This window comes from Lampetra planeri, chromosome 5 (assembly GCF_965212315.1).
Source record: "Lampetra planeri chromosome 5, kcLamPlan1.2.h2, whole genome shotgun sequence".
Classification (NCBI taxonomy): Eukaryota; Metazoa; Chordata; class Hyperoartia; order Petromyzontiformes; family Petromyzontidae; genus Lampetra; species Lampetra planeri.
The window spans coordinates 17,047,521-17,190,171 of record NC_136111.1 but is presented as its reverse complement, the minus strand read 5'-3'; the positions used below and the strand labels follow the sequence as shown (position 1 = coordinate 17,190,171).

Here is a 142,651-nt window from a genome sequence, read left to right as displayed (position 1 = left end):
AAAGAAGTTCAACATACGTAGTACATACAAGCCTTTGAGACTCTCCTGGGTAAACAATCCTAAAAGTAAATTATCTACCATTCGTCGGCCATTATTAACCAGGAGCACGTGTTCAAGGGAGCAGCTGTTGCCATCTACAGCCATCGACCAATCGACGTGCGAGGCGGTGTCCTTTCCCTACCTCTAAACATCCCCAGTGCCAGTCCCCCACGCCACACCAATCCCGACTCTCAGGGTCTGCAGCGCCCCCTAGCGCCTAAATACAAAGCATCGGATTACTGACGGTCGTCTTCTCACGGCCAAATAAATACCGGATTATCAGGACTCCCTGGAAAGTAAGACGCAGTTGCAAACTTGTGCTCGGTGTCGATTGAAGTCTACAAATCTGGTCTCACACACACACCAGCTTACACGTTGTTAACCCGAGCCATCCATTGAATGTGTTCTGCATTACTTTTCACTTGCACCCGTATTCAAAAGCCAGAGGATTACAGTAATATCCCGGTTTAACACGTAAGCTCTCGCGACCAATATCCATGACGTTTTTTGGGGTTAGGTCGCGTAAATATATAAAAGTGTCGTTAAATTTACAGCTAGCTTCATCAGGCAACAGCCAGATTTTGGGTGTTGCCTGATACTGGCGAAACGTCGTACTGATTGTAAATGTTGTGGCTTTGCTCTCCAACACGCCGGTGTGCTGTTCCAGTAACGAATTGGCATTTTCTGTTTACGTGACAAACCTCACCAATGGGCTGTGTCGGGTGGTGGTGAGTTTCACGACACATTTATATATTTACGTGATCTAACCCAAAAAACCTGTTATGGAGCAATACGACGATTTGCGTCTCACCCTTTTTACCTCGTTTTGCAACTACGTCGTCACTCTGTTAACACCGCTACCGGATTTGCGTCGCCCCAAACCACACACTTTGACGTCGCTGTCAGCATCGTTATCCGTCGCCTCTCAGCCTTCACCTTCACCGCCTATTGCCCTGTCAATCGCTTTGATTTGCGCCGTCTCGAAACTCGTCGTCACGCCTTTCAGGAACGCATCCCCCCCCCCCCCCCATGTAGACCGGGGTTTTACTGTGCTTTCTAGTTTCTTTGTCGGAGAACGACTCTCTTGACCCACGGAGTAGCAGAGACGTTGCATCTTGCTCCAAACATCCATCTCTCGCCACTAAAGATGACAATCTCCACTCTTCCAACGTGGTTCAATCAAGCCACACCGGCAACATATACTAGAGGGTGGTGGCGCGCATGCTGGCAATCCAGCACCGTGAAGGCGAGAGTTGCTGAATTGCACAAATGTTGTGAAACTTTTTTCCGAAGGATGTCGAATCGAAGCCATACCCTGGCTCACCAGGTGGTACAGCAAAGCACGGACTAATTTCATGTCACCTCGCGTTTCCTCCCTTGCATGCATGGGGTTTTCCATGCGCACACCGGTTTCCTCCCACACACGTAATCACTTAATTGGCCGAGAACACCTTAATATATAGAGGACTGCAGAACTGGGGGGGATTTGAAGCTGGATCACCGTGTGGCTGCTGCCTTTCCCGTTTGCCTCTGGAGTCGTCGTCCTCACGCTGCCAGAGCGACAATTGTGCGGCGGCGCACTACAAGTTGGGTTTGATTTTCCACAAAGGTCATGGTCCACCCTAAACCGCATCCGCACAAACCACGGCAGATGCGGATACCCGATGCACAGGTGGAAAATGTACAATTCTCCAGTGTGCTACTGTGGTCATCCAGAACAGACCGTGCAAGGGTGTAAACGAAGCGATGCCCGCTCCACAAACACGAAGGAGACATCGCGGCAATACGCTACTCCGCTGCTCCTTGACGCAGGTGACTGGCTTGACCACCTGAATGTGAAATCGTAGTTGTTGCCCTCCCCCGCATTGTACATCAGCCGTACGTACGGAAGATGAAGAAGACGTTGAAATTATTGACATTTACTTCCAGGATGGGCACAAAAACAAAACCGCCTGCGAGTAAAAGTTCCCCCACACGCAGCCTCTGCCACCGACGATAAAAGCCCCGGGTCCAGTGACACCCGAAGGCCCACAGGAAGGGCCCTCACCAGGAGGCCCGAGGACAGTGGCAGCAGCCCAGCGCGCCGCGCTTCATCTGCGCGCCGATTGATACGATCGTAAATAATTAAAGCGAGCATCTTTTCAGGTTATTAAAATTAATCTGGCTTTGTGAGATAAGGCTCCAAGGGGAATGGTGGGTTTTAGGGTGGGGGGGGGGGGCACACTTTGACAGACTCCGTGGGGGGAAGGAGCGAGGTGCGGATGGGAGGGGGAGTCCCCCTCCATCGCCTAACCCTCCCCCCCACCGCCCTGGTCGCCCGGGACGGTGCAACCTTTCAACCTACAGAGAACGCCAATAAACGGCGTGGAGCGTGGTGGAGAGAGGCTCTCGTTAATAATGCAGCAGCAGCAGCAGCAGCTCCGCTTAAGGGCCGACGCGACGGGCGACCGTGCCATCTTCTGTGCAGTCGTCCAGCCAGTTGACCCTGTTCGCTTTGCTTGCTCGCTGACACAGACACTCATAAGCTCACTCGCTCGCTTGCTTCCTTACAAACTCACACACCTACTAGCTCTATTACCTGCCCAAACATCTACCTATTCACTCATTCTACAACACCGACCAAATTATCCACGGACTTAGCCACTTATCACGTGCAATGCACACTTTGTATCCACACACCATGGCCTCCACGCTATCAGTCGAGTCATTTTGTTGCGATTTTGTTTTTAAATATAATTTTATTTCTTTTAAACAAACATTTCAGACTCTCGAATGACACTCGCTTGCACAATCAAGAGGCTTTCTATCCAATGCACGGACAATGGGGGAAATGCAAGGGCAAGCCGCGGCCAAGCAGAAGCGCATTTTCACTCCCACAGAGAATCCGTCATGAAAATTGCAGACAGGAGTGGGACAGGAACGGAGGTAGTGGAGGGGTGGGTGGGGGGCAGGGGAGGTGGAGTTGGGGTGGCATCGCGCCGATGCAGTCCCATGGACAGGAGCTCTGCACTACGCATCGTGGGGGGGTGTCATGGGGGTAGGGGAACGGAGCCCTCTATGCGCCCCCCCCGCTAGAGCAGGCCCTTCGCCGTCTGGAAGGTAGGGTGTGCCTCGCATGCCAGGCGCCAGCGCGCCACGTGCGGGGGGCCCCCCATGGCCGCGGGCCCTCCCGATTGCGCCAGGGCGCTCCACATGACGACGTCGGCGAGCGAGAATTCGGCGCCGCCCAGCCAGGGTCGGCCAGGGCGGCCCAGCTCGGCGTTGAGGGCCTTGAGCACAGACGCCCGTTCCTTGGGGCTAGCGGGCAGCAGCTGCAGCGCGGCCACGTCCACCCAGGCGTCATCCTGCGTGCGTGCGACCGGGTCGCTCGGGGCGGCGCCTGCCAGCGCCCACAGGAAGCGAGCGACGTTGCCCTCGCCGTGCACGGGGCACGCGTGAGTGACGTTCACGCGCAGCTCGGGCCGCGGTACTGCAAAGACAAAGATCGCGCGTGTAGCCTTAACAGACTGTTGGGGCAAGTGCCGTTAGCGAGCGCCTATGAAATGCGGCACAGCACACAAAGGGGGGTACACAGTAGGTGGCCAACACCATGCCCGACCGCCTTTGTCTCCCCTGTGGCGATGTTTACACACCGCACCAGGTACTCATTTAAGGCTGAGTCGACCTAGGGGAGGCCCAGGACGGGTTCAGATAATCGTCACTGGTGTTAGCCGTGAGCGGGAATCGAACCCGGGTCGCCAGGTTCATAGCGCAGTGCGCTAACCGCTACACACACGTATCCACACACAGAGCTGTACACAGACATGCGATTGCACAAACACACATGGTTACACACACATACACACACACAAAGCCAAATGATCAACAGCATCAAAGGGCGCAGCCGTAACCGTGTCCTCAATGTGAGGAAGTGTGCGCGAGGTGTCTGCTTACTCATCCACTGGCCACACCGGATACTCGGAATTTGTAAACCCAGCTGAGGTTTCCTTGTCGTGGCTCTGAGGCTTGAGGTCGGGAAAATCAATGTCTTCTCATGTTCGACACGAGGCTTAACAGCCGTGTGGGCGGCACGCTCGTCATCGAGTCAGTAACCGACGAGTCGGCAGTTCGAATGTTACGAACAACGTTCACTTAACGTCCGAGTCATTGTTCGATCCACTGCGAGATGAAGGCCACCCAACACCATGTTGATCATGTGGGGGGGGGGGGGTGTGGTTTGACCATGCTTCACAAAGCTGGCCAATCAATGCAGGTTGATGAAGGGGGAGTTGAGGTAGGGGCAGGGGTCTGGGATGCAGGACCAGTTCAGTTTGTTGTTGTAACTTTCTGACCCTCCCCTACTGGACATCTGTGACAAAGAGCTTCATAGCTCATCGGATTCATCCAGTCTAAACAAAATAAAGATTTTGAGTTCAGATATCACTCACTACTGACATTAGCTGTGCTCAGGAATTGCAGTACACAAACCACTGTGCCATTGTTGCACCCGCATCACAAAATGTACGTGCAGCATGGAAAATACTGAAGTGGATGTTAAAGATCGTATTAAACACGGATTAAGCTGCCATTTGCCAAACTTCCCAAAGCAGAACACTCCTGAAAAAAATAGTATCAACTCAGTGAAGCTCTCCTGGATAAATAAGCGTAACACGTTATAAAGTGGCCAATCGCAAGGGTGGCGCGAGTCATAGAGTATCACTCCTAACTTAACGATGGCTTACTCTCATCAGATGTTTTTAATCAAAATATAGTGGCATCAAAATACACTGGTAGCAACGGAGATATCGCCAGACTTTAAAAGGAAAACCCCAGAGTGCAAATCTCAAATAAATAACAAGAGATGCTGCTGTGTGGACACAGTAAATTACAGCCCCCTGGCAAAAGAGGGAGTCAATCTCAGCTGGTTCTCACGTGGCTAAATAAAGGACCGATGTCAACGTGAAATGAGAGAACTACTAATAGCACCAAGTCTCGCTGAGCTCCATCTCACTAAACGCCATCTCACAGAGAGGTTCCAAGCCACCCGTGTGTACGTGCGTGTGTACGTGCATGCCCCACCCCACTGAAAAATTGCGCACTCCCGTGTGTGTGCATGTGTGTGTGTGTACACGCCACCAGTTTAGAGCAGTGGTGCACTGGTTGATCCACCGTGCTGTGACCTTCTATCTCAATTCGTGGCCACGGTTAACATCAGTGGCGAATGATATCTAAATTTATCTTGGGCCTTCCCCAGATTGAATCAGCCTTAAGTGAGTACCTATGAAGTGTTAAAAACATTAGCACTTGGGAAGCGAAGACAGTCGGGTGTGGTTCTGGCGACATCACCACGTTGTGCGCCATATGTTGGTCTTTCCAACAGTCTGTTAAAGGATTTCGCTCTCTGATGTGTTTTTGAGTTGTACCCGCATGTCGTTTGGCATAATGCCCAACATTATACTCCAGCACGCGGGATAAACTTCTACATGGCCTATCTTTATCGTTGTCCTATCAATCGGAGGCCCTAGACACCCATGTAGTTTGTGCGCTCGTGCATGCGTGCGTGCGTGCGTGCGTGTGCTGTTCCCCCACCATCTTTCCAGATGATGGTGAGCACGAGCTGGTGGTCGCTGCGGGAGTCGTTGGCGCTGGGCGGCCCCAGGCAGAGCCGCAGGGCAGGAGGCACGAGTGTGGTGGCGTTGGAGTGGACGTGCACAGCGGTCAGCACGCGGTAGCGGTGACGCAGCAGCTCGTGCAGCACAATCACGGACAGGGGCGGCCGTGCGGGGCTGGCGACCACCACAATGTCGCGCACGACACCACCGCCCTGGAGGCACAGAGCCAGGCCCATTCAGTCACGACTGTACTTCATCAATCCCAATTTTGATAACATTTGGAGGACATATTTGTATTTAGCCAAGAAAGATACTGGCCCAATTAATTATAGGTCAAATCTGACCACCCGTTCATATGTAGGTTAATGAAGTTTGACCAGACCCAGACCACTCGGTGGACTTCCAGGTATTGTAAAGTCCCTCGAAGTGTATGCAGAAAGGTGAGTCAGGTGTCATTTAAAAACTCCTGAATTAGTCTTGGAAGAAAAATATCCCTTGAAGGGAAATGGAAGAAAATAAAGAACAAATAAGTATGTTACTTTTTACCTTGACCTTATAAATGCAACAATCAAATAACGCAACCTCAGATTGTCTTATAAATATCGCATATTGCAGCACATCGACTAGCCAATAATCTCTGCAAGTTTGAAAGTGTGCCCTTCAATACTTTGGGAGTTGTTGCCATTTTCTTAGCACAGCTTCAGGCAGAAATGGATGATTCAGACTGATGACAAAGATATCGCCAATGATTAGTTTAGTTCATACTGCCACTACTAGAAGTGCTGTAGTTAGTGGTGAAATTCTAGCAATGTGTCCTGCCCAAGCCCATTTGTTTTCTTTAAAGTCAATACGATGTCTCCCTAACTTGCATATTTTCTCTAAGCCATGCGTTCCTCGTTCTATGTGCAATTCCAAACGTGCACTTCCCCATGGCTTCTCTGTGCACTTTTCTGCTTTTATTAAAAAACACGTGGAGAATATATTAACCATCTCAGATTTTCTGATGCAATAGTCATTCTAACAATCAATGGAAATCAACTACAGAACATTATTGCATATCTCAATAAAGATCAGGTCTTACCTGGTGATAAATAATAGCAATCAAGGCTAAACGTGGCGCCTCTTTCTTTGACTCTGCCCCTTCATGTCGTATTGTGTACGTCTGTTTTTTGTTTGTTTGTGGGGGTCAATGTCACTATACGAGTCTATTACTTCTTTTCCACTGGTACAACCGAGCCACACCGGGGCCATGTCGAGTCAACCCAGCATGGCTCAGGAGGTGTCAAGTTTTATCCACTGAAGAACCCGAGCCCATGCTACTGATGCAACGTATGACGAAAATGACTGAACCCGCCTCTGGCTCTGGTTGACCTGAATCAAATTCATAAGTCTTGTGAGGATAATGGCTCTGGCTTGGCACAGAAAATAAAGCCCTCATGGCATGGGTGCAATTGTGTGGCTTGGGTATGCCAGTGGAAAAGGGGTATATGTTTGTCCTTAAGTACCCATCTCTTTCACAATTTCTGAGTTTGGCCTCATGTGCCTGCGTCTGTACGTGACCCTGTCAGCCTGTGTAAGATTGCTGCCTTGGTATCTTAACCCACGCATTATCCCCGTCTCAGAATCGCCAGCCTCCTCTAAAGACGACCGCTTGTGTTGCGATCGAAACGTCGTAATTTTTTATTTTCTTTGAACCTATCTACGTGACTTTACCGAAAGACCCAAAGAATACAAAAAAAGCTGTCAAAGTTGTCACGCTGATGGTTCCGCACCGACGTACCATGCCAAAGATAGCGTCGAGCTGCCCATCGTGTTGGTGGTGGTGAGCAGGGCACGAGCGAAGCTGCGGCGAGGAGCTGGCACCGGCTGCAGGAGCTGAGCTCTGGGGCCCGCTGGGCACTAGCACGGCTCGCACCAGATCATCCACCTCGTTACGCAACTTGTGTAGCCGGCGCAGCATCGCCTCCTGCCGTTGCTCCAGCTCCAGCAGGGTGGCATCCTCCCCCTGCACCGCACATTCCAGCAAAGTTGATTTCTGTACTGAAAAACTGTGGCATGATGAAGTGCTTGTCTTGTCTACCCCTAGAACTGGTTGGTGATGGGGGGGCCTGGCTTGCCTGAGACTCATTGGGCTCATGTGGTTTCATCCACCCAGACGTGGCTTTGTTGGTCCAGGGTTGTGCTGCGTTATTGCCAGGGCTGGATGAAGCTTTATTAGGGTTCAGTATTTTGAGAGCCCCTCTTTGTATATTAAATTACTACCCTTTGCTGTTTTACCACTACCCATGTCTGATAACACACGATTGTTATTTATCTTGGTTATTTCAGTTCTGATGTTTAAATGTGATATACGATTTGTAAAGCTGATTAACAGTTCCAAATAAGAACGGCATTTCAATTTCGACACGACTTGCGGTAACAACGTACTGTACGCATAATGATGCGGCAGGGTGGCGCAATAGTAACACTTGTTCCTTGTGCCTCACGGCCAGAAGTTCCTGGGTTCGATTCCCGACTCGGGCGTCTTTGTGGCGTGTGTATGTTCTCTTCCTGTTCTGCGTGAGTGTCCACCGGATTCTCCATTGTCGTCCCATAGCAAAGAGCATAAACCATCACGCAAAGTCCAGTCATCCTCGCAGTGGATTTTGGCGAACCATCGAACAAAGACGACCGCGTTGACGCTTTCAGATGCGTTTCTGTCGCCATCTGGAACGCTCTTCCATTCCGATACAGTATTTGGAAGCCACCAGAGCAATGCACTTTTAAATCTAGATTGAAAGCTCATTTCTTTAGAACTGCTTTTGTGTTTAATTTGTTGTCCTTCCCCGCAACCTCCGATTAGCACGGATGGTTACGTAGGGTGCGAAAAAAGTTCAACATACTGTACAAAAATATACACATGTAACGTAATTGGCATTCATGGTGTGGGCTGAAATTAGGCACAATAACCCAGGAACCAGTCTCACGCGAGTCATAACTAATCATCTTACCATTTGAGTCCCCATCACATACCTGTCAACCCCTTGTCAGTGCTTACCTTATTAGGATACCAACTGAGACCTTATTGGTCACCCCGTGCCCTTATTAATCGCAACGAGCATCCTACAAAGTGCCATCACAAGGAAAAGACACAAAATACAAATGTTTTGTTGTTGCCCGAATTGAAACGGCTGTACGCCGTATGGACCTCAAAACTCAATTTCCCCTTGGATTAAACCGACCGTGTGTGTTCACAGGCTATGTCATCACCAAGAACCATGACAAGAGCCATGAACAAAACCACTTCAAGTCCCACATTGAGCCCCCATCGCCCAGCCGAGTGTCACCCCAAGACAGTCACTTTCCAGGTGCCTTTGACCACGCGAATCTAAGAATGAACACAAAGCCCCCGAATATAAAACAAAAAATAAGAGTGCAACACAGCCGAATTTACAACGATAGGACGTGCAATGGGACTGCCAAGTGTTGGAAATCACGTTAATTTCATTCAGTATTTTAGCGACAACGGTATGTGCCGGTTTACGATGGCCTTGCAGGAAGACGCCGCGTTGCACGGTGGCGCTGAACCGCTATTTTATTAAACTTTCTCATTGTACCACAACAACAAAACAAAACAAAACTCGCCACAACAACGGCAGCCAGAGGACACCTCCCCGCGACTGAAGCCCAGGAGACATTTAAACCGTGTTCGCATTAAATGCCCCCCTCAACCCGAGCGGCGCAAGGCCCAAGCCTACACGATTTTCCTAACAGCCCTGCCGGGCACCACCGCACCTGCGAGGCAGCGGCGGCGGCGGCGGCGGCGTCGACCCCGGGCGCGGCGTGGACGCCCGGGAGTCGGTACATGCAGCCGGGCAGATCCTCCAGCGGCGCGGAGCTATAGAACGGCTTCACCTTGTACATATTAATTGTATGTAACTCGACGATAAGTCTTCCCGCAACACCCCTCCCTAACTCGACAGTGTAAACTACCGCGCTTTGCGATCTGCGTAGAGGCGTCAGCGGGTGGCGTGAGACTAGCGGGGAGGAGGAAGTGGCCGGAAGTGGTCGGTCAGCACGTGTTTGCGACTTCCGGTGGCCTCAAATTTCATTTATTTGGTAGAGCCCTGTGAGCCATGTGGCTCTTAAGTTCAATCTGGCTGTGACGGTCCCACCTGATGAAACGTCGTGATTTTTATTTTACTTTTATTAATTAAATTTTTTACCTACGTGACTTTACCGAAAGAACTAAGAGTATGAATCCTTGCAGTCACGAAAGCTTCAAATCTAGAATCTTAAGTTCAAGTTCATTTATTAGGTATAGCCCTGTGAGCCATTCGGCTCTTGAATCGGGTGCAACCGCAACAAACAAAAAATAAAAACATGAACAGTACATGTTGTTTATGTCGTTTATTGTGAAAATTCCGTCACGGTTCCTATGATCACTGTTTCATTGCGTTCATGGCTTTATTTTGGTGATTTCGAAAAGTGTTTTGGTTTGGCCATGTTTGTTTGTTGTAATACGGAGGAAGACTGATGGCCTTAATCTAAGTTGTCTTGTGGTTGTTGTTTGACTTGCATCCCACTGGGATTTTTGCACACAGCGTTGGTGTACGGTGCTTTTTCTGCAATATTTTGGTGTCTTTTCTTGGATTTTCTGTTTGCACTTAGTCACATATTAACTTTAAGATGTTTTCTTGTTCATGTTTTTGTTTATTGCGGTTGCACCCGATTCAAGAGCCGAATGGCTCACAGGGCTATACCTAATAACTTGAAGTCGGGTGGCAACCGCAACAAACAAAATATGAACGGAGAACATCTTAAAGCGACGACGCGCAACAGAAACATCCTGGATAAACCAGCAAATCTTCCACAAAAAAAACGCTGTGCGTAACAATCCCAGTGTGATGCAAGTCAAACAATAACCATAATACAATTTAGATTACCCATGTTTTCGAAATCACCAAAATAAGGCTGTAAAAACAATATAGCAGTAATCATAGGAACTGTGATTTAAATTTGGCTGTAAGCAGCATGCGGGGAGGGGTCGAGGGTGGTGGCTCTTCCGCTGTAGAGGGACTGGTGACGAACGAGTTGGGTCCCAGAGGGCTGTTCCAAAGTCGATTTGTTCACGAGTCCAACGTTACCGCCCCGTCGATTCCAAACGTGTTGCACGGCGTGTACACTAAACACGGGGAATGGCTTTAACATTTTTATTATCTCCTGTAGATGCCACTGGTTCTTCATGTTCTGCAGATGCCACTGGTTCTTCATGTTCTGCAGATGTAAATGCCACTGGTTGTTTTTTGCAGATGCCACTGGTTCTTCATGTTTTGCAGATGCTATTGGCTCATGTTCCGCAGATGACATCTACATGACATGCAGAGATCTATTCGTATTTTTGCACGTTTCTAAGTCAATTATATTCATTAGTCTTCCCTGAACTGTACACACTGCCTCGTCTTCGCTTCTCGCCGCACTGACCAGCGTGAAGAGACCCTCCACCAGTAATAAGTTAAAATTGAATCTGTAAATTCTTGACCCCAGAATTTTTCTAATTTTATTTGCCAAACACTTCAAAAATGAATCATGCAAATAATTTTTGAAAATTTCGTTACAAATATTTGTACATTCTTATAAAGTGTGCAATACATTTTTAAGTAAAAAAAACCACCAAGAGGCTCAGGATCGGCGGGATCTAAACAATTATTTAAATGAAATCTTGAATTGTCATGCGAGACGAGTACAACATTGAGCTCTTTTAGGCTTCCTAGAGATCTGAAGATTTGAGCGTGGGCAGAATATAGACAATGTGAAAAGAAGATCCCTCAAAGACGTAATGGCTCCTCGTCTCGCTGTGCTTAACACAAAGATCAGACCACAAACGCGTCGCACAACACCACACGGACCACTCGTGTGCTCATTGGCCTTTATTGAAAACGATACAAACATACGAGTGCTACGCCATAATTAGGTAACACTACAAATACATAGCTCTGAAAAGGTTAAGACTATACAAATAAATGGGAATGTGTCAAAACACCTTCACAAGGACTTTTTTGTTTTAAACCAAAAACATGCTACTTACCATGGGATGATTGCCCCGATAATGCAGAACCTAACGCCATTCCTAGTCCCCCCCCCCACCCCGAGTCCATGTTGCTCGAGTACCAATTGAAAGTCCAATTGTCACACGAGTGTTGTCAAAATAGAGGGGCACGGGGAATGGAGTTGGACAATCACTTTTACACAATTTTTTTTTATAAATCAAGGAACAAAAGTATATGTAAGTAAATGTCCTTAAATGTTTGATCTACTTTCGAAGTGTTAATACACAAGTGAACAGAAATGAAAAGTGAAATCAATTTTTAACTCCTGGGGGAGGAGGGGGTGGGGGAGGAGGGGGCACAACACCATTCGCAGGCAAACAGAAGTTAGCCTGGTTTAAGTCAGGAATAAAGTTGAGGCTCATGAGCGGCATGGGTGACTGGTACTGACTGTACTGCTGCGCAAGGAGGGTTGAGATTTGGGGCGTGCTCGCTGTTAAAAACTGCTGCTGCTGCGCCGACTGCTGCGAGCTTTGGTCCCCACCCACCTGGGCCAACTTACCGTCCCTGGCAGCAGAGAAAGAAGGGATCAGTCCCAGGAGACCTGGCTGGCCTATTAGGGATAGACCACCTTGTGGTGCTAACCCAAGCAGGCTTTTTTGCAGCATCTGGCTCTGACTGCTGTTACTGTCAGCATCTCGGTTCGAGCCAGAGTCTCTGTTCCCTCCCGATAACCCGTACCCACGATCCCGACTGCTCCCGCTATCGCGGTCCCGACCACCACGGTCTCGGTCGCGATCTCGGCCGGAGCCAAAGCGACTACCAAAGCGGTCACGTCGATCGTCATCGCTGTCATCGCGGTAACTGCCGCCACCTCCACCTCCACCACGGTACCGGGAGCGACCTGTATATAGACAAAAAGGGTCGGGGGGGGGGACATGGTCAATACAGCATGCGTTCACACATGCCTGCACAAACCACCACCACCCTGTTAAGGACCTACATTCATTTGCTGTTTACTGTATCAATGTGTGAAAAATGAACTCAAACCCAAGACAAAATAATCTCATTTCCAGTGTACACCAGCCACAGCAAGCCAAGTAGTAAAATATTTAGCAAAGTGAAAATGAATGTTATCTGTGCAATACCTTTGCCTCCACGGGCCCCACCAGCCAGCTCTAGCAGCTTGGGGTTGATGGCCTGGTTGGCCTCTCGTAGGACGTTCACCAGGTCGTTGGCCTGGCGGAGGTTGGATGGAGTAAAGAAGGTGTAGGCAGTGCCCTTGTTGGTGCTGCGAGCTGTGCGGCCTATGCGGTGTACATAGTCCTCCGACGAGTTTGGGTAGTCGTAATTGATGACAAATTTGATGTCTTCCACGTCTGAAGGGTGACGCAGCAAGGCGCCATTTACACACCGCAAGACAGCCACACACACACAAAGTCAAACTCGGTCGTGCAAGGATTAGTCACTTACCTTTGCCCGGAGTTGTTCAGTGGGAAGAGAGCACACATTCCACTGCATATGCCTGTGCGTGCGTATTTGTGAGTGCGTGCGTGCCTATCAAGACGATTCCGCCATCGTGCCCCGCCACGGGCATGACGGACAGGCACCCGCTTTTCGGATGTCCAATCCACGAAGGGGCGCCAGTCGCACTCAGCGCGGCCGAGTGCTGGCAAGTGTCCAGCGTTCGTTGGCAACCCCCAGTGGCCAGGCAGCCGGTCTCACCAGCCACTCTGATAGCCGGATGGTCGCATTGGCCAGCTGATCGCACCAGTCACTGCTGTTGCCAGCTGGTCACAATAGCCAGCCGATGCCTTGAGCCAAGCCGGTCGCACCAGCCACTGGTCAGTCACCAAGGGTTGCTTACCGCCAAGGGCTCAGACAGTGCCTCTGTACTGTGGGACATTGCTATTTGCCAATTGCACTCTGACCCAACAAATTCTGGGTGCTGCTGAAAATGCAGTTGAGTAAATTAAAGGGTTTTGATTGCTATCAAGTGCACTGCCTGAAATCACATGGAATGCAACATCCCAATTTGGCGGTGGCAGGTCCTGACATGACTTGCACGGCAAGGGAGGAACCAGGCACTCCACAGCCAGGCTAAAGCCACCCGCTCAACTTAAAATACCTCAGGGCTCTGGGCTGTCGGGGCCAGTGTGGTCATCGCCGTCATTTCCAATGGGACGCTGGGAATACTGCCCCACTCCCGGACGCTTGCCCAGGTAGGAGGCTGCAGCTGCTCTCTCGCGTTTTCAACAATTACTACCCATATTACCAATGTCTTCCGTTGCATTTTTGCCTAAGTCGGCCCACAATTCCAGCAGGCAGAAGCATGTTCATCTGCCGTAGGCGTTCCACCTGTTGTGTGCGTGCTGTTGGACACGCTGCTTTCTGAAGCACGCCCTTGGCTTTGCAGCCAACTTCAGCGTCACTGGCCGGCAGATTGGGCTGCGGCAGGACAGCGGGCAGGCCTTAGAGAGAACAGCCCGCGTTAAGGCAGCTTAGCATTTTCCCAAGTGGCGGCAGTGCAGGCGATGAGCACTGGCGCCCACAGTGGCGCCCACAGAGGCCCTCGGTTTAAGCCGAGGCAGACTACGCGAGTAGGCTGCTAGGCGGTGGACGGGTGGCTGGCGCCTAGAGGCCTCTCCGGCTTGCTCGTGTCCCCTGGCCGTCATGCCAAGGCCCTGCCGCGCGCAAGGCCAAACTCCTGCACCTTATCGTCGCAGGGAACACTAACACAGAGCACAATTATACACAGGCGTTCATCACACATTGCACGTTCGGCCAAGCCTCCCCAAATTCCTCACAATGCTAAAAAAAGTAGATGTGCTTAAAAATTAGAGTCGACATTTGCAAATATTTACAGACCTAGTCCTCTGGAAGCAACGTCAGTCGCAATGAGGATGGGGGCCTTGCCAGTGCGAAATTCTGCAAGAAAACAAATGGGGTTCATGCATAAATATATGAACACATATGCAAAGAGGGAGTTGCAACAAATAAAAGTCAATGCCAACTGTAATGATAAATGATTGAAAACATTGTAAAATTAGTAAAATTACAAATGATGGGAATTATCTGATATCCTTTGAGGCAAATTAACAATTTGTGACTGATTGCAGCATTTACCACTCAGAACCCAATCTCGCTCCGGCTGACTTTTGTCTCCATGAATGCACATTGCCGGCCATCTGCACACAAAGTCCATCAATTAAAAAAATTAAGAGACATCAATAACAAAGGCTAAACCGTTAGTGCGCCTATATTAAGGCCAACACAGGCTGTTGACCATAACCCACACCCCACCCCGTGCGAATAACATACTGTGACACCATTAAGAGGTATGTGCAACTGTGCTTGGGTGCGAGTGTGCTTGCGTTCTGACGTGAGAAGAGTGCAGGCTCACCCGTCGCGCCTCATCCTCCGTGTCAGGTCATCCACACGCCGTTTAGTCTCCACAAAGATGATCGTCTTGTTTTCCTTCTCTGCCATGATCTCCTCCATCAGGCGGATCAGCCTAACGACACGTACATACACATTCTTCATCAACCGCAAGCACATTGCGTCCAGTGGTGAAACCTCCACAGCGGGTAGGTCATTGCCTCCATGAGAATTTACAATTAAAATTATCCTGTCGACGATATGCTGTTACATTGAAACCAATGAAAGCTATAGTGTATAAATTGTGAATGAAATACCAAATCTTGACGATATATTAAATCTCAGGGGGTAAGAATTGTTACACGCCTTCTAGTTATTTGCTTAATAGTGCTGACAAGTGTCAGCAATATTAAATAGGCAGATAAGGCATGGCCCGAGCAGTGTGCACAACTGCAGAAGCGAGTCCCAGCAGTCACGCGGACCCTTGTCGGCCACGCACATCAACTCACTTGCTGTCTTTCTCGCTGTCCATGCACACGTCGACAATCTGCAGTATGTTGTGGTTGGCCGATAGCTCAATGGAGCCCACGTTGATCTGGATGTAGCTCTTCAGGAAGTCCTCTGCAAGTTGTCGTACCTCCCGGGGCCACGTGGCGCTCCACATGAGCGTCTGCCGGTCCGGCTGCACGTACGATGCAAGCACCGAGCACAGCATCAGTAATCTGTGAGCCTTCGACTTTTGGTTAAGCCTACACTTCACAGCTCATGATGAGCTAATGTCCAACACAATCTTATATTCTGAACAAACCCAATTCATTTGTTAAAATGGTTTTATATATCATAACATAATACCCGGATCTGGTCGACGATGGTGCGGATCTGTGGCTCGAAGCCCATGTCCAACATGCGATCGGCCTCGTCCAGCACCAGGTAGGTGCAGCGCCGTAGGTTCGTCTTGCCCGACTCCAGGAAGTCAATGAGGCGCCCCGGGGTGGCGATGCAGATCTCAACTCCTAGAAAAGACGGAGCACATCGCGATTCTACCTTCGGCACAATGTCCACGGCAATGCATTCGGCACCGTTGGACCAGAAAAGACACTCGTACCAGCAATTGTGTAAAAACTTTAGTACGACCGAGAGAAGGGATTTCGTAGCATTTTTAAAAGAGTATGTTAGCATTACGTATTTTTAGGAATGGAATAAAAAAAATACAGTTTGCCACATCTGACCACAAGATCATTTGGACAATTTAATAACGAGCAATCTTGACCGCAATCGAGTAAGATTAATGAACTGGGAAAATGTGTAGAACAATATAAATCTGAAATATAAACGTTGCTGCTTCAGAGCACGATGAACGCATGACAGGGGAGCGCACCTCTCTCAAGGTCGCGCAGCTGTGGGCCCTTTGGGGCTCCGCCGTACACGCACGTGGACTTGATGCGTGACAAGCGGCCGTAGTCCTGCGCGACCTGCTGCACCTGCTGTGCCAGCTCACGCGTTGGTGCCAGCACCAGCACCTGCAAACAAGCACCATTAGCCATACCTGCTCCATTTCAGCATCACTTTCACCGATATCATGCGTGTTTTAAGTCATCCGCAGCAATCTCTAATATTAAACAGGTACATATTTCACATTCCTTAACTTCAATCACTCAATGTTTACAATTTTAATTTGATCAGTTATATAACAATATAAAGTAACAACACATTATCTAACATTGTGTCCACTTAACACAAGACACCAACAGAGCTTGTAAAACATGCAGATCATGCTCATCTCGAACAATCACCTCAGACAGTACTCACCACTGGGCCATCGCCACGCTCCAGGAAGGGCTGGTGGTTAATGTGCACGATGGCTGGAAGCAAATACTGCAAATAAACAGAGCAACCATGTATTTTAGATTTCTGTGGCACGAAGCACAAGAGAAACAACTCTGCGAGGGCCCATCTGAGTCATACGTCACTGGCGAAGTGGTGAAATGGGCGGTAGCACTCACAGCCAGGGTCTTTCCTGAGCCCGTCATGGCGATGCCAACCATGTCCTGCCCGCTCAACGCCAAGGGCCATCCCTGTGCCTGGATCGGGGTGGGCTCCTTAAAGTTCAGCTGCTTAATGACGTCCATCACGTAGGCTGAAAAGGTAACATCATACATACTCAACACCAGCTACTTGCCAACGATGCAACTCAAAACTCTCAGAAAGATTATATCCAGTACAAGTAGAGAAACCTACTGCATGCTGCGCAAGGTTTTGCATGGAAAAAGTTGCGAATATGATAACATAAGCGACATTCCTTTAATAAGTTGTTTGTGTACGCTATTGATTGGTTCTACTCACAAGGGAAGCTGGCCTCCTCGAAATTGAAAACCGGTTTGGGACAGCTCTGCCCTTTGACCGTGATCTCCTTCTTCCGCCTGTACTCATCCACCTCATGCTGCACACACAACAAAAGCCGTGATGTTGGGTTCTCACACAAGATACACACCACATACTGAGAGGCAAGAGCAGTAAACACCCAAAGTGACGACGACACAATAGTTCAGTTTTATTCGCCAGTTTCCCAGATATTTTACAAGATCCGTGGTGCACGGGCACAGCAACAAAAACATCAATATTCCATATAACTCGTGGGTCCTTGAGATAGAATAAGTAAACAAAAGGCGGCTTGGATAAACATAACATTTTGAACTAGGGCGTCAAGGGCCAGTTGCATAAAATAGCTCAAGTGTTTTTTTGCTCATGCCTTTGAAAGCAACAAAATAAACGATAGGAGCTGGTTGACTAGTCTAAGAATTGTGCTAAGGGCTGCTTGGCTCGTTTTTTAGGTTGACCACTGTCCACTCCCTCATTTTTTCCAGGTATGGCCCCCTCCTTTTTACCTTTCATCCGCTTTCCACTTCGCGTGGCACAGCACCTGCGTACCTGGTTCCGGCGTATCACGTTGGGACTCTCCACGTAGAAGTTCTTCTCAAAGCGTGGGAGTTTGCTCATGTCCCACTTGACCTTGCGCAGCTTCTCGCCAGGCTGCCCAAACTTCCTCATGCCGCCGCCGCCGCCACCACCGCGGTCACCCCCACCGAACCCGCGGCTGCTGCCGAAGCGCGGGCTGGAATCACGACCCCACCTAATTCAGGATTGGAGGGATGTGTTTTATTGGCTGCAGTGTGGTGCTGTGGTTAAATCGCTTCACTTAAAATTTGTGGATTACAATTCAAATTCCAGTACGGGTTTTGCTCAGCTGGTTTGATCTTTTTGTGGCAAATTCAATGCTGGCCCCTGCCAAAAGAATATGAAATTGCCACAATATTCCACCTCATTTATAGTTTTGCGACAGAGACACTAACTTCAATCTGAAATACAGACTAACAGTTAACAAATATCAAGGTTTTTTCTTCTTTGAAATGTCAGTTTAAGTAACACAGTGCACCTAGTGCCATACATCATTCACTAATAACATTTACACAATTTACACAGTTAAACCATCTGTATAACTCGACACTCACTTGGGACATTGGTTCATGCCTTTGCTCACGTGAACCAGGATGAGTGCATCCCACACCCAAGTGCGCCTGGCTCCCTGCCAGGATTCATGACCAAATGATCCTCATGGCGGTGCCCCGGGGTACCAAATAACACAAAATGCCCGAGGCAATTAAATATTTAATTTCTGGGACACTATTTTTTCCAGGGGTGTACTTAACTCCGCAACTGGGGTACCAATCAATCCGAAATCAGTGTTACTCAGCCATGTCGAAACGCCAAGCAGCATAAAAAAATTCAATTTTGAATAGTGCATCGTGTACAGCTCGTCGAGATGAGTCGATTGCCGCATCGCCGACCATCAACAGACTAAAATTACTGCATCACGGATATTACGCGAGAGCCGGGGTACTATTGAACCTTATGGCGGTACCCCGGGGTATCAATGTGCTTCTACGTTTTCACGTCTAAATTACGGTGCCGGACCAAGGCAGGCAGGACCAGCCTTGAAAGAACCGAGGACCGACAGCTCCATGTACGGGAAATCACGTGGCCTGGGCTATGGCTGAGCGGGCCGCACCCCGTTGTGACCTTCACCCCACCCCCTGCCAGCGACTTGTTGAGGGCGGTTTGGACAACGTAAAAACACACGGGGGGCTAGCCTCATTAGTATACCTGCAGAACATGCAAGCCGTGTATAATAGCATACAGAATACAGCATCTGACTGCTCATAAACATCTACAGCTGAGGCATAATCAATCCGCATATTTCAGTTGCTATATCACCGTATTCTCAGGATTTAAAAACGCACCCACCACCATCCCCCCCTTGCCGATGTTTTTTTAATGCAAGTGTTGCTGACGAGCATCTCGATTTCTTTTGGGTTTATTTTAAGGCACGAGTTTACGTTGCGCAGTTACTTTCCAGAACGTCTCTAAAATCCGGAGAATACGGCAATAACTGGAATAGACAATGGCATAAAGTAAACATCAACGGGTAAAAAAGCAAAGTGCCCGTGCTCCCCAACCTCGCATTACGCGAGTTGTCCCCCCAGTGGTGACTGTTATGATGGTGGATTTAGCTGTGGATGTTACAGTCCAGTGATTGTTTGTTTTAGTCGTTCGTCGATAATGATCGTTACGGTGTGGTTACGAGATCGATGACAGTGGTTGTATTCTGATCGCCGTTGTTGTCCAAGAGAAATGTCGTGGAGGTGATTTTTAGCTAAAAACAAAGAATGTCGGCAGTGTGTTTATTTGCATAAAAGCAATGAGAATTATTGCTTTTTATGGTTAACTGTTCAATTGCAAATATTTTGGCGTGGTTCTGCTTGTTACAGATGTTTACTTTATTTCGTAGTTTTTAATTATAATTATAGCTATTACGCAAATTATAAATGTAATGTATCCACCCAGCCATGGTCAATATAACACCGTTGGAGACTAGGCTCAAAAGAAAGCTGTCTCTGGTGTGGACCAATCAGTTTCAAAGACAATTAATATATTATCAGAGTATGTTTTTTGTTTGCATTCTGATTACAAGTATTGTGGTTAATGCAGACATGATTCCTTGTAAAAGTATTTATTATTTTTTATTTTTATTTTTACCTACGTAACTTTACCGAAACATCCTAAGAGTATGAATCCTTGCAGTCACGAAAGCTTCAAATCTAGAATCCTTGTAAAAGGTTTCAGTTCGGTGTTCTAACGTCTTAACACACCCGTTTTGTTGCCAGAAAAAAGGGGGAAAACCTATTATCATATAATAAACTTGTTTGAGGATCCTACATCGAGACAGCAAATTAGTTTAGTTTTAAATGCAACATTTCACTTTTTTTTACTTCGTTGAAACAAAAATTGGGAGAGCACCTGGAAAAAGGGCCAACGCACAGATTAAATCGATAAACCCACTTTTATGTACCGCAAATCTGAACCAGGGGCAACCTCGCTGACCCCTGGGGATTTATAAACTCGAAACTATTGATCCACTCGATTACCCAATGCGTCACTGCGTCGTGGATTGCAACATTTGTTATTGTGGTCATTATTGGCGCTGCGTCACGAAATGTACAATACTTTTTTTTATATAGTAACTCTTTTGAAGTTAATAGCAGTTTGTGAATGTTGTCTCGTCATGTCCGTTTATATATTTAAAATTTGAACGTCTTGTCGTAGTCACGAGTTATATTTTAAGTTTGTCGAAGATGCGTCACGTCCAAACAGTAACAATTTACTTTTGTTTCGCCGTGAAACTTTTACATTATCGCCGAGGTTCTTTAATTCTCCAACCACTTAACTCCCTCGCCGCGTATCGATCAATAAGCTTTATTATAGTAACAAGTGCCATTTGGGCCTTAACGTAGCACAAGTTATCATTGCCAGGCCCGCGGTGTTATTGACCACGCAGCGTCGTCAAATGCTTACTTTTATAATTGCTCTCTCGTAACGCTAACCCTATATTATAGTTATTACAAATGTTAGCATGTTTGGTGTATAAAAGACGTTAGTATTGTTGCAATGTGTCGGTGTACTATCACTGCCCTCGTCACGCATTTAACGATTAATGTCAGCACCTTCACCCGTTACCTCCCCCCCCCCCCCTTTGTGCGATGTCCTCACATAATTAAGACGTTACGTTTTTAAAACAAATAACCCGTTATTTTGCGTTGCTTTATTACGTATCGTAACCACTCCTGTGTGTTGTTATTAGTATTGATGTTGTTGTTGTTTTATCTCCCGCGTCCCCAACCCCCCAACTCCACCCCTCGCGTTGTTGTTCTCTAACGAACCTGTCGCGGCCGCGATCTCTATCGCCGCGATCCCTATCGCTGTACCCCGGCATGTCGAAGAGACGTTGGCGACAACGACGGAGTAGAAAACGACGGTAGAGGAGGTGGAAGGAGGAGAAGAAGTCGTCGCGCTGAAGGAGGAAGAAGAGGAGACGACGCCACTCGCAAGCTTCAAAATGGCGCCTGCCTTCGCTCTGACGTCACCGACCTTCTTAAAATGGAGTCCGGTGGCGTCGACATAAAAAAAAGGGGTTACATGACGTCATCACGCGTGGATGACGTCGACGACGGTGCCAGTGTAAATCGGGGGGGAGGCGGGGGAGGGGTGTCACGTGACGTTTTTTTCTAGGAGAAAATGACGCGCGCGCGGAGAGTGCTTTCCAACGTGGCCGTCACGTGACGAACGTGAACAGCTTCAGAATGAGAATGTATTTTTTTTTAATCCGAGGGAGATCATAGCAGTCAATTCCTGATCGGTGCCTTTCTAGTGAAAGACCAATTCAGACCTTATTGGTCACCCCGTGCCATTTCACCATTCATCCTACAAAGTTCCATCACTATGGAGAAAGACAAAAAGTATTGTTGCCCATATTGAAATGGCTGTACCCCGTATGAACCTGAAAACTCAATTTCCCTGTAACAAATTCCTGCGGAGGGAGCTGGTAGGAACGTTGGGTTGCTCGGTCAATGGCCAGGGTAAACGGCGGTGCGGTGTATTCCGCTAATATGCCCGACTGAGGGTGGACACAAGCCGGCGTGAGTAGGTTAAACGTTGAGTTTTATAAGGACACCACGGAGTGACCAGCCCCACTCCACCCAGCCCCAGTAATATTAAGACCGAGCAGTACCGCATACTGTATAGTTCTACAATGCCATCAAATCTCGGTACAAATCAATTCCTGTCACCCAGATGGTCAAAACATTCGGGTTGCCAGTAGATCAAGGCTGACATTGGTTAAGCTCCCACATTGTACGGATACCAGTAGAATGTGAACCGAGATAATTGTTTCTACTTTTGCCACATTAAGACAAACTCAAGTGATTTAGAGTAGCTACAGCCTGAAAGAGCCACAAATTACCACGTAGTTACAATGCACTTGTTTTTTGTTAAACCCATCACGACAGCCAATTCGTAAGGCTTGGTCACGTAAAACAAATAAATTCGCTCCTGGTACAACACGCCGGTGTGTTGGAGAGCCGACAGTAACAGGTATTGCAATCTTCGTGCACCAAAAAAAATTGTCAGTATGTGCAAGCACAATCTCCCTACAACCCATTGTACTTTAGATGTATATATTAACCCCCCCCCACTCCTCTGGCCTTCCCACCCAAATGGCTCAGGCGACAATTATCCCTCCAAAGAATGAAACAGGATTTCACCACAAATATGGCTGTCGCCAGTGGCGGCTCCTGCAAAATCTCTCAGGGGGGGCAAATGTCTGGATGATTGATAAGGTCCACCCATGCAATGGATAAATTAACAGCTTAAGCATGTAAAGGCAATTCATAAATAACGTTTTTGGGTTTAGATCGCGTTATTTATAAATGTGTCGTAACCCTCCACCACCCGACACGGCCAATCAGTAAAAAAGTGTCACGTTGACAAAAGACAAATAGTTCACTGCTTTAGCCCACCGGTGTGTTGAAGCCACAACATTTATAATTTGAGTACGTTTCGCTGGTAAATTGCATCCAGCATCATCGGGCAATTCGCCATTCTGGCGATCTAAACCCAAAAACGTTGATTATGAATAACATTGGTCGCGAAAGCCTACGTGTTAAACTGATGTAAAGGCAACTTCACTTCTTTAATATTAATGAAAAATAAAGTGACTCTTACAATACATCTTGTTTGTTTCTATCTCACTATTATTACAATCCACTTAGTTTCTTTTATTAAATAATATTGACTGAAACGTGCTTACGTATGATGACGTAAGCACGTTAGTGCGAGCCCTCCCGGAAGCCATAGAGAATGCATTGCAGCGCCCCCCGTTCGAAAAAAAACATCTTTGAAAGTAAGTCTATGGGACCACACGGGGCGATTCTCAGCCGGAGTGAAATCGCCCAAAAAGAGGCGGTACTCCACAGAACGTGACATGACGCTGATTGGACTATATCCAGAGGCACAGTGACGGCTGAGATTGGTGGTGCGTCGCCCAATCGCCCTAATGAAGAAACTGCCCCTGGCTGTCGCCTGATGACGCTAGTTGTAATTACTGGCAAAACGTCGTACGCAAGATTGTAAATGTTGTGGATTTGCTTTCCAACACAGGTTTAACACCCCATTGACATAATCCAACCCAAAAAACCTTTATGGATAATGTATTGGTCGCGAAAACATACATGTTAAGCTTTCTCTAACAAGTGTTCACGAATTACCTTTCACCAACAGAAAATTAAAGTCTACGGTACTTCACCATACAGAAAAAATATTTCACACTTGCATATTCACACATTTTTATTTAAAGAAATACTGTGTACAAAAAAAAGTTTGAAGCCAAATTCAAGTAGACTGCAGTACGTATTCACATTAAAAGTGGATGTGAGAGCTGCTACAACGGCAGTGGTAGTCAAAACGAGCACAACCAACACAATGACACAGCAGCAACCTCACGAGCCTAGTGTGCGTGTGCCCGAGCGGTCTAGTGTTACACTCGATCGCCCAAGGAGGCCCAGAGAGTTGAAAGAAGAAACACATAAAAAACACAGAGACGAGGGTGAAATGACACGGCAGTCGTTAATTTCCAGCATCTTGTTTTAAAATTCGCTGCGGCAGTTCATTATGCCCGAAGCACGGAATCTCTCGCCCCACTCCCAATTTGGGGGGGGGGGGAGGGGAAGCGTGAAGAATGGTGGGTGGAGGTGCACTGGGAGGGAGGGCGGCTCAGAAGGCAAAGTTGCCGTGCTGCTCGTCTGCCACCTGGAAGTTGTACCCCTGCTCCCCAGCCTCGGGCACCAAGTTCTCCGCCTCGCTGTCTTCCTGCCAACAAAAAGCACCCAAAACACAGCACTAAAATGTCAAGCGAGAACTTCATTTGTAATTAGCTTTTTTAGTGATAAAACATCGACAATGTCTTACAAATTGATGTGAAAATGAAAAAAAACTATGGGCCCAAACCATCTCAAAATCTTCAAAAAATCGGCCACAACTTCAATACAGCGCAAACGCGGCCACCAGCAGCGCTTCGCCAGGACGCACCTCAGAAAAGTACTTGTCGATGATGTTCAGGGCAGCCTTGTACACTGCCTCGTTCTCGTGCGACTGGAGGTGCTCAATCTTATCCAGTCCCCCAAGCTCCTCGACCATCATGCACAGCTTGTCTGTCTGGCCAACCTTGTCACCAGCCTGTGCACAAACCGCACCACGTACACCGGGACATCACTTGTCAAGGCAATCAAAAATATGCCAGCCGACAGCAAGCAATCATTCAGAATGCATATTTGAAACAGCCACACGTTAAGCTTTATAATACATGACGCAATCAAGTGTGCTTTCAAAGTTCTGCAGGTTTATCCTATATACTATTCTATGCACCCCTGCAGGTAATTTTTAATTGGGACTGACAGACATTAGGGGTCCTTACTAAATTAAAACAAATTTTGAAACACCCGTAAAAATTCACCATTTCAAGGTCTTCCCAACCAAGCCAGATAACTGCTTTGAGGAAGAAAAGTCAAACCTGGAAGATGTTGGTGATGGCGTCCAGGATGATGAGCACCGTGCTGCTGTCCTTGACTTCAAGCAGAGACAGCAGGGGCTCCATGGCCCCCACTTGGACCACGTACACGATATGGTCCACAGTGCCGCCCGACGTCAGGTTCGTCACCGCCCACACTGCTTCGCGCTGGGCTTTGAATTCTCCCTGGGTACGAGGGGGAATAAGAACAGACATCGGTTAGCCTCCACTCGAGCACTGCGGCTAAAACCGTATCGACAGTCGATCTTCTGGGTAAAAGCCTGGAATGTCACGTTCGTTACACGGCAGTCGTACGTGTGGACGCGTGGTCATTATACAATTTCTCAATGGCTGTAATCAGATGCAAATGTCATCGAATTACTTTTTTATAGTATACATACAAGTCACTTGTGTTTTGGCGACTTCAAGTTATAGTATTTTGACAGAAAACATACAAATCACCATTATGGTAAACAGGACTTAAAGCCGATCCTGAAAATGATTGCACGTATACTAAAAACAAGTCGAATTTAAATCTACAATCTGGATGACAAAGAGCTCAGTACAAGTCAAACCATTAGGCGAACCCTAAAACTGAAATGGCCTCCAAACAGACGACGCTCAAGTGAGAATTGGACCCTCCCCCCACGCACGACGCACGTATCCCCCCACCTTGTGCAGGACTTCGACCAGCGGGGGGATGAGGCCAGCAGTGATGACTGCGTTGATCTGCTCGGCGTGCCCAGCCGTGATGTTCGACAGTGCCCAAGCAGCCTCCTTCTGCACATTGCTGCGCTGATGACGCAGCAGATTCTGGAACACTGGAAGAACGCCGGTGTTGATCACCGCTTGCGTCTGCTGGTCTGTGCCCGTCACGATGTTCCCCACTGTTCGGAGTGCTGGAGTCTGAGGAGAAAGTACAAACACACGAGTGGTGACGTTACTCCTAAAAAGGCAAAAAACATGATACCGAGCAGAAGCTACCAAGCAGACATCTTTGTTCTCCAACTTAAAAAAAAAAATCACTCTACTTTTATTAAAATAAAACTTGAGGGATTGTGTCCTGATATATAAAAAATATAATCAACTATGAATCTATTTGTCTATTCAGATCAACGGCAGTGTTAATCATAAGTGTCGCCTGGTTGTACGAGCAATTCTTGCATTCATTGCAAGCGGCGAGTAACCGGAGTGTCCACGAGTGTTGCAAGTGACGTGGTGACACGGTGTATGCGGTTATGATCACCCACCAGCACGGTGAGCTCTGGCGAGGCGAGCAGCTGTGCAAGGCGCGGCACTACACCGGCCGCCACCACCATTTCGATGCGATCGTTGGGGCCATCGCTCAGGTAGGAGAGCGCCCACGTGGCATCCGTCTGCACCTCCCGATCCTCGTGGTGCAGCAGCCGCACCAGCGCCGGCAGCAGCATCAGCACAGCCTCCTCAGGGGGAGGGGGCTTCTTGTTGCGGCACAGGTTCGAGATCGTCCACGTCAGGTTGCGCAGGTAGCTCACCTGTGCACGGGGAAACCGAATGACAAAGTTAAGCTCAATAGCTGCACATTCATTACAACTTCATCCATAATATTGATCGCGAAAGCATACGCATCATTAAACTGCTTTCATCCACTTTAACAATTAACACAAGTTGACTATCAATAATAGTGCGAGAGCTCATGACAATCAGAAGCCAAAGATGTGTGCAGTGTCGGGAAAGCGTTGGGGGAAGTGAAACTCACGGACAGCATGGACAGGTCTGGCATGGCCATGAGGGCCAACAGGGGCTCTACAGCTCCATACTTGATAACAAGGTCACGCAAGACGGGTCCATCACCTGCGGGTTGACACCGAAAGGAGAAAAAGTTAATTTAATGTGCGAGAGGCCAAATCTCAATACCACCAGTACAACCACAAAGGACACAACCAACGCATGCGTACAGGCGAGCCTGGCCACTCGAGTTCCAACAGCTGGGGGACAGCATAACAGCCAACACCACTCCCATCTCCTGCAGCCACAACACCACTAACCCTTGCTGATGCCAATAGTAATGGCACCCGCACAGCTTGTATGCGCGTACACACACACGTACCGGCAATGTTTCCCAGCGCCCACACAGCCTGCTCGCTGATGTGCGCGTGCGGCGACGACAGCAGCGCCACGAAGGCGGGCACGGCACCGCCGTCCACGACGGCCTTGGTCTGCTCGCTCGTGCCCGACGCAATGTTCGTCAGCGCCCAAGCCGCCTCAAACTGGATCTGGCTGCAGTCCTCGTGCCCCAGGAACTGCACGAACCGTGGGATCAGCCCGGCGCTGATTATCTCGTTCAGTGGTGGGTGCCGCTCGCGAGAGAGCAGTTTCCTGTGGAGAGCACATGCGCGTACGCGGCTCAGTCGGGCGAGTGGGTGTGTGTCGACGGGCTGCACAAGTAACCGAGAGGACATGCGCAGTGCGATATGATAAATTGCACCTGAATGAGAACTGGAGTCTCAATGACCCAGCTCTAGGCCATTTAAGAAAATACAAGCAGGGCCTCACCGTGCTCCCTGCGTCGACTGCAACTGCACATCACTCTCATTGCTGCTCACACCACGGACAATCTCTTCCAGGGACATCTGTTGCACCTTCTGTCGACAAATGCCACAGCACACACCAACAAGAAAGCACCCGTCCGATTAGCAGCTGGCTACGTACGCTGCGAAAGAAGTTCAACATACATGCCGCTGTTTAATAAAGCATTCTTTGAAAATTGTTGGCAGCTACATTGGACAATAATCACGTAATGCATCGATCAATACACACGCGAGACACGTGGCTTAAAATTGTGCATGCGAATCGATCACTTGTAGATAAAATATGCTGTTGTATTAGGGCTAATCACACAAACGAGAAACGATACAATTCTCTTTGAATTGCAATCTCGAATCGTGACAATTCAGACTCATTGGGGGGCGTGGATGACCAATAATTGATGTGCCCCCCCCACCCCACGACTCTCATCCTGGGTCAAAACGTCGGAGGCGGCGATGCAGGAATGTTGCCCCCCACCTGTCCGTTCTGCTGCTTCTCCTGCAGTGGAGACGTCGGCTCGTCATCCATCGCGGCCACATTGCGCCGCTTCAGGATCTGGTCGTCCTTGCGTGCCTTGCGCAGCTCCAGGCACAGGTCCTTGCGATGCTGCCGCAGAGCCTGCTCGCCGCCCCACAAAACGAAAAGCACGCCACGGTTAAGTGTGGGGAGGGAAAAATAAAACCACAGGGGGTAGCAGCGAGACGCCAGCAGCTGCCCACAACACAGAAAACTACGTGTGACGCACTTAGAGCCCACGGTATTTACCGGCAGGGCAAGACGTTGAGATGGCTTCCCCCACAAATTGGTGCCAATAAATTAGTAGTACGTACGAACTCTACGATTCTAATATTAACTAATAAACCCTACACGTAAAGAAAAACTGCATCCCTTGATATTCATCAACGGAACCCAAAAGGAAAGTTTCGGAACGCACGAAGATCTGGATTACTAAAAACAAGATAACTAGCAAGGGAAATACCTACTATGTACCGGGAAATGCAGCATTAGTTAAGAGTAGGCTATTGGATGAGGCTCTGAGGGGCCTATAGGCCGAGGTGGCGTTTTGCCACTTAGAAATTGCGGTGTGCACGGTGGCGACGGTGTGCCATCGTGATCGTGCGAGATGGAGGGATGGGGACCCGTTCTAATGCGGGGACCACACAGGATGGGTCACGCATCCATTGATCATGAACGACGTTCAGGGAACTAGTAGTCGACGGAGGAAGAGCGACCGGGGATGAGAATTTGTGATGACGAGATGCGACAGAGAGACGTTGCACGTACGTTGAATTGTTTTGCACCGTACGCGGCCAGACATGCGACATGCGATGGGAGACATGGAGGGCGGTGAGGGCGTGTAATGGACACGTGGGGATGCGAGATGGAGAGACCGCCACGAGGATGTGATGGCGTCGATGTCATCGCGGGTGGTGGCTTTAACATCCCAAACCGGCATTTTAAGCCGCCCTGATGACGTAACCGCTTCTCATCACCAAAAAAAATCACGCAAATAACATCGCGATGAAATCGAAATCCCACCCGCAAAAGGACACGTGTGCATTTGTTGATTCCAACACTTTTCGCGAGATCGAATCCCACCCCCCCCCCTATACCGTATTGTTAGTATTCCGTGCCCAAGCCGGTTGTATAACCAGGCCAACAAGGCGTGTGCATGTGGGGGGGGGGGGTCTGGGTGGTCTGGCCGCCCTCACTGCGCCAGAATTCACTTCGTGCGACTGTGGCAGATTTCTCCAACACGGGCGAATTGATGGGACACGAGACAATGCCGCTCTGCGGTCACTCCTACGACCAAAGCGTCTCTCGTTCTCTCCGTGCGAGTGCGCGATACCCCGGGGCGGCATCTCGCCGGCTTTGCCGTCCAGCCCCCTCGTTCGCAGCCCGGCACTCGGGCTCGCTGGGGACGGCATCCCCCCACCCCCCACGCCGCCTCACTCACCGCGGCGTCGCGTCCTTTGTTCTTGAACTGCCCGATGCGCTGGGACGAGTTCTCGTTGCTGGAAGCCATGGCGGTGGTGGTGGCGGTCGGAGATGGCGGCGTTAGCGGGAAGCGGGAGACTGCAAATGGACGGGAGCCGCGCTTGGTTAAGTTCGCTCGAGACGAAGAACCTGTCCGAACCCGCACGACTCCCCGCGTTCTCCCGTCTCAAGCCTGAAACCCCGCGATTGTATCCTCTCACTCGCCCTTTAAAATCCGCCTCTATAACACGCCGCGCAGAGAAGCGAACGGCGGGGCCCGGTGCGAACCACGCGGGCTCGGTGGGCCATACAGCACAGCAGAGGGCGCCACGGGTTTTTCCCGAGCCGAGCCGATCGCTTCCCGGACTGGGCTCAGCACATCGTAGGATCACCGGCTCATAGATCCTTTTAACCCCCTCCCCCGCCAACGATTTCAGCAGACGGGAACCCCTTCGAAACCCCTTCTAAACCCCTGCGCCACGGCAACGCGAACCGCCACATCGACCACTCACCTCAACTCTCTGCGGAGAATGCGTCAAGAATGGTCGCCTGCCTCTTTATATAGGGCCGGCGAGGCGCGTGCCCATTGGCTGCGAGGACACGGCGCGCTCACCGATTGGTGGATTTAAAAAAAAACCGCTCCGCCGAGTTGTGGTCTGGTCTCGCTCCGCAAAACGCGACCACTTCTCGCGAGACTTGAGCTCGTCGCCGCCTCCGCACGTGACTTTTAAATTTTAAAAGGCCAACCGACTCCGCTCTCCCCTGCAGCTGGCGACAGCGGGGAGACGGTGAGGGGTAAATAGCCGCGTTTATACAGTGGGGTTTATACAGTGGGGTTTATATAGTGGGTCTATACAGTGGGGTTTATACAGTGGGGTTTATATAGGGAGAGTGGGGTTTACACGGGGAGAGTGGGGTTTATACAGTGGGGTTTATATAGTGGGTCTATACAGTGGGGTTTATACAGTGGGGTTTATATAGGGAGAGTGGGGTTTACACAGTGGGGTTTATACAGTGGGGTTTATATAGGGAGAGTGGGGTTTATACAGTGGTGTCTATACAGTGGGGTTTATACAGTGGGGTTTATATAGGGAGAGTGGGGTTTACACGGGGAGAGTGGGGTTTATACAGTGGGGTTTATACAGTGGGGTTTATATAGGGAGAGTGGGGTTTATACAGTGAGAGTGGGGTTTATATATAGAGAGAGTGGGGTTTATACAGTGGGGTTTATACAGTGGGGTTTATACAGTGGGGTTTATATAGGGAGAGTGGGGTTTATACAGTGAGAGTGGGGTTTATATAGAGAGTGGGGTTTATACAGTGAGAGTGGGGTTTATACAGAGAGAGTGCGGTTTATATAGAGAGAGTGCGGTTTATATAGAGAGAGTGGGGTTTATATAGTGAGAGTGGGGTTTATATAGAGAGAGTGGGGTTTATACAGAGAGAGTGGGGTTTATACAGAGAGAGTGGGGTTTATACAGATAGAGTGGGGTTTATACAGAGAGAGTGGGGTTTATACAGAGAGAGTGGGGTTTATACAGAGAGTGGGGTTTATATAGAGAGAGTGGGGTTCATACAGTGAGAGTGGGGTTTATACAGAGAGAGTGGGGTTTATACAGAGAGAGTGGGGTTTATATATAGTGAGAGGGGTTTATACAGAGAGAGTGGGGTTTATACAGAGAGAGTGGGGTTTATACAGAGAGAGTGGGGTTTATACAGTGAGAGTGGGGTTTATACAGAGAGAGTGGGGTTTATATAGTGAGAGTGGGGTTTATATAGTGAGAGTGGGGTTTATATAGTGAGAGTGGGGTTTATACAGAGAGAGTGGGGTTTATATAGTGAGAGTGGGGTTTATATAGTGAGAGTGGGGTTTATATAGTGGGAGTGGGGTTTATATAGTGAGAGTGGGGTTTATATAGTGAGAGTGGGGTTTATATAGTGAGAGTGGGGTTTATACAGAGAGAGTGGGGTTTATATAGTGAGAGTGGGGTTTATATAGTGAGAGTGGGGTTTATATAGTGGGAGTGGGGTTTATATAGTGAGAGTGGGGTTTATATAGTGAGAGTGGGGTTTATATAGAGAGAGTGGGGTTTATATAGTGAGAGTGGGGTTTATATAGTGAGAGTGGGGTTTATATAGTGGGAGTGGGGTTTATATAGTGAGAGTGGGGTTTATATAGTGAGAGTGGGGTTTATATAGAGAGAGTGGGGTTTATATAGTGAGAGTGGGGTTTATATAGTGAGAGTGGGGTTTATATAGTGGGAGTGGGGTTTATATAGTGAGAGTGGGGTTTATATAGTGAGAGTGGGGTTTATATAGTGAGAGTGGGGTTTATATAGAGAGAGTGGGCTTTATATAGTGGGGGTGGGGTTTATATAGTGAGAGTGGGGTTTATATAGTGGGAGTGGGGTTTATATAGTGGGAGTGGGGTTTATATAGTGAGAGTGGGGTTTATATAGTGGGAGTGGGGTTTATATAGTGGGAGTGGGGTTTATATAGTGGGAGTGGGGTTTATATAGTGGGAGTGGGGTTTATACAGTGAGAGTGGGGTTTATATAGTGGGAGTGGGGTTTATATAGTGAGAGTGGGGTTTATACAGTGAGAGTGGGGTTTATATAGTGGGAGTGGGGTTTATACAGTGAGTGTGGGGTTTATATAGTGGGAGTGGGGTTTATATAGTGGGAGTGGAGTTTATATAGTGGGAGTGGGGTTTATATAGTGGGAGTGGGGTTTATATAGTGGGAGTGGGGTTTATACAGTGGGAGTGGGGTTTATACAGTGAGAGTGGGGTTTATATAGTGATAGTGGGGTTTATATAGTGAGAGTGGGGTTTATACAGTGAGAGTGAGGTTTATATAGTGAGAGTGGGGTTTATACAGTGAGAGTGGGGTTTATATAGTGGGAGTGGGGTTTATATAGTGGGAGTGGGGTTTATATAGTGAGAGTGGGGTTTATATAGTGGGAGTGGGGTTTATACAGAGAGAGTGGGGTTTATATAGTGAGAGTGGGGTTTATATAGTGAGAGTGGGGTTTATATAGTGGGAGTGGGGTTTATACAGAGAGAGCGGGGTTTATATAGAGAGAGTGGGGTTTTTATAGTGAGAGTGGGGTTTATACAGAGAGAGTGGGGTTTATATAGTGAGAGTGGGGTTTATGTAGTGAGAGTGGGGTTTATATAGAGAGAGTGGGGTTTATACAGTGAGAGTGGGGTTTATACAGAGAGAGTGGGGTTTATATAGTGAGAGTGGGGTTTATATAGTGGGAGTGGGGTTTATATAGTGAGAGTGGGGTTTATACAGAGAGAGTGGGGTTTATATAGTGAGAGTGGGGTTTATATAGTGGGAGTGGGGTTTATATAGTGAGAGTGAGGTTTATATAGAGAGAGTGGGGTTTATACAGTGAAAGTGGGGTTTATATAGTGAGAGTGGGGTTTATACAGTGAGTGTGGGGTTTATATAGTGAGAGTGGGGTTTATATAGTGAGAGTGGGGTTTATACAGAGAGAGAGTGGGGTTTATATAGTGAGAGTGGGGTTTATACAGAGAGAGTGGGGTTTATACAGTGAGAGTGGGGTTTATACAGTGAAAGTGGGGTTTATATAGTGAGAGTGGGGTTTATACAGTGAGAGTGGGGTTTATACAGTGAGAGTGGGGTTTATACAGTGAGAGTGGGGTTTATATAGGGAGTGGGGTTTATACAGAGAGAGTGGGGTTCATTTAGAGAGAGTGGGGTTTATATAGTGGGAGTGGGGTTTATATAGTGAGAGTGGGGTTTATATAGTGAGAGTGGGGTTTATACAGTGAGAGTGGGGTTTATATAGAGAGTGGGGTTTATATAGTGAGAGTGGGGTTTATATGGAGAGAGTGGGGTTTATATAGGGAGAGTGGGGTTTATATAGAGAGAGTGGTGTTTATATAGTGAGAGTGGGGTTTATATAGAGAGTGGGGTTTATATAGTGAGAGTGGGGTTTATATAGTGGGGTTTATATATAGAGAGTGGGGTTTATATAGTGAGAGTGGGGTTTATATAGTGAGCGTGGGGTTTATATAGGGAGTGGGGTTTATACAGAGAGAGTGGGGTTCATTTAGAGAGAGTGGGGTTTATATAGTGGGAGTGGGGTTTATATAGTGAGAGTGGGGTTTATACAGTGAGAGTGGGGTTTATATAGAGAGTGGGGTTTATATAGTGAGAGTGGGGTTTATATGGAGAGAGTGGGGTTTATATAGGGAGAGTGGTGTTTATATAGTGAGAGTGGGGTTTATATAGAGAGTGGGGTTTATATAGTGAGTGGGGTTTATATAGTGGGGTTTATATATAGAGAGTGGGGTTTATATAGTGAGAGTGGGGTTTATATAGTGAGCGTGGGGTTTATATAGGGAGTGGGGTTTATACAGAGAGAGTGGGGTTCATTTAGAGAGAGTGGGGTTTATATAGTGAGAGTGGGGTTTATATAGTGAGAGTGGGGTTTATATAGTGGGAGTGGGGTTTATATAGTGAGAGTGGGGTTTATATAGTGAGAGTGGGGTTTATATAGAGAGAGTGGGGTTTATATAGTGAGAGTGGGGTTTATATAGTGAGAGTGGGGTTTATATAGTGGGAGTGGGGTTTATATAGTGAGAGTGGGGTTTATATAGTGAGAGTGGGGTTTATATAGAGAGAGTGGGGTTTATATAGTGAGAGTGGGGTTTATATAGTGAGAGTGGGGTTTATATAGTGGGAGTGGGGTTTATATAGTGAGAGTGGGGTTTATATAGTGAGAGTGGGGTTTATATAGTGAGAGTGGGGTTTATATAGAGAGAGTGGGCTTTATATAGTGGGGGTGGGGTTTATATAGTGAGAGTGGGGTTTATATAGTGGGAGTGGGGTTTATATAGTGGGAGTGGGGTTTATATAGTGGGAGTGGGGTTTATATAGTGAGAGTGGGGTTTATATAGTGGGAGTGGGGTTTATATAGTGGGAGTGGGGTTTATATAGTGGGAGTGGGGTTTATATAGTGGGAGTGGGGTTTATACAGTGAGAGTGGGGTTTATATAGTGGGAGTGGGGTTTATATAGTGAGAGTGGGGTTTATACAGTGAGAGTGGGGTTTATATAGTGGGAGTGGGGTTTATACAGTGAGTGTGGGGTTTATATAGTGGGAGTGGGGTTTATATAGTGGGAGTGGAGTTTATATAGTGGGAGTGGGGTTTATATAGTGGGAGTGGGGTTTATATAGTGGGAGTGGGGTTTATACAGTGGGAGTGGGGTTTATACAGTGAGAGTGGGGTTTATATAGTGATAGTGGGGTTTATATAGTGAGAGTGGGGTTTATACAGTGAGAGTGAGGTTTATATAGTGAGAGTGGGGTTTATACAGTGAGAGTGGGGTTTATATAGTGGGAGTGGGGTTTATATAGTGGGAGTGGGGTTTATATAGTGAGAGTGGGGTTTATATAGTGGGAGTGGGGTTTATACAGAGAGAGTGGGGTTTATATAGTGAGAGTGGGGTTTATATAGTGAGAGTGGGGTTTATATAGTGGGAGTGGGGTTTATACAGAGAGAGCGGGGTTTATATAGAGAGAGTGGGGTTTTTATAGTGAGAGTGGGGTTTATACAAAGAGAGTGGGGTTTATATAGTGAGAGTGGGGTTTATGTAGTGAGAGTGGGGTTTATATAGAGAGAGTGGGGTTTATACAGTGAGAGTGGGGTTTATACAGAGAGAGTGGGGTTTATATAGTGAGAGTGGGGTTTATATAGTGGGAGTGGGGTTTATATAGTGAGAGTGGGGTTTATACAGAGAGAGTGGGGTTTATATAGTGAGAGTGGGGTTTATATAGTGGGAGTGGGGTTTATATAGTGAGAGTGAGGTTTATATAGAGAGAGTGGGGTTTATACAGTGAAAGTGGGGTTTATATAGTGAGAGTGGGGTTTATACAGTGAGTGTGGGGTTTATATAGTGAGAGTGGGGTTTATATAGTGAGAGTGGGGTTTATACAGAGAGAGAGTGGGGTTTATATAGTGAGAGTGGGGTTTATACAGAGAGAGTGGGGTTTATACAGTGAGAGTGGGGTTTATACAGTGAAAGTGGGGTTTATATAGTGAGAGTGGGGTTTATACAGTGAGAGTGGGGTTTATACAGTGAGAGTGGGGTTTATACAGTGAGAGTGGGGTTTATATAGGGAGTGGGGTTTATACAGAGAGAGTGGGGTTCATTTAGAGAGAGTGGGGTTTATATAGTGGGAGTGGGGTTTATATAGTGAGAGTGGGGTTTATATAGTGAGAGTGGGGTTTATACAGTGAGAGTGGGGTTTATATAGAGAGTGGGGTTTATATAGTGAGAGTGGGGTTTATATGGAGAGAGTGGGGTTTATATAGGGAGAGTGGGGTTTATATAGAGAGAGTGGTGTTTATATAGTGAGAGTGGGGTTTATATAGAGAGTGGGGTTTATATAGTGAGAGTGGGGTTTATATAGTGGGGTTTATATATAGAGAGTGGGGTTTATATAGTGAGAGTGGGGTTTATATAGTGAGCGTGGGGTTTATATAGGGAGTGGGGTTTATACAGAGAGAGTGGGGTTCATTTAGAGAGAGTGGGGTTTATATAGTGGGAGTGGGGTTTATATAGTGAGAGTGGGGTTTATACAGTGAGAGTGGGGTTTATATAGAGAGTGGGGTTTATATAGTGAGAGTGGGGTTTATATGGAGAGAGTGGGGTTTATATAGGGAGAGTGGTGTTTATATAGTGAGAGTGGGGTTTATATAGTGAGCGTGGGGTTTATATAGGGAGTGGGGTTTATACAGAGAGAGTGGGGTTCATTTAGAGAGAGTGGGGTTTATATAGTGAGTGGGGTTTATATAGTGGGGTTTATATATAGAGAGTGGGGTTTATATAGTGAGAGTGGGGTTTATATAGTGAGCGTGGGGTTTATATAGGGAGTGGGGTTTATACAGAGAGAGTGGGGTTCATTTAGAGAGAGTGGGGTTTATATAGTGGGAGTGGGGTTTATATAGTGAGAGTGGGGTTTATATAGTGAGAGTGGGGTTTATACAGTGAGAGTGGGGTTTATATAGAGAGTGGGGTTTATATAGTGAGAGTGGGGTTTATATGGAGAGAGTGGGGTTTATATAGGGAGAGTGGGGTTTATATAGAGAGAGTGGGGTTTATATAGTGAGAGTGGGGTTTATATAGAGAGTGGGGTTTATATAGTGAGAGTGGGGTTTATATAGTGGGGTTTATATATAGAGAGTGGGGTTTATATAGTGAGAGTGGGGTTTATATAGTGAGAGTGGGGTTTATATAGTGGGGTTCATATATAGAGAGTGGGGTTTATATAGTGAGAGTGGGGTTTATAAGGTGTCCGTGATATTGAATAAGTCACTGGAGTGCGTGCCGCTGGGAGTTTGGTAGACAATGGAATTAGGGGCAGCAGCCCGTTCTACCAGTTGGACCTGTGGGCAAGGCACGGAGCCCTCTGGGGGATCCAGAGGCGTGCGGAGCTGAGGGCGGAGCCTGGCCACGCTGGGGAGGATAAAAGGCGAGCTCCGAATCGCAGTCGGGGCTGCTGCGATCTGGAGTGTAACTCGTCGTGCGGTCGTCGTCGTGATCTTCGCCCTCTTCAAGCTGTGGGTCTGGCAGCATGTCGACTGTCCCGATCTGGGATGTAGTCATCCCCTAAGGCTGTGAAGACCGGAATAAAAGAGAGTACCTCCTTCTAGTGTATGTGAATTAGTACACTACACTCAGGTGGATACAGGGGGAGTGGGGGAGGGGGTTTAACCATTATATTTACACCCTTATTGCCGTCCACTGCCAGTTCAACTATATCGAAGCGATAGCCGCTCGCGTTCACTTAAAATGAGGATGTTGCGTGGCCCATTTCGCTTAAATTCTCCGTGCAATCCTCTTGCGCGTATTGGCGGTTGGAAGCCGCGTAACGCTGCGACCTTGAAGCCCTTGGAAACGTTTTCTTTCCCGCTCTGCGTCGCCGTTAATGATTACAATGAGTTTCACCCGCAGAGCCACGTATGTGCCCACAAACACACGTGCGTGCGATTGGTCCCATTATATTATCATTATTGTAACGACTTGACACAGTTGTCTTAAGACGGTTTCTTTATCGTAGAGACACGTTTACTCGAAGAGGCGGAGGACCCCACTACACAAATTTTTTATTTGCATAGTAAAGTAATTGTATTTTTTCATTTGTTTTCCAGCCAGATAATACGACAAATCGCTAACCTTAAACACCCAGTGCTTCATAAAAATTGAAGGCGGTATAGTACTATTGTAATAGAGCAAGTGCAGAATCACTGAACCGGAATTGAAAGCTTGAAAGCATTTAGCACGGTGGCCCTTGAAAGTGCGGGGCCCGTAGCTACATCTGTAGCTACTTTTGCTACTAGGATAATCCGGTCCTGCCCACAGCGGCTATAATTATCGCGACGATGCAAGAAGTAGCGAGTGGAGGCTCTGCGCAGAGACTGGGTAAGGGAACAGAAAACTAAAATTCCATACTTGGCATTAGGCCTCGGCAAGGTAAGGTAAAAACAACGAGCCTACCTTTACCCTACCGTTTTACCTTACCACAATACAATCACTCTACCCTACCTTTTACCCTTTAGCAGGTAAGGTAAAAGGTAAAAAGCAACGAGCCTACCTTTTACCCTACCTTTTACCTTACCACAATACAATCACTCTACCCTACCTTTTACCCTTTAGCAGGTAAGGTAAAAGGTAAAAAGCAACGAGCCTACCTTTTACCCTTACCCCATACAAATTATCCGATTTACAGGGTAATTACTGGGGTACTACACATGAAAAAGGGTTATAACGGCAAATGCTAGGTAGAGCGCTTCATTCACATAGAATACTCTTGATGATTCCAATTTTACACGCTTGTTGTTGTCGTATCCTCAAATCTTGTAACTCAATTTTAACCCACTTCCCAATGTGGTATCGACTGCAAACTTGGTATACTTATGTCATACTGATGACAAGACTATATTCTGTCATAAAAATATATATATTTTTTAAAACATTATTTTTTATATGTTATGGTTCGGCTGAGGTCTAGTTGTCCAGGCTCAACTGACATTGGCTGTAATTGTCCACGGTTCCTTACGTTATGGCAAGCTTCTGGGGCCACTTCCTGGAGTCGTGGAGTTCTGCCATTACTAGTACATTTCATAAAAGCGTGTTTAAAAAAAAAGTTTATTAAAATATTACTTATTAAATGGAAGCCACGGATTGCGCCACGGAGCTTTTAGCGGTAAACAAGGTACCGTATTTACCGGGTAATACTTCGCACTACCTTTACACTATCGGGTAATTCTTCCGAGCTACCTTTACCCTACCCTTTACCTTACCCCATGGTATGTCGACACCTTTACCCTTTTACCTGGTAAAAAGGGTACATTACCTTACCTTGCCGAGGCCTACTTGGCATATTGGGGATGGCTAACGTTGGCCGAACGTTGCATGTTTACTGGGAGCTGACATTTTCCACGGCTCAGTTTTAATCAATGTGAACCAAGCCCATGACCGAAGTACATAAATCTGCAGTTTCTCCCACACCTCTTGTCTTGTTAAAGTCTGCTTGTCCGCAGTCACCTGACCCGTGCGAGAAATAGCGATATTGTTCATGAATAAACGTAAGCATTTAAATTCTGCTGTGTCCGATAGTACGTGCCAAAGTTAAATCAAATCCAGCAAACTTGATCTCCTCACGACACTGCTAGCCCATCCCCTATAACCTGAACAGCTCACCCCTGGGCTTAAACATAACCTACCTTGGCTGTGACCATGTATGAAGCAAAGACACGTTTACGAACCAAATAAACCCACGACTTAACCGCGAAGTCGGTGTTGGAGGTCAGGGGTGTGGGCACATCGCTTCAAAATTAGTCCGAGTGTAACTTGTCAGCAGAATTGTAATCCAGATCCCAATTCCGAACTGGCCACCTCTAAGGGTGCACGATATCTGTTTGGATCTCCTACACTTAAGCAGGAACCGACACCGATGAACACAAAAAAAACACGTGTTTTAGGGTACAGCAAGTATAACTTTTATTTTAAAAAAATGTTATGCCATAACTCGAGCAGATGCCACATCGTTTTGTATTTAATGAGACGCTTTCACCGCTCCCCCCGGGGTCTTTTGCTGTGAATGAACACTGCTGTAACGTATAATCGTCATTCATAGATATACTTTGATCCATGTCTCCCTTGAAATATACTTTTCGTCTCAATGGACTTTCACCTGGACGCAAATATAGAGCGGGCAATGGCTCTACTGGACCAGGTGAGAGTGGCTTCCCAGAGAGGATGCTCCGTCACTGCTCAAAGCAGTCGAATCACCTCGCCTCGCATGTGGCCAGGGTGTCTAGGGCTGACCAATCACAATTCATCACGCAACAGAAGAGTCCATGGGACCAGACAAGAAGTCGTGTAACAATTCATCCCTCCTCCCCCTCCCCAGCGAAGTCGATCATTTGTCATGAATTTTGGGCAGCGATTTTACTCAAGAATGTAACAATGGTATAATTTGAGATTTTAAATGACATTATCATACACGTATACGATTTGATGCATGAAGCTTGAGTGTAAAGAATAGAATTTTAATTGATAAATTCATGCATCGTTACATTCCCACATACTATTTCACCCCTCGCTACCACCTGTGATGGCAAAACTTAATCGTTATTAATTAACAGCCTAAAAAAACTGAATTTATAAACACCACTCGCGTAAGCAACTCATATATGAAAAAAGTTATCACGTTAATTCACCTTTATTGATCATGTAAAGAAATCGTTACGATTCGTGTTTTGCCACCAAGTTAAGTTCTCCGCCTCATGGACAAACGGGGAAGCGTCGGATTCCCAATTCGAGGAACGGAGCGACGAAACCGACCCAAAAATGAAACACGTTAATCATTTGTCATCCGATCACGATCAAAAGAAACCCAAAAGGAGGCTGCCACCAGAGTCATGACGCATGACATACGACCGTACCATTAATAAAGTCGACTGCGTCACGCGTTCCCAAAGTCCACATTCCTCCCCCACCTTGTCTAATGCCTACCATGTAGGGAGGGGGCCCATAGACAGAGATTGGCGCCTTGTTTTTACAGTCGTAATGAACCGTGCTGGCTCAGTTCTGGCTCACTTGCGGGCAGCATAGAGAGTGGGGAGCCGCAACGCTTGAACGCGACTTGAGTCCAGCACCTAAAGCTGGGGTGGGACACCTTTTTTCTCACCGAGGGCCAAATAGGATTTTCAAATACCTTTATCGGACTGCACTAAACACACGGCTGGCGTTATCTAATCATAAAAAAAAATAACGTGAAAATAACTCGGGCTGACCTTTTACCGCTTTACTTTCACTGCAACGCATTGATGCCGGGTCGCAGTTTCAAAGTTGGCGTGTGAATAATACGCTTGTAGTGATGGATAAATATCGTTTGGGAGCCATAACGAAGCGGTAGGCCTCATGTGGCCGCAGTCCGTACGCAATGAGGTCGTGGGCCAGATACGGCTCGCGAATCGCAGGTTCCCCATTCCTGCTCTGAAGCCACCGTAATATAAGACCTGGCGTTGGCATGAGCCGACGGACGTTTCGGGGTTCATGAGGCAATGTGTGAAAAAGACTGCTGCGGCCACCCACGATAGCTTTTGGGGCCCGGCAATGTGCATGTGGATGGGTACTCTTAAAACCATGATTGGGTTAAAGGGGCATGGGCCAGGGTTGGGGATGGGGTGAGGGGCAGGCTTTGGGCTACTTTTACTGACTATTTTTCACAACAGCAGTCTTTCACACGACAGCAAATGCCCCCCTCTCCCAACATGAACCTCAAGATTTCAAATCGCTGTGCGGCCTCTGCAGTAACACATGTTTGCCAGGTGGCGGCGAGAGACCCCGTTCTGCCAACCGTTGCACGGTTATTAGTGGGGCCCTTGGAGCAATGTTGCTTGTCCGTAAACCCAATGATAACGTCCATGGTCAGGGCAGAGGCCAGACTTACTAACAAAGCATGTCACGATTCGCCTGCCCACTGTGTCCATGAAACGTGGTAAAAAAAAACACAGTAATCAAATTGTGTCATTTATACCGACCCGCTTGTACAGTTTATTGTTCAGTTTTTTAAAATACGTTTGTTGTCTCCGTTCATCTCAATTTCTAACATGTAATTTGCATAACTTGTAAATAATTGATTCTCACACACACACACGTGTATTCCGAGCAGAATAATTGATTTTAACAGATGAATGGATACATCTTCACTGTTGCCCAGTGAACATGCAAACCTTGGCCCAACATCAACCAACGTTTGCATGTGTACTGGGTACACGCCTCAATCTGATCCCACACAACAGCTCGTGTGCCGCACCTCAGATCACCGAGCCTCCGGATGAAGTTCAGCCGCGAGAGCTGTGTTCACACCAGGGCCACGGACTCACAACAGGTCCACACTGAGAACCGAACTCTCCAGCTCCGAACTGGATCTCGTTTATGCCACTTCAAAAGGAAAATATGGCTCAAAAATAGAAACAAAAGTAGCGCCCCCCCCCCCCACCACGGATTGGCTGACAAGCGGCCGCAATCCCATTGGTTGAAGCCCTCTTGAATGTCCCTTGTGTTCCTCTCCATTTGCTCGGAGCCGCAGGTCTGAGAATGTAGCGTCCTAGAAGGAACCCCCATTCCCGTCGTGTTCTCAACAAGTGGCCACTGGTGCAGACTACATTCCCTAGTGTAAACACAGCTGATGCACCTAAATTAATAACCATGAGCAAAAGACGTGGAGTTGAACACGATTACACAGATGACAGTGGTAGAGCACTGTAGTCACATTTCCCCTACGCTGTGTGCAAGTTTGCGATCTCTGCAGTTGCATCAAATACGTGGACACGGGAGTACATTAGGCATCACAGTTTTCTCTCAGGAAAGAAAAAAAAAATGTACGAGTACATTTGCAGCAGGATCGACGAAGAGCTAAAGCCACACTGGGAAAGGCTCCGTGGCTGGCTTAGGTCTTTCACTGCCTCCTAAAATACACGACTCCGGAAAAGCACAGGCGCAATAACTTTCCAGGGACGTACGCGGTGGGGGGGGGGGGTCTAGGATTCAACAACGGAGGAAATGTCTCCAATCCAACGCTCCTCGTCGGCATCAGCACGAGAATCAGGTGCGCAGTAAATCATCGTCTCTCTCTTAACACAAAGCACGTCCAAAACAGGTCATCGATATGTCCACACAGGGCCCGAGTTTGAGAAATGTCACCTGCCCGTCATCACCAATAATCAGAGCGAACACCTTAATCATTTCCTTTGCTGCACGTGCATTGCACGCGTTTACAATGTGGGGCTAAGACAGGCATGCGTCATTCTCTCCCTCGCCCCTCTACGCCCACCTCCGCAAACACCTCCATCAGGTATGAGACACAGGAGTCACACCAAACACAAACACTATCTGGGTCAGACCTCCCACAAATAGTTTGTAGGACTTGCAAATTACAAATGGATTGCCTCTGTGTCGAGATGTTAGCTCCCTCGTCTGGTATACAGATTTTGGGTTCGATCCAGACCCTCACGTCTGTATAGAAACATGCGTTTAAGAGTATTTGGCTGCTATAAATTTCCACATGAATAGCCACTTTCGTTGAGGTATCATTTGTGGCCAGATCGCTTCTGAAAAGAGCCACATAACTCAGTGGGTCTTACCTGGTAAAATAAAAATAATTTAGCTTGGGTGTTTACAGACCGATTTGCAGGGGGCAGGGTGGGCGGGCATTGCACGCTCTGTTCGCCTCACTTCCGCCCTAGTTTATACGGCCTGAGTGCGACCATTAACTTTTGGAAATTTTGGCCTCCTAAAGGACAAATACCGTTTTGTGTATGAATGCGTGGACTCGGATCAGATACAAAGAAGCCTTGAGCTCGCTTTTTCACAGTTGGCTTGCCAGCAAGGCTTCGAGATTACAAAAAGAATATAACATCAACGAAAACGTCAGCTAGACCAAAATGTCAGGCGTATGGTTACGATTACAAGAAGTATAACAAGCTGTAACAGGCATTATATCTAAAGTTCTAAACATACTGCGGCGAACTTGAAATACTGTTGGAATTTCCGTTACAATGAAAAGTGCGGTCGGCACGCCCGCCGACCGGGATCGTAGCATCATCGGCGCAGCGTGCGTTGCTGCTGCTGCTGCTCAGTGGTTGCCTGTAGTTCTGTTTGTTTCAGGTCTAGTCCTATAGTCCAGGTGATACGGAGACCAGCGCCACCCACGGCCCCCCTCCCCCCGCCGCCGCCGGCTCCTCCTTGTGCCGCAGTCCAGGCCCTAAGGCCGAGGTCCCCAGGGGACCATCGCGGTGGTGGAGGCCGCCGACGCAGGCTACTCGCTCGGGCTGGGCTGCGTGTCGTTTAGAGAATCCTTCTCCTTGCTGCTCACCGAGTCGTCGTCCGACAGGTCGCCTTCGAAGGAGGAGTGCTGCACAGTGCGGCGTCCGGTTCGGCTACTGCCGCTAGTGCTGGCGGCGCCGCCGCCGCTGCTGCTGAATGAGAAAGCGCCGCCTCGCCTGGGGCGGGTGGGCGACGGGGCGTGAAAATCACGGTGAGGGGAGGGGGAAGGCTGAAGTTACAGGAGAGCTTCACTGCTGATTTATTCTCATTAGCAGAACATGATACTCGTTAGCACCACTACCACCACCATGAATGTGGGACGCAAAGAGATACAAGCAAAGCCCTAGGCCCCTAGAGGGCAGCAGCGGTGAGTTCAGCATCCTCAATTAAATCAGGTGATACCCTATTGAGGTTGTGGATTTTTGTTTTATGGGTAGCCGTAGTTCGGCAGAAGCAATTGTTTTCGAGATCGTATAAAATAGGTTGCAGGTAATTTATACAATTTGGGATTTGGGCTGCAACACTGGCTCGCATTGGTCTACGCTTTTATTAATCACGTCCTTTGTTTTGGAAAGCCTCGCAGACTCTCAAGACTTTTTCAGGAGGATCTTGCGTTGCAATATTTGGCCAATTCCTTTTCAAATCGTATTTTTCTCATAGGGGAAAAACTGGCATGACCACACGATACCCGCCACGCATACGAGGGGGTGTGGGGGGGTTATACTCGACTGTCTGCATGGATAGCTCCACGAGTGATAGCACAGGGCTATTACCAATTCCATTTCGAAGTTGGCAGCACATTCGGCAATATTTTGCATAATTCACCAGGCGGCTGCCAGGAATAAGCAGTCACCTCCGTGAAAAGCAGCCATGGTGCCGAGCACATTCACTTCTACGCGACCTCGCCTGGTGTGCAGGAGGTTGTGGGTTCGATCCCAACCCCTGTATATTTAGAGTTTGCATGTTCTCCCCGTGGTCGTGTGGATTTTTTCCTCCGGGTCCTCTGGATTTTTCCTTCCACATTTAGAAACATGCGTTTAGATTATTTGGCTGCTATACATTTCCACATAATAAGCTATTTAGTTGAGCTATCATATGTGGACAGGTCGCTTCTGAAATAGAAGCAAAGAGCTAAGTGGCTATACCCGTAAAATATAAATTGTTTACTTGGAACTTTTTTAGTGATTTGCTTCACTTTCCTATACTGTGCACTCCTATCGTGTTTTTGGATTGTTTGACTTTCTAACCCACCCTTACTGGCAAAAGAGCTTGATAGCTCATCGGATTCTTCCAGTATATATATATATAAAAAAAAGATTCTGAACTCCAAAGCATCGCGTGGACCAGGCACCTGCCCCAGCGAGAATCATCGACATGCGCAGGATAGATCACCCGTGAAGAGCGTTGTTGTGCGTGCAGAGGGTGACGCAAGAGCTAGCAATAGCGACAGACGTGGCACAGGCGGCCCTGCGTGACACTGCACTGCTGCACACGGTGGGGGGGGTGGGGGGGGTGTGGGGGGAGCGTCACTCAAGTCGTCGGCAACGCTTTGTCATTTCCTCCACATCAGGCCAATCCAGTGCTCGCTGCCAATTGCACTTATTGAGTTCGGTTAACTTGGCAACGGTCGCTTATTGAGCAGCAGCTGCGAATTTGACCGACGACGGACGGCCCTGACGGAGGAAATGGTCAACGAAGGTGCAGACGACAGGAAGCAGGGAACTCAGACCGGAGCCTTACTTGTCAGGTTTGTTAAATCGGGTGCTGTTTCCGGATGAGAAAAAAAAAAAACACGAGTCAGTCCATCAACAAACAACAACATCACGACCACCGCCGTGCCGTGTACACTCATCGTTCAAACAAATATCGTTACAAAAATATGTCGTGACCACAACGCAAAGCTCGTGAGGTTTTTCTGTTTGGGCCGAGGCGACATGGCACCACGCCGCTGCATTGCTGTGTCACATCGTTGCGGTGTCGCTTTTGCCATTGTGCCGACGTGCCTTGGTGTCGCCATGTCGCCGTGTGGACGCGTCACCGTGTCACCGTGTCATCGTGTCACCACGTCACCGCGTCACCGTGTCACCGCATCACCGTGTCACCGTGTCACCGCGTCACCGCGTCACCGCGTCACCGCATCACCGTGTCACCGCGTCACCACGTCACCGTGTCACCGTGTCACCGCGTCACCGCATCACCGTGTCACCGCGTCACCGGCTGCGTTGTTGCGTCGCCATGTACCGGGCGCTGCTGCTGCCGCCGCCGCCGCGCGCCTCACCTGAGCTTGCTCTTGAGGGTGTTCACCTCACGGTTCATGGCCTCCGAGTGCTCCATGGCATCGTCCAGCTCGCGCTGCAGCTTGCGCCGCGCCGCATTGGCGCGCGTAGCCTCCTCCTCCGCCTCCTCGAGCTGCCGCTTGAGCGCCTTCACGCGGGACATCGCCTTCTCCACCTGCCGGTGGGGGGTGAAGCAGTGGGGGGGGGGAGGGGGGTTACGAGGTTGAAGGGCACTATTAAGATAAACTATCGTTTATTTTACCAGGTAAGGGCTCGCCGAGCGATGTAGCTCTTCTTTGTCAGAAGCGACCCGGCCACAAAGGATAGCTCTTAACAGAAGTGGCTTATCATTACGTGAACATTTATAGCAGCCAAATCCTCTAAACGCAAGTTGGTTCTAAATGTGGAGGGAAAAACAGGACTACCTGGAGAAAAATCCACACGACCACGGGGAGAACATGCGAATATATAAGAGGTGTCAGGGTTGGGAACGAACCCACGACCTCATGTATACCAGGCGAGGTAGTAAACATCTCGCCACTGTTGATTCACTACACGGAGAGGAGGGAAGGAGGTGCTCTCAAAGCATCTGGATTCCGTGCGATTAAATAAGACTTAGGTTTGAATGGAATCAATGTACACAACACATGCAGTGAATGACGGTGAATTCCCCAGAACGCAGCTGGAAAGCGTTCCTCTGCAGAGGAAGCGAGTGCTGGGTGTGAAAGCTCCGGTAAAACGTGTGGGTGTCCATGGAAGGATAGCGGTGTCCGTTGTATTCCCGACGGCTTTTTAGGAAATTTCAAGTTCCCAATCTGATTAATTGAAGAGGACGCTGACGTCACGAAGATGAACGCTGCTGCAGCTGCTGCAGCACGCACTGCACTTCCTGCATGATTTCTCTCCTCCGCGGTGCGCAGTGGCCACCGCGGTCCCACGTTGCCACGTCGACGACCCAAGTGGCCACCGTAATCCCCCGTCGGCCACCACCCTCACCCCCAACGCGGCCATCGCATCCTACTTGGGAGCCCTGGCGGGCCCACCAGTCGTGCCGAATGTACCTGCTCCTTGTAGGTGTCTCCGTGGCGACGCTCATCCTCCACTTGTAGCATAACCTCCTTCAGCCGCTTCTCCGAGCGCCGCACCAACTTGTTGGCTCCTGTTCGCTCCCTGCGACGGCGTTCAAGCGACCGCTTTTGAATTGCAAACATTTCCCTCGCGGCATTCAGTTGGTGCTCGCGGTGTTTTAAATTAAATGACAATAGCAGCCTGGTCGGGCACTGGGACAGCAGTGTCCAGGATAGTTTGAGGACCGTTGATGAGATTTTAAGTAAAAAAAACCTGCAATTTGAATTCGTTTTAATAGTGTATGTGTTGTTTGTCTGTTTCTTGAATCTGTAATTGTTAGTGTCAATGTTAGGTGAGTAAGTTTTGCCCAAGTTGTTGAGCCAGCTGGTTCAACAATGTAATAAACTAAACACATGGACACGCACGCACACGCATGTGAAATGTGTCGTACACAGATACATTCACGGACACATGTATGGACACACAGGAACGACCGGCCCCATCTGTCCATACTTCATTTACCAGCTGTGAGACCATTGGGGGGCAAGGGCAGCGTCTCACCCCGAGGCGCGAAAATGTGAAGCTACGGCAGTGGGTGCAGGCACGTACCGAGCCTCGTGCTCCAGCTGCTCCTCCATGGTGGCCACCTTGGCTTCCAGCGCCGTAACGGCGCTCTTGTATTTGGCCTTGACGGACGTCTCCAGCTCCGCCAGCTTCGCCCGCAGCTCCTTGTTCTGCCGCTCCAGCTGCTGGCGCGCGTTGTCGTTCTTCTGCGCATTGCTGCGCTCCGCCGTCACCTCCGCCGTCAGCTGCTCCGCCTGCTCGCGCACGCATGCACACGCACACACGCTATACACATTCTAGTACTCTTACAGCCCTTCGTTAATTCACTGATGGATGAAGGACTGCCCCACGCCATAGTGCCGTGGGAGTTGTTTGATCAGCGTGGTGAAGTATAGTCAAAGTTAATTAGTGGAGCGGATGGTGGGGGGGATTATGGTTCCATGCGTTAGCCACTGTCCTACCATCAGGTTATATTTGTTTACTTATTTTGCTGAGTACAGGAACAAAACTACTCCCGTCTCAGACTTTCAGCGTTTTCTCAACGTATTTTGACTGCCGGGCTGCGGTTCACATTGCCCGTGAAGTCTTTTCTGGGGTCCTTAGTTTGCTGCACAAGTGCCCCAACTGTACCATTTCATAAGTTTTGGTGGCCACCTGCTCCGAATCACAAGTATCAAGTGACTCGTCACACCCTCCAGTCATCTGACAACGCGAAGCTGCAGGCAGGATGCTCAGGCGCTTCCATGTGCCGTTTGGACAAAGACGCTTCTCTTCTCTCCATCACCACGAGTGCCACCCTTCCCCATGGCCGTTTCATTTCATTGCGGCTGCGTTGCGAGGCCCAGGCTGACCGACCTGCAGGCTGGCCTTGCGGAAGCGGTCGTTGAGCAGCTCCACGCTGCCCTGTTCTTCCTCCAGCTCCTCCTCGAGCTGCGAGATCCGGGCCTCCAGCCGCCGCTTGTCGTCCAGGAGACCGGACCTGCGGATGGAGGGACACACGCAACCAAAATTGGCCGAATGTCCCGACGGTCAAATCCCCGCTGCTCACGAGTCCTCCGATTTGGCCGACACTTTGCTGGGTAAGGAAACGTCACCGTTATTACTCTAAATCTGCATCCACACCCGATCCATCGGTTGTGCAACCCAAATTGCTCTCGGAATAGCGCAACGTAATCGCCTGCAACTGCTTTGTCCGTATCTTAGTGAGCAGTTGCACAACAAGGAAATTAAAACGGGCTTATTCACGATAGTAAGAGCAAATCAATCTGGATACAATCAAATCCCGTAAATCGCCGAGCAGATCGCTTGATGGCAAGCAGGAGTCTGCACTGCAAGAAAGTGCCCGGACTGCACAACTGCTTGCAATGAACTTGAACGTCCACTCACTTCCTAGTTGCCGACCAAACTCCTGCTATGGAACTGCCTGCACACCCAGGGGATGGGGCGGCCGCAGGGGACCTCTCCAAGTCGGTCGCACGCACACCGTGCCCTACACAGCGGCGGCGGGCTCACTGCTGTATTGTAACCATGGGAATGGCCACTCACTTCCCGGTGGAGTTGTTGGCCAGCTCCTCCGCCAGCTCGTCGCGCTCCTGCTCCACGTGGCGCCGCGCTCGCTCCGCTCCCGACAGCTCCTGCACCGCACACGGCACGGCACGGGGAGGGGTGGCTGAGCACGCTGCGTCCGACACGCAAGGTTCAGACTAGTGAGCCATCCATCGGCAGTCCTGGAAACGCTACACTGCACCGGGGAGACCGTGGCGCTCGCATCCGAGGGATCGCCGAGGTGATAACGGTCCGTGCGCCCTCACCTCTTGCATCGTGATGACCTCCGCCTCCAGGTTCTTCACCTTCTTCTCGTTCTCCTTGCCAGCGCTGAAGGCCTCCTCGCGCGCCGCCCGGGCCTCGTCCAGCTCCCTCTGGAAGTCCTTGAACTGGGCCTGCGCCACGGCCGCAACGACAAGGACAACGGGTGAGACGACAAGGCTTGCCGCGCAGCGAAGGACGACGGTCGCCGAGCCACAATCCCAGCGATAGAACCTGAATAACGTGTGGAGTTTGACCCAGCAGAAAGCTTAGTCCAGGGGTCTGCAACCTTTAAGACATAAAGAGCCACTTGGACCCGTTTCCGAAGGAAAAAATAAACTGGGAGCCGCAAAACCATTGCAACATTTAAAACAAATATAACACTGCATATATTGTTTCTTACCTTATTGCTATATATATAGGATCGTGCAGTCAGCTGTCAATCTGAATAAAAAAATGACTTTTTCACTTAACAATGTAAAATATATTTTTGCAAATTAATAGCTAAATTACCTGGTTAATGGGATTTTTGCTCCTGAACCTCAGTGCACAGTGTCTGCACATCAGGGCTGTAAGACGTCACCTTCATTTTCACACAGGCTTGCAAGCTGTCATCTGTGAGGCGTGATCGATGTTTGTTTTTAATATAGTTCATGTTGGAGAAGACCTGCTCACATACATATGTGGAGCCGAAGATCGACAGGACTCCAAATGCATACTTTTTCATGTTTATATAAGTGTTGGGGATGGCATTCCATGTTTCGAATACAAGTTTGTCCTGTTTGGGAAGGTTTTCAATATCACTCCATTTATGATTCTGAGCCAGAATGGCCTTCTGACGGGCAACATCCTCAAGAGTAGCGGTCAAGCATTTGAACTTGGACACCCATATATCTTTGTCGGCTATATCGGCCAGTTCCATCTCAAGATCAGGTTGACTTACACCTGCAAATGCAGTCATATTCAATAGGGATGGATCGATCGCCAGGGGAGTGACAGGGAAGGATAATGTCGTTTTTTCCTCTCTGAACTCACAGAATCGTTTCCCAAACGAACTTTGCATTGTGGTGATTGCAGACTTGAAATATTCCAAATTTATCGTATCATGACTTTGTTTGAACTCTCTCAAAGAGGGAAAGTGAGACAGTGTACCTCTCTGTAAATCTTTGACAAACACTGTGAACTTGCGCTCGAATGCCAAAACCTCCTCCAGCATGTGCAGGGCTGTGCCTCCTTTCCCCTGAAGGGTTGTATTTAGCGTGTTTAGATGTGCTGTCATGTCTACCATAAAATGTAATTTTTCCAGCCACTCTGGCTGTTCCAGCTCAGCAAAGGTGAGCTCTTTGCTGCCCAGGAAGGTTTTTACTTCTTCCAAACATGTGATAAAGCAACGGCAACGTTATTGCCTGTCACCGGGCGGGCAGTGTGGAGCGGAGCGGCGACCTGTCAGCAGCGGCAACGCCAGAGCAGGTGTCACAGTGCGCCTCCTCCCCTCGCTAGCATCCGCCCCGGAGCCGCGGTCAAGGTTCAAAAGAGCCGCATGCGGCTCCGGAGCCGCAGGTTGCCGACCCCTGGCTTAGTCCAATCCCATCCCATTTCCCACACCTCCGATTAGCATGGTTGGGTACGTACGGTGAGAAAGAAGTTCAACATACATGCATACATAGATCCTACCTTCTCATTTCTCTCTCTCTATATATCTTACATCGCGGCCTCATTGCAAAAGGGACTTTTACCTCAAAGGACTCGCGCCTGGCTGTAAAGTGCACGGTTACTGATGATGGACGCACAGCCATTTTGCGTCTCGCTGCCCAACAATGTGAATAACATTTTCCCTCTTTTCCACGTTAAACCGAAAAAAATAAATCTCCACCACGACTATCGTCAAAATCTCACATCGCCCTGGTTCGTCACGCACCATCGCATTAACACGTGTTACACATCTACGCTCAACTGTGCTGTAACGGTGCTGTATAGAAGCAGCCGTGTAGGTGCGTCCGTGGACTGCACCGTCGCTCTCTGGTCACGGTGTCTACTCGTAGCGCGGCTAGCGGTGCCGGTGCCACGACGCCAGCGAACCAACGACACGTGGGTGGCCGCGCTGGGCATTCCTCCCCTCCCCTCCTGCTGCTGCTGCTGCCACTGCGGGCAACATTGCCCCCAGATCCGGCGGAGCGGCGATCGTGCCCGGCTGCCCACGGTGGCAGGTGTCACCGACCTGCAGCTTGCGCAGCTGCTTGACGGCGTCCTCGCGGCCCTTGTTGGCGCCCTCGTTCTGCGACTCCAGCTCCTTGTAGTCCGCCTCCAGCTTCTTCTTGGCGGCGACAGCCAGGGCGCGCTGCTTGCGCTCATCCTCCAGCTCGGACTCCATCTCGCGCACCTGCGTGGAGCGAACAAGCGAGGTGCGATGCACGATGAGCGAAGAGCGTGCCGCGTACGGCACACGAAGCACGCGGTGTAAAGCACAGCCCGCGCACAACTCACACAGCAGCCCGTGCAGCACTTACGTTGCACACGCATTGCGCACACACACACACATACACAAAGTACACGTGCAATCCACATGGTGCACCCTGTGCATGAACAGTACGCACATTACACACACACAATTAGCATAACACGCGCAATATAGACATAACATGCACGTACAATACATGTGTAGTGACATAGCGCTGACTGTTGTACAGCAGCTGCAACTGCGGTGGACACTTAGCGCACACGCCGTTGAGCATGTACACGGTGTGTGTGTGCCGGCAGGGATGAGGAACTGGGGCAAGGGTCACGGTAGACCTCATGGGGAAGCCCCTAGAATCCTCTGGAGGGTTCGAGAAGGGAGGCGCGGCTAGGGCGGAGCCAAGCCGCGCCGAGGGGAATAAAAGCAGCGCAGAGCGAGAGCTCCGGGCTGCCGGTTCTGGGATTGGACTCGTCTCCTCGTCGCTGTCGTCGTCGCCGCCCTCGTCACTGCCGCCTTCGCCCGATCATTGCGCAGCCGGACAGGAGTTGGCTGTCCCGGTCGACGCCATCGGTGCAACGTGGACAGGGTCGTGTCTGGGACGGGTCGTTCGTCAGCGTGGTCGTGAGAGGGGGCCTGAGTGGTGGCGTGAACTCAACAACAATAAAAGGGGAAGACGGTGCCTCCTGCGACTACCTCGTCTCCGACTGAATGTGTGCGATGCACGCCACCTGCATGCACACACAAGCCTCGAGCGAGAAGGAAGAAGAGACGCACGACACTACACATGCACGATAAACACAACACACAGCACAGCGAAAAGCACAGAGCACGCACGCACACAACCGCACACACTCGTCCCTGCCCCCGCCGCACTACAGCAAGCGGTGCCGCGCCGCGCTTGTTATCCACGGCACCGCGTGCACGACGCTCGACCGCAGCGCGGCGGCGGAGTCGGGCGCCGGAGGACCTGGCTCCGACAACTTCCGCGCGGCCTCGTCGCCCACCTGCTTGACGAGCGAGCGCCGCTTTTCCTCGCCCTGCTCGTCCTTGCCTTGCAGCTCGCGGTCGTACTGCGCCTTCAGCGCCTGCATGTTGACCTCCAGGCGCAGCTTGGCGTCCTCGGTGGCCTGCAGCTCGTCCTCCAGCTCCTCCAGCTGCGTGCGCATCTCCGCCACCTGCTGGTCCAGCGCCCGCTTCGACTTCTCCAGCTCGTGGACCTGAGGAACAACACGCACAGCACACGCGGTACGCGCACACACACACACGCGGTGCGAAAGAAGTTCAACATACATAGAAAGCACGCACGCATGCTCAGGCGCGGGGCCGTGAGAAATTTGATACAGCGAAGCGGACGAGGGGACTTATTCGGGGCGGGTGTGCGCACGTGTGAATGTGGATGCACGTGCGTCTCAGCAAAGGTGATGAAAGGGCCTGGAACGCACAGATACACAGTGGAAAGTCCAAGTGAATTCCTGCTCAGAGGAGCGTGGAGGCAGTGCACAGCTCCAGTGGCGGAAGCTCCACATTCCTATGGCAGGGGTAAATCTAGCCAAAGGACAATCCTCTGCTGGCTTCCCACAGTTGTACTAATTTCATCGAGCCCAGAGGAATTATGGGCTCAGTCAACCCCCGACCAGGATTTGAACTCGCAACCATCCAATTCTGAGCCACGAGTCAGGGTACAAGGGAAGGCAAGAACAACAAAATACCTAATGGGTAAAACCACACACATAACATCTGGCATTTGACTGCAGGCGACGATCATCTGTCACAGCCTGGCGCTGTGAGAACGGCACGAATACCAAATGTACCAACGACTTGATTTGCGCTGCGACGGTCACTTGAGTTGCGTACGGCGGGATGTTTGCAACGCGATTTCTCTCCCGGCGAGCCTTACGCTTTTGCCGACGTCGTCCTTGGAGCTCACGAGGTCCTCCATCTCGGCACGCAGCTGCTTGTTGCTCCTCTCCAGCTCCTCCTTGGCCTCCACCGTCTCCTCGAGTGCCCGCGCCAGCGACAGCGCCTTGGTCTCCTTCTCACGGGCCTCCGCCTCGGCGCGGTCGCGCTCCTCCGCGTAGCGCGCCGACACGCTCTTCTCCTCCGCCAGCATCTGCGGTGGGGTGCGGCGGGGCCAGCGCCGTCAGTGTGGGTGGCCGTCGGGGCAAACTAGCCAGTTCAGAATCTATAACGGCTCCTGCTTTGCGCTTTCACGTGCCGCAGGTTTTCGCGAGGCATTTTTTTTTTTTTTACTGGGTCGGGCTGCGTGTTGACCATTTATTTTCCGAGCTTTCGCCACGCACTGCTGTGGGGAACCTTGAGGGGTTAAAGTGTGGGCAAAGAAGCCTCGCAGTGGTGAGAGGAGAAACGCTCAAGACGTGGCCCGAACCGGATATAAAAAAAAACACACTTGAACCATTCCAGGTGAAGCCCGACAGACCACAGGAGAAGTGGTGTAAGTGAGCGCCTATGAAACCGAGAAAGAATATGAATGGGCAGGGTGGTCAACACCACATCCGTCTCCCCCCAGTGCCGATATTCGCACATCAAGGATAGCACAGGACAGTTGAAGATATCAGCGGCCACGGATACTGCTGTCCATGGCTGGAAATTAAACCCAGGCCACTGGTATCATAGCACACGTGCAAGCTACAAAGACGGTCACTGCATCGTGCGCTTTCAGATGCCATTCTGCGGCCTCCTGGAACGCTCTTCCTTCTGATGTTAGGATGCCACTGGAGCTATGCAGTTTTAAATAGAGTTTGAAAACTAAATTCTTTACAACTGCTTTTTGTTTTTAGTTTGTTGTCCATTCCCCACACCTCAGATTAGCACAGTTGGCTATGTACAGTGTGAAAGAAGTTCAACATACATCCTGAACTAAACAATTTTTATTTTACCAGGTAAGGCCCAATGAGCTATATAGCTCTTTTCAGAAGCGACCTGGCCACAAATGATAGCTCAATTTACAGCAGCCAAATGCTCTAAACGCGACCACGGGGAATGAGGCAAGCAAACTCCAAATATACAGGCGTCAAGGTCAGGATCAAACCCACGACCTCCTGTATAACAGGCAAGATATTTAACATCTCGCCATCGTGGCCCCCATACATTCATACTACGCCACTGCTCCTCTCACACGCACACACACACAGCATGTTTATGAACAAGGCCACATGGACACCGCCGGTTCCGCCCCCCCCCCCTTCTCTCCCCATCGCCATCGCGTGGAGGACCAACTGGCGAAGGTCGCGGCGCACCTGGTCAAACTTCTTCTGCTTCTTCTCGAGGTTGGACACGGTCTGCCGCTGCAGGTCAAGGTCCACGGTGAGGTCATCGAGCTCCTGCTGCAGACGGTTCTTGGTCTTCTCCACCTTGTCGCACGCGGCGCTCTTCTCCTCCAGCCGCTGGGTCAGCGCCTCCATGTCCTTCAGCATCTTCTTCTTGCCCTCCTCCAGGCCCTCCAGGGACCCCACGTCCTCCTCCACCTTCTTGCGCGCCTCGGCCAGCTGAGAGGGGAGGGAAAAGCACAAGGGCACGTCCCAGTCATCTCCTCTCCCCAAAGACGTTGCAACTGACGCTGCGCACGGTTGTGTGTGCCTGTGCGTGCCAGTGATCACCTCTGTGCCAGTCCGCACCTGTGTATGGCAGTGGGTACACAAGGGAGACGAAGGTGGTCGGACATGGTGCCGACTACCTACTCCCTCGTGTGCTGTGCTGGCCTTCATAGGTGCTCGATAATAGCACTTGCCCCAACAGTCTGTTATAAGCAATACAGGGATCTTTGTCGATGGAAGTGTATATTTGCGTGTACCACTGTATACCCGGGTGTGTCAGTGTGTACCTGCATATGCCAGTGTGTATTTGTGTGTGCCAATGCTGTGTATGCCAGTGTGCACCTGTGTGTGCCAGTGATCTCCTACAAGTGCCAGTGATCACCTGAGCGTGTAGGGAGGTCATCTGCTTCTCCAGGTTCTTCTTTGCCTCCTCTTCCTCCTCCAACTGCTCCTGGAGCCCGTTCTTCTCATCCTCCAGCTGGCGGACCTTTGTGCTGGCATTCAACTTTTGCCGCGTCTCCTCCTGCAGCTGCTCCTGAGGAGGCAGAGCGCGCGCGTCAGGTACGGCTCGCGCACAATCCACGCGCGCCAAGGTTCGCACGATCCACGCGCGCCAAGGTTCGCACGATCCACGCGCGCCAAGGTTCGCACGATCCACGCGCGCGCGTCAAGGTCCCAGAGCTATTGTCATGCGTCTGCAGGCAGCAGACAGTTTCCCTGACGAGTGACGCAGATTAAAGCCACGAGGGCTTGATGAGACCAAGTCAAGTAAACGACATTTTTGTATTAAACACGTGGCGGCTTTCTGGCACACAAATCTGCCACTCCCAAGCGCCAAAGTTGGAGAACAGATTTTTATCATCAAGCTCCTTTACCCATGGAAGCCTCACCGAATCCTGTGACTCGTTTTCAGGAGAGTCCTGCCGAGTTTGCGCATAGGAGCGGGGGGGAGGGTGGGGTGCGATAATTGCGAATGTATAGTCTCAATTACGTAATTAAGTGGGAACCTCAATGTTACACAAAACGTTTCCTTGACTGAAAAGCTGCAGCAGGGAAACGCGTTTCAGACCACGTTTGCAGCCCACTGTTCCCGAGGCTGCGAGGATGAAAGGCAACCAATGTACATTCTAGCATCCCAGCGGGCAAAGCAGAATTATATCTGTCCGCATTCCCCTGTGGAACGGATTTCGCACGCCCGCTGGCGTGAATCGATGTGTTCGGATTTCTTAATTTTCAGCTGAGCTCACGCCTGTCTCACACGGTTGACAAAAGCAGCTCACGAAAACAAAAACAGAACACAGAGGCAACCTAAAACCCTCTCCATTACCAAACGTACGCCGTTGACAACTCGCGGTTAACAATTGGCGACGGTCACAAAATAAAAACTACATTCATTTTTAAAAACTCTTAATTTCTGGACGAGTGGTAATTTGCGCGTGCGAACGAGCATGCAGGCCCGGAGGTCGGCACCTGCGTTTCTTGCAGCTGCGACTCCAGGCTCGACACCTCCTTGGCCAGCTTGTGGGCCTTGCCCTCGGTCTCCGACAGCAACGTAGACACGTTCTCCAGCTCGTTCTGCACCGGGGAGGAGGGGGGTGCGGCACACGGGGGTTCACAGTCGAATCGACGTATGCAGCAAACCAGGGCGATCGACGTGTCACGAAAGCGACTCCGTAGAATAGAGTTTTCAGTTTCAGTTTCATTTATATTTGGTATAGCCCTGAGAGCCATTCGGCTCTTGAATTGGGTGCAACCGCAACAAACAAAAACATGAACAAGAAACATCTTAGATTAGAGGGGGCCAAGATAGTGGCTCTCTTTGTGTTGTCTTGATCAGGCACTTCGCACCAACCTAGCTCTGTTATTTTGATGACGATCCAGACGAGGATGGTCATGATCACAGCAACGATAACTAGGACAGTAACAATGATGGTGAAGATAATTATCATGGCGATGAAGAAAACAAAGGATGACGATGATGATGACAATAATAACGGTCATGCCGAGTACAAGGACACCTATCGCCAAAGGAAACCATGACATCTGTAAATCGCGGTAAAACAATGGTGACGACAAAGATATGGTGACGGTGAATACAATGATTGGCGGTGACGGCGATCGTGACGACATCCTTCTTATCAATGGAGACGTGGCGCAAAAGGCTCCAGGGGGCCAACACCGCGAGGCGACCGGCGACAGAGAGAGGGAAAAATGCACGATCGTAACGACATCGACGACGACGGTTCGAGGCGCACCTGCAGCTTGGAGGCGCGATCGCCGAGCTCGGCGCGCGACCTCTCACTCTCCGCCGCCTTGACCTGCAGCTCCTGCAGCAGCCCGTCCGTCTTCTTGCGCTTCTGCTCCGACTCGGAGCGCGACTGCGCCAGCGCGCGCACCTCGGACAGCAGCTCCTGGCGCTCGGCCTCCAGTGACTGCTTCGACTTCTCCAGGTTGCCCTTGAACTGCAGTAGCAACGCCGTGGGACACAGACGCCATGGCGGTCACCAAAACGCACCATCTCAATACGCTCCTCCAACACGCGACCCAGCCGGGACAAAAACCACACCTGAACCATTATAAGTTTTGTCCGACAGACCACAGGACAGGTGCTGTTAGTGAGCACCTATTGAGGGAGACCACGGTGGCGAGATGACCATCGACCCCGACGCCTGCATATGTTCTCTCCGTGGGCGTGTGTATTTTTCTCCAGGTCTTCCAGTTTTTTCCCTCCACATTTAGAGACGTGCGTTTAGAATATTGCCCATTATAAATTTCCACATGATAAGCCACTTCATTGAGCTAACATTTGTGGCCAGGTCACCTCTGAAAAAGAGCGATATAGCTCAGTGGGCTCGCAGCAAGGGTTGACCATCCTGGACCTCGTCAGGTCTTTCCTCTTGGTTTCTGCCCTCTGGGTGCCCGCTTCCAACACCTGTCTGGGTAACCTGCCCTGACTCTAACAGGGTCCAAGTCAGGGATAGGGAACCTATCGCCGCCACATGCGGAACAGATACGGCCCACAACTTTATTTCATATGGCCCATGCCTACATGAGGTCCAGGAACAATATATACTGGTCACTGCAAGCATCCTAGCCACACTAAATCGGGTTCTAGGAAGTCAATATTTTCACGCTGGCAGCACAGCGCACTCACTCACTTGTGTCACCGCAAGGGCCTTTTGCCGTAGCTGCAACGTCCCCGCAGGAGGTATTTGAAAGTCTCTCGGCAAGGAAAAGGTGACCCACTCCCGTAGTCTAATTGGAATGTCTCCCCCACACTGGAATCGTTTGCCGATTGCGATAAAAAGATATAGAGGAGCGCGGTGGAGCTTACCCTCTTCGCCTGCTCCAGCTGCTCCGAGAGCTCCTCCAGCGTCTGGCCGTGGCGGTGCCGCATGTCCACGATGGCCGCCTCGTGGGATTTCGTCTCCTCCTCGATTGCCTTTTTCAGCTCCGCCACCTCTTGCTCTCGCTTTGTGCTGCAGGGATCGACGGACGGGTGTGTGGGTGTGTGGGCGGCCGATAGTGTAGCGACCTGAATTAAATTCCCGCTCACGCCCAACACCAGTGACGATTATCTGAACCGGACTTGGGACTCCCCTGGGTCGACTCAGCCTAAAATGACTACCTGGTGCGGTGTATATACATCACCACTAGGGAGACGAAGGCAGCCGGGCGTGGTGCTGGCCACCCACCCCCTTGTGTGCAGTTTCGGCCTTCATTGTTGCTCGCCAACAGCACTTGCTCCAACAGTCTATTTAAGGCTATACGGGGGATCTTTGTCTTTGTGTGGATGTGTGGGCGGGCGGCCACGAGAGAAGAGCGAGATGAGCGCAACGGGGGGTGGACGGAGAGGAAGGTGAATACAAAGACTCGTGGAAACACACGACTTAGGGCGGGCCTGCTGAATTGGGGACGTGCACACACCGATCTGAACCTCCATCTAGAACGCTGCTGCCATTCCGTGTTCCTGCGAACAACGAGGCGTGACTTACATGCCGAATGAAAACGCTCTGTGCTGATATTTAAAATTGAAGACGTTAACGACGCGACTATTTCACGCGAAGTTTGTCATTTTTGATCTCAAAAACTTCCTTTCTCTCAACGCAAATATTGGGCTCCGAAGAGCAACATAGACCGAGCCACAAACACCAAGCCACAGCAAATTCATCGCCGTTTCCATTCCCTCGCAATTTCCTCACTACCCACGAGCACACGCATGCACACACACACACGCACACACATACACGCGCACACATACACGCGCACACATACACGCGCACACACACACGCGCACACACACACGCGCACGCACCGGAGCTCCTGCTGGGCGGCGGTGGTGTCGAGGGTGTCCTCAAGCTCCGTCTTGAGGGCCTCGAGCTCCTCGCTGAGGTCTCGCTTCTGCTTCTCGGCCTTGTTCCGCGACGTCTTCTCCGACTCCAGGTCCTCGGCCAACTCGCCCATCTGCGACTGCAGCTCGCGCAGCTGCTTCAGGACGTTGTTCTTCTGCAGCGTCTCCTCGTCGCCCCTGCGCCCGCAACGAGCACGCGGCGCGCGTGAGCGGCGTGCGCGAGCGGCACAACGAGCACGCGCGACGATGCACGCGACCACCCCGCTCGCGACCACCCCGCTCGCGACCACCCCGCTCGCGATCGACCGACCTGGCGAGGGCAGCCTGCAGCTCCTCCTCCTTCTTGGCGAGCAGCATCTTGAGCTCGATGATCTGCTGCTGCAGCTCGGCGATCTGGTCCTGCAGGTCGGTGCTCTCCCCGTCCAGCTTGCGCTTCGCCTTCTCCAGCTCCTGCCGCGTCTTCTCCTCCTTCTTGAGGCGCTCTGCGCGGCCGCGAGGGAGGTCACGCGGGGGGCGCGGCAGGGAGTTACTGTGGCTGGTGGACGCGCTGCCTGCACTGTGCTCGGTGCCGACCACTCGTGTCCGTCCGACACGAGCCGAGCTGCATTGGCTTCCGGTTGCCGAATTAGCACTTCATAAGGTCGCGCTCATTGCACACAAATGAAGCACAATACCTCGATGATCTCGTTAAGGAGCATAAACCATCTCGTGGACTCAGGTCATCCTCGCAGCCGCTTTTGGCGAACGAGATGCGTTTCTGCGGCCGTCTGGAACACTCTTCCTTCCAATATTAGGAAGCCACTGGAGCGATGCACTTTTTAAATAATCTAGGTTGAAAACTAATTTCTGTAGAACTGCTTTTTAGTTTGTTGTCCTTCTCTCGCACCTCCCATTGGCATGGCTGGCTACGTATGGTGCGAAAGAAGTTCAACATATATGCATACATACCTGTGCGTGGCTGGGGAGAGCAGTGGCGCGGTAGTTAGCAATCTGCGCCATGAACCTGTGCCGACCAAATTTGTTTCCCACTCACGGCCAACGTCAATGACGCATATCTGAGCTGGCCCTGGTGTTCCCCTAGGTTGACTCAGCCTCAAGTGAGTACCTGAGTGCGGTGTGTGTAAACGTGGCCACTGGGGAGACAAAGGCAGTCAGGCGTGGTGCTGGCCACCCAGCCCTTCATGTTCTGTGTCGGCCTTAATAGATGCTCGCTAACTAACAGCACTTGCCCCAACAATCTGTTCAGGCTTTACAGGGGATCTTTGTCTTTGCGCCTGCATGTATACGTGTGCGTGCGTGTGTGCCTGCGTGTCTGTATCTGCGTGTGTGTGCGCCTACGTGAGTGCGGCTGGGTGTGCGTCCGTGCGCGAGCCTGCGTGTGCCTGCGCATGCGTATGTGTGCAGGGGTTCACCCTCGAGGTCGGCGATCATGGCCTCGTGCTTGTGCTTCACTTTGAGCAGGTTCTTCGCTTTCTCCTCCTCCTCTGTGAGATGCGTCCCAACCTCGGCCACGCGCTCCTCCAGCAGCTTCTTCTCCTGCACGCGTGCGGAGCGTAGAGAGAGACACGGCACGCGTGCGCCCGCGGGAGACGCGTTCGCTTCAACGGCCCAGGGACTCCCCCCCCCCCTCACCCCACTCTTCGCTACGGGTCAGCGTTAATAAATAACCCCATGATGCAATTCGATAAGAGGAAGCTAACGCCCAATTGCAGGCTCGGTGCTAGGTCACCTTCAAAGGGCACCTCCAGCTGCCACTGGGGGTGCCCTTTAAAGTGTTGAGATGCGATGTCAAGCCGGTGACGGCGTGCGCAAGACACGACGTCAAAAGCAAATCGTTATCATTACGATCGTGATTGCTCAACCGCCAAGAGCGATTGATTGTGAGCGGAAGCGAGCAACGTGCCAAACACCTTTGCGATCTTGGAGCTGTGGTCTTCCAGGAGGATGATGTCCTCCTCCATCTTCTTCACCTTCGCCTCCGTCGTCACCTTCTCCAGCTGCAGCTTCTGCCGAGCCGCCTCCTCCTCCTCCAGCTGTTCCTCCAGGTCCTGGGCGAAACAGTTGCAATGGGCGCGTCAAGGCGGATGCGCGCTTCCACGCGCGCTTCCACGGCCGTCTGCAACGCCCTTTCCTTCCGATGTTAGGAAGACACTGGAGCTGTGCACTTTTAAATCATCCAGATTGAAAACTCATTTCATTCGAACTGCTTTTTGCGTTAGGTTGTTGCCCTTCCCCGCACCGCTGATTAGCGCGGTTGGCTACCTGCGGTGTGAAGGAAGTTCAACATACATACATATATGTCACGCGGCGAGCGGGGCGGCAGCGAACAGAACTCGAACATAATTCGCCGATAACACGAAGGCCGCGTGTCAAGCAGGGTGTCGACACGACCAACCCGGGTGTTTTGAGTGTCCAAATGGCATTCAAGCACAACAAAGTGACGACGTACACTCAAACACGAGAATAAAAAGCTATATTTGACCTAGTATGGGGTGATTTCTGTTAGTGAGCAGCTACGGGAGGCCGTGGAAAAAGAATCAATCACACGTACGTCCACAATCGCAGCGGAGTGCGATAACCACTGTGCTCACCACTCGCCAAATCATGTGGAATACACAAAGAGAAAGATCACCCATATAGCTTTAACAGACTGTTAGGGCAAGTGCTGTTAACGAGCACCCATGAAGGTTGGCACGGCATACGAGGGGGGTGGGTGGCCAGCTCCGCGCCCGGCTGCCCTTGTCTACGCAGTACCGATGTTAATACACACCGCACCAGGTACTCATTTGAGGACAAGTCGACCTAGGGGAGGAGGCCCAGGACCGGTTCAGATAATCGTCACCGGTGTTGGCGATGAGCAGAAATCAAACTCGGGTCGCCGAGTTCGTAGCGCGGGGCACTAACCGCTACACACACACACACGCACACGCACACACGCACACACACACAAGATCATCCGGTGCGCGCATCTGCCAATCATATCGCACCTGCACGTGCTGCTGCATCTTCTTCTTGTCCTGTGTGAGCGACTGCACGCGCTCCTCTTCCTCCTCGACGCGCGCCTCCAGGTCGTGCAGGATGTCCTCCAGCTCCTGCTTCTTGGCGGCGAGGCGCGAGCGCATCTCCTCCGCCTCGGCGCACAGCTCCGTCTCCGCCTGCAGCTGCTCCGCCAGGATCTGCTTCTCCTCCACGAGCTACAGTGCCATCGAGAGTCACAGTTGTCACCTGTGCTGCCGCGGTCGCCCGTACTGCCCCGGTCACTCATGCACCCCGCTCACCCGTGCACCCCGCTCACAACGCTCACCCTTGCACACCGCTCACCACCCTTGCACCCTTTTCACCTTTGAATCCTGTTCACCCGTGCACCCCGCTCACAATGCTCACCCTTGCACCCGCTCACCCATCTAACCCTTGCACACCGCTCACCACCCTTGCACCATTTTCACCTCTGAATCCTGTTCACCCTTGCACCCCGCTCACCCGTGCGACCCGCTCACCTGCGCGTGCTTGCGCTCCAAATCGACGAGGTCGCACTCGGCCTTGCTCTGTTTCTCCTTCACCTTCTGCAGCTCCTCCTCCTTCGCCTGCAGCTCCTCCTCCTGCCGCGTCACCTGCAGCAGCGGCTTCACCTGCACGCAAGGAGCAGGAGGACGGCACGCGTGGCGCACAGATGGTACAAACGCGGCACACACAAACATACACGCGCACGGCACACACACACACACGGTACACACGTTAGCGGCGCACGCACATGGTACACACGTGGCACACATGCACACACACACGGTACGCACACACAAGAACAAATTTAAAAGCTGGTGCCTTCACGCTACTCAATGGACATTGGCATCGGCACTTGTCTCCAGTAGCGAGCTTAAGTCAGTGGAGGAAATTCCACATTCCTCTGTTTTCGACGTGTCTCTCCACACAGCCACAGTTAATTGGCTGATCAGCACGGTTAGCATATGTACGGTGCGAAAGAAGTTCATCATACACACATATACATGTAGCGTGGTGCTCAATCGATCTACGCTGGAGAGATGTTGGGCTGAGCCGATCACCGGCCGAGATCCGAGTTTCCGGGGCCTTCCGTGAGTGAGGCGTATAATAAATAAACATTCAGATTCTGAAGCACCCTGGCCACGGTGCCAACCCAGTCTCCGCCCCCCCTGTCCTTCGTGCAAAGTGGCCAAGGAAGGGGAGTTCCTTCACGTCCCCCTCACCTTGGTGAACATACGCCACCACTGCCAGTTGCGGAGCTTGAGGTAGGCGGCGCAGTTCCTCTGGATCACCTTGAGGGCGCTCATCTGCTGCTGCCGGCGCCCAAACGCCCTGCGCGTCACCACGACAAAACGGCGCACGCGCGGTTGAGCTGGCGTGGGTGGTGCTCACCGGGGGAGCCCCCCCCCCTCCTCGGTAAATGCACGGCACGGCTCTTGACACGAAGCTCGAGTAACGTGCTCGGACGCGTCGTTGCGCTGTCGTCCAGTACAACTACTAAAACTGTAAAAAAAAAAAAATATTTTACCAGATAAGGTCCACCGAGCTAAAGGCAGCTCTTTTTCAGAAGCGACCTGGCCACAAATGATAGCTCAACGAAGTGGCTTATCACCACGTGGAATTTTCGAGCAGCCAAATACTCTAAACGCATGTTTCTAAATGCGGCGGGAAAAACAGGAGGCCACGGAGAAAAACCCACGTGACCACAGGAAGAGAGAACACGCAAACTCCAAATATGCAACGGTCGTCAGGGTTGGGATCGAACCCACGACCTCCTGTGTATCAGGCGAGGTAGTTAACATCTCGTCACCTTGCCATCCAATTGGAAGCTTCAAATCAAGATCAATTGGATGTTTAAAGACGTCACGTAATTTACGGGTATATTAATTGGGTAGAACAGCGTAGCAAATAACGCCCCCCCCTCCCCGGCTCCCCGCTGAAACTACTGCAGGCAATGCGGAGCATCGACGACTAAAAGACGGAAGCAAAACGGAGCCCTTGCGGCCAGGATGAGAAACAACATGCACAGAGTTTACCACGCGGAGATTAGGGGAAGGAGAGGAAGAGTGAAGGTGAGGCGGAAGGATAAGGCACACGGGGAGAGCGTGACTGCGGTGGTGACGACAAGGGTGGTGGTGAGACTTCCTCCAGATCGAAGTGGAGGAGGGGAGATCGACTACACAGAAGCGTGGTAACATCAGCGATGAGGAAGAGAAAGAGGGGAGATTGTACGCGATGCTTTTTTATCCACTAACGCATTAGATTTTTTAGCCGCACGACGACTGAACCACTGAAGCGGGAGTGACTGCGGCCGCGGCAGTTTCCAGAGGCGCCCGGGTGCCACCTACTTCCTAGCGAGGTATCCGCGGCACGAGGCCTGGAAAAGGATGACGATGTCAGTGATCTTCATGTCGCGCTCCTCCTCCAGGTGGGCGAGCACGCCCGCGCGGAAGAAGATCTTGCTCTGTCCGATCCGGAAGAGGTTGGGATCCAGCTCCAGTGCCCGGATCTACCGTGAGCGAGGTGAGAGGTCATCTTTCATAGAACAACTTGAGCGGATCATGATGACGACGACGATGCATTACAGCAGTAGCAGCAGCATAAAAACCATCAGGCAGCGTTTGCCCAGCTTAAATATATGCTCCAAGCATGGTGCTGTTTCATTCAGACGCTATCGCCTCGACAGACCTGGTTTTCACCTGAGGACGGCTGCTTGCATTGTGGCCGAAACGTCGTGAGAATTATTTTATTATGTTTAATTTTTATTATTTCATTACTTCCCTTCTACGTGATTTTACCGAAAGAACCAAGAAGATGCCTACCATGAGTTCGCAGGCTTGCTTTCCGTCCATGAAACCCTTGGGAATGGCATTTGGAGTCAAGATTTCATATCTGCAGTGAGAATCCAGACAAGAGACGTGTGTTGAGGAGAGCAGTGGCTCGCACACACTGCTTGGGTGTTGATGCACCAGACAGGAGCAGTGCACGAACACTGAACAGGTGCAGGACATGAACATTGACTATGTGCAGAACTTGAACACTGGAGAGGTGCAGGAAACGAACACTGAACAGGTGCAGGACAGGAAAAGTTAACAAGTGCAGGAGACTCGCACTGAACCTGTGCAGGACATGACAACATTGGACAGGTGCACAACACGAACTGTGAACAGGTGCAGGGCATGAACACTGACAGGTGGAGGACATGAACACTGAACATGTGCAGGACATGAGAACACGTGTGGTGCACGAGAAGGCTGATCGGGTCATGCGGGGGGTCGACTAACCGCTGGCGGAACTCCTGGAAGACGATGCGGTTGGGGAAGCCCTGCCGGCAGATGCGGATGCCCTCAAGGACTCCGTTACAGCGCAGCTGGTCCAGCACGAGGTGGGGCTCCAGCTTGCCCGCCTGCGTCCAGCGACGCGTGCACAAGCAGCGCAAGTAGCACAAGCACTCTAAACTTTAACTTTTAAACTAAGCTTTTTTTATTTTATTTACCAGGTAATGCCCACTGAGCTATACGTAGCTTTTTTTCAGAAGCGAACTGGCTGAGTCGACCTAGGGGAGGCCCAGGACTGGTTCAGATATTCGTCACCAATGTTGGCCACGAGCGGGAATCGAACTCGCGTCACCAGGTCCTTGCCAGGAGCTTTCCCGGCACACTGAGGAGTGAGATGCCCCTGCAGTTGTTACAGTTTGTGCGGTCGCCCTTAAAGAGGGGTCCACCAGGGCATCCTTCCAATCCTGCGGAACCCGTCCAGTGGTCCAGACTGTTGTTATGATGTCATGTAGGACAGTCTGTGCACAAACGCCACCCTCCCTCAGCATTTTGCTTGGGAGATCATCTCTGCCCGGTGCCTTTTCTGGTCTCAGACTCTGGATCGCCTTTAGTACTTCCTCAACAGATGGCACCTCAGCCGGCCACTCACAGGGGGTAACTTCTTCTTCCAATATTTGAGACACCGCAGCCTCAGCAGGGTAATCCCCACTTTGTCCGACAATGTTTTCCATGTCGAGGGATTTCCCCTCCCCAGGACTTCACAAAATGCTCAGCAAATCTGCAAACCTCTTCCTGGGGGTCGGAAATTGGATCACCGTTTTTTCCCCTGATGGGAATAGGTGTGGGCGCTGCAGGTTACTTTTTTGATGGAGTTAAATAGTGATTTGTGATCGCGGGCCATTGAGGCAGACTTCATCTCCTCAGCAACCCGCAACCACCACCATCCATCCATACAGCGCCTCATGGCTCTCCGAACCTCCGACCAAAGGCTGCGCTAAGCCTCCTCATTCTCTGACGTGGGATGCTGTTGACGATGAGAGTGGGCCTGTCGCTTTTTCTCAGCCAGCCTGAACACCTCATCTGTCAGCCAGAGTCTCTGGGCAGGTCTGGATCGTGTACCCAAAGCAGTCATTGCAGCTGCACGAGCCAGTCCTAAACCTCACCCATTTCTCCTCGACATCTGGAGGAGTGGGGGACGATGCCAACCCCAGCCGCAAGCGATGATTAAATTCTCACTTGCAACTTTCATCAGCTCGCTGAGACAAGGCCACCTTGGGTTTGAATGGGGTCCTGGGTGTACACCCACCACCGGAGTGGAAGAATGGCAGGCGCATCTTACAGATGACAAGTCGATGGTCAGTGGGCAGATCAGCTCCACGGTAGGTCCTGGTGTCAAGGACATGGGCTCGCATCCGCTGTTCCATCACTACGTAGTCCAGCAGATGTTCTTGCTTGGACCCGGCATGCATCCATGATGTTGTGTGGATGCGTAGATCCCGGAACAGCGTGTTGGTAATTACAAGCCCATGGGCTACACAAAAATCTAGCAGCTTCCTACCATTGTTATTGAGCTGATCTGGCCCATGCTTTCCAATCACTTCAGACCAGGTGCCAGCATCATGACCAACTTGGGCATTGAAGTCGCCCAAGATGATGACTCTATCCCGAGAGGCCACTTTAGCCAGCACCTGTGACAGGAGGTCATTGAAGCCATCTGACTCATTGGCCTTGCCTGCATCCCTCCACGGATGTTCGTCTTCGGTGGGGGCATAAGTAACCACGACCACCACTCCTTGCCTCCGGTTGATGGGAAGGCAAGCCCAAAGTAGTCTGGAGCTTACAGCTTCCCACACCTCACCGCCACGCTCCCACGCCCCCTTCATTCTTTTGTTCAGATGAAGAGTCACTCCCTGTTGTCTCCTGCCCCGAGGAGAGGACTGTCCACCCCTCATGTTGGCAGGAGCCAGAGCCAGTCCACCGGACCTCCTCAATATCAAAGAGATCCAGGCGGTACCGGTCCAGCTCTCAACAGAGGAGTGGCAGCCTCTCCTCCGCAGTGAGCGTTCGAACATTCCACGTGGCCACCCTCAGTGGTTTTTTGTTGTTTCTGGAGGAGCCCCTAGGGTAAAGATTCAACCTCCTGGCTCCGCCAAATGGGGTTTGGCCAGGAGACGTCATAGATGCCTGTTCCCCCGGGGCCTCCGGCACAAACTTATTAATTATATATTTTATACGTGGTTTTGTGGTAATTCATTGAAGGCGGAGGGGTTACCAGCCCCTCGCACCCATCCAGAGCCCTCATTTGGCCACTGTGGTGGTTCCAAATGCCATGAAGGGAATGGTCAATCTAAATTTGCCCTCCCCCCATGGCACTGCCCACCACAGCGTTTCCGTCTGGCACCACGAGGAGGTAGGAGGTTGTTTTTGCCGGACTCACACAGACACACGTGCACGTACACGGCCAATACAGCTCTGAACTGACACATGGGGCCCGCGTCCACGGCAACAAGACAGGGCAGATCTCAGCGCCGCACGCACGTACACACACGCACGCACACACACACACACACAAACGCACCCTCTTCTCGTGGTTGGGGATGATGCAGCGCACGAAGTTGGGGTTGGTGTTGCGTAGCGTGGCCATGAGCTTGGACAACTGCTCCTTGTAGAGCTGTCCCACTGTGCGGAACATGCCCTTGCGTGTCTTGTAGGTCGAGCCGAACGCCGTCTCCGCCATGCCCGACACCTGGTCCAGCCCCACAATGCGGTCCACTGCCGGTTGGTGAGGGGGGGGGGGGGCACCACACGGCGTGGGTGAGCGTGGCTACTACCACCGCAACCGGCCCCAAAACGGGCTACCCGCCCGCCCACCAAATGCAGCCACCGCGAGCTGCTGGTGTGGTCTACGGTGTTGTCAACACCCTCAACCACCCACCCCCCCCCCCAGGCGCCCACCCATTTATCTCTGACCCCCCCCCCCAGCCGACCTTTGTGTCGGCTTCAACGCGTGTGGTTTGTTACATCTCTTCCCACTTGGTATCGCGGCTCAAGGGGTTAATCGGGAGGTTCATTGGAAGGTAACGGTCTCCTTCACTCTCAGGTGCTTCAGCTCTCCCTTTGCTGGACAGGTACGCATCGCGCGTGCTCCATCTATGCCACTGGCAAGCGCAGACTACAATTTGCTTCGTGACCCAAATGTTAATTTGAATTACTAGGAGTCATTAACCGAGAGCAATAGTAAATGGAAAGCCCCGTTTAGCCTTTCTCGCTATGCAGCATTGTCGAGTCAAGTGCTGGAAACGTTTAATTTCATTCGTAGGCGGCTGGGTAGCCAGGTGGTCAGCATGCGTCACAATGAGCCAGTCTTGATATAATTATGGCAGAAAAGCATGAAATAAATGCAAATCCTTTGTCAGCGAGCGCTATTCGTAGGATGGTTCAGCGGCCAGTTTCGCGGGCGCCGTTATCAAGAGCGTGCAGTCTGCCGTTATCAATGCACGTTAAAGGAGCGCGATGTCGCTTGCAAGAGTGGGTTCACGATGTGACGTGTCGCAATGCAAATGAAACCGCATTTGAAAACCTACACGAGCACATTTGGTAGTTTGCGCCGTTCTTATCATGCAAGGCCATCGCGAATGGGGCCGTATTTCGAAAGTATTACCCCGCAATTGGGGGCGTTAGCGGGAGATTTGCCAGTAAAAAAATGTCAAACTCGTAAAATTTTGCGGAACGTGACGCCGGCACACGTGGCCCCCATTGTTTGTTTTTTTGTTCAAACAACATCCAAGAATATTTAACGTTCACTACGAAGCAGACAATGGTGCCTATTCACGGTTATCGAAACCCACAGCATTCACCAGGGTGACCACTGGGCTCGAACCACAAACCACTGTTAAATATCCTATCACCATCGTGATCAACCAGGTCTCCCTTCGGTAATTGATATACAGTCATTATTCTGGGTCTCGCCTGCTTAAAAAAGACCCTGACGTTAATTGTATGAATTACATTGCAACTTTCACACTCTATAATTGGATTATTTAAGCAGGATATTTCCCCGTATTGACTTTCAAAACGTTAAGCTATTTTACATAATAACAAAATCCGCAAATTGTCAAATACGAGATTATTCATGAAAATATTAAGCCTCAAAACTAAAAAAAATTAGCTGCAAAGTTTTCCCCAGAGATACTGTAAGCAAAGCTTACTCTACAGGCTGGTCCCGATGTCTTGTGACCCCCCCCCCAATTAATTGACGCCTAACTTTTCCCCCCCTTCTTTACATATTTATTTCTGCGCTTAAATAAACCTTACTTAAAAAATATATATTAATATTTTTGAGAATTAAATGGGGGTCACGTGACATGATCTTGACCACCCTGTCAACCACATACCCTGCTTCCGTGTCGCAAGCCAGTCGCAGCTCTGTGGGTACTGCCCCCGGAAGATCTCACTTGTTGCGCCCGCTATAAAGTCACCCCGTTACAATCGCTGAAGACCACAGGCTCCGTCCCCCCTCTGTTTACCATCTCACTCGGCGTACTTAAAATGACTTGATGAAACCCAGCGTTTGCCGCCTGTGAAAGAGGCAATGCTGTTTCACGTGTCAAGGGGTTTCTATTCACCTCCTGGTTAAACAAAGGTGGCCAACCGACTCGACTCAGCTTTGCAGCCAGACCCTGCACGACCGTTCTGTGCCGGGGCCACCGCTCGTTGTGCGGGAAATGTGGCGAGAGGAACACAACTCGGACCGAACTCAAACTCGGTTTGTTGTCCTTCCCCAGAACCTCCAATTAGCAACGGTTGGCTACGTACGGTGCGAAAGAAGTTCAACATGCATACATATATATATCAAAACTCGTGGTGACCCGGAGACGATTTACCAAAGAAACGTTCATGCAGCGGTGAGAACTCCGGAGTTGCGCCTTTATTACCAGCGCCGGCAATGCAGAGTGCGCAGCTCCGTTCTTTGGTAAATGCACTCGCGCCGATTTTGCGCCTCGTATGTTCGCTGTGAGATGGAGAGGCTGGGCAGAATATGTTTGCAAACCCCCCCCCCACCTCCCCACCGCCTGCCCTCCCCACCCCCAACCAGCTTCCGCGCCATGGCGAATAGAGGAATGCATAGTAGCGTCTCATGGGGGCGAGAAAGCGCAGCGGGTTTTTTGGCACTGAGATATCACGCCTGCCACGAAGGCTGGCCGCACGGCATCCATTACAATGGCATGAGCAACGGAGAGATGGATTAAAAAATCGGGTTAGGTGAAGAGCGTGGACCAAGCCAGCATTCCGGGAAGGTGGCCAGCGCAACCTCCCCCTGCGATGATTAGCGCCAGCAGACAAAAAAAACCTGCGGTAGCACCAACTCCACGTTACTGCACCACAGTCCGGTTTAGAATAGCGAGGGTAAAATTTATATTTTTTTGTTGTTGTTTTAATATTCAAAGTCTTTACACGTTGCACTCAATTAAAATTATACACGTTACGTTTAAATCGGAAAAAAATCCCTGCACGTGCGATTTTTAAATCGCTTGTTTTTTTATTGTGCAATAGAAGCTAGTGCTTCCGCAAATTTATACCGACCCTGACGCCGACAAAGCCCGTTTCACTGCATTGACAGCAGTCACCTGGTTGATTGTGAAGCACTGGGAAAGTGTCATAGAAATAGGCTCTCTGAATGCCCTGTATTTCTGCAAGACATGCCAGCGGGGGGGGCCAAGGGAGACAGGCACACGCGCTCTGTAAGGCCCACTTCGCAGAACGCACACACGCGTGCGCGCGCACGCACGCCAAGAGAGAAGCGATGAACACAAACACACACGTCAACATTCAACAGAAGCGTGAGCGACGACAGGTCGGGAAAGGAGGGGGGGGGGGGCTGGGGGGAAAGTCCAACAGAATCCACTACAGATAAACAAGGAAAGCGACATCAGGGATATTGAAACGATCACTGGACAATCGCGGACCATTACCCAAGCTCACAATCGAGCGAGGGTGTGCAAGAGAGTCGCCATAAAGATTCGAAATCGTAGAATGGTGCCCTACTCTCAGTGTGTGCTGTTTCGTCACTCGGGGTCGCTGTGCACGCTACCAAACCATTATTTTTGTGCACAAAAGTTCAGTCGTTGTAAACCAAGTGCTAGTTTATTATCTGGCCAGGTGGAGCTATGGGAAACGCACTTGATTCGGCCAATTATTCCTACCACTTTAGTGACTAGTGTGCTTTTTCAGAAATCAACGGTGCTTGTCCTCTTGACAGACTGGTGCCCCCTCCACAGCCATGTGGGAGCTGCCAGTGGTGATGAGCACAGTCCCACAGCCATTAATACATTGGGGCACACTTTGGCTTTTCGATAGTTCTTCTATCTGTGTGTGTGTGGGGGGGCGCACAGGTGGTACACGTCTGCTAGTCATCTCAGTCAACCCATGGCACCTGGGTCTGCCCCGTGACCTCCTGCCAGCGAGCCTTTGACACTTCACGTGGCCTCAAAGTGCACAAAGCATGGCACAAGCGCCGTGGTGTGAAGTCAATGCGTTTTTTGTTGTTGTTCCGTGTATGTATTGATGTATCTGTATGCGTAAGCAAGTGTTTATATATGCACATGTGCATGTGTTTAAGTGTCGTAAAACTATGATTACTTTCTGCCATATCCGCTCTTAGTACAGCGTCTTGGAGAGGTTTTTCGTTTGTCAAGTCACACGAACTGCAGGCCACGCTGTGTTTCTTGTCCTTCCCCCCGCACCTCCGATTAGCACGGTTGGCTACGTATGGTGCGTGAAAGAAGTTCAACGAACACACGTGCGTACGAACCTCGACGGTAATAATGCGGGCTCCGAGCCCATATAGACGAAACTAAGGAGGGAGACTTGCAAGCGACAGGAGCAACAACGCTGATGCGGATTAGTCAAAGCTAAAGGCCCTCATGCACACAGCGCCAGCGCTGACAAAACGCTCGCCAGGTTTGGGTGCGCTCGCGACGCAGCCGCCCGCGTTCGCCGCTCTCACCGTCCTTCCAGAGCTCGGCAACAAATCTGTCGGAGGACTGGTGTAGCAGCGTGGCCACGTTGTCATTCAGAGGGTCCATGTTCTTCATCAGCCACTCGTCAGACTTGTAGTCCACCTACGCAGGGGGATGCGGCAAGCCAGGCATCATGCCATCAGCATAAACATCGCAAGCGTCGAACACCAGCCACCGCACACCACCGTCATTGCCACCAGCCGACACATACTTAAAGATGTATGTGTCGGCTGGTGGCACTGCATCGCGGGCTTTCAGATGCGCTCCTGCTGCTGGCTGGAACGCTCCTTCCTTCCGATATTAGGAAGCCACTTGAGCGATGCACTTTCAAATAATCTAGATTGAAAACTAATTTATTTGAGACTGCTTTTTGTGTTTAGTTTCTTTTCCTTCCCCCGGCACCTCCGATTAGCATATATAGCTATGTACAATCCAAAAGAAGTTCAACATGAAAAAATAAGAATAGGTTTTACCCTGTTAAGATGGTCAAACAGCAGATAGAAACCTTTTGCAAGGAATCAAGTCTGCATTAACCACATGTTCTTATGGTGAACATGTAAATAAACATGCTCTGATAATATATGCATTGTCTTTGACACGGATTGGCCAACACCATATAGGGCCTAGTCTCAACATAGACAGAAATGTGCCTCCGGGCTCTGGAGACCACCTGGAGAAGATTCCAGGCGTGTGTTGACAATGATGGCGAGCAGGTGGAGACTTACTCTTTGAAGCTATTAACAAACATTTGTTATCATGTTACAGTGTATTCTCCGTTCTTTTTCCATTAAAAACGATGATCCCATATAAGTATTAACAGTTTTTGAAGCACCCTGGACATACTATCACCATTACAACCACCACCACAGTACACGGACCAGAATCTGAATATTATTTATACTGGATGAATTCAGTATATTGGAATAACCACTGCACATCATGACCACATAGCAACAAACCATCACACACCAAACCACAGCATACCATCACACACCAACCACCACATACATCAGAATCACACAACAACCACCACAGCATCACCAGCATACACGCGTATCATACATCACCGCACACAGCGAGCACAGACCACCAGCAGAGTCACACGCAAGACATACCACACCATGCACAGTGTAGAAACTACACAAATTAGACATCTCTCCTTCATTTATAAACCGCCTCGTTTAACTGTAACTGCGGACAGGTGAAGAATATGATGGATATTGTAGAGGAGGTGGATGAACTTTGACCATACTCTTAGCTTTTTCGGTAAAGTCACCATGTAGGTAAAAAATTAAAATTAATAAAATAAAATAATAAAAATCACGACGTTTCGGAGGCAACACAAGTCTCCGTCATCAGGTGGGACCGTCACAGCCAGATTTGCTGTATCAAGATACTCCGAAACGTCGTGATTTTTAAATCCTTTATATTAAGTTCGCTTGCTTGCTTAGGACCGTGCAAATCTTTCGGTCGTTTTTTAACCCACTTCCCGTGATCCAATCGAGCTGACATTTTGCGCACAGACTCGTTGTGCGTGACAATGCATTTTCGTGAAAAAATTTTTCCAAAATTTTACACTGTTTAGGGAATTTTTTAAAAATATTTAATTACCAATTGCTTAATGGTGCCATGCAATCATCTAACCCATAGGTGGCAGCCATCTCAAGCCAGAGGACGAGAGGACTCTAGCCGCCCCGATGCCACGCATATAAAGGATTTATAGTGAAAAACTTTGTTTTTACGGGTTTACTTGTTATTATTTTATTTTATTCATTTCAATTTCATTTTTTTACCTACGTGACTTTACCGAAAAAACTAAGAGTATGAATCCTTGCAGTCACGAAAGCCTCAAATCTAGAGCTTTGACCAGTTGGCAACAGAAAGAAACCATGTTAAGTCTCTAAAAAAGAATAGGCTTTACCCTTTCTGGAAATAATGCAGGTGGTGTTAAGATGTTCAAACAGCGAGGAGACACCTATCCACAAGGCATCAAGTCTGCATAACCACACGTGCGTGTGGCAAAATATGCAAAGAAGAATGCTTTGACAATGTAAGCACTCATCTTCTTGGTTCTTTCGGTAAAGTCACGTAGAAGGGAAATAATAAAATAATAAAAACAAAACATAATAAAATACAATTCTCACAATTTATTATCTCCCTTCTTCGTGACTTTACCGAAAGAACCAAGAAGATGAATCCCTGCAGTCACGAAAGCTTTAAATCGAAATTTAATGCAAGTGTAATGTAATAACTCGGCGGGAGACGACTTCACGGGTAGCACACTCTTTTATTTCACCAACTATAGTTACACGGGTGACTAACACCAGCTATAGTTACTCGGGTGACCAACACCCACTTAGTTACATGGGTGGCTAACACCAGCCTAACCCACACGGTTCTCCTGGCTACACCAACACGGGCTCTTACGCCCCGTAGCCTCTCGGAACACACCCAGCCGGGGTGTCCGTCTCGACTCTGGGTCCCACAGTCCCGACCCACATGGGCGTCGGACCACGGGTCCCACAGTCTCACCTCCGAGCCACACAGGGCCCCGGTCCTGACAAGGACAGCGGGACAAGGGGTCTCAGGGCACTACTTCTTCAACTCCGTCTTCAATCTTCAACTGGTTAACAACCACACCGAGTGCTCCCGCGCGTCCTCTTTTATGTCCATCCTGCGGACGTCGCTGAGAGCACCCATCCCATTTGACCAATCACTGCGCGCTGCCCACGATCCCCTTTTCTCACCTCGTATCAGCGCGCACAATCCCCTACGCCGCGCCGCCCCGTACTCACTCACTCCCGGCGCGCGCGTCAACACCACCACTACATAAGCACTGTTCTTGAAACTGTTTGGCCTACACCAGAGACGGCCTCCTTTATGACCTTGTCTCTGCACAAGTGTTAGACGAGAGACCGACAAAAGACGAGCAGCAGCACAACAGCATTGCAAATATCAGCGCATTGACAGCTCGGGTTGAGCAGTTATGAAGGGTCCCATAGAGAGGATAAGTCTCATTTGCAAGAGTGATCCGGGTCACGATATTGCCGAAAGCAAAACGAAAAACGAACCGCAATGAAACAACTAAATAGACATCGGCGCAAAGACAACTGTGGCCTTCAGATGCCCACCGACATAAGGGCCAGGACTTGTTTTACACAAGATAACGCGCATCGGCGAAGCTGCTCAGGGGCCCACCTTGCCGGCGTAGTGGATCACGCAGAAGTCCGCCTTGTCCTTGAGCTGCTTGGCCTTCATGAACTTGGAGTGGGTGCCCTGCTCCTGGATCAGCTTTTCCACGAACGACTTGTCCGTCGCCTTGGGGAACCAGCACTCCTCGTCCAGCAGCGCCAGGATGCCCGGCGGGTTTGCCTGTCCGGCACGACGCCGCAAGATACAGTTCACTTACGGCTCGGGGCGCATGTGCAGCTGTGTGCGTACCGATGTGTGCCCCTGGGTGTGCGCATGAGTGGGGTGCGGGGTAGGTTAGTGGTTAGCGCGCTACGCTACGAACCCGGAAACCCACGTTCGTTTCCCGCTCATGGCCCACACCAGTGACAATTATCTGAACCGGTCATAGGCCTCCGATAGGTCAACTAAGCCTTAAAGGAGTACCTGGTGCGATGTGTAAATATTGGCACGAGGGAGGCAAAGGCGGTCGGGCGTGGTGCTCGCCACCCACCCCATCTCGTGTGCCATTCCGGCTTTCATAGGTGCCCGCTAACAGCACTGCCCCAACGGTCTCTACGATCGTGTCGCTATGTCTACGAGCGTGCAATGGTGTCTCTGAGTCTATAAGGGTCCCTATGATCATGTTGCTATCTCTGTGAGCGTGCAATGGGGTATCGATGAGCTCTGCGGAGTCTATGAGGGTTTCTATGGTCGTGTCGCTGTCTCTGCGAGCGTGCACCGGTTTCTCGATGAGCTCGATGCACGGCTGCAGGTCGAGCCCGAAGTCGATGAAGTTCCACTCGATGCCCTCCCGCTGGTACTCCTCCTGCTCCAGCACGAACATCGTGTGGTTGAACAGCTGCTGCAGCTTCTCGTTGGTGTAGTTGATGCACAGCTGCTCAAAGGAGTTGAGCTGCGACAAGAGAGAGGGAGGGAGGAGAAACGGGCGTGCGCTCATCAGTGTCAGCGCCCCGCTGAAGCTCGCCACGCTGCATTGTGGGGGATCCACCACAATGCCGCGCTGTATAAAATACTCGGGGTGTAGCGGCTACGTCGAATCATCGATCAAAATCAGAATCTCTAGTGATACTGATGGGCTTTTTTTCACAGATGTCCAGTAGGGGCGGGCCAAAAAACCATGATGTACATGTGCAGCGTCCCTTTGTCAAAGCACTGCTGGATGAGGGCCTCCCCATGCCGTGCAGGTCGCGGGGGTTATGCAACTATTTTTATTTTACTAGGTAAGGCACACTGAGCTATATAGCTATTTTTCAGAAGCGACCTGCCCACAAATGATAGCTCAACGAAGTGGCTTATGTGCAAATTTATAGCGAACAAATACTCTTAACGCACGTTTCTAAATGTGAATAGAAAAACTGGAGGACCTGGATAAAAATTCCACAAGACCACAGGGAGAACATGCAAACTCCAAATATACAGCAGGCGTCAGGGTCAGCAATGAACCCACGACCTCCTGTACACCAGGCGAGGGAGTCAACATCGTGCTACTGTGGCAGCCCTTCGATGTTCCTTCACCCACTGTGGCCAGTATGGGTAAGTAAGGGTGGCGAGGACCATAGATGTGAGAGCACAGATGTACAGTACAACACTTCCGTCTGGCACCTACCGCTTAGCATCACAACAGCCTGCAACGCCTGTTTAAAGTGCACGGCCATCGCTGATCCCAAGCACGATCCTGGCCCAACGCTGCCGGGCTTCCGGGATGTGACGAGGTCGGACGCATGCCGGGTCGATCTCGTCTCGGGCTCATCGCGAGAAACGTATCAAACCTCCGCACCGGAGAGGCCGCGGGCGGTCACCTGGAAGATCTCGAAGCCGGCGATGTCGAGGATGCCGATGAAGGAGGCGCCCTGTCGCTTGGTGCGGTCCAGGGCCTTGTTGAGGCGCAGCACGAGCCAGCGGAACAGACGCTCGTATGTGGCCTTGGCCAGGGCTTCGACCGCAAAGTCAGCCTACGCGTGCGTGCGCGGTACAAAGACAAAGATCCCCCGTAGAGCCTTAACAGACTGTTTCAGCAAGTTTTGTTAGCGAGCACCTATGAAGGCCGGCAGCACGGCACGCGAGGGGCTAGGTGGCCAGCACCATGCCCGGCCGCCTTTGTCTCCCCAGTGGCGATGTTTAAACACCGCACCAGGTACTCATTTGAGGCTGAGTCAACCTAGGGGAGGATACGAGCCTTCAAGTGGCAGCCCTAAAAGTCTGGAATACCCCACCTGCTACTTGATGTCGAAATAGCGGCGAGTGTCTCTCAATTCATCTCTTGAGAACCGCTTTTTGTGTTCAGTATGTTGTCCTTCCCCCCGCACCTCCGATTATAGCACGGTTGGCTACGTATGGTGCGAAAGAAGTTCAACGTACATAAAATGCAGCTGGCTGCATCTCACAATGATGCTCAATCCAGGACCTGTTCATATAATCGTCACTGGTGTGACCTGGAATCGAACTCGGGTCGCTGGGTTCGTAGCGCAGAGCGTTAACCGTTGCGCGCTACACACACACGTGGCCTTTATCACAGCACCGCATGGGCTCAGCTGCTGTTTGCGAGCACCTGTTAAGGCAGGCAAGGCACAAAACGGAGTGATGTGACCAGCAGCGCGCTGACGTTTACACGCACGATACAGGGGGGTCACGTAAGGCCACCATCGTTCTAGGGGAGGTGTCGGACAGGCTCTGATACCATTTTATGCTGGTGTGCATGGTCTGGAATCAAACGCCAACGCTTTATTCGACAGCTCTTGTTTAATCTGCTGCAACACTGCCACAGCTCACCGCGACCTCTTTCCCTTCTCCCCTCTCCCCTCCTCCCTGCCGACTCTCTCTTCATCTCCCCTGGCCCACACAGCCCCCCCCTCACCTGCTCCTTGGTCTGCGCCTTCTGCACGTAGTCGCGGCCGACCTTGATCCGCGGGGTGAGGATGGCGCGGCTGAACTCCGTCACGGACACCCCCAGCAGGTGGCACACTTTCTGCGCCGCTGTGATTGGGACGGGAGGTGCAAGGCAAGAGGAGGGGGGACGTCAAAGCGCTGCGTCGCACGATCGTTAACGAATAGTCAATTAACCAAACGAGTCGAGTCGAAGTCACGCAACGCAGAGGCTCGCACGATCAAAAGAAACGTCTCCGTTCGTAGCCCACCGAAGGGCCACGTTAGAAATTCCACAATACCATGGAAGGGGGCCGGTTCCTCCACGGGAAAATCGCTGTTGAAGTTGTAGGTATTTCATCGTCCCTGGATGGATGATAGGATGGCGAGTCTACACCTAACCGGATTCAGAAACTTCCAGCCTTTTTGACTACGTGCAAAGTGCTCTGGATAATAAAACTAATAACCTAAAAAGGGAATTAATATGAAGGTAATGAACAAAAATGAACATCAAAATCAACTTTTTTCTTCAAAATCACACTAAAAACAAGAAGAGCCGCCATTTACCACTAAGTGGTGATGACGTCACAACGGCGCTCGTGCCAGGCAAGGTGCACCGAGGTCGTTGCTGATGGGAGGTCATGGGGACAGGACCCAGGTGTTATAGGTTTGCTGAATGAGATATTTCACTCGACGCTGGGGGAGACACGAGCCTTCGAGTGGCAGCCCCAAAAATCTGGAACACCTCGCCTGCCACCTGATGTCCAAATAGCGGCGAGTGTCTCTCAATTAATTTGAGAGCCACTTTTTGTGTTCAGTTTGTTGTCCTTCCCCCCGCACCTCCGATTATAGCACGGTTGGCTACGTATGGTGCGAAAGAAGTTCAACATACATAAAATGCAGCTGGCTGCATCTCACAATGATGCTCAATCTCCCAGTTCAAGTTCAGGCTTAGGGGACCTTCACAAGTAGCTCTCCTCTGCCTATGAAATAATTAAAAATCCCTCCTTTTCCCCATGGCCTCGCTACGTAACGCTCGCGTCTCAGCGCACGGTGTGTCTTGCACGCGTCGTCCCGCACGGGCTGCTGTTTAATTTTTATTGTTTTAATTTTTATTGCAATGTAACGAAGATCCCGGTACAAGGTACAGACTGCGACAAGGGGAGGAGTTACAAAAACTCCGCGGACTAAAACAATCCCCAACTCAGCACTCCTGGATCCAAAGACGTGGAGGAGATTGTACTTACTGCCCCACACACACAATGTCGGGGACTGTGAGTGGGAGCGTCGGTTGTTATATGGGGGGCGGGGGGGGGGGGTAAAACAAGACTGTGGTGGTGATGTTCTCTGGGAGATGGAGCCTTCCGCAGCCGAGATTGTGGAATCCTCTTGCTCGGGCCATTAGGGACTCCGAGTCTGTTTCACTTTTTAAATCAGTCTTAAACTCACCTATTTATACTGCAGGTTTTCCATGTAACATAATATTTAAAAAACAATGCTGTTGTTCTGTTGGATTACTGTGCACTTATTATTATCATTATTCGAGAGCAGACATTGATTTTGTTATTATCAGCTTTCTATTTCACTTAGATTGTATCTATATTTGGGAATGTAGTTTTATTTTTACGTGCCACTTTCAGATACTTCAATATGAAAGGCGCTTTATGAAATAGAGGTTGTTATCATGATTAAAGGTAGGGGGGAGCCTACACGCGCCAATTGAACTCATCATCACTTGGGCTGTTGTTGAAATTCGCACTTGTGGCGTACTGTACTGCACCTGTGTTGTCGGGCATGGAGGCCTGGTCGGTGTTCCTCTCCTTCTTGAACACCACATTTCCAAACTGCAGCACGGACGACACGACCCGGAGCAAGGCTGCGGTGGACAGGAAGACACGGGCATGGTGAGCGTCAGTGACAGCGTGGACCGCGTCGGCCACATCGCGGCGTTACCCGCGTCGCATCGCTGGCGATGTCTCCGGCATCATCGGTCGCATCGTCGTGGCATAGGTCGCATCTCGGTAGCAACTCCGCCGTGCGTGGCACCAACGCGAAGCAGACGCTCAAGCGCCTGGAAACCGCAATGGTGTTCAAACACAGCGAAGACTTCACGTCCGTCAGCCTACGCTCTCTCAGTCTTATCGCGTGCGCTTGGTCACCCTTTGGTTTTGTTTACACTATTCCCTCGTTATTCGCGAGGGATACGTATGTTCCGGAGATGCCTGTGAGTAGCAAATTTTGCAGTTAATGATGTTGGCCTATGAAAATTAATTACCTTATTAAATTAAATACATATATATATAAAAAAGGGAAATTTGTGAATGTGTGTCTGTTCGAAATGTTTAGCATACTTCCCGACATGCAACAAACTTGAAATTTGGCATGTGGGTAGCTTCCAGACTGGACACAATGCAAAAAGTATAAAAATAGATTATTGTATTTTGGGGGGGGGGAGGGGGGGCGCAATAATGGATATAAGTGAGCGGTGACGTCAATTCTATGATGTGACCCGCATGCGGCAGCATCACGCAGCGTGCCTGCTGATGTCACGCATTCCCCCCCCCCACCCTCCGCGTAGGCCGTGGATAATCCAAAACACGAATCCAAGTCTCGGGCGAAGCCGGGTAGTAAAGCTAGTAAATAATAAATCACACCACTTATCATCACTTTGTCTCATCATTTTCTTTTTCTCTCTCGATGCAGTCGTGTAGAGTTCCAGATGCGATCCCGCAGACAGTCAAAATCGCGGACAGCAAGTTCGTGAATAATGAGGGAATACCGTACTTGTTTTGTTTCCTGCGCTGAATTTTCTGAACGTGAACTTTGCCTCCCCGAATGTGATTTTACTCCAGTACATTCCCTTTCATCTCAACGAGCTCCATTTTACAGGCCTCTTTTTTTTTTATTCACTGCCAAGTGAAGACCTTCCCATGGCACGGCTCCATCCGCCGCTGCATGAGCGCCTCCGCCGTGCAATGTCGGTGGTCATGGGGGCGTGGGTTCGCGAAACGGGGCAGGGGGGGGCAGGCGAGAGCAGCAAGCCAGGTACCGCTCTGTTCGTAACGCAAGCGCGCTCACCGATGCGCCACCGTCGCCGCCACTCCAACCCGCACCCCCCCCCCCCCCCCAAAATCGGCCGAACATCGCGAGCTGCAAATACATTTCAATGATTGAGCGCAGCACTTCGTACGCAAGTCCAATACATAGAGCCGCGACCGTCCTAGGGGCCATTGCCAACGACGTCACGTTGAACGACATTCACCCGCCCGCAGTGCATACCGTTTGGCTGCCTTCATGACCCGCTCGCCCAGAAACGGTGGCCGTGCCTCTTCACTGCCGCACGGCGACGAGAATCCCGTCGCGTTCAGCGTGGCCACAGAGCGCACGATTACAGACGGGCCGGCTCAATCGCGACACGGTACAGTTAATGACGTCCGGCGCTTCTTGGGATCGCAGAGGCAATCTTTCCCTTTAGTTTTTGGGTTGTGCAGGAAATTAGTTGATTGGCTGATATACATATATCTATGAATACAATTACGGCTGTGCTTATTTGAAAACTAATTTCTTTAAAACTGCTTTTTGTGTTTAGTTTCTTGTCCTTCCCCCACACCTCCAATCATCACGGTTGGCTAAGTATAGTGCGAAAGAAGTTCAACATACATACACGCATATATTGAAACAAATACCTTTAAAAGATCTGAAAAACCATAAAACCCAGGCGGTAAGAGTTCGATTCCCGCCCGCGGCCAACATCAGCGAAAACTAAAACCGGTTCTGGGCATCCGCCTCCCTCCCCCCAAACCTTACGCGAACCAATGTTGGTGAAGTATGATCAAACAACCACACACGACCAGCATCGTGTGGGGGAGGCCTTTACCCAGCGATAGATTGACACAGGGCCGTAATCTAGTATCACTATTATATTGTTACTCATGTGCCAGCAGGCGGAGGCATCGCGGGCTGTGCCCAGCTGCTGCCGCGGCAGGTGGACTTAGTTTCAGGCCGTAGTGCAAGTCATGGTGTCGCTCGCGCTTTAAAATAACTATGGCGGCACGGTTACACAGCAGCAAGGGGCATCCGCTGCCCACCCACCCCCCCCTCACCCCACCCCCCAGACAGCTGCGCCCTTCCAGCCCCAGTTCCAAATACGTGCGGCGGTCTCCTCCCAGCTGATACACGACAAGTCCATTACCGCTCGCTTAACGGACGTCTTCATCATCGTCGTCATCGTAATCATCCGCGATCAATCCACTGTTGGATGAAGGCGTTGTCCACGCTCTCGCCGTACCATCGCAATCGTGCGAACTAACGATCCGGCCAGCACCTCCGCGCGCGAGCCGATGCCATCGCCCCGTCCTCACACGGGAGGACATCCACTCAGGCGCGTCCCGCCCGTTTGTTCTGCCACTCCCGTCAGTCTTCGTTCCTTCTCGACGTGACATGTCCTGCCCAAGCCCTCTCACTATTCTTGACACTCGTCAGTGCCTTTAACCTGTGAATCTAAACATGCGTTTAGATTGCTTAGATTATTTGGCTGCTGTAAATTTCCATATGATAAGGGACTTTGTTGAGCTATCATTTGTGGGCAGTTCGCTTCTGAAAAAGAAGCAAAAAGCCCAGTGGGCGTTACCTGGTAAAACAATAAAAGTTGTTTATAAAAAAAGAAATTGTGATTTGTTTACCTTTTCCTATACTTTGCACTCCTGTATTGTGTTGTTTGTTGTTGTAACTTTCTGACCCGCCCCTACTGGACATCTATACCTCGACGTAATTAGATGCATGTATTCTCTCCGTTCGTCTCGGTGCGCTTTTCAGTTTTTGTTGCTCTATTTTCTTCGTTGCTGTCCACACGTCCGATCCACACTTCAGGGCAGGTGGTCTCGCATCGGCGGTTGACATTCATAACCAACCCCCGTGCGTGCCGTTTGGCGGCGCTCCATCGCTTCAACAACGAGCGTCCTAACGTCTCCTCTGCTCCCCGTCTTTCACGACGAATGTGTCGTGGGGCGAGCTACTGGCGAGGCAAGCAGGGCGGCAACGGCTGACTTGAACAAATCGTGGCGCCAGCGGGGAACATCAATGCAATTCATTTCAAATTTGAACGACGTACAGTTGAAGAACAAGACGCCCAGTCGGTGGGCGGGAACGTTTGTTATTTACATTCGCGAATATTTACTTCACCACTGTTCGGACACTTCGATACAAGTCCATGCGGTTGCTGCGAAATCGTCACCGAGATCGGTGACCGTACGGATTATTCACGGCTTCTGTCACAGGATACCCTCTACAGGACAAAGATCCCCTTTGCAGGTGAGGAGCTGACCACTTCTTGGGGTTCCCACTTTCCTGCTGCGTGCCGAACGGTAAAGGCGATGCCTTGCTTTACACCGCTGCTGGCGGATGTGTCCTCAAGCTAGCTCCTTTACAGGATCACTTTGTCCTTAACTTTTCCACGCTTGCCAGACCGTTTTTTTTTAAGGGCTGGGCGTACCCGCAGATTTGCCCTACTGCACGTGACATGCCGATCAGCTGACCGTGGTGCGCCACCCTTTTGCACTGCCGGACGGAAGGAGGCGAGAGGACAGCTGGGACAGGATTCAGGACCAGTACCCCATTGTTTCAACTGCCACGCCAGGAGATAGAATCCAGCCACTTTTGAACGCAGAGTCGAGCGCTATCACCATTGCAGAAATGGCAGCATCACGCTCACAGTGTGTACACACCTGTAACTCAGCGCTTTGGAGGCAAGGCATTGTGGGTGAGAGATCTGTGAAATTCCCAACGCCGGAGGGCTGCAGAGGCAACCAGGAGGTGGCGGCATTCAAAAGGGGCTTGCGAACCCATCTGTGTGGACTTTTCAGAGTTATCCCACCCTCCTCCCTTCCCGTACGTGGGGATTTCTTCCGGATGCTCTCGTACGTTACGCAGTAAAAATATAACTTGAGAACGAATAAACGTTTAAAATGACGCTCTTATATTTATTTAATGAACCCTAATCAGTCGGATTTTACAAGTCTACTGATACCGTACACAATGTACTTTGGCGTCAGCAGCGGCAATGTGCACCTGGTATCAGGTGCCTTGGAGGCAAGGGTTGGCGATTCACACGGAGAATAGTTTTAGGACTCCCAAACCGGCTGGGATTGCCAAGGTGACTATGCAGAGGAGATAGCAGTACAGCAAGTGGGTGCACGGCAGAACAGTGACTGTTATCCCTCGTATGTGTGGTGGGTTTTCTCTGGGAATGGAAGAGGTCAAAAAGACCCATGAAGAAGCATCCAGAAAAAAAAGCATTGAGAGTCAGGCAAGCTTTCCGAGGTTGTCGCCGCCAATTTGATCACATTAAGTTTTCGTGTTAGGCCACTATGTAACGATCTGACCAAATCGGAGTCGTTCAGAACAGTCTCTCTACTACCCGACAAATTTGCCAAACGAATTAAATCGGTCACGTGGTGTAGGTGAACAAGAGTTTAATGTCCCAATTATGATTGTGTCACCACCTCACCGGTGAGCTGAAAAACAACCCTCGCAACCGTTGCAAAACTGAGGTCGCGGGAATTTTCCTTCGGCTTCCCGTTTAAACATTTTTTTGGATCGTTTTACGAACCATGACACGAGTGCCACAGAAACGGTTAACCGGCAGCGCAACACGACGCAGGCCACGGCACCCGGCACCCACCCATCTGCTCCTCGTGAGCGAAGCCCATGATGCGCAAGGACTCCATGGTCTCCTGGAAGTTGTCCTTGTCCTGCTGCCCAGGGATGGGCACGTAGCCATTGGACAGGAAGCGGTAGTTGGTGAAGCCCTCCAACAGCAGCTCGGCTGCGTCGCATACACGCACACGACAGCAACAATCGGATTACAGCAACCGCATCTTGCTCTGGGGGTTGAACGCAAGCTCTTTAAGGAGCGCCGCCCCCCACCCCCACCCCCCGCTCATGCGTTATTCTTGACCATCGTCCATTAGTCCCTTCAGGGGGCTCTCATCCCGGCAATGATGCTCGTGCATGCGCGACGGTGAGGGTGAGAGAGGAGAGAAAGAGATGGTGGGTCACGGAGTTTCAACCGGGGGGGGGGGGGGGGGGGGTGGTGTCGCTTACTGCGCAGGTGCTCGGTGGCACCGGTGAGCAGCTGGTAGAAGATGTGGAAGGCCCGCTCGTCCTTGGCCTGACGGATCGCGCGCGACTTCTCCAGCAGGTCTTGAGGGCCATCGCTCCGTCAAGGGGGGGTAAACGACGCTTCTCAACGTCACTCGGCGCGACATTGTTGTCGTGAGATTTAGATCGCGCGACGGAGGCACCATCGTCACCTCCACCGCGACTTGCTCCGTCCCTTCCTTTAAGGCACATCTTAAACCTGCGGCTCGGAAGTTTAATGCAGCTCTAAGGACTGCTCCGTAACGTAATTTATTCAGGACCACCATCTCGTATAAACCACATGCTCCTTGTTATTTTGGTTGCAGACCCCTGCCCTAGCCCATCCCACTCCTGCTACTCCCCGTCCCCGCTCCCCAGCTACGACCAGGCCTACCCAAACCCCATCATTACCCAGATTACTACTCCTGCTGCTACTTCCCCCAGCGACGACCAGGCCTACCCCAATCTCTCCTTAACTACTCCCCACGTGGTCTCCGAACAGTCACCGCAACTACATGACCACTTTTAATAACCTCACTCTTGATCTCAACAACTTTCATCTCATGTACAATTTCGTAATTGTTGCAAAGCGCCTTGGGATAACGAGCTCTATATATCGCGACAAGATAAGATCGTCAGGGCACATCAACGTCATCTTCCACGTAGCACTCCTCGCCGCACCTGTCATGCAAACCGTCAACTCTCAGACACACGGCTCAAACCGCACACTCAAGAACACCGTTCCATCCACCCACTCGCTCACTCACTCTCACACACATTACTAATTCGCCGCCTGAGATGAACACTGCTCGCTCCCTCGCTCCCACGTAAGCCGCTCATTAACGCGCCGGGCCTTGCCAAGACCCCGGTTCGAGTCGCACATTTCTGGCCGCAAGCCCAAACGCTGGATGTGCGTAGTGCCCGTACCATGCACCCGCATCTATCACAAGGGGGGGGGGAATGGGGAGTAGCGGGCGCTATAGAATTAAGGAGCGGGGGGGTGCCTCTCGTAGCTCATGTAAATGAGGCTGCGTGCCCACACCCCCACTACAACAGCTCCACTTGCAGCTGTTTGGGAAATAATCACAGCTACTGGGCGCGTCTTTAATGTGGATGCCTACATAAACGGCACACGCGCAAACGCCTCGCTCGTTTGTGCGAAACAGACCTACACAGATGGCAGCGAAAACTGTCGCGTGAATTCCGGTCTTAGTCCTCGCAGCAGCAGCGGCTTTTTTGGCTGGCCATCGAACAAAGACGGCCACCGCATCGCTCGCACGCTTTCAGATGCGCTCCTGCGGCCGTCTGGAACGCTCTTCCTTCCGAAATTAGGAAGCCACTGGAGCTATGCAATTTCAAATCTCGATCGAAAACGTATTAATTTAGAACTGCTTTTTGTGTTTAGTTTGTTGTTGTTACCCCGCACCTCCGATTAGCACGATTGGCTGGTACGGTCCGGAAGAAGTTCAACTTTCTTACCTTGTCTCTATCTTGCTCTCATATCTTTTTCGTATTGTCCGTCGATGTAACTCACCGACCTAGTCCCTGCTGGACATCTGTGAATAAAGGCTGTGCAAAGCCTCATCGGATTCCACCTCTTCCTTGCTCCCCCCTCCTTTTTACTCCTCCTTCTGCCTCTTTCTTCCCTCCCTCCCTGCCTCCTCCACCAGTCTAAACAGAGATTCCCATTGAATCTCTCTGCGAGGGGGCCAGCGGCCGCCGTCACGTTTCAGCGAGGCAGCCGCTCGCGCCACCACAAATGGCGGAGTTGTTTATTTGGTTTTCATCTAAGGGGCTCGGGGTGCGAGCCATTCCGTTACGAGAGCGAAACACTCTGTGTTGCTGCGTCTGTGGGAGAAAAATCGCGCGTGCTTTTTTGGTCGTGGCGAGGCATGCGAAGAAAATAAACTCCTGCAACAGGGACGGGCGCGCACAAATCACGCTCGCCGCAGTCCTGGCGAGGCCCCGTCACTCTTTAAAACAAACACAGCTCTCGCAAGAAAGGATACACGTCTCAATGTTTGCCCCGACAATGTAGCCAGCCACGTCAAAGTTGATCCTGATGAATTTCCCCTGGGGGAAGAGGAGGTGGATAGGGGATTGGGGGGGGGGGAAGAGTGAGTATTTTTCACCTCTTCGAATCATCCGTAACCACCGCCACCACGTCAACTCCACAATTCCAGACTGGTTTCTGCGGCTCCAGAGCAACGCGTGCGACTCCCAAGTTTTATTTTTGTATCACTATTAATATCACGCCGCCACTTGTAACATCTGGATTGCATACAAACCGTAACTTTATAACAGAGATTTATAGTACGTCAGATACGTTAACATTTAATCACGTGCCATAAAAATTGAACCAAGCAATTTGTGGGGTGGGGGGGGGGAAGTGGGGGATGGGGGTTCCAGTGGTGGGGAAGAAGCATCGTCAGGAATTCTGACGATGCCCCGGGTTCGCGCGGGAAGTGCTCTCCCCGGGTAGAGCCATTGTCTTGCGGTGGCTTCGTTTAGCAACCCCACTGCTGCTGCTGCTGTTGCTGGTCAGGGGTCACGGTGGGTGGGTGGGTGGATGCGGAGGTCACGGGGGGTGAGCGATGATTTATTGGCTGCCTGTTCATCCGACCATTCTGCGTGCGTCGTCCAGCTAAAATGCAATCTCTACGGCCGCGCGGTACACGATCCCCGCTTTGTTGCCTCGCAAATCTCACACGCCACCGCCAAACAGGTCAGAGCAAGGTGGCGATGAGGCGCGAGGCGCGCCAGGTCACGAGAGGTCGACGCATGAGGGGGGAGGGGCATGGCAACGCAGCGATCAACGGCGGCAGCCCGGGCTCCAGTCCTGCTGTGCACTGCCAATGATCGTTTGTCTATTTAGCTTCCCAACAGGCAGACTCGGCCTGCTTACGAGCGTCCGGGGTTGTTGTGTTAACCGAGTTGAGTCGTGTTTTCCCCTTCAATTCTAATTCAGTGCGTTCTGAGGCAGCCAGCACGAGCATGACAGCACTACAGACACACGTGCAACTATTTTATTTTTTTACCATAAGGCCCGCTGAGCTATATAGCTCTTTTTCGGAAGTGACCTAGCCACCAATGATAGCTCAACGAAGTGGCTTATGTGGGAATTTATAGCAGCCAAATACTTTAAACGCATGTTTCTAAATGTGGACGGAAAAACCGGAGGACCCGGAGAACAATCCACGCGACCACGGGGAGAACACGCAAACTCCCTAATATACAAGTGTCAGGGTCGGGGCCGAACCCATGACCTCCTGCACACCAAGCGAGGTAGTTAACATTTCTCCACCGTGGCGTAAATGCCCCTTGTCCCATAGAGAACCGTGTCACAGCCTTCACGCAAAGTTCGCTCGCCAGGCTCGTAAAGGAACGTTTTCTTGAAAGACAAGACAAAGATCCCCCCACCCGCCCCGTTTAGCGTTGATAGATTGGAGTGGAGTAAGTGCTCTTAGCAAAGCTTTGTCTCCCCGCTGCTGGAATTCACACAGTGAACCAGTTAATGATTTGAGGCCGAGTCAGTCTTGTGCAGGCCACTCTGAGCATTTTCAGATGACACTTGCCACTGACGATGGACGTCGCTGGGAATGGAACCGAGGTTGCTGGGACATGTAGCGAAACAGACAAAGCACTGTGTAACCACTATGCCTATTTGTATATGTGACAAAGATCCTCCGTATAGCCTTCACAGACTCTATGGGCAAGTGCTGTTAGCAAGTAGCACCTATGAAGGCTCGCACGGCACATGAGGGAGTGGGTGGCCAGCACCACGCCCGAACCACCAGTCTCCCCAGTGGCGATGTTTACAAATCGCACCAGGCACTCATTTGAGGCCGAGCTGACCTAGGGGAGGTCCAGGACCAGTTCAGATAATCGTCACCGGTGTTTGCCATGAGCAGGAATGGAACGCGGGTCATCGGGTTCATCGCACGCATGCACGCACGCACGCACGCACAGACGGACGGAGCGATCGTCGCCTGGCCTCCTACGTGCAGCGACACACGTCAGCGGTGCACTCACAAATCGGGAGGAGTTGTCATTCTTGACCGTCTTGGCATTGCCGAAGGACTCGAGGATGGGGTTTGCTTGCAGCAGCTGTCTCTCGAGCTCCCCCTGCGAAGGCAAAGCGAGAGGCAGGGGGTCATGGCGATCCGCGCCGTCATTAATACGCCGCTATTTTTAGGCGTCTCTCAGCGCGACGACAACGACGAGACTTCCTGTGCAGGGCCGCGTGCGGCAGCCGTGAACGGGGAGCCGCGGTGCGACTCCACGAGCAGTCGCAGTGGCGGCGATTCTCCCCCAAAACCCACCGATCGACTGCATAAACCTCACCGGGCCCAGCGGGGCACGAGAGTCACTCTCGGGAATTAACAGAAATCTGCGCTCCCGGTTGCTGTCAACAAAAAAAAGATCTTGGGAATTTATATGTATTTTATTATGTATCCCCCCCCCCACCCCCTCGCCACCCCCCCCCCTCCCCCCCCACCCCTCCCCCCCCCGGAATATTTTTTTCTTTTGTTAAATGAACCATTCTAATATAATGTTTATGCTCTCGCATAAACATTATATTAGAATGGAAACACAAACTTTGATCTTTTTCACTAATGGGTTTGAAGGATGGTGCCAAGTGTTGTCTTGTTAAACTATGCCTTTAAAACTGAGAACTACTTACCTGCAGTACCTCTATTTAAATACACTATCGAAAAAATAATTTACACCCCTCTGTCAATCATCGTGTTTCTCAGTGGATTTGTGAACACACTTTGTAAACAGTACGTAAAATAGTATGCGTTTTCAATGCGCTGTTCATATTGTAAAAAGCGTTTATACCAATGTTACTCTACAGAGCAGTGGGTCACCGCTCCTCTTATCCGCATTGATACGAGCGGTATGTGGGGACTATGGCTTAACCGCAAACAAAAAAAACCTATCTGCACAGATGCATACGGACAAGAGAAGTATTATCAAACAGGAGGAATTAATGGTGCAGCGCATCTCATCTGTTAAATATCTGCAGGTAATAGGATTGTCATCGATTGATCTGGCTGCAGACATTGGTAGGTCACAAATAATAATGAAGATAAGAGAGCAGTTTCACTGTTTTATGGATACCGTTGTGACAAATAAAGGACTTAAGTCGTGTAGGCAGTTTGAGCAACTTTGAATAAGACTTATTATGATCCTGCCCATACTCGAGCATGGAGTGCATTCGCTTGTTCAGCTCTTGTGCGCATTCGTCCTCGCTGCTGCTGCGCTTGGACGACGACACGACAACAGAATGATCCGCGCCAGGTGGGTCGTGGCGTTTATGTGCGCGTTGGGACAGAGTCGCCCTAAATAAATTAATTAATGAAGATTTTGACTTGCGTTTATTCTGGACCCCGGAGTCCCGCCATAAGGTTCAAACGGATAACTCCGGAAAATATTCGAGGGCGGTGAAAATGAGAAATCATTATTTGTATCGGCTTAACACTTAAATGGCCCAGAAGCATCTCAGAGCGCCTCACGCCATATCTCAACTCGGTCATCCCAATGGCCGGCTATAGATTCATGTATTTTTTTTGTTAGCCAAGGGAAGCCGCTGATCACAGCTGTTCCCCCGTGCTGCCCAAGGTGGTGATGCGGCACTGCCCTGCGAGCGGACATTAGTTGGCGAGTACGGGGAGATGTTGCTCTAATCATTCTGATTCAGCAATTGTGCGAGTATAAATACGCCGATATGAGCTGCGATGAAAGTTGTTCGTCTGTCGAAACTTTTAACAAGGGGTCAAATAGTCTTTGGTTCTTTCGGTAAAGTCACGTTGAGACGATGAAAATATAAGGATGGGTTTTACCCGTTTTGGCAATAAAACAGCTGCGTTAAGATGTTCGAACACCAAATCGATACCTTATGCAAGGCATCCAGTCTGCATTAACCACACGTACTTATGGAAAAACATGCAAATAAACGTGCTCTGAAAATATACCTACGTGACTTTATCGAAAGAACCAAAGAGTATGGATTCCTGCAGTCACGAAAGCTTCAAATCGAAGGGGTCAAATCACAATTACAATTAAACACAATGGCTCGAGAGTCTATGGTGGAGAGTGTAATATAACTGCTAAACTACGACTTTCATGGGTGACAAATGGATAAACTATATAATAAACTATATCATTAGACGTTCCAGTTCATGCATGTTTAAATTGGGGCCTTTTATTCAACCCGATGCTCAGGTGAACAATGATTGAAGATCTAAGAATGGCCATCGTTGTCTCAGAGTTTGCCCAAATTTGGGCAAAAAGTGAATGTACGAAAAAAACAGAGAGATGACTACGGAAGGCACTGCATGACTGTCGCGTCGGCGGCAAACAGCCTTACGAGGCAGCACGGTGGGGGAGCAGCGGGTGGGTGGGGTAGGTCGGGGGGGGGGGCACGGAGATTTTCTTCAACGCAACCCGTCCCCGCAATCTGGAACGTTTCTGAAGCAGCGGAAGCCGCCTGCTTTTCTTAGCAAGCCATGAAAAGTGGGCTCTCCGCCGCCACACGACAAAAAGACCAACATTAATTCATCATTGCTTTTCAGCAGAGATTATTTTCAAAGTGACATCCTTTAGGCAGGAATGCCCGCCTACTAGCCCGACCGAAATAAGAGAGCTGGAAGGAATGCGCTGTGCAGCATCATTCGCGAGCTGTACGTTGATGTGTATCATGAGTAAAAGCCCACTTTTCCGTCCATTAGTTTTATTAAAACAAACCAACTTCTGCTGATTTGTAGATAGGGCACTTACGGCCGCAGAAACACAGGGGGACGGGGGGGGGGGGAAATGTGGGTATACCAGAGGAGGAGAAACCGGCAAATAAAGCCTTGGATGACAAATGTAGGTCTCTAATCTGTGCAGCTCATCCAACCGCATGGGATGTACAGTGAGCGTCTTCCGTCAAAATTGATTCATGCTTAAAAAAGCACCGACTGGCTCTCACCCCTGTTGGTGGCTCTCATTCAGTGGTGAAATTCCACATTCCTATGCTGGGGACCAATCTCTCGTGAAGACACCCATTGTAAACGTCCAACTAGAATGTACTAATTTTATCAATGCAAAATAGGTGGCGAGTGATTCAACCCCTTACCGCATTTTGAATCGAGCGGCCAATTACTCCTGACTGAATTACGATTTAACGTTTTTCCTTTCCCCAATTTAAATCCACTTGTGTTATCAGTGTTATGTCATGTGAAGAGGTAGCTATTTTTGAACTCTTGCAGCGAGCCGTGGATCACCCCGTGCATCTTCCCAGGGGCCGCATCTTCCCAGAACCCTGCCACGAAAATGTTCTTCACATCGCAGTCAAACCGATAATGTCCACTCTCAGAATTTAGCAAATTTATTTGACAAGCAAATTTATTTGACAAGCAAATTTAATGCTTTGGGTTTTTTTTACGTGCAGCCATTGATGACAGGGCGAAGACCGTCACTCGTTCTGCGATAACCGCCTCAACAAGCCATTCTCTCCAACACGAAGGATTGCACCGCTTCGCGAGAGATTTGAATGCAGACTTTGTCTCATGGCCGTTAATTATTTATTACTACATCGCTTACTCAAGAAAGCCTCACTGAGTCTCAGGAACCGCCTGTGACGAGGGTCCTGCTAAGTTTTTCACAGTTGGGGGGCGACGAGTGTTACGTATAATTGTTACGTTTCATACCAACCGAGTCATTTGACACCAATAGCACCATTGGGATAAAACTGGGGGCCCGCGATTAACGGTTTGAGTAAGAAAAAAACAGCCAAAAAGCGGGACCAACGTTTTCAAAGTGAATCAATGCGCTTCTGTGTGGAGCGCCTGCGTGCCATGCAGGAATGCCCGCGGAGGACAGCGCCACCATGCTCCGCCTACGCAGCTGTTTGGCGCGGTGGGGGGCGGGGGCAGCTGTCCCACGTCCGTCAAGCAGTGGACGTGCGCTCACAAACACACACGCCGGTCTGCGCGCTTCCTCCTCGCCTCGCATCTCCGCGGCACCACGGGAGGAAGTTTCGCCGTTAAAAATACACCATGCACGCTTCCGGTGTGGCTGCCCAACCAGCGATTCGGCGGGCGCAAACCGGGAGGAGGACGAGGAGGATGAGGCCACGTATAAATTGCACTGGTGATGGGGGTCACGTCCACTCGAGGAGAAAATCGGATGGGTGTTTCAAAGGGATTTCTAACGAAGAGATTGGGGTCGTGCGGCCTTGAAACGGCGCCCGAGTCGGCGAAGCGAGCGGCGAACACGCGGGGAGGTAGAGGCGGCCGTGGTGATCTGGCGAGACGAACGCCGTAAATCACGGCCGCGTTTCACGATCGCCCGAGCTAGGACATTATGCGCCGCAAGGAAAACCATGTTCCAGAGCCAATGTGAAAAAAAAACACAGGTCGATAACTTTGAACGCTCTCCAAACTTTTACGATTCATAAACATTAATAATACTTTATTTACTCAGGACAGCCTAAACGATCTCTTTTCAGAAACGTTATGCCTGGGAAATTTGCCAATTCTTTTCCGAATTGTTTGTCATGTCTCCACAATATACTGGCCCGGTGACGTGGTAGCGAATCACACGACTCGCAGCTGGAGGGCTACGAGTTCAAATCCTGGTCAGGTAGGCCAACACACCCCACCCCTCGTTGCACCACGATCAAGAAAATGGGGCACCATTCGCGCCGAGCTGCAGAGAAAGCAATGAGGCTCATCGGGAGTGAGCGGCCGAAGTAAGGTGGCAAGGCCAAGAACTCTCTCTCTGCATCACGTTCCACGACCCTAACGGGAATTGCTAATTGTGTTAAGATTAACCAAGAGCTGTGCTTCGAGTGGAGGGCGGAATGGACACGGGGAAAACGAGAACCACTTCTTTGTCAGACGTCAAACGAGGAGAGTTCGAGCCCGGCCCGGAATGACCGTTGGAGTCGAGCATCGGCCAGGAGCATGGCGGGGTAAGGGGTGGGGGAGGGGGGTGGTGGGGGGCACCACCAACAGCTTTGATCACGAGCACCGCCAGCGGGGTGCACCATGAGCCTTCGCAGCAATTAGCAACAAAGAAACACTTGCCTGAGACTTGAGAGGCCTCGGGGACTCCGGCTGCGGCGATTCCAAAACACGCGTTGCCGAGACAGGGAGGGAAGGAGGGGAGGGAAGGAGAGGGGGGGGGGTTAGATATCAGAGCGAGCCGGAGCGCCGGACCGTCCAGCGCAGCTCAGGGACTGTCCTTCATGCCGCGTGAACGCCCTCTGTGCCCTCCCCCTTCCCGGCACAGCCTGTTCCACGCCAAACCAGCCGCAGCCAGCTTGGCTTTCACTCCTCTTGCTTTTCTATCCGACAACAGCTGTCACGCGAAGCCGCTCACTTGCGCTCCTCGGGCGTAGTAGGCAGCAGCGCCGGTAGTATCGGAGGCCGCGCGCGCGCGTTTACTCCTGCGCCACACACGCACTGCTGCACGAGGGGGTCTGTATGCTGTGGAGGTCGCTTTCCCGTACTTCGCCAAGCTGGGCAGTGCGGGTTGGTGAGCAGTACAATTATCCACGGCTGGGAATCGAACTCTGTTCTCTACTGTGTGCAAATCACTATGCTACCGTTCCACCCTGCCATCGTGTGAAATCAAATGACTATTATGCAGCGTAAAATGCCGATGTTCCAAACTGCAGCCACTCTTGACAGAATTTAACGTGGCTGTACAATTACAAAGCAATTAAAAAATACTTTTAATGTTCTCCACCCCCCCACCGACGAGTAATAGTCCTTGCTTAATTGTCAAATTTTAATCATCATATCTTTTCTCGTTCAATCCCATCCGCATCTTGACTCTTCTTGTAGTTTACTTGGAATTATGCTGCGGAGTGCTGAGATGGCCACCCACGAAGGACAAAGTTACGATTTTTTTTTTATCGTAACCCACAATTGCGTGCCGTTTATCCCATTCGCCTTGTCGCCGTTTCTTCACGAGCACTTAAAATGTCATCACAAACAAATCCCGCCGTGAATTACTCCAAGGCTCGGGACTCAGCTGGTCACCATCCGCGGGAACCGTTGGGAGTTTAGTTCATGCCCCGCGTGCGCTATGGCAGAAGCCACGAGAATGGGGAATGGCATCGCCTCTAGCACCGCAATATAACGAAGATAACCAAGGTCGGAGCCCTATGAAACAACGGAGCAGGGGAGGGGGGGAGGGGAGGCTTTCTCCTGTAAAGGGAAAAGTTAGCCAGGCAACACATTCTTAATTCATTACGCAAGTCTTAATTCCCCACTAAATATTTTCCGAGTCACTTGCAACAGACTGGATTGAGGCACTTGACCAGTAGCCACAGCCGTGGCTGACAGAAGGATACCGGATGCCAAATAAATAACCATGCGCTGTTGACAAACGTGGTTGTTTTGCATCAGCACACCGGTATGCTAAAGAGAGCGATCTGCAACATTTAACAATTGTTGTTGCTCCAGCACATCGGTATGTTCAACACCGGGGTATGCATACCGTTGGGCTGAAGTCATCGAATAATTGGCGCGTTTGTTTACGTGACAACTTTATTTGTTGGAGGACGATGTCGGGCGGGAGGAGGGTCTACGACGCGCGTTCGGCATTGCAACCCGCGCGATCCGTCCCGTGTAAAATTCAACGATGGTTCGTGCGCGAGTGGAGCCTTGTCTGTACGAGATGCGGGAGACGACCGTCGTGGGTTTACGCCGGCGGCTGCGCAGCGACTCGCTCACACGCCGTCGGAGAAATCGCAGCGCGCTCAAAACTCCGCGTCGGATTTTACCGTCGGGGGGGATATTGACACCGATTAGGCCCGCCTGCTGTATTTCACACCATTAGTGCGCGACCGCTCCGGACCGTGCCGTGCGTACAAAACGGTAGCAGTCAGCAGCGGCCCAACCTTTGCGGGGATGTTTCTCGGCCGCCGCGTCAGCGCTATTATTTCCCGTCTCCGCTAAGAAAATTTACGCCCCGGCAATTTTTTCGTCAATTTTTATCTGCGCCTTTTTCTAATGTGGCGCCACCCGAAGGCCGATTTATTTATCCACTCGGGGTGAGCTGCCATGACAGCTGAGCACGTGCATTTGTAAAACAACCCAAAGGTGAAATATATGACCTAAAACTGTCGTGACTGCAGGAATTCATATTCTTGGTTCTTTCGGTAAAGTTACGTGACTTTACCGAAAGAACCAAGAATATGAACCCAAAGGTGACATTAAGGGCATTTACCAGGCATCCTTCATTGGCCCTCTCCATTACGCAACCCTATATCTTGCAAACGATTCCGAGGTCATGTCTGCGCCTATCTGATGGATAAAGTCTCACAACAGCGATTGCCCGAGGCATAAAACTAAAAACGTTGACGTAACTAAAATGTTTTGCTTAACCTCTAGTGATCGTGCTGAGGCCATCAAACGTTACACACGAAAATCGGATTGAATTTTGGGTAGGAACCAGGGATTCCAACAGCGATTCTCAACGCTCAACGACACAAGCCTCTAGACTCCGTTTTCAGGACGTTTGTCCAGTTCGCTGTGGGGCGTTCTGCACGTGGGAAGTCAACGGAGTACCCGGAGAATACCCACCCACACCAAAGGATAACATTCAATATCCCATATGCAGGTCGGTAACCAACTTGCTGTACTGCCGTTTCACGGTCACCAACAATAAGTGAATATAAACAAAGCGCAGCCGTGCCCCAGATATTCAAAGGGGAAGCGCCCAGCATTCTCTGCAAGCGTTCGCCTACCGGGAGCGCGTGGGGCACGGGTGCTGGTATCGGATCCGGCAGGTGGATCCGGAGCGGGGGGGGGGGGGCAGGGTGGGGGGGGCAGGGTGGGGGAGAGACACTGACCGGAGCGGTGTGGTCCTTGCGTCCCCGGGGGGACGACGCGACATGCGCCAGGTACTGGATCACCTTCTTCGTGTTCTCCGTCTTGCCGGCGCCCGACTCGCCCCTGCACGCGCAAAGCCCCCAGCCAATCGGAGAGAGAGAGAGAGAGGAGTCAGGCGTGAACGACTGCTCTCCTAAGTCGGGCAAACTCGGCCCTGGCACAAGGACTACTCTGCCAATCTGAAGGGGAGAGGGACGTTGGGTTTAAACGCTTCTCGCCCTACGCTATTCAAGGACTGGCACAGCCATGCTCGCTGCAGAATGCATGAATGCGGATGTGTATGTATGTTGAACTTCTTTCGCACCGTACGTAGTTAACCGTGCTAATTAGGAGGTGCAGGGGAAGGTAAACAAACTAAACACAAAAATCGGTTCTAAAGAAATGAGGATGCGACGTACGATACGGTAATTTCAAATGGATTCTTACCCTTCCGGCATGCACACACACACACACAACTGAATAATGTGCCTAAAAATCTATAAATTCCTCTTCATATATATTTTTTATTATGATGATAATAATCAGATTTGGGATGATGGCCGATAGTCGAGATTAACGGTCGATTGGCAGCCAAAGGAGAGAACGTGCCCCCGATTGTACGTCCACAAAGGAGATGGGGCAATGAGACGCAGCTCGTGTGCAGGAGCTGCAGGGTTGTATTGCATGACCATGAAAAATTATGACAGCTTGACCTTCATCCAACAGTGGATATATCATGGCTACTGATATTGATTATGATGCGTTAATTAAAAATAATACCGCTGTAAAAATTATCCGCGGTGGCGAGATGTTAACTCCCTCGGTATGGGTTCAATCCCAACCCCAACGCCTGTATATGTGGAGTTGACATGTCTCTCTCTCCCGTGGTCGCGGGGATTTTTATCCGGGTCCTCCGGTTTTCCCACCACATTTAGAAACATGCATTTAGATTATTTGGCTGCTATTAATGTCCACATGAGCGACTTCGTTGAGCGATCATTTGGGGCCTGATCGCTTCTGAAAAAGGGCACATTCAGCTCAGTGAGGCTTACCCGGTAACAATAAACGATAGTTTATAGTTTAGCATATTTTGTGGCATGCGCCAGAGAGGAAAGGGAACAGGATACGGTTGAATCATGACCCCCAATCGTGGAGTTACGGGGGAGGGGCACAAACGGTTTGTTAAGTTGCTCGACAACGAGCGCAGGTCACAATGCCCACGACGGAACACAGGGCTCCGTGAAATGTAATTTAACGGTGGTGTGGTTACGTTTAACACAAGCAAACCTGTTCAACGTTATTCTCAGAGTTTCACATCGGTCAGGATGAGAAAAGTTTAAATTCCACACGGTCCCCAAACTGACAAAATATTTAACTGCGTCTGATTTATAACACCGGCCTTTTATCAGGGTAACTCAGAAACGTGAGCGAGTAATACAGTTCACAGGCCACGCACGGGATACCCACTTTGACATCAGTGCACAGCGACATTCAACTCTCAGCAAATCAAAGGCCAGAGAACATAAATGTGCTAACGCCAGCAGCACAAGTCGCCACTCTGGGATCACAGCAATCAGCCGCTGACGCAATCCAACGCGTGTCACCCGCACTCTGCGAGTTAAGTGTTGAAACAGATAACTGTTGAGATTGGCTTTTGACAACAGTGAAAGTGGTGGCAATAGCTTGGAACCCCCCCTGGCAGCCCGGCAATGAGTCCCGTGTATTCTCGCCACCCCACGCCCCTTTACAGAGGCCAACACCAGTTGCTTTTAAACAAAAACGAGTCTCAAACCGCAAACGCTCAGCACGTACAGCTCTTTTTCGGCGAAAGCGCCATGCGGACCAACACTTAAAATCCATCAACGCGCCGCACTGGTCTCAGAGCTGGACGCAAGCAAAGATTTATCACGTAAATACCAAAGCAAACATCAATCTTTCTGGGACAGAAAAATTCCAGCCATGTCCAGCCACTCCAGATATGCGGGACCCGCACGCCAAGGTGAAGACGTCACCGATATCGGTTATCAACGCCTGTGCACGCTCGCCGTCCTGCGAGCTCCGGGAAACAGGCGGGCAGGCGAGCAGGCCGGTTCACGCGACGACCTTTCAGCTTATCGCCACGGCAAATCGGGCCGCAGGAATTCCCAGTGGGGCGCTGCAACGGTCGAAAACATTAAAATCGGAATCCGAGTGAGAAGCGGGCTGCAACCGACCACGCGCTCACCACACGCAGCCTCCCCAGCAGTGCTTTGCTGCGTGCGATTTCCCAAACGCTGGCAAAGTTACAAGATCACGGTACGTTTAAAGTCGCCTTTCGGCTTGCTTAATCGCCAGATTATCGTCCCAGCAACAATCTGCGCGATGCAACCGCCACCACCCGACCCAAACTGCTCCATGGAAATTTTCATCCCAGCTCCTGGCGTTTCACGCCGCAAATTATAAACCGTGCGTCGCGAAAAATTTACGCGAGCAGATAGCCGTCGGGGAAAAAAGATAAAAAGAACCAGGTCACCTCAGTCCATGCCGCAAATTGTATTGCGCGAAGATGTCAAGATTTTTCCCCTTTTATTTTTATGCACAGGAATGCGAGCTTATTGCCGAGCAAACTTCTGACCCAGAGGGAGTCTCAGGGCATCAAGAAAACAAGCTTCCCGACTCCACCATCATGACAAAAAAACTGCAGTTTGTTTTAGTGCCTGCAGTGATGGAATTCATAACCAAACAGCAGCTCTGCCCAACGCAGAACCATAAAAAAACTACCCAGGACACATAAACAACACCAGCCCCTTGAGGGCCAGAAGAACCACAAAATACTCCCTGCATCAACTTTCTGAAATGCTTTTTTTCTTCACCAATGTTTTCCACATGGGCTACAAAAAAATAACACCACTGATGAAGTTAATTTCCCCCCCCCCCCTTCCAGGGGCTCGTTTTCATTTAACGGGTGCCCGTACCCACAGAGTCGAAAGCGCGGCAATCTTTTTGCGTTGCATGCACCTATAGCCGGAATAAAAGACAGGGGTTTGCGCAAAGGGGGTCTGTAACGGGATCGAGTGGAGCAGATGGATGGGACTCACGTGCAAAGGATAGACTGGTCCTCGCGATCTGAAACGAGACAGGGCGAGGCACAGGCGTCAGTCAAAGAGCAAGGTTCACGAACACTGCCAGTTACATCAGCATCACACATGAAGCTGAGCGGCATTCCCCGGGCTGCAGAACTGTTGAATCCGGCCAAACGCAGCAAAGAGGATTTGTTATTTTTTTAAGCAATACTCCCCATCGCTTGCGGTAGCCGGAGAAGAAGAGACACCATCGCTGCAACAAAAGCGGCAACAAAAATTCCCGCTGCAGCAAGAACCCGCAAAATTGACGCAAAGAAGCTCGGCCAACAGCCTCCTCACTCAAAGAGCAAAGTTGTTCGCGTGGTTACTTTTTGATGTCCATGCATGTGCTCGTTTACATCGACAAAAGCTGTCGTTGCCCCCCCCCCCACCTCTCCCGCGTCCTGGATGCTGTTGTTTCATTATTAACTCTTTCCCGTTCCGATGACGTACGTCGCGTACGTCACTAGTTTTTTCCTACGATTCCGTTCGGATGCCGTTCCTGATTACGTTCGTCATTGGAATCGAATCGAATCCAAACTAAATAGGGAGTAAAAGACCATGAGGGAGGGCGTGTGGGCACAGTTTGGTGCCAGCTATCATAGTACGGTCGTGTCGTTACAGTCGCTAAAAACAGCAGCGCTACGCCTCACTAAATAATATTAATGCGGAGCCGCTTGCACGTTCTGATACTCAGCGGTGAACGGGACCCACACACACTGCAGCTTGCAGACGTCTCGGAACGGGAAAGGGTTAAGATTGAAATTCATGCAATAAATTTTGAATGCACGATATGTATTTTGTAGGATCGGTCATTTCCATACGCACAATTCCCAAGTGCTTTATAGGGCAAAAACAAAAAAGGGCCATTTACATTGTGCGCGTGAAGGCCACATTAGCCATTCTATTGCAAAACCAAACACTCCTAAAATGTAAATACACTTCTTACAATTATTCAAACTCTTTGTATTGCAGTCTGTAAAAAATACACGCACGGAACAAATCCACAGGAACGTTAATATCAGGAGACACATCTATAGACCGGTGCGCGATTTTGGCTTCAAGCGAGAAACCACAAAGACTGCCACCGTCAATAAGAAAACCCGGCTTGGGGCTGGTGGGATTGCAGATGTGAACGTTCACCGATCGCACGAACGCGACCTCCTGCAAAGCATGTTTGTACTACATCACGCGCACTAAACGAATACATCTTGGGTCTTTCGTGCAGTTTTATTGGAATGTTTAGGAGTCGCGGTGCCCATATAAGGCGGCACGTGGGGGCACTCCGAGGGTTGGTGGGGAGAGGGGGGGTTAACGTGGGGGTTGTGGGGTGCGGGGGGGCAGGGAGGAACCAGGGGCTCTGGCGGAACCAGGGGGCCCAAGGCAGAGGGAGGAAGTGCCCTTGCAGCTGCGTGGGACCGCGCGAGGTGTCAGGAAACACATGTGGCGACGACGCTGCGGGGCAGATCCCGCCAAGTGCCCAGCTTTGGGGGCGCACGGACGCTGTGGAGCCCCAGCGAGTGCTGGTGCAGCAAACATCTCAGGAATAAAAAAAAACATTGACGATCCGAGTGGCTCGCGGAGGAAAACTCGCTCCACGGAGCCGAAGGGCCTGCGCGGCTCTGCCATGGCACTCGGCAAGCCTCCGTCAGCGGAGTCCGTTGGGCCTGGCCTCTTCTAGCACCGATGGTCAGACCCGGCATGTGACACTAATGCGAAGCCCTGGCCGGGCCGCGGTAGGCGGAAAGAGACGTAACTGTGCCTTACCACTGAGTCGTCCCGACGGCAAATGTGACATCGGAAAAGCGCAACGCTGACGAGGGAGCAGACCAGGCAAAAACAGGGTGGCCTAGTTTAACGCGAGGGTGCGGGACGGCTATTTGCAGTGATGAAGGAATGTAACCCGATCATAGCAACGGCATACTTCTTAATGCAATTGCACAACTAGGAAGGCAAACACACGTTACTGACCTATGCTCCTAAATTTAAAAACAGCCAAGACCACACGACGCGTTATTTCTGCGTCCAGCGAAACCACCACATCATCCATTACCCCTCCCCCTTGCCAAACAGAAGTCGCACAGGAATCGTACGGAAACCCAAAAAATGATTTCTCAAGATTTCATGGCTAAATACCACGGTGTTAATGCACACTCCGATTGCCTTAAGGAGCCCTCGGCCTGCCTGCATGGTATAAGTAATTAAGCGTAAGCATCTGTGGCCAACAGAGGCAGCCCAGCCCTAGAGGTCACGGCCATGGCGAGTGAAGCCAAAAAGATTTCATCCACTAATGCTGCTCTCACTGCCACAAACGCTGCTCCCACTGCCAACTTCCTGTCCAATCTAATTCAAAAAGACACAAGCCATTTGTATTTCTGTTGCCAATACGTACAAAATCGAGGCGACTAATTGAGTGAATTCTAGATTTGAAGCTTTCGTGACTGCAAAGATTCATATTCTTAGGTTTTTTCGGTAAAGTCACATAGGTAAAAAAATATATATATATTTAACCTACGTGACTTTACCTAAAAAACCTAAGAATATAATTGAGTGAACTTTAAAAAGAACAAGGTGGGGGTGGGTGGGTTTATTTGGCTGCTATAAATTTGGACCTGATAAGACACTTCGTTGAGCTATCAGTTGTGGCCAGGTTGCTTCCGAAAAAGTAACAAATAGCTCAGTGGGTTTTACCTAGTAAAATAAAAATAATATAGTTTTAGGTTGGTTATTTATTTTTAGTGATTTTTTTACCTTTCCTAAACTTTGCAGTCCTATCGTTTTTGTTTGCATTGTTTGTTGTTGTAACTTTCTGACTCGCCCCCCCCCCCCTTACTGGACATCTGTAAAAGAAAAAGCTTCACCGCGGATTTCTCCAGTCGAATAAAGATTCTGATTCTGACGAGGGGGGGGGGACGGAAGGGACGTATTGGCGGTATATTGGTACATCATAATACACCGGTCCTCATAAAATCTGCCTTTGGAACACGTAGCCAATTGTTATCAGGCTGGGTGCTATACTCAAATAGCTACGTGTGTAGTGGGCTCAAACGGAGACTCAAGTCGTATTCTTGGAGGCAACACATTAATTAATACCAACACACTAACACAAAGGGGTAACTGCCCCTTCACCAGATAATAACTTATAATGGTGGTCCACCAGGCTAACTACACTAACTGCACTGGGAGTAGCTACGATGGACGGGACCCCAGCTTGGGTCCCGGTCCCCGTGTTGGCGACTTGTCTTCGGACGTAGGCGTAGAACACAGAGTCTTGAGGACAACAACAGCCAGTGCCGCTCAGAGCTCCGGCTTATAACCTGTGTAACAGGGCTCGCTCCGCCCCTAGCCACTGTGCATGTCACTTCACACAGTGACATACACAGTGACATCCAACGATGTCACTACACGTGTTCAGCTGCTCATAACGTTCATCTTCCGACTGCGTCGACATTAAAATAACTGATTTTGATGCACCCCGCAAGATTTTATGACCGGGGTTGTGAATCGCAGGAAAATATATAATCATTGCGAAAATGTTGCTGTTTTTACACCGCGCACCACCGGCTTACCGCCAATGTGTTAAAATGTTAAAAGTGTTTATACGACGAGTTCACGTCTCGCGGTACGAGGTGTGCTGCCGCGGCGGCAGCAGCAGCAGCACCACAGAGCAGCAGTCAAGTCGGCGAGCCGCGCGCAGACCCCCGTGGTTCCAAGAGGAACCAAAAGCGTACTGCAACGGGAAGGGAAGTACCGTAACGGCCACGCACGGCCGCCGTGGATGGAGGAAAACGGGGCCCGGCGGGACCACAGAGTGGTCCGCGTATTGCACCCATCCACACGTGTCACGTCATTTTGCTGTGGCAAGCTGTCGAAGCTGACAACAACAAAATCGAGCATATTTCCCGTTAGAAATGTAAAACCGCGTGTAAAACGATCTGCTGCCGTACGAACATTAGCTGCAGGAAATGGTATTCGTACAGAGGATACGTTTGAGGTGCTATATTTAACCAGCAAAGCCTTCCCGAGTCTCAAGACCCTGGATTGGTATCTTTCACCAATTTCACACTAAAGGCAGTTTGACCGTATTTACAGGAGCATATGTTGCTGCCACGGTGTGACGTGTGTCAACCATTTTAATTGTACACTTTTTATAATGAGTTGCCAATCACTGCCCCCCCCCCAAAGGCCCAAATCGGCAAGCAAACCAGCAAGATAAAACGGCACTGTCAATAAGATCAATGCATTTCTTGAATCGAGCAAGGCTACAAGAACTTGCGAAAGGAGGCGAGAATAAGGGGGACAATTCCAAAGTCGAGCGGAGGAGAAGGGGGAGAGGAGAAGCAGAAGAGCTTTCGATCCGCAGCGTTGAGGTTGAAACGCGGCACGGTGGCGGCGGGTTGGCCGGGAGAGCTGTTGCCAGGCGACACACCTCTGCCCAGATTCTGCGCGCACCACTTTCCGCCCCGTGTGATCCGTTTCAAAAGCCGCGACCCTCTTCCCGGGAAACTTAAGCCACGTCAGGTGGCCACGTGCGGGGGGGGGGGGGAGAGTAAGCTGTGGCGCTCGTGCAACCAAACGCTCGCGATTCCAAGCATTCCCACCGCTGCCCACGGCCAAGCAACGTGGCACTGCGTGTCGCCCCCGCCCCCCGTTCGCCTTGGGGAGCGCCGCGATGAGGAAAACCCCTCGGGTGCGCAGGCCTCAGCGAGGACACGTAGCTGGCGGTGTGTGACAGCCTCGCGCGACAACAATGGCGCGAATACCCAATGTACAAATTCTGACATCATCTTCCCGCAACCGGCTTGCAGGTCTGACTCACACTCGAGTGTGGCGGGGGAGGGGGGTCGTAAGGTAGGAGTGGGGGGGTGGCGGGGGTGACTACATTGCTTGACCAGAGCTGAGGTGAACACTACCGTATATGAAGAGTACACAGTAGTGCGGTCAATTTCAAACACAACTTCCTCCCCAGCCGATTAAAAACTACCTCCAGATGGATTTCAAACAACTTAGCTGGCTGAGGACAGCTGCCCTGCTTAACACCGGGGAGCAGGGTGAGAACGATGACTCCGAATAAGGACACAATTTTCCACACTACCAAAGTTACCTAAAACAGCCCCAAGTTGACAGTTTATAAAGCAGCGAGTGAACCAGGCTGCCGCCTACACTTATTAATTCTGCCGAGGCTCGCACGGCATTGTGGGGACTTGTCCACAATGATGCGGCAGCCTAACGGCACCCGAGTTAAATTTGTGGTTCACGTGACGATGAGGTCAATATGCTACACGAGCCAGCTTGCTGATGGTGATTTTAAACTACAGTAAACCAGGGGCAACCAGAAGGAGTGGACACACAAAGTGAAAGAATGAAAGAGCAGACCTTTTAGGCCTGGTGTTAACTATGCAATTGCTCTGGGATCTGGCAGAAGAAGTTATGGTGATGTTATCTGTTGGTGGTGGTGGTGACGGCATCAACAGCATTGGCCTTGATGACCTCTATAACTTCAACTTGAATGGCCTTCCCAGCCATTCCAAGAATATATGTATGTAGAACTTCTTTCCCACCGTACATGGCCAACTGTGCTAATCGGAGGTGCAGAAGAAGAACAACAAACTAATACACAAAAAACTGTTCCCAAAAAATGAGGATGTAATGTACAATAATTATAATCATTCAAAATTGACTCTTACACTTCCGGCACCCACACACACAAAACTGAATAATGTGATGTTGATGATAATAATCATTACATGTGGAATTATGGCAGGTGGTCGAGATTAACAGTCGATTGACAGCCAAAGGAGAGAACGTGCTCCCTATTGGACGTATACCAAGGAGATGGAGCAATGAGATGCTGCTCGTGTGCAGGAGGTGCAGGGTTACTGTATTGCATGACCACGAGAAATGACTACCGCTTGAAGTTGGCCTTGATCCAACAGTGGATTGATCGTGGCTGCTGATGATGATTATGGGGAGGTGGGGACGGCGGTTTACTGCCATTTATTAGGGTGCAGGACGGCACGGGATGGCGTGGGACGGCACGGTTGGCTAACGGTGCTGCAACGGCGCATGTGACGGGAAAGCGGCTCACCCTGCAGCATGCTGCGGTAGGCCGAGTCCGTGATGGCATAGATGTGGGGCGGCATCTCGTGGCGCTTCTTGCCCCGGTACATCTCGATTATCTGGTCCGTGTAGATCGGCAGGTTCTTGTAGGGGTTCACCACCACGCAGAAGAGTCCCGAGTAGGTCTGCGCGGACAACGACAACGCTCGACTCAGCCGCGTTCGCGCATCGGCAGAAAAAACTATTACGTCAAAATAGCCGTTCGCGATATGAATTCACGAACGCAAACGACCGTGCCACAAAAAAAAAAAAATCACGTTGAATTATTAACAGCGGTGCGCCAGGCAATGCTCTTAAGAGGAGTGAGATTCTGCATTTTGCTGGGTATCAGAAAATAGACAGCAGGTACGTCAATATGTACTGTAATAACGAGCGTCAGTTAACCTTCTCCGAGGTCAGTGCACTCTGCATTACCGGTGTGACAGGAGGCATTATACGGAGTGCTGCTTTGGCAGTCCAGTGTACAAGGCCCGAGCGACCGTCTCATTCAGGGAACACGTCAAGGGGCCCCTCCCCCGGACCTCCTCCTCCACATCACTCCCACGGGGCAGCACTGCTCCGTGCAACTGTGACCCGGCTTTCCAAAGAGCAACATTGCTGATTGCAAGCAAAACACACGAGTCACAAGAAGACGAGGATGTTACTGGGGTAGCCCGTGGATGGGCAAAGTGGGAGAAATGAGCAAAACATCAGAGTAGATATTTACATAATTATAATTGGCCCCATGAAGCTTATTTTGAACACTGTATGTGGTTAAGTCATATTTACTATATTTGTTTTATATCCCCTGCATTTGGCCGGGTGGTACTGCTGTTATAATAATGGTGTTTATAATGCTCTTTATCTAGGAAAGCCTCAGCAAGTGACAATACTCTTTATTTAGAGGGTAATTGCATTGGGATAATTGACCGATTTCATTAAATGATGGTAGGCATGCTTAAACAAAACCATACACATAGGGTAACTGTACATATCGCTCCACAGAACTATGTAAATATAATACCGTGCAGTGTGTCCGCATGCGGCAATGAGCATGCGGGGGACAGTGCTCATCTGCATTGGGTGGCCCTGAAAACGTAATGGTGGAAATTCCACATTCTCATGGCAGGTGCTCCAGTTTATGCATAGGATGACCACTTTACTTCCCGCAAAACATATTCTCATGTTATGGACCCTGCAAGGATGATGCTACTAAATATATATATTACATTCAGGACTGTAGGAGACTATAGGAAGTGAAAATCCTCTTGACGTTAAAAAAAACCACAAACAATTCCGCTGATGCGCCTGAAAGCAGAAACACACCACAAACTGTCTGCGGGACGGCGGTCTCCTTCTCACAGGCAGTGAGAAAGAGCTTCGAGCCGTGCGCTCCGACCTCCCACCCTCCCCCCCAACTTCGCTCAGTGCGCGAGGCCTAGCAGGGTTCACTGGCCACTGGAATGTCACAGGAGGTTGACCCTCCTTCTGGCGGATAAGCAGCGACGGACACGGCGACCCAAGAGCACAGCTTCGTTGCACGCTGGTAATCGGGGCAGCGTTGAAACATTGGAGAGCAAAACTCCCCCACTATGTTTTTGCTGTTGCATAAATGTGTGATTATACCTCCACTTCGAGTCTCTAAGCATAATGTACGGTTGCTCGATGAGTATAGTTGTTTTTAGGCATGTTAACCAGAAATTAATTCAATTAGCCAAACATCCCAGTGATGCTCTCTTGGATAAACAGCATTACTATTATTATTAATCTACTCTGATGTTTTATTACGGCCTCCAAGTTTGCACCTCCGCAGGCTACCAAAGTAACATTTGAATCTCCGTAATTTTACAAATCCTCCTGCGCTCGCGCTTTGACGCGTATTCCTAAAGTGTGCGGCCAGCTCTCGCCTGCCCGAGGCTGCGGCATCAGCGCAGTCTCACTCTCCTTCCTGCTGCTGCTGCTGCTCGTCTTTCGCAGGCGGCAGGAAGCCACCGAGCGACACACAGAAAAAACGCTGGCGCTGCACGCGTGGTGGGACGTGGTCCTACAAGCACACGCCATCTGGAAGTGGGGGGGGGGACTCTTGTGCCGGTGCCGCTTGCACGACCCCCATCTCGTGCTTGTGCCGTAATGCCGCACTGATTAAGTGACTTTGCACCGCCACTGCGTCCAGATATTGCCCGCGCTCATCAACGCTTCGCTCGGGGAGGCGCTTCGAGACGACGTCGCCGAGCGTCGCCAACGAACGCCATCGCCCCAGGGCGGTTGGTGGTGGAGCAGGAACAGTCTCGGCGCGGATTTGTGAAATTAACGCTCACCTCATGGCTGTAAACTGGTATTTTAAACACCCAGGCTTAAAGCTCATAGCACTTCCAGCGCACTATTAATTAAGTATCCAAAATTAGGTTTTGATTCGTGTTTATTTGCACCGACATCCCTGAAGATAATTTCCACGCACCTACAAAATGTTGCACTCAAATCACGTATCGTCTTAACTATGTCACAAATGTCTAAACTCGTGAATGTAATCGCCTGCGTATTTTTTTTTGTCCAACTTGGTGAATAAATTTGCGTTCTTTCAAGGCACCCTTGCCAGCATGCTTCGTTTTTTTTTCTCAAGGAATGAGTTACAGAAGGTGGTTAACTGCTCGTGAAATCCATCATCCAATGTTTAGTATCAATCATAGATCGGGCTGAAACATTGCACCAAGTGCAGACACGGAGCAGACTCTCTCGACTATGTGACCCAGACTAACTTTTTTTGGTTCACGGATGCAGGAACTGGTATAAATTGTGATTTTCGTAACAGTTGCCACATTCACCCATAGACGTGTAAACTCATGGCAGTGCGGGCAGTGCGGGCGGTGAGGGACTACTGTGGAATGCTGGCACGATGGCGAACTTGTCAGATGGCAATCGAAGAGCAGATCCCACAACATGCTCATTAAGATCGCTAATGATTCGTTAGGACGCACAAGGCCAGATTAGGACCGGACCGCTGAAAACGTTTAGAAAGTGCGTATTCATTTGTTCACGTTGCATTAGGAGCTCGAAAAGCTCAACCCAAGCACACAGCTTCGATACACCACACTCCTGCACATACTTCCTGCATACACTCACAAACAAAGAAAAAGATCCCCCGTGTAGCCTTAACAGACTGTTGAGGCAAGTGCTGTTAGCAAGCACCAATAAAGGCTGGCACGGCACGCGAAGGGGTGGGTGACCATCACCACACCCGGCCGCCATTGTCTCACCAGTGGCGATGTTTACACACCGCACCAGGTACTCATTTGAGGACGACTCGACCTCGGGGAGGCCCAAGACCTGTTCAGATAACCGTCACTGGTGTTGGCCGTGCGTGGGAATCGAACTCGGGTAGCAGAGTTCGTAGCACAGCGCGTTAACCGTTGCACTACCGCTCCCCTCAAGCACACACGCAAACACACGCAAACACACGCCAACACAAACGTGCACCTTCCCCCTCTCCCACAAACCCCCGCCACACTCCCTCCCTCCCAGAGCAGACCAAATTCCACTCCCACAGGCGAGTTAACCCCCATTCCCAACACACACTACCCATACAAAAATACACCCCTAATCCACAACCCTCCCCTCCGCCCCTCCACACACTACTACCGTCCCCATCACATAAACGAGCCTCCCACTTAGCCCAACTCCAGACAAACTCCGCTCTCTCACGCAAACCCACTCAAAAACACACATGCAAAGATAAAGACAAATATCCTCCATCTAGCGTCAGACACTGTTGCGGAAAATGCTGTTAACGAGCATGTACTAAGGCCAGCGTGGGAGCACACCATTGCCTCCCAGACGCCGACGTTTGCAAGCTGCACCGCGGTTTTCACTTCAGGCAGAGACAAGATAAGGGAACGTGGTCCGAACTGCAAATGGTGATGAGTGAAGCTGCATTTTCAAAGGATTCTGACCGATGATAACATTAATCGAAAATGGTTGAGTCCACCTTGTGGGGTGGCCCAGGCCTAGTTAAGGATCCACTGGTCAACATGGTCAAAAAATGGATTGCGGTAGGTCGCAGTGCAGTGTCCGAACAAAGACTACGATCCCTCACGTAGCCATATCACAAACGATTGAGGCAAGTGCTGTTAGCGAGCACCAATTAAGGCCGGCACTGCACACCACCGGCGTGGGTGGCCAGCACCCCGCCCAGCCGCCTTTGTCTCCCCATTGCTGCTGATTACACACTGCAAGAGGCATTCCTTTTAAGGCTGAGTCGACCTGGTGGAGGCCCAGGACCGGGTAAAATATTCACCAATGTTATTATTTGTGAGCGGGAATCGAATTCGGTGCGAACACGCACACATGCGTGCACTCTCCACTCTCTCACACACACAATACGATAAAGCACGGTCTGGATGTAGACGGCGCGGGAGGAGCATACGGGTCTGGAAAGCATGAAGAGATTGTTTGTTTGCTTTAAGAGCCGGGAACGAGCGGTAGAATGGGACAGGCCCAATGGAGGAATTGAGACGACATTATGCACAAGAGGTCTGAAGACACTTCAACGAGCGGAGACGGTCAGTCAGTCATGCGCATAAGGAAAGAGGCAAGTCTTGAGCCGACATATGTAGAACTTCTTTTGCACAGTATGCAGCCAACAGCGCTAATTTGAGGTTTAAAGCAGGGAGAGAGTCTCAGCAGTTCAGAGTTCCAGAGGAAGGGAATTCTAGACATTGAGAGCAGCAGCGGCAGCGAAGAGTAATCCTCCCATCAAGTGGAGGCTTTGACAGAAGGCCTTGAAAGTTTGAACGGATGGTCACGGGAAGAGGAATAGAAGTGGGACGATTGGGCGGAGGTACGCACAAAAACATCGGATACGGTCGCCCACTCTCACCCAAGCATGCACACCTGTACAAAGATAAAGATCCCCCGTATAGCCTTAACAGACTATTGAGGAGAGTGCTGTTAGCAAGCACCTATGAAGGCCAGCATTGCACACGAGACGCTGGGTGGCTAACACCACACCCGGCCACCTTTGTCTCCTCAGTACTAATGTTCCAGGTACTAATTTAAGGCTGAGTCGACCTAGAGGAACCACAGGACCGGTTCAAACATTTGCCATTTTTATCGGTCGTGAGCGGAAATTGAATTTGAGTCGCCGGGTTTGTAGCAGTGGAGTGCGCGAACCACTACACTGCCTGCCTGTATACACACACAAATGGTGCTCGCTCACACACACCAATACCCGCCATTCGCCACTAACTGACGGTGACGTCACCACGGCGCCTGTGCCAGGCCACACACACACACTCACGTACGCGTGCACGCACGGGTGCGAACTCACGTAGATGAGTCCCGAGTAGTATCGGTCCTTGAGGTTGTGCAGCACGGATGCCTCATTGAGGCATGTGAGCTCCGCCATGTCCTCCACCTTGCAGAACTTGGGCGGGTTCATCTTCTGAATGTCATCCTTGTTCACCACCGCCTTCTTGCCGTTCTCCGCCAGCTCCACCACCACGTCGTCGCCGCGCTCCTCCTGCACGCTGGCCGACTCGAAGCCGTGGCGTTCCGACGGCACCCACACCAGACGCTTGGCGGTCCAGTCCGCCTGCTGCCCGGGCACACAATGCCCCGCAATCGTCAACTTACCCGCCGGTCACGCCGGCCCCGTCCGCACCGTAGCGGCATGACTCTCAGCTTAGCACCCTACCCCAACGCCACCACGAGCCCCCACAGGCATTTGTTAACCCGAGGATCAAGATCAAAAAATGCCATCATCGTGATGCCACCATCACCGCATCTCATCGTGATGCCACCATCACTGCATCTCATCGTGATGCCACCATCACTGCATCTCATCGTGATGCCACTACTGCCGCATCTCATGGTGATGCCACCACCGCGCATCTCATCGTGTAGCCACCACCGTGCATCTCATCGTGATGCCACCATCACCGCATCTCATCGTAATGCCACCACTGCGCATCTCATCGTGATGTCACCACTGCGCATCTCATCGTGATGTCACCATCACTGCATCTCATCGTAATGCCACCACCGCGCATCTCATCGTGATGCCACCATTACCGCATCTCATCGTGATGCCACCATCACTGCATCTCATCGTGATATTCTACGAGCCAATATCCCCCTCAATAAAGTAGGCGGTCAGTGCACATTACGACAGAATTGGAATGGTACAGCGGGCATGGAACAACAAGAATTATAAAAACCCTGTCAGTACCCTCAGCGGCTAACACCGACTAAGTAAAATAAATTGCAACCGCACGCAAAATAAAGTGCAGCCGCACACAACGAACAGCATAAGAAAAGTACAATAGAAACGCGACCTCCAAGATCTGTCCTCGTAGAATACCACCACGTGCTCTTAGGCTATTCCCCTTGGTTGCGAGACTGGTGGTCGCTCTCACCGTCTTGTTTATATGGGCTTTTTTTACGTTTTGTTTGACAGTTTTGTTCGCTATCTTAGCCTACACGTAAGGTAAATAAACTGTTTCCAAAACGTGTAGATAATTGACTTGTAAATGCACTCCCGAATGCTCATATGCTGCGTAAGATTTTCCTTTTTAAATAGACGAATCGATGCAACGTTACATGAATGTCACGTGTGATTATTACAGTGCACCCACAAAGTTAGTATAAAGAGTCAACAAAAGTCTTCCTGCTCACACAGGCTTTTGGTGGCATGTACATCTGAGCCAGAGATCGAAATTCCACAATCCAGGATCATAATATTTATACTGGAAGAATCCGAAGAGCTACAAAGCGCTTTTTCACAGATGTCCAGTAGAGGCGGGTCAGAAAGTTACAAGAACAAACATTACAAAAACACGAGGAGTGCAAGTAAAGGAAAATTAATCACGAAAAAAAATATTTTTTATTTTACCAGGTAAAGCCCACGGAGCTATTAGCTTCTTTTCAGAAGCGACCTGGCAACAAATGATGGCTCAACCAAGTGGCTTATCACGTGGAAATTTATAGCAGCTGCCAAATAATCTATATAATCACAGTTTTGCTCTGGACAGCTGATGGTGTCTTTTCAAAAAAGTGGTATTCATTTCATTGACACCAGGGAGGCCTCAAAATTCAACTCGTGACCTTCCGATTGTCTGCACCACATGGCCGAATATGATCACCATTCTTAGTTTTACATTATCAAGCGAATTGTGATGATGACGATCGTGAAATTACACCATCAGCAATATTCAGTGAAGCACAAACTGTTCCAACATAGTTTGGTTTTATCTATGCTTTGCTGCGTAGTAAAATGTAATGATATTTTGATATTCCAATTACGGGGAATGACATTGCATCCCCGATAAATCAACTTACTTCTCTGGATTTACAATGTGAAGTCTTATCTCGAACCAGCATTGGTGTGGTAATGTATCTGTGCTGCGTTCAAGTGCAGAAACACCATTTATAGTCACGAAACAAAAAGGAAACATTAACATCGTTATCAGGGTTCTACATTCGACCCTGTCACTGTCTCTTCTGGAATGGGGGTTTGCAAGACATTAGCATCTTAGTTTTATAATTGTTTTTTTACCCTTTTATCTTGCAACAAAACTGACACCTTTTTTTACGAGGAGTCATGTTTGCATAGACCACAACACCTGCAGTCATAATGCAAACAAAAACACATAACTCTGATAATGTATGCTCTGTCCTTGAAGTTGATTGGTCCACACCCGAGACAGCTTTCCTTAGAGCCTAGTCTCACATTTTTTACTGGCAAATGAGGTACCAATGGTGTAAATCTTAGTTTAAGTCTATGTACCAATGCAACGTCATTCACTGACGCAGTATTGCATTTCGATTGTTCGAAATTTGTTGATATTATACGGATGTTAACATATAATTCAGCAGAGCGTTAATGACGTGCACTAAAGTCTACTTTATTCCGTTTCTTTGCACGCCGCTCTTGCACTTGTGGCCTCTGCATTTTCTTCTCAGCTCTGCTGAGCAAAGAACCATCTCATTTCAATTGCCTCTCGCCTGCTCAAATAAAATAAAAAACACGAGTTCCACTCAAACAGTGTCCAGTGGGTGTTGGTGGTGGTGGGTGGTCGTGAGGGGGAAAGCCGTGGTCACACATCGGCGGCGATTCTCAGTGACCGCACAGCGAGCAACGGCCAGGCACAGCCAAGTCCCACGACGTCATCACGGCTCGAAGGAGCAGGCATGCAGGGACAGACGCCGCGTGGCTTACAGCGTACCTGTGTAGCCATGTTGTAGACGACGCCCTTGTCAACATACAGATACTTGTCTGGGTCCTCCGAAAAGCTGATGCTGCTCCGGTGCGCCATGACGCTCCCTGTGGCGGCCTGCTGGGCGGACATGATGATGCTCCCTGTGGCCTTTGCTGTGCGGATGGAGGGCCACGCGCAAAAACATCATGCGTGCGATTTTAGGCGACGTGGTCACATGAATGCTTTCCATTGGCGGGAGCCAAAAGCGGTCCGGCTAAGATTGCTACACTAACGAATGGTTCACGGCCGATGACTTTTGCGTGTAAATATAAAGCGTGACACGGGGACGCAACGCGCCCCAGAATCTTGGCGCTCGATGCCGAACGAAGATATCATCGCTCAACTGCCACGGCCATGACATAATTGACCACGGCTTGGATTACGACACCGAAATGCAGAAACAACTAATTTTTGTATCGCCGTTAGGCAATGCTGTGACTGTACACAGCAATCCAATCACACACCTACAAAAGGCGACAATAGCCCTGCCGGCCCCGTGAGCACAGTAAGCTCGGATTAGGCCCTCCGAGTTGGCCCGCAGATGCAGGGGTGGCACAGCTGCTGTCACTCTGCGCGCCGCACGCCAAGAGGCCCAGTCGCCACAGCGCAAACCTCTTCCATTACACACCATGCACCACCACTCCATCGCCACGCACACCTCCGTAAGCGCGCACGTCACACCGTGGAGGCGTTACACATCTTTTCCATTGCACCCCACACACATCTCTGTCGCCACACACACACACCTCCATCACCACACACACCACTATAATGCACACCAAGTACCATACACTCCACCACACAGCACCTCTAAGCAATAGACACACCATTATGGTACCATGCATGCCTTGATCACCAGGCACACAATGAATACTAGAGACACCACTACCAGATTAATGGATTTTCACCAGGCCCACGTACACCACTTAGCAGCGCTAAATAACCACACACAGCCTCACTATTTCACCAGAAATCCCATCAACACCACCAACCAAATATCACACTTCGATCGCCAGACAAACCATTATAAGCATTCACAACACGACACCACCACCATCACCAGCAGCACCAGCAAAGCCATCACCACCGCCAGGCTCCCCCTAATGCGGATATCGAGCTGATGTGGTTAATAAATTTCGTGCCAATACCGTACACCATAAACCCTTTTTTTTTGGCCTCAGTGGCAACTCGTAAAATAACCTCCCTGCCGTGCGGTTAAGGTCTTAACGGTCGCCACGAAATCACACCGTGGATTATTCAGGCTCATGAAGACGCATTTACCGAGTCAGACAGCAAGAGAGCTGGGACCCCCCCCCACCTCCTGTCACCCCCCCCCCATCACTGCGGAACCTGCCAAACGCTACTACACCTTGGTGACAAACGAGCAGAGGCTCTGCAGCACCGGCTCCAATTGGGAATCCAAGAACAGGCGGCGGCTTCGCTGCTTTTAAAGGAACATTTGTTACGTTACGTGACTCATGCTGCGAATACGGGTTTAATTTTAGCCAAGGGGGGGGGGGGGTAACAGAGTAGCCACCGTGTGGACCGTCTATATTCGTCCGCACAAAATACACCCGTGGCCTGTGCGGCCCCCATTATGACGATGGCACAATTTTTCGGCGCGCGAAAACTCCAGGGGTTTCTCTTTTGCGGCACATGTCTGGGGGCTGCTGGGGCAGTCGACAGCAGTTGCAGCAGCTGGAGGGGCAGCAGGAGGGGCAGCGGCTGCCCTTGGCAAGGGGTGTAGGGGCATGGGAAGGGAACAGGGGGTGTGGTGGGGGCAAGCGGGAGAGGGACAGTAGGCTAACAGGGTGGGGGGGGGAGATGGGGAGAGATTCCGACTGGCGGGAACAATGAGGCCACAATCAGTTTGGTAGAAAGTGAACGTTTTAATAACCAGATATGAGCCCTTTCAAAGCGGACTGGCTGGTGGCGCTGTGGGTTAAACGCACTGCACGAAAAACGCCAAAGACACGAGTTTGATTACCATTGTGGCAAGTGACACTGTACCTAAATCGGTCCTGGCCTCCAACCAACCCGCATTGACCAGCGTGGTGAAGTATGGTCAAACAATCTCTACGGACCGGCAAGATATTGCGAGGCCTTCGTCCAAGCAATTGATTAACAAAGCGCTGTAAGCTAAGATCCCCTTGATAATTGGAATCCCTCTGTTAAGGGAGACCTGGGATTAAATAATTAATAAGTCAGGGAATGGGAATTGGAGGGTTGGGGGTTGGGGGGGGGGGTTGGGTAGATGGGTAGATGAAGAAGGGGTCACAAAGAGAGGATGAGAGGCAGCAGGAGGAGGAGGGAAGTAGGGGATGGGGAAGGGAGGAAGGCAAGATAGTTTGGACGATACTGCCCTGATGAGCCTCTTCTAAACTGCCCGGAACACCCTGAATCCGACTCCAAAGCCAGGCCCAGTTCGTGACAAAACAAAGACCACGAACCACGCGGCGAAAAAAGCAATAAAATGTTAAAACACGGCCAACCCCCCCCCCCCAGCAATTACCACAATCACTGGACACAACCCACCGTCATTTAAAATCGGCAACCACAGGCATAATCGTGGCGACAATCACAGTGACAGCCACATTGACAAGTATAACCATCATAGGCACATTATCAACTCAACGATAACCACGTAGAACTTATCGGTAATATAACTTAATGGTCATGGCAACCACAAAGCCGTCCACGATCAGAACCCAAGCACTCGCAACACCCACACTCAACCACATTTGCAACCTAACCACATTTGGAACCACAGTCCATCACAACCACAGTTCAAATGCAACTCCGGCCCTACCAGAACCAAACCACCACCGATCCTCGACCCAACCGCAACCCTTCCACAATCTCCACTACAACCTCAGCCATTTCTCAACCACAATCACAACCTGTCCACCACCCAACCACAATGACAACCACGGCACAACCACAACCACAGCTCAACCACAACAGCGGCCACACCCCGCCACTGACAACACACAACCGCAGTCCAACCACATCAACAGCCAAAGCCACAACGTTGCCACAGCCCAAACCACAACCACGCTACGGCCCCACCACAGCTCAACCATTTCAGCAAGCACACACCACCACCACCACCACGGATGAAACACAACCACAGCAAACAACCACAGCCACAACTGCCCGGGCCTGCCCGGGCCCGAATAACGGGTACCCGGCCGCGCCATGTTGAGCTCTCCCGCCCGAAGGGACGCGGCTCACACCTCGCGGAGCCGGACTCTGAGCCGGACACAACCCACACAAGCAGCTCGAACCAACCGGGACCCTGACCGCAACCCCCCGACCCGGACCCCCCCCCCACCCCCCCCGGCTTTGCCTCTCACCTCGGGGTCCCCGCTAGCTCATGCGAGAGCAGCAGCAGCAGCAGCGCAGAGCGGCGCGCGCCCTGCAGCAGCAGCAGCAGCGACGGAATGAGCGCGCTCAGGCCCCCCGCCTGCCCCGCCCCTCGTCTCGCGCACCCTCCCCACGCTCCCCCCCCTCACATAGACCCCTCCCCCCCCCCCCATGGGCCCGCCCCTCGTCTCGCGCACCCCCGCCCCCCCCACTTTTCGAGCCACCCCTCCCATAAACCCGCCCCTCGTCTCTCGCACCCCCCCTCCCCCATAGACCCGTTACTCATCTCGCGCACCCCCCGCCCCCCCCCATAAACCCGCCCCTCAATTAGCGCCCCCCCCATAAACCCGCCCCTCGTCTCTCGCACCCCCTCCCCCATAGACCCGTTATTCATCTCGCGCACCCCCCCCCGCCTCCCCCATAAACCCGCCCCCCCCCATAAACCCGCCCCTCAATTAGCGCCGCCCCCCCCTAGCCACCCCCCCCTAGCCCCCCCATAAACCCGCCCCTCGTCTCGCGCACCCCCTCCCCCGCCTACCGTCTTACACGCCCACTTTATAGGCCCCGCCCCCCGTCTCGCGCACCGCCCCCTTTAATAGAGCCCACCCCCTACAAATCTCTCCCACCCCCCCCACCTCCTCGCATCACGCTCTCGCCCCCTAATAACCCCCGCCCCTCCCGCACCTGTCTTACAGAGGGCCCCGCCCCTCGTCTCGGGCCCCCACCCCCCAACCCCCCTTCTTTTCTGGACCCTTCCCTCCTCCTCACCGCCCCCCTCCCCCCGAGTAGGAATGCATGTCAGGGTGACTTGAGGTGATGGGGATACCCAGCAGCACTAGCGGTCATGGGGGGTTGGCCTTGGAGTGGGGGGGGGGTGCAAGTGAAGAGAGGTTATTGGGGAGTTTAGTTTCCGGGAAGTGGATGTTTAATTCGGGGTTCTCGGAGGGGTTCATTGGCAGGGGTGGCTCTAAGCATAAGGAAACTAACGTTTAGGGCCTCAATCAACGCAAGGGGGCCCTGGATTCATGGAAAATATGGGTGAATCAATAATTATCTCGAATTAAAATCAGAACAAACAACACGATAATTACGCCTATGAATACAGTATATCTCTCATTCCAATAATGTCTGCATCTCTCTTCTCTTGTCTGACTCCATCTCATACTCTATTACATCTGGCCTCACTACATCTCTATCTATTGCCGAACGCCTCTTCCGTCATCTTCGCTTGGAGTTCACAAATTATAATGAGTGGGGGGGGCACTCAAAATATGTTTTGCTTTGGGCCCTCAATGGCACAGGAGCGCCACTGGTTGTTTGGGTGTCTGGGATAGTTAATTGGGGTGACGTGAAGAATAGGGGAGGAAGGGGGGGGGTAAGGGGATTTGTGGGAGGAGCCTCAATCCCTCTACCCTCTGTGACGTCACCTAGACGGGCTGCTTCGTCCCTATACATGATAATACAGTACAGTACTCGACAGTACTCGGTATAGTAAATCAATATATAACAATAGAGTAAGGCAGTGAAAACGACAGTGATGTATTGCTGGGCAATGCTGGGGCTTCCACTTTAAAAACCACGCGGACACTTGAATTGTTTTGGCGTCGCGCGTACGATGTCTAAACAAAACGCGACCGTTATAAGCAGGCAAAGGGCGGTGACATGACGTCATTCCCAAACCACACGGCATGACGTCGGGCTGAGGCGTCCAGAAGATTTCGTCGGCAGGAAAAAAATGCTGTGATGTCTCGCTCAAAGCACCTGCACGGTGACGTCATACCGAAGAGCACAGGTTGATTGCGTCATTGTAATTAAAAGATTGTCTGCGGATTGCGTCATTCGCAAGTGCCCAATCTGAAACTGGGTCATTCCGCAGCGGGTATAGCGGATGACGTCAGTCTCAAACGTCTACAAATGTTGTGCCTAGGTGATGACGCCATGGTGGTGAATAATGGCATGACGTCACGCAATACTTAAGCGCCGGAATTTACAACAATGCTGCAGTCCATAATATAGGTTTTTGGGGTTAGGGGCTGTTCATAAATGACGTCACGCACCTGGGGGGGTCAGATATTTGTAACGGTGTGTGACGAGGAGGGGGGGAGTATGAGAAATGTGACGTCACGTCAAAATGCGCAACTTTAAATAAATACAGACAACACGTTCTACTTAATTAAATAGACTTTTAATAAATGTTTTCTCCTACAACGTCAGAGTGCAGCGCCACCTTAAATACGCACTATGACAATAGTTTAAAGCGATATGAAGCATGTTTATTTGGGGGGGGGGGGGGGGGGGCAGAGCTTTGTGACGTCATATTTGAGGGGGGGGGGGTCTGACTTTTTATGACGCCGTGTGACGAGGGGGGGATAGTAAAAAAATCGGCCAAAATCGCGTGACGTCATTTATGGACGGCCCCTTTGTGTTTCGGGTGGCAGGAAGTTATTTGTCCTGTACCGAGATCTAGTAACGGTATTGTGTTGAACTTTATTACAATATCCTGGAACAGTTTTGATAGTGGAAACGCGAGGCAAATTTACAGGTCCCGTCATGGAAACGTGGAACTTTTACAACAGACTCGGAGCAGGCGACAGTCATAAAACGGAGACTCTTTCCCTTACATAGTTCCACTTTGGAATTCCATTCCAATGTCCTTTTCCCCCCAAGTTCGTGCAACTTTCCGCAATTCAAGATATACAGTCTGTTGGCTAAAGGGTCGCCTGGTGGGGATTATATGTGGTGTAAAAGGGCTCGCATTAGGACTAAGTTTTTATTTTCCAATCAGACTAAAGTTTAGAGTTTAGGGTCATTTGTATACATCTAGAGTGACATTTCTCTTGGTTTGCAACGTAGATCTGTGGGCTCCAAGGGAAATTTTCACGCAAATCGCATGCAACTGGCCACAGCATAGTAGCATCGGGGGGCTGGAGGAAGTTGGGACCAGGCTCTCCACGAAACTCTTGGTCAAATCAACGAGTGATGGAACAACATTTACAGACGACGGGTGAGGGCTAGATTAGAATGCACGATAGGCAAACGGTAAATATTGTACCGTTTCTAATTATATTTCGATTTAAAGCTTTCGTGACTGCAGATATTCATCTTCTTGGTTCTTTCGTTAAAGTCACGTAGAAGGGAAATAAAAATAAAATAAATAAAAAACATAAAATAATTCTCACGACGTTTCGGCCACAACGCAAGCAGCCGTCCTCAGGTGAAGAACAGGTCTGTCGGGGAGACAGCGAGGCTGCTTGCGTTGTGGCCGAAACGTCGTGAGAATAATTTTATTGTTATATTTTTCTTATTTTATTATTTCCCTTCTACGTGACTTTACCGAAAGAACCAAGAAGACGTTTCTAATTATGTTGAGCGTTTCTCATTGGTTTAAATATTTTTTTTTACACTGCGTTGTGCACACCGCTGTTTTTATATGCCCCCCCCCCCACCCATACTCTTTAAAAAGGTCAAACTCAGGAATGACATTTTCATGGAATATGTTTCACACCGGTACATTTTTCAGGAGCACAGCTCCGGATGGCCTGCAGTGTGCATTCTATTGTTTGTTGTTGTAACTTTCTGAGCCTCCCCTCCTGGACATCTGTGAAAAGAGCCTCTGAACTCATCGGATTCCTCCAAGAAAAATAAAAAATAAAATAAAAGTTCTGGTCAGGGATAGGGCCAGGGCTTAGGCTTTCGTCGGATGATGGGCGTCAAGAGCGCAGGACAATCACCACGTTCCCACTTCACGTGACATCAAATTAGCGACCCCATTATTATTCTGTATATGAGTCCTATTCTGTTGTAATGTGTAGCAATGTCATGGTTATTGTTATGATTACTAGTGTTATTTAGAATGTTTGCACAGGAAACATTTTACCAAAGGCGTTTCTATTTCTCGTTTTGCAATATTTTATCTTAATCCTCACTCTAGATGCACTATTTTGCAATTATTCTCTAATCTTAATGTTCAGTTTATTGCATATTTAATTTATAATTAAGTAATATTTTTTAAAAAATTGCCTTTATTCATTGCTACATTTATTGTATTTATAATTTTGATGCGACCTCTTGCAAACGTTGTTTCTGTTTTGTTGATGAAACCAGATTCAAGAGCTTCTCAGCTCACAGGGCAATTCTAAATAAGCTGTTCAATTAGTCAACCCGCGGGGTCGCGTGGTGCTCGAGCCCGGTTATACCCCCCCCGCCCCACTACGAGTATGATGATCCACATCAGATATTTCACTCGTCTCGATTACCTGAAGTGGCAAAACTTTAATCAAGATCTATCCACTGCTGGACTGCTGGATGCAGGCCTCCCCAAAGCCGTCGCCACCCTTTAGTATCCCAGGATGCAATAATCCCTCCAACTCCAGCACACGAGGTGTTGACATCGGTTCGTCTCCACGGTGGACATAAGTCTTGGGCGCGATCCCTCCTTTTGCTGCGACTCCAGTCTCCACCAAACATAAGTCATGCCCAAGACTAATTTTCATAAGTCAATACGGTGTCTCTAAACACGACGCCAATATGAAGTAAAACTAAAATGTTGCCTTGTGTATGGATTACAGAGCATATGCAAAGCTAAACTGGTCACCATTTAATTTAAATTTGCTACGAAAATTGGTAAAGATTTTGGCACTGCTGTTTTTAATGGTCCACAGACTAATAATCATAATCCTCGAACCACCACGCACCTTTTATGCAACTTACCCCTAGCAATTCTTCTAACAAATGGTAGCAATACAAAAAAATGTAGATACTGCTCTGGCAGTGGTGCCCAAATAACAAACATACGTGTCAATAACTGCTCGAAAAAATATAATACATGTTAAGCGATGTTCGGGCATAGCCCTTCTCTCCACGAAGGGTAATTGCCCAAATTGTCACCTAAATATATTATTTATGGCAGTGTTGACCAATATTTAAAGGTTTTTGTTGTGTGCTCAACTCCCAGAAGGGCCATTCGGTGCGAATATTAATTGTACCCGACAGCCTCATGCTGACAAGCCACTCAAACCGTTCTCATGCTGAGATTTGTCGCAGCAACGAGGTAGCAGCTCTCATTGTGGGGCATCAAGGTGGCAAGATGTTAATTATCTGCCCTGGTAAACATGTGGTCATGGGTTCGATCACGACCCTGACGCCTACTGTATATTTAGGGTTTGCATGTTCTCTCCGTGTGGTCGTGCGTTGAGTACTTGGCTGCCATACATCCCCACGTGACTTGAGCTATAACGTGGCCAGGTCGCTTCTGAAAAAGAGCTATTTACAGCTCAGTGGGCCTGACCTGGAGATATTTAAAAAAAAATGTATACCCAGCCTCTCCCCAGGGCTCAAAATACAGAAAAAATTAACCCGTAAAAACAAAGTTTTTCACTATAAATCCTTTATATGCGTGGCGGCTAGAGTCCTCTCGTCCTCTGGCTTGAGATGGCTGCCACCTATGGGTCAGATGATTGCCTGCCACCATTAAGCAATTGGTAATTAAATATAATTTATTTTTTCCTAAAAAGTGTAAAATTTTGGAAAAAAATTTTCACTAAAATAAATTGTCACGCACAACGAGTCTGTGTGCAAAATGTCAGCTCGATTGGATCACGGGAAGTGGGTTAAAAAACGACCGAAAATTTTGCATGGTCGCAAGCGCACAAGCAAGCAAGCGAACTTAATATAAAGAATTTAAAAAGATATTGCCACCCAGAGGCGGCCACATTCCACAACACTCACACACTCAACACGCAGAGGTTAGAAATTTTGATTGTTTTAATTCGTTCATCTCGGACAAATGCCGGAATTATGACCAAAATCATACCACCACACGCCACACTAACTGTTCAAGCCTGGCGAATCACTTCACCTCATCGCAAAGCTCCACCGAGCACAGCTACTTCTTCGAGAGCTCGTCGACGCTTTGTTCTCAACCTTACTCAATTTCTAGAGGTCCCATCGGCATAACGCCTCGCTCAATCTGGCGTGACAGGCACACACTCAAAACTGTTCTCAAAATTTATTTCAATTTGATTCTGGGTTTTCTTTGTCCCCCCCACCACACCCACCCCCCACGCCACCCCTCCCCAATCACGTTCAGCCCAAACACAGCTCTGCTTCCAGGCACGTACATGAACGAAAAATGGAGTATAACGTTAAATGCTTTGAGCAACAAAAAAATCAGCGCAAGAACCACAGTGTGTTTAGCAAACAAATAACAGTGTTCAGACCAGTAAATTACATTGCCTAACTGCAGGCACCACCGGGATTTTCCTAAAAAATTACAGCATTATTCAATCGACAAATGAAATTGGAATGACCAGTTTTTATAGTATTCCATGGAAGAGCAGCACCGGTACCAAGTGTAGTGACAAAACTTGGAGTGAAAAAGTTATTTTATATGGCCAATTTAACAATGGTTTACAACCCCAAAAAAGCTGTGATTATAAAACTTCAAAAAACCTAGTTTTGCAACCACAGGTGATACCAACTGGTTAATTATCCGGTCTGCACCCATGGATTACACACACGTATTATCAGAGTGCTTTGTGTTGGCAGAATACATTAAAACTGTGCTAAATCCTTTACAATGCACACACCATCAGTCCAAAGGTCAATATCAGTTATCTTATTCATCAACACATCGAATGTGACAAGACTTCGGAATTTCCACAAAACCAATTTCTTTATATGGTCAAGATGGGTGTATTGTGAGATAAGCTTTTCAAATAAAATGCTCCCATTTATCACTTTTATTGTCCATACAGAAAAATCGGTACCACTTAATGTTTCGCGAACTCCCGACATCTGACCTGGCCAATGGACTACGTTTGTCATTAAGTTTCAAAACGCCACATTATCACCAGAAGCAATGCCTCTCCACAATAAAGGCCGATGTCGTGACTATGAACACCCACGTGTTGTGCATGTGCGTGCACTCTCGAGCCACAGCCAGATGATTTCCCCAAAGCGCGGCCATAAACAAAACGTGCGTGAAGACCGATCTTGGCAGCTGTGCAGAAAGAAAATTGTGTTCACGGTGCTCAAGAAGTTAATGCAATAGCCTGAAAGTTTTAGCTGAACAACTTTGACCCCTCACAAAAGTAGCTGAAAATTCCTGCAAGTGTCCACGCTCACGGAATCGCGTAATTGAGCAGAGGCTGGGTCCAAACTGACCATGCATGCCAGTGCATTGCCACCTCATAGCTTGGGAAAACCCTCAACCCACGAGATAATAATAGAAGTGCCCCTCTTCTCATGCTTTGCTCACCTTGAGTAACAAATTCAACCCTGACAAATTGTATTTGGTGGTTAATAGCTGTGTGGGGTGGGTCGCTAATTGTTGACATTTAAGAGTACAAAAAACCCTTACACACACACCCACAGCCAATGAGGATGACCGTCACTGCAGTGGAGAGTGTGCTTTTGCGGATTTTGACCAGCCCTGCGACACAAGCCGGGACAATCACAGCTGGGAAAAGCGTGTAGCTGTGTAAACCACCTACCGCCCAACTGGACGATAAAAAAAGCACATTGTTCTAGTTCGTGTGCGTGCGCGTGTTAGTTCGAAATTTCTCATTACACAAGGAGTTGAACACTTACTGCATGTCGTGAGTTAATAAAGAAAATTACAAATGCCTTCCCAAAGGACCCCCCCCCCCCCCCCGGTCGTGGCTAATGCAAACGTCTACAAACTCGTTTCGGCCTCAACGACAACAATAATTAGGTGGTTTAACTTTAAAACAAATGGAAAGTTCACCAGCTAGGAGAATGTACTTTTGATATTTAAAAAATATACAACACCATAACAAAAAGCCCCAGAAAAGAAAGATGCGGGGAGGAAGGAGGTGGCGGTCGCCTCCTCCTCATCCCCGGCGGCACGCACCCCCCCCCGCCCGGCCCCGCATCCTCCCAGCGCGGGGGCCTCGTCCGCTGGCGCTCGCAGGCACGGGCGTCCGTGCAGCTCTCGCGACACCTGTTCAGGCCGGGAGGCTCAGCTTCTTGCCTTTCAGGACTGCGGGTGAAAATAACACAAAGGTAAAGCACCACCACACAATTTCGATTTAAAGCTTTCGTGACTGCAGGGATTCATCTTCTTGGTTCTTTCGGTAAAGTCACGTAGAAGGGAAGTAAAAAAATAATAAAAATAAAACATAATAAAACAATTCTCACGACGTTTCGGCCACAACGCAAGAAGCCATCCTCAGGTGAAAACCAGGTCTGTCGAGGCGACAGCGTCTGAATGACGTTTTATTATGTTTTATTTTTATTATTTTATTATTTCCATTCTACGCGACTTTACCGAAAGAACCAAGAAGACACCACCACACATTTAGACGTACACAACGTCGGATGTGGCGCCACGGTGGCGATATGTTAACTACCTCGCCTGGTATACAGGTCCTGGGTTCAATCCTGACCCTGACGCCTGTATATGTGGAGTTTGCATGTTCTTTCTCTCTCCCACCCAGTTATTCCCTCCACATTTTGAAACATGCGTTTAAGAGTATTTGGCTACTATAAAATTGCACACAATAAGCCACTTCATTGGGATATCAAATTGTGGCCAGGTCGCTACTGAAAAAGAGCTATATCATTCAGCGGGCCGTACCAGGTAAAATATAGTTGAATAGATTTACGAACGCTTATCGTGGTCGGCACGGCACACAAGAGTGGGTGACGTGTTTAACGTGACGCCTGGACCCTTTGGATATTTCAGACTGATGTTTAAACTGTAAGTAGGTACAGCCCAGAACCGGTTCAAATATTAAGCACCAATGGTGTCTATGGTTAGGAAGTGAACCTTGTGTTGACGATATCACTGCGCATTGCAAGAACCACGATGCCACCACTTCCCATGCAAGCCCAAACACACGTACAACACACATACAATACACATAACCCATGTGGAAAGCTTGGAGATTATCCCTTTCAGATGACCAATGGGTTAGCACAAGTCAAAAAATAATTGTCAAATAGAACTGAGAAGACAATTTCGTAAATTTTGCTTTTTAAAATCTTTCTGATATATATACATAAAACCAAACTGAAACTTAACTTTTGGGTAATTTTCATAAAAAACGCACCAACTATTATGCAAACTTAGGCAGTATGCAGCAACTAGCGCTGTACATTTTAAGTGCAATGTTCACGAAACGGAGAAAAGTTCTGAAATTCAAACTTCTATCAAAATGTATATTTTCATTCCAAGATAAAACTGTAGATAAGCAGTACATTGCGTATTGTTATGCATTAAATTTTAATACCATATGCAATTCGTACTTTTGTAATGCTTAAACGACCAGTATGTAACTTAGCTGTAGCATTGAGGAGACCTATTGCACCATTGATAGTTGGGAAGGTGCGATACCAAGGGGGCGAGAGAATGTTCAAAACCCTACCCCCCCATGGCTCTCAAAGTTCACTTGAGCATAGGGCATCCACGAGACATGCAATGATGCCAGGTTCCAAGGGAAAAAATTGTATTTAATTACCGGCTATATCTCGTCTCATTTTTATCACCTTGTTTGTATTGTGTGTTGTGTTTCTTCTTGTCTCATTTTCAGCTTCACGTACAATGTAATAATAGCCGACAACTTGCACATAGGCAGCTGCATTCTCACATACAAGATTTAATGCGTGTATGGCGAGCAAAGGAATTGAGTTCGATAGATGAATTGCTGGGGATCGTTACGAGGGTTTTGACCGAGTAGTGTCATTGTGATAATCAATTAAATAGTCCATTATCAATTCCAAAAGCCATTTAAATGTTAGTCATATATAGTTTACTTTCTGGAGCGATCGAACAGATATGGATGCCAGAAAGTAAAAACGCAACTGGTCATTTGACAACCCATGAAAAATACATTTTGCTGGTTGAAGGCCTCACCAAACCGTGTTGGTCATGTGGCGTGTTTAACCATACTTCACCACTCTGGTCAGTGCCGGTTGGTGAAGGTTGGTAAACTAATCATACATTTTTCATCATTATTTGCGTGAAATTATCAATGTTAGATACTGGGGAGTGACGAGCTTTTTTAATTCCTGTTGCTTGTGGCCTACTGTACCGTTCCGGGGTCATGTGCACGAATGCCTATTTTATTGAGGGTGATATTGGCAAGTAAAATAAAGATTGATGAATTGCTAATCGTTCCAAGTCTGGCGATTGCTCATGTTGCGCCTCCCGCCCCGCACCTTTAGTGATGTACAGGTAAAAGAAGTCGCAGTAGAGGATGGTCTGCACCAGGCCGGCCACGATGGCGATCAGGTCGAAGAATCCCTCGGCAAAGTAGCGCCAGATCCAGTTGAAGAGGTAGAGGGTGCGGTAGACGCCCAGCGCAAAAAGGTAGTGGCTGGTGATGGTCTCCGCCTCCCCCGTCTTGCTCACCATGAAGAGCTGGGGCAGGATGGCCACCGACTCCAAGTATATGGAGAAGGTCCACAGGATCTGGGGGCAGTGGTACACAATGAGTAGGGTACACAATTGAGCGTGGTACACGTGGGATGTGATATGACAGGAGCTTGGTGAACGCCACACGTGGTACACAAGGTATTTGGTATACAATGGGAGGTGGACAGAATGTATTTTAAGAAAAGTTGTATTTAGCACTCAATGGCTATGCAAATAGAGTTTGGTAGACAATGGGTTTAGATTACAATTATTTTGGCACACAAGATTCAACAGTTTAACACGTAGGTTTTAACACGTAAGACTCAACACAAAGTTCGTGCATGGTACACAAAGGGTTTCTTATAATCCTCAGAGTGAATAGATATAAGCATGTGTGCAGACTCTCCCCTTGACAGCAAAATGAGCAACGGAACCACAAAGCTTACCGCACAACCACACAAGAATTGTCAATTCAAGGCATCCCCAAGTCACCTCTGCTGCCCTCTGCTGGTGACTACATATATAGCATGCCGATTGTTACAACGCAGTCTCTTCCAAAGGTGATTGCTAGACAGCAAAAGGTACGCTCGCCCTTTGCTGTCAAGAAATCTTGTGTGTGTATAATTACGCATCATTGTTTCCAGCCTGCACGCGCCTTTCCATCCCTCGAGTTTCTCACCATTCCTAGATCTTAAAATATTTCCCCTTGCCCAACAAGAATTGGGCCGATGCTCATCTTCATTTGTGCTGCCTTGGGGTCGGTGGCAATTGCATTTCCTTTGGTGGGAGAAAAGTCTCTCCCCATATCTCGCCTGTTATGCAGGGGGTCGTGGGTTAGGATCCGACCCTGACGCCTGTATATTTGGAGTTTGTATGTTATCGCCCCGTGGTCGCGTGCATTTCTCTCCGAGTAGTTCGGTTTTTCCCTCCACATTTAGAATCAAAGTCATGCGTTTAAGAATATTTGGCTGCGATAAATTTCTACTTGATAAGTCACTTCACTGAGCTATCGTTAGTGGCTAAGTCGCTTCTGAAAAAGAGCTACATACAGCTCAGTGGGCCTTACCTGGGAAACTATAAAAATTGTTTAGTTTAAGAGTGTGAGGAAGGAAGAGTGAAAATCAAATCGGAGTTAACCGTGTCCACCAGGCCATTGCAGATGCACCCAGAGCTCGGTGGTCAAGGGGGAGCCCGAGGATCGGACAGATGGGGGTGATGGGAATAAAGAGTGGACAAATGTAGTTTGGTGTCACTTTGAAACAGCTGCAGGATTTAGCAGAAGGAAGCCGTGACAAAGTGCAGTGGGCATCGGTGGTATTGTCGATGGTGACCTCCTGAATTTGACCAGTTTAATACATGCAAAACATGAATTTTCCTTGAGTCTAAACACGTGTCTTGAATGACGGGTATTGTCGTTGAAAGAGGTATGTGAACGTGTGTTTGTCAAGAAAGGGCACTTATTTAATTCAACCTTGCTTCAGGCAATTTAACAACGACCACAAAAACCTAAAGCCAAGGCAAACACTACAAAGCAAACGAGCAAACTCATACATGTAAAACAAACATGCCAAACACGTAAAGCTCCTCAAGTTACACATGCTTAAACATAAAAAAAACTTTACTCCATTTATAAAGTTATGACTGCTCACAGGAATAAGTTAATTGTGGAATAAAAAAACACTTAAAAGGTGACTAGTGTGATTGCTCTTGATGAATAATTAATTTTAAAACCTGACTGATAATGATTGAAAAGTTCCTTTAGACATTCTCTTTTGCACTTAACCATATCATGTGAACAGGTCAAACAGTGTAACGGGAACAACTAAAGACACGCTCATAGTTTCAGGACAGCAGTGGCGTGTGCCACTGACTTCAATGTTCCCGTCTTGCGAGCAGACTCACAGGCTTGGTGATCTTCAGTAATGGTGACAACGTTCCTGGGCCACCCACCACTTACAAAATGATGGATCACCCTCCTCCAGCAACTAAGGCCTCGGGGCCGTATTCTTAGTCACAGCTCTGCTGCTGAGTTGGTCTCTTACCATGGCTCAACTCAGACTTGAGCTGCTCGGTTGCTTTCAAAGAAGCACGAGCAGCAGTTCAGTTCATCGAAATACTGTGCATGGCTGGCACCATGCTCCAGAGCAGATTCTAGTTAAACCTGGCTTTGGAGCACGCTCAGGTCTAATAATGCAAACTCCTAGTCAACTTGTGTTCAATGGTTAGTTGCTCTTACTCCACTGCTGTGCCCGCAGCTTGGAGCTCCATCGTTCTGGCCATATGCTCTCCATTTCAATCAATGCTTATTACCTTTCTCTTCTCCACTCCTGTTTGTCTGATCATATTCACTTGACTCGAACATCGACAAAATGCCATCATCTTTCGCCATGATCCAATAAACCACACATTGCTTTTTGGGATGTTGAAATGCAAACGTCTTTTGGCACTTACAAATTAAAATCGTACTGCATTGTAAGTGAACACGAACAGCCACTGTGTGACCGTGCATCGCCAGCCGAGTTGTGAAAGCAGTTCCGTTGAAACCAGCCGCCACCCGTTTGCGATCTACTGTGAGCCCTGGCCGGGTGACGTGCGAACCGTACGCACGCGGTGTCTGTGTGCCATTACCTCCACTACCGAGTAGTCATGGTTGACCACCAGGGATAGCAGTGCCACGGGCAACACCAGGAACTCCACGCGGAATGTATCGTGATTGCTGTCATACGTTGCCTTAAACTTGGAGTAGATCATCCACACCGTCGCATAGGAGCAGCCTATGTAAATGACCTGCTCGCATCACACAGCAAGTGAAGATTTTTGGTGTTACTTTAATAAAATGTGTTAGTTGAATTTACCTGTAAAAATATTGAGGCACCAATATATGTCCATGAATCTTTATCAAAGCAGTCTAGAATGTGAAGTTTCCACGGTGTTGGTAATATTAAATATGATTTGAAGCTTTCGTGACTGCAGGAATTACTCTTGGTTCTTTCGGTAAAGTCACATAGAAAGAAAATAAATTAAATAATAGAGTATAGCGTTTCGATTGCAATACAAGCAACCGTCATCAGGTAGAACTACATTTGAGAGACAAAACACAGAGACATCTCACACTGGTTAGCACTAGTTGGTGAAGCGAGATCTAGGACTAGATCAGATATCAATTACCACAGATGTTGGTTGTGGTCAGGAATCTAACTCTGATATCCAGATTCATAGCGCGGCATGCTAGCCATTGCACTACCACTTCAGCCCCAGCATTCATTATATTATTTTGTTGACAGTCTTTTGCTATGATCTAGCATTTATGATATTGCTAAAAAATAGAAGCAATGTCCGACAAGAAAAAACCCCGTAAGATGTCCCCTGCACAAGACACTAAAAACAAGTTGCATGTCATTAAGCGTAAAAAAATTATCAGTTCACCCACATAAAATGTGCCAAGAGAAAGTAATAAAACATGAAAGTACTCAAACACCGTGAAAGAATGTGACGTGGAACTGAACTACAGGTATACGCTTGGGGTGTGCACAGATGCTGCTGGGACAAACGGTGCCATTTCAATAGTAGTACCGATGGGTTGCTCGTTAAGTTTGCGATATGTCTGCAATGTGACAATTTCTATACTGTTAATATTTGTCTACTATTGTAAGTTTCTCTTTTCAAAAAATGCGTCTTTTGGCAGCACTAGTCTAGATCTGTTTGTTAATTAATTGACATCAGAGGCCTGTGGTACAGCGAGACCCGGGGGGCAGGGAGGGAGGTGACACAGTGGGAAGAGCCAACGTGGAGAGGGGACCCACCTTCATGGTAGTGTTGTAGAGGGAAATGTAGTTGGTCAGCAGGTCCAGGTATCGGGTTGTGAACACCAGGGCAAATAGGATCTGGCTCTTGCCCGATATACCTATGCACAACACACACACATTCAAATGTTTGCATAAGGATACACCGAGAGCCCATGGCCTCCATAGATGTGGGATATAAAACAAATAATGAAAAAGTCCGAAGGACTGACATAGCTATAGACTGCACGTTACACTATAGTACAAATCTATTTTTATATTGACCAACGAACAGTTTTGTCCCCCATTAACATACACTTAGTATCAAATACTTAAAGACGAATACATATAACACAAAGGATACTCATTCATTACAGCTCCTTTAATGTATCTCGACCTGGCCAATTGCTCCTCTTAAGGTGTCATCGCCATACATTTAGTTTTGAAAAGGCATTTTTTTTTACAATTGTCTCCAAACTTCCTGAGTTCACTGCTCCTTTAATTTCAGGTCGGGCTCTTATTTCCTGTTTATTTGTTGTCCTTCCCCCGCGCCTTCGATTAGCAACGCACGGTGCGAAATAAGTGATATATATACAACGGACGTGCCGAGCCTGTGTTAGCAGGGGCGGCTCCTGGCGTCATTAAGACTCTAAAGGACCCTATTGCTATAGACACTAACTACAGTACCAGGCATACTCACTCTCGCATTCACCGACATCGGCCCGATTTAAGTTGCCCACAACGCGGCCTCTGAGCAGGCGAGTTAAACATCTCGGTAGCATCACCGCCACTTCGCGCATTATCAAGTACCACTCTGTGATGGTCCAACAATTGTCATCCAATGGACAATCTGGTCCCCGCCATACGCACGAGGAATGTCCCATCAGCAGAGCAATTGAGGCATCCAACACACGGACGAGACCAGACCTCACAAAACGATTAACTCACCGTAATCCACTCCCCATTACAATGGTGAGCGCTTAAACATTTAGCAAATGGGAGACATTTTTTGAATGACAGCGTCTCTCGTGAGGACAACACCGGACAACCTCCCACGCCGGGCGTGGCGGACAACGCGGTGTTTGGGAGGCAACACAAGTTCGTGGGATGTAAGCAGCGTTCCAACAAAGTCGTCCACACCCCATCTGCGTTACGGGGTGGGCCAGGAGACGGACACCGCAGCGAACCCCTTTGACGAGGTCGCCCGCCTGCCCGCCCCCCGTGCTCCCAATGCCCACAGGAAGCGTTATTAACAAACGAAACGAGAGTCTGGCCGTGCGGCGGTAGCTCAGTAACACATCACAGCGATGCGAGAGCATCTTGAGACTCGGGCAAAGAGATGCGGGACGAAAACAATCGCGAAGAATGACGAATTATTACCACCCAGGCCCCGATGGTTTATCGAGTCCCAGTTCACGGTGGGCCTCCGCTCCACCGCGGGCAACCGGGCTTGCCACACCGCGCGCGACCCTCACCTGCGCACGACCTCGTCTTCCATATCTTGAGGAGGAGGATGATGATGGCGAGGAGATGGGAGAGGTCTCCGGCCAGGCGGAACACGTTCATGGCTCACTTTGACACGGCCGCCTCAGCGCTCTCCCGGCTCCCGCGATATCGCGCGCAAGATGGCGGTCGCCGACGTGGCCCCGGTGACGTCACCCGCGCGGTAAAGCCCCGCCCCTTCCGCCGCCGTCACCGCCCCCTCCCTCCCACCACATCCATCTCGCCCCGCCCCCGGCAGGGTCGTTGACCAATTGGAACGGAGCAACGTGGGGGGGGGGGGGGTGACGTGAGACGAGACGGGGTCCGTGGTTTCTCGATTATAAGACGCACAGGTGCCCCCCCCCCGCGCTTTAAGTGAAAGCAAAAGTTGGGGGGTGCGCGTCTTATAATCCGGTGGCTTCTTCTTGGTTCTTTCGGTAAAGTCACGTAGAAGGGAAGTAATAATAAAAATAAAACATAATAAAATAATTATTTTATTATGTTTAATTATTTTATTATGTTTTATTTTTATTATTTTATTACTTCCCTTCTACGTGACTTTACCGAAAGAACCAAGAAGATGAATCTCTGCAGTCACGAAAGCTTTAAATCGAAATCCGGTGGCTGTTTATGTGAGAGTGATCAGATTTGCAGATTGATTTTTTTAAGGGTGGGGGTCTTTCTGGAGCGTTTTCAGCAGATCGAGTCTACCGGTTTTTTTCGGGGTTATTAGACGCTCCGGAAAGTAAGACGCACCCACCGCCAGCCTCGTGCCCGGAGCAAGCACTAGTGACACAAATATGATCTGCCGCTGTGAAGAGCCTCGGTTTGGGCGAATATCGTCGCCCAACTCCTCTTCTGATGAATGTTTTTGTCATCCTTTGTTATGGCTACAATCTTCAACAAGGGCTGAGAAAGCAACACACGTACACAGTGTTCTTGAATCAATTGGTGACCCACAATCGTGGCAATTCATCAAAACGTACGGGGGCGGGGGGTTAATTGTGATATGCCTCTTCGTAATTAATCAATTCATAAAAACACCATTTATCCATAATAGAGGTTTTTGGGTTAGATTCTGTAAATATAAAAGTGTCGTTGAAACCCGCCACCACCCGACACAGCCAACTAGTAAGGGTTGTCACGTAAACAGAACATGCCAATTCGTTACTAGTACAGCACACCGGTGTGTTGGAGTGCCAAGCCACAACATTTTAAATCTGAGTACGACGTTTCGCCAGTAATTACAACTAGCTTCATCAGGCGACAGTCAAACACAATTTAACCCAGTCAAGCATCTGTGTTACTGACCACATCCTGCTGATGTGGCTTCAAAAGCAGACACCACTCGAGAAGTTTGGGCTTCTAAAATCTTTTTTTCTGAACGACAATTATCCCAGAAGATCCCACAGTTTGGATTTAGTTTTTATTATGGCACGGATAAAACCCATTTGGCAATACATGCTCATTTTCGATGGAGACCTGGTTACGGCAAAAAAACATGAGCGAAACAGAAACATAATGGGCCTTCATCAAGCAGTGGATAGACCATGGCTGGGAACGATGAATCAATCCACCGAGCAGCGCAGTGACTTCACGCCCTCCACATCAGCCGTTTTGCCGTGACGTCATCGTTCATTGTCCTGCTATTCCCGTTGATCGTGCGCGCGGGGCCAATGGGAAGGCGACGTTTTCCTGGATGAGCGACCAATGACAATTCGGCGCTAGCTTAGTGGAGGCGTGGTCTAAGTGAGAGGCGGGGTTTGAGTAGGAGAGGAGGGGGGGGGAGGAACTATGTGAGGGGCGGGGCTCGTAGACCCACACTTGACACGTGGCCACGTGGGGGAGGACAGGTCCGGCTTCGTGGCTCAAACTTTTGCGTGGAGCTTTGTGTAAATTGGAAGTGTTATTTGTGTGCGTGTGTATTTGCTTGAATGTAACGTGGCTGTTTTAAAGTGACTCACCTTTTCATGACAAACGGTAACCTTATTTAACCAAGCGAAAGTCCAATGAGGCCATCTCTGATCTTAATTTTATATCACCTTCACCCGAACATACATTACAAAAGCATCATCACTGTCATCTATGATCTATCCTCTGCTGCATGAAGGTCTCTAAACAAGCCCTAATGACCCCCCAAATCTCTTCAAAGTGTACTATTGTTTGTAGATTGTCATGACGAAACGCACCAATAAACAGATCGACCTTTGCTGTATCAGTCACAACGTCACCCACCCAGTGACGCTGTGACGAGAGTGTACAACTCTCAATGGGAAGGACATGAGTTCGAGTGCTGCTCTGAGGGATCGAAGGAGCCCATCACGCATTTGACAAATGTCTTTGTTGACATATTCGTGCAATCGTCATCCTATATCTGAATTTCGATTTAAAGCTTTCGTGACTGCAGGGATTCATCTTCTTGGTTCTTTCGGTAAAGTCACGTAGAATGGAAATAATAAAATAATAAAAATAAAGCATAATAAAATAATTCTCACGACGTTTCGGCCACAACGCAAGCAGCCGTCCTCAGGTGAAGAACAGGTCTGTCGAGAAGACAGAGTCTGAAGACTGTTCTTCACCTGAGGACGGCTGCTTGCGTTGTGGCCGAAACGTCGTGAGAATTATTTTATTATGTTTAATTTTTATTATTTTATTATCTCCATTCTACGTGACTTTACCGAAAGAACCAAGAAGATTAATCCTATATCTGGTTAACGTTTATGCAAGGGCGCCACGGTGGCAAGATGTTATCTCCCGCGCCTGGTATACGGGAGGTTGTGGGTTCGATCACGACCCTGACGTCTGTATATTCGGAGTCTGCATGTTCTCCCCGTGGTCGCGTGAATTTTTCTCCGGGTCCTCCGGGTTTCCCCTCCACATTTTAGAATCAATGTGCGTTTTAGAGTATTTGGTTGCTATAAATGTTTACGTGATGTGCCATTTTGTTGAGCTGTCATTTGTGTCCAGGTCACTTTTTAAAAAGAGCTGCATAGCTCAATGGGCCTTACCTGGTAAAATATAAATATTTTAGTAACTACATTGTAATATCATTAACCTGTTTACGTGACAACCCTTACTAGTTGGCTGTGTCGGGTGGTGGCGGGTTTTAACGAAACATTTATATATTTACGCGATCTAACCCAAAAAAAACTCGATTATGGAACCTGAAGGTAGTCTGTCGGAGCCGACTTACGTCATATATTTTTGGTTAACAATGATTTACGTTCGCATCATATTTTACATTTATCATGTTACACAGTTGTTTTTGCACTGATTTCTATTTGCTTTCATTAACTGCATTTTGTTTTGCTATCGTCAATTTTTGTCACTCTCGCCGCAAATGAAACTATCCCGGTCTCTTGAGTTATAACCTGGATCAAACAAATACGCACACTTGTCGTGACTTGCCTTCCAGGGCGAAATAATGTGAGCATTACAACAGCGGCTCTTCTTTGGTGAGCGCCTCAGCCACGTCACGGGAAAAGGAATTTCCTCCACTGGCTCAAAGGGTCGTTCCGCTGCTCGCCTGCGCAAAGAGACGCTGGCTTATGGCTCAATCAGAAACCTCCACGTGGTCTTGCTTCGTCAAACCCAGCCCCAACCCGGCTCATGACAGTTGGTATCACCTCCCACTCGATCGAAATTAGAGACCAGACTCCTTTCTCTTTCTCAAGTATGGCTCGGGCAAGATTTATAATTAATATTTCACTTGATTACATAAGAGAGTCTCACTGAGTCTCCATATTCTTTTTCAGGACTAATTAAACTTATTAAGAAACAATTTATTTTTTATTTTACCAGGTAACGCCCATTGAGCTATTAGGTTCTTTTTTAGAAGCGACTTGGTCACAAATGGTAGCTCAACAAAGTGGCTTATCTTGTGGAAATTTGTAGCAGAAATATAATCTAAATAATCTAAATGCATGTTTCTAAACCCATGCGGAACCGGGGGAAAACAAGAGTAGAACATACAAACTCCACAGATAAAGGCACCTGAGTTGGGAATTAAACTCAAGATATTTGGTCGTAAGGCACTAGTGTTCAGAATCAGAATATCTACTTATATTAGAGGAATCCGATGAGCTATGAAGCTCTTGTTCATAGACGTCCAGTGTTACCATTTCTGCACGATAACTTAATTATTTGGTGACGCTGCGTTGATCGTGGTGAACAAGCACAAATAACCTGAACATATTCGTCAATAACACTTTGGCCTTAAAAGGAAAAACATATTATAGGCGACGTTTCGGCCAATGGCCCTTCTCCAAAGCCGATGTAGGGCTGCACCCATCACAATCGCGGGCGGTGGGGGAGGCGTGGCTTAATGAACTCGATCCAATTCACGTCGCTTGAGGCAGAACCAGAGACGCCGCCGCCATGAGTGGTATTAATATTGCCACACATTTTTTAATTGCCAATTTATAAGCTATCCATCAGGATTTTTTAAAATAAAAATGTATGAGGACCAACAGTGTATAGTGCAGTCTCCAACTCCTATTCTTCTCTGACCTCTCTATGTGGGATGAAGAAGGGCCATTTCCCGAAACGTCGCATATGATATACATTTTAAATGTGTTTAATTATTTCTGCTTGTGTAGTGAAATATAATTCGTATGTATAAATCAGTGGCGTGACTAGCGTAGGGGCAGGGGTGCCTTTGCCCCCCCCCCACCCCCCCTTGTGGTCAAAGCTACGAGTTGGGGCTCCCTAATCAACCACCATGGGAGACATCAAATATGGCGGCCCCGCCTGAACGATTGCGGCACCCCCCTGAGCTGATAACGGAGTTACGCCACTAGTATACAGGAATTGAGAGGCTTTATGATAAAGGAATGAAGGATGTGACACCATAACGGGGAGCTGCAGCGATGGGACTTCTGGACTAATGGTCCTGAATGTGAACGTTAACACACCACTGAGTGGACAGAGCCCCGCCCCTACAGCTCGTGGGTGTGACGTGGGGTGTGATCGGCAGACAGCCAATAAGGCTGTCGGTTGAGGCAGTTGACGGACAGCCACGAGGCTGTCGGTTGAGGCAGTTGACGGACAGCCACGAAGCTGTCGGTTGGGGCAGTTGACGGACAGCCACGAAGCTGTCGGTTGAGGCAGTTGACGGACAGCCACGAGGCTGTCGGTTGAGGCAGTTGACGGACAGCCACGAAGCTGTCGGTTGGGGCAGTTGACGGACAGCCACGAAGCTGTCGGTTGAGGCAGTTGATGGACAGCCACGAGGCTGTCGGTTGGGGCAGTTGACGGACAGCCACGAGGCTGTCGGTTGGGACAGTTGACGGACAGCCACGAGGCTGTCGGTTGGGGCAGTTGACGGACAGCCACGAGGCTGTCGGTTGGGGCAGTTGACGGACAGCCACGAGGCTGTCGGTTGGGGCAGTTGAAGGACAGCCAAGAGGCTGTCGGTTGGGGCAGTTGATGGACAGCAACGAGGCTGTCGGTTGAGGCAGTTGACGGACAGCCACGAGGTTGTCGGTTGGGGCAGTTGACGGACAGCAACGAGGCTGTCGGTTGGGGCAATTAACGGACAGCAACGAGGCTGTCGGTTGAGGCAGTTGACGAACAGCCACGAGGCTGTCGGTTGAGGCAGTTGATGGACAGCCACGAGGCTGTTGCTTGGGGCAGTTGAAGGACAGCCACAAAGCTGTCGGTTGAGGCAGTTGATGGACAGCCACGAGGCTGTCGGTTGGGGCAGTTGACGGGCAGCCACGAGGCTGTCGGTTGGGGCAGTTGACGGACAGCCACGAGGCTGTCGGTTATGGCAGTTGACGGACAGCAACGAGGCTGTCGGTTATGGCAGTTGACGGACAGCAACAAGGCTGTCGGTTATGACAGTTGACAGACAGCCACGAGGCTGTCGGTTGGGGCAGTTGACGGACAGCCACGAGGCTGTCAGTTATGGCAGTTGACGGACAGCCACGAGGCTGTCGGTTATGGCAGTTGACGGACAGCCACGAGGCTGTCCGTTATGGCAGTTGACGGACAGCCACGAGGCTGTCGGTTATGGCAGTTGACGGACAGCAACGAGGCTGTCGGTTATGGCAGTTGACGGACAGCAACGAGGCTGTCGGTTATGACAGTTGACGGACAGCCACGAGGCTGTCGGTTGGGGCAGTTGACGGACAGCCATGAGGCTGTCGGTTGAGGCAGTTGACGGACAGCCACGAGGCTGTCGGTTGGGGCAGTTGATGGACAGCCACGAGGCTGTCAGTTGGGGCAGTTGATGGACAGCCACGAGGCTGTCGGTTGGGGCAGTTGATGGACAGCCACGAGGCTGTCGGTTGGGGCAGTTGATGGACAGCCACGAGGCTGTCGGTTGGGGCAGTTGACGGACAGCAACGAGGCTGTCGGTTGGGGCAGTTGACGGACAGCAACGAGGCTGTCGGTTGGGGCAGTTGACAGACAGCAACGAGGCTGTCGGTTGGGGCAGTTGACGGACAGCAACGAGGCTGTCGGTTGGGGCAGTTGATGGACAGCCACGAGGCTGTCGGTTGGGGCAGTTGACGGACAGCAACGAGGCTGTCGGTTGGGGCAGTTGACGGACAGCAACGAGGCTGTCGGTTGGGGCAGTTGACGGACAGCAACGAGGCTGTCTGTTGGGGCAATTGACGGACAGCAACGATGCTGTCGGTTGGGGCAGTTGATGGACAGCCACGAGGCTGTCGGTTGGGGCAATTAAGGGAGTAGCAGAGTAGATATAAAAATGGATAAAATTACAGTTTGAGTTCGGTTAAGACTGAAGAGGAGAGGGAGTGCCTGGGTTGTAAGAGCTCTATATGAAGTTGTAGAATAAGAGGAAGTATGCGAGTGAAAGTAAACACCTTACCGATTGTTACAATTGTGGAACAGTATGCATGTTTTATTACATTGTGTTAACCATTAGGCGATGTTACATTTGTGCACCACTGCCAACGGAGCATCACCAGATAATTTAATTATATTTTTGTGTATAGCAATAGTACTACTATACTGTATGCTCAGGAGCTACATTCCGATGTTATGCTTCTCGCTTGAAGGAGTGCAAATCCCAGTTGTTTACGATATTTGTTTTTTTTATCTGTAATTGTGGAATGATTTGATGTTGTCTGCTGGTCGAGCCACCCTAAAAAAGAGCTTCTAAGCTCAAAGGCTTTACTCGGTGGGAAAATCACTTCTGATTCTCATATGGTTCATCGTTTACACCGTGGCTTCTCTGTAATTTAAAATCTATAAAGGAGATGTGCGCATCGGACTTTTATCATGCTGTTGAAGGTTTTTCCAGTGTCTTCGAGGAATGTCAAAAGCCAGGAGGCGTGATGTTTGGGCCTCAAATGAGGCTCATTTTGGACGTCTGTGTTTATTCTACTTTGTTCGCCGGCGTTCCTCCGGATCTGGGTGAGGTTCTAGGATGGTGACAGCAGCAGCACGATCACAGAGGTGGGGTCGGGACTTGAGTTGGTGGTGGCGAGGTACATTGTTGAGGTCTCTGTTGATGTTGGTTGTCGTTGGCAAGAAACCAACGTGGAAAAATCTCCCTTGCAGCATGCGCGATGTCTCTGCGGATATTTGGTGGCGAAATGTTCACAAGAACAGGCAGCAGCGTCACGAGCGTGGGGGTGCCTTGGTCCCCCCTGGTGGCCAGAGCTGCGAGTTGGGACCCCCTTGACAATCACCATGAGATATGTTTTCAACAGTGTAAAAGAACAAAAACTTATTTAAAACGCTGTTTAACTTTATCTTACGAAAATCCTTAATGGTGTGATTCGGCAAGAGGAGCCGCGATGTGTAGCCTAGGTGCGACCATGCGAGACAAATCAAATATTGGGGCCCCACCTGACCGATTGCCACACCCACTGA

General features: G+C 49.9%; 5 protein-coding genes across 15 annotated transcripts; all 5 read right to left on the bottom strand.

Moving 5' to 3' along the window:
- Positions 1 to 2,757: 2,757 nt before the first annotated feature.
- Positions 2,758 to 9,674, bottom strand: AIMP2 (aminoacyl tRNA synthetase complex interacting multifunctional protein 2). 2 transcript variants are annotated; one of them, XM_078594795.1, is made up of 4 exons: positions 9,405 to 9,674; positions 7,411 to 7,635; positions 5,608 to 5,842; positions 2,758 to 3,508 (listed from the first exon to the last, which is right to left on the bottom strand). In XM_078594795.1, exons 1-4 carry the CDS (start codon positions 9,531 to 9,533, stop codon positions 3,111 to 3,113), a joined length of 987 nt encoding a protein of 328 aa, XP_078450921.1. In that variant the 5' UTR covers positions 9,534 to 9,674; the 3' UTR covers positions 2,758 to 3,110. The 2 variants fall into 2 exon arrangements, with proteins under 2 accessions (XP_078450921.1, XP_078450920.1); XM_078594794.1 differs by lacking the exon at positions 9,405 to 9,674 and adding an exon at positions 8,058 to 8,436.
- Positions 9,675 to 11,524: 1,850 nt separating this feature from the next.
- Positions 11,525 to 21,528, bottom strand: LOC144719041 (putative ATP-dependent RNA helicase DDX5). Of its 2 annotated transcripts, none has more exons than XM_078594790.1 (13): positions 21,355 to 21,528; positions 17,963 to 18,164; positions 17,378 to 17,474; positions 17,038 to 17,171; positions 16,844 to 16,909; positions 16,413 to 16,554; positions 15,887 to 16,047; positions 15,544 to 15,716; positions 15,060 to 15,170; positions 14,783 to 14,844; positions 14,525 to 14,584; positions 12,805 to 13,035; positions 11,525 to 12,560 (listed from the first exon to the last, which is right to left on the bottom strand). In XM_078594790.1, exons 1-13 carry the CDS (start codon positions 21,360 to 21,362, stop codon positions 11,971 to 11,973), a joined length of 2,037 nt encoding a protein of 678 aa, XP_078450916.1. In that variant the 5' UTR covers positions 21,363 to 21,528; the 3' UTR covers positions 11,525 to 11,970. The 2 variants fall into 2 exon arrangements, with proteins under 2 accessions (XP_078450916.1, XP_078450915.1); XM_078594789.1 differs by having other exon boundaries at positions 21,310 to 21,480.
- A 2,227-nt stretch (positions 21,529 to 23,755) lies between these two features.
- On the bottom strand, positions 23,756 to 29,665 carry LOC144719042 (importin subunit alpha-1-like). 2 transcript variants are annotated; one of them, XM_078594792.1, is made up of 10 exons: positions 29,515 to 29,665; positions 28,035 to 28,175; positions 27,525 to 27,613; positions 27,079 to 27,347; positions 26,728 to 26,822; positions 26,240 to 26,503; positions 25,662 to 25,895; positions 24,993 to 25,175; positions 24,512 to 24,658; positions 23,756 to 24,292 (listed from the first exon to the last, which is right to left on the bottom strand). In XM_078594792.1, the coding sequence occupies exons 1-10, from the start codon at positions 29,581 to 29,583 to the stop codon at positions 24,197 to 24,199; spliced, it is 1,587 nt and encodes a 528-aa protein (XP_078450918.1). In that variant the 5' UTR covers positions 29,584 to 29,665; the 3' UTR covers positions 23,756 to 24,196. The 2 variants fall into 2 exon arrangements, with proteins under 2 accessions (XP_078450918.1, XP_078450919.1); XM_078594793.1 differs by having other exon boundaries at positions 27,525 to 27,610.
- Positions 29,666 to 39,551: 9,886 nt separating this feature from the next.
- LOC144719035 (myosin-10-like) lies at positions 39,552 to 119,267 on the bottom strand. 8 transcript variants are annotated; one of them, XM_078594775.1, is made up of 44 exons: positions 119,155 to 119,267; positions 115,766 to 115,911; positions 112,870 to 113,136; positions 107,536 to 107,692; positions 101,424 to 101,451; positions 98,328 to 98,430; positions 95,551 to 95,580; positions 90,506 to 90,598; positions 88,483 to 88,546; positions 86,438 to 86,536; positions 86,016 to 86,168; positions 81,117 to 81,212; positions 79,329 to 79,447; positions 78,274 to 78,426; positions 77,193 to 77,366; positions 76,481 to 76,654; positions 73,270 to 73,384; positions 68,842 to 69,035; positions 66,270 to 66,391; positions 65,808 to 65,877; positions 65,334 to 65,494; positions 64,209 to 64,317; positions 63,483 to 63,614; positions 62,973 to 63,179; positions 61,896 to 62,033; positions 61,398 to 61,521; positions 60,296 to 60,467; positions 59,950 to 60,162; positions 58,969 to 59,113; positions 57,890 to 58,096; positions 57,105 to 57,209; positions 56,017 to 56,169; positions 55,338 to 55,586; positions 53,978 to 54,190; positions 53,085 to 53,297; positions 51,844 to 52,005; positions 49,631 to 49,759; positions 49,365 to 49,453; positions 48,675 to 48,798; positions 47,865 to 48,073; positions 47,249 to 47,357; positions 46,190 to 46,362; positions 45,652 to 45,675; positions 39,552 to 44,087 (listed from the first exon to the last, which is right to left on the bottom strand). In XM_078594775.1, exons 2-44 carry the CDS (start codon positions 115,886 to 115,888, stop codon positions 43,904 to 43,906), a joined length of 6,078 nt encoding a protein of 2,025 aa, XP_078450901.1. In that variant the 5' UTR covers positions 115,889 to 115,911; positions 119,155 to 119,267; the 3' UTR covers positions 39,552 to 43,903. The 8 variants fall into 8 exon arrangements, with proteins under 8 accessions (XP_078450901.1, XP_078450903.1, XP_078450902.1 ...); XM_078594777.1 differs by having other exon boundaries at positions 86,016 to 86,159; XM_078594776.1 differs by having other exon boundaries at positions 112,870 to 113,133.
- A 5,642-nt stretch (positions 119,268 to 124,909) lies between these two features.
- On the bottom strand, positions 124,910 to 134,980 carry LOC144719038 (ER lumen protein-retaining receptor 1). Its single transcript, XM_078594786.1, has 5 exons — positions 134,800 to 134,980; positions 133,346 to 133,446; positions 132,171 to 132,329; positions 129,347 to 129,599; positions 124,910 to 127,166 (listed from the first exon to the last, which is right to left on the bottom strand). Exons 1-5 carry the CDS (start codon positions 134,888 to 134,890, stop codon positions 127,132 to 127,134), a joined length of 639 nt encoding a protein of 212 aa, XP_078450912.1. The 5' UTR covers positions 134,891 to 134,980; the 3' UTR covers positions 124,910 to 127,131.
- Positions 134,981 to 142,651: the final 7,671 nt, after the last annotated feature.

Excerpts from the sequence above, each read along its gene's own strand:
- AIMP2 (XM_078594794.1), bottom strand. The coding sequence starts at position 8,336 with ATGGCGACAGAAACGCATCTGAAAGCGTCAACGCGGTCGTCTTTGTTC. Across the intron at positions 5,843-7,410 it reads TCGACGCTATCTTTGGCATG|GGCGGTGGTGTCGTGCGCGA; the intron begins GTACGTCGGTGC and ends CTGTGCCTCCAG. Across the intron at positions 3,509-5,607 it reads CACCATCATCTGGAAAGATG|TACCGCGGCCCGAGCTGCGC; the intron begins GTGGGGGAACAG and ends TTGTCTTTGCAG.
- LOC144719041 (XM_078594789.1), bottom strand. The coding sequence starts at position 21,362 with ATGCCGGGGTACAGCGATAGGGATCGCGGCGATAGAGATCGCGGCCGC. Across the intron at positions 16,910-17,037 it reads GCTCAGGAAAGACCCTGGCT|TATTTGCTTCCAGCCATCGT; the intron begins GTGAGTGCTACC and ends GTTTATTTGCAG. Across the intron at positions 14,845-15,059 it reads CGGAGGATGAGGCGCGACGG|ATGGCCGGCAATGTGCATTC; the intron begins GTGAGCCTGCAC and ends CTTTGTGTGCAG.
- LOC144719042 (XM_078594792.1), bottom strand. The coding sequence starts at position 29,583 with ATGGCTTCCAGCAACGAGAACTCGTCCCAGCGCATCGGGCAGTTCAAG. Across the intron at positions 27,348-27,524 it reads CAGTCGACGCAGGGAGCACG|GAAACTGCTCTCTCGCGAGC; the intron begins GTGAGGCCCTGC and ends TGCTCTCCACAG. Across the intron at positions 24,659-24,992 it reads CCATCACCAACATCTTCCAG|GCTGGTGACAAGGTTGGCCA; the intron begins GTTTGACTTTTC and ends GTTTGTGCACAG.
- LOC144719035 (XM_078594775.1), bottom strand. The coding sequence starts at position 115,888 with ATGTCCGCCCAGCAGGCCGCCACAGGGAGCGTCATGGCGCACCGGAGC. Across the intron at positions 86,169-86,437 it reads TGCCACCGAGCACCTGCGCA|GCGACGCAGCCGAGCTGCTG; the intron begins GTAAGCGACACC and ends GTGTGCGTGTAT. Across the intron at positions 79,448-81,116 it reads CTCCATGCCCGACAACACAG|CGGCGCAGAAAGTGTGCCAC; the intron begins GTGCAGTACAGT and ends TCCCAATCACAG.
- LOC144719038 (XM_078594786.1), bottom strand. The coding sequence starts at position 134,890 with ATGAACGTGTTCCGCCTGGCCGGAGACCTCTCCCATCTCCTCGCCATC. Across the intron at positions 133,447-134,799 it reads GAAGACGAGGTCGTGCGCAG|GTATATCGGGCAAGAGCCAG; the intron begins GTGAGGGTCGCG and ends TGTTGTGCATAG. Across the intron at positions 129,600-132,170 it reads ATGACTACTCGGTAGTGGAG|ATCCTGTGGACCTTCTCCAT; the intron begins GTAATGGCACAC and ends CACTGCCCCCAG.